Source organism: Myxocyprinus asiaticus, chromosome 22 (assembly GCF_019703515.2).
Source record: "Myxocyprinus asiaticus isolate MX2 ecotype Aquarium Trade chromosome 22, UBuf_Myxa_2, whole genome shotgun sequence".
Lineage (NCBI taxonomy): Eukaryota > Metazoa > Chordata > Actinopteri > Cypriniformes > Catostomidae > Myxocyprinus > Myxocyprinus asiaticus.
The window spans coordinates 4,754,986-4,872,500 of record NC_059365.1 but is presented as its reverse complement, the minus strand read 5'-3'; the positions used below and the strand labels follow the sequence as shown (position 1 = coordinate 4,872,500).

The following is a 117,515-nucleotide window of genomic DNA, read 5'->3' as shown; positions in this document are numbered from 1 at the left end:
TGTGTTTAGAACAGACTGAAATGAAGTCTCTGCTCACTAAAAATCTTCCCCTGCGCTATAACTGTCAAATCATTCGCACTTCCGCTTATTCAAACTTGTCGCATTGTTATCGTTCACATGACATGTAAGAACCAATGACACAACCTGTCTTTACGTGGCATATTTGTAAATATGTGAGCATGAATGAGATTTGAGAGTTACAACAGAGGAGAACTCAAATAATATTTGGTACAAAATAATAAATATGAGCTTCCCATCTGCCTTTATACTCTTCGGACACTCGCCCTATAGACTTCCATTGTAAGTGCATTACTGTAAACACAATTTTTGTTTGTAGCCCATCTTTTCTTTTCTCTCTAACAACTCTCCCTTTATCATCTTGTCTCTCATGGCGTAGGGGAAGGTGGCAGAACGCGGTGATCATCACACACTACTGAACACACCAGGCAGCCTGTACGCTGATCTGTGGAACACACAAAACAGCAAAATACTGAATAACGGCAATAAGCCTGAGCCCACAGCCGAGCGGCGCTCACAGAAAGAGGAGGAACGCAAGAAACTGCAGGAGGAGATCATGAACAGTGTGAAGGGCTGCGGGAACTGCTCCTGTTGAGACTGATGGAAGCTTCCACACGCACACAGCACCATCATGCCCAGACCTGCCTCACTTGCCATCCACCAGCCCTTGACATGACCGGCTAGAGGTGTCCATGACTGATGACCACTGCTGAGCTTCAGGAAATTGTCCTGTGTCCAACAGTTATGACAGCTGGGGTCAAGAGTATAATTTAGTCTTGTTTATTAATCTGAGAGGGTTGTTATCCCACTGCATGAAACATGTCAAGAACATGCCCATGCAGGTCACAATGTTCATAAAGAAAATGAAGGCATTTTTTCATGGAGTTTGGCATTCTGACTATATTTTTGGTAAGCACATTTCCCCACCAAATTCTCACTACTGTAATGCATCCATACGTTGTACTTTTGTTTTTGTTTTTTGGTCATTCTCAATGATTCTCATTGATTGTCACAATCAAAAATACTCATTTTTAAAAATGTCTATTAAAATCTGCATAAATTAAAGGGAGCACCACAAGTATTATAAATGCTTTATAAGTACAATTAAGATGTAATTTTAATTTGCATTGCAGTAATGAACATTTTGGGGAAAATATGTTTGTGTCATTAAAATGTCACAATGCAAAAACATCCAAAAATAGGCTTCATTTTCTTTGGGCAAAATATAATTTCTAATTTTCATTTGATTTTGGGGTGAAATATCACTAAGACATGTTCTTAACCTTGAAATTCACCTGCGAATGGGATTTCTGCAATTTTTCCATAACCACAAGGGCCCATGCCATGAAATGCCTTTTTCACGTGTTATCAGGGTGATTCAAACCTTGTTTTAAATTATTTGTCTGTGTAATTGGGAACTCTTGTTAGCTGTTTTTATTATGGATATGTACATATTACTGTTACAATATATTGGTCTATAAAATTGCAGAGGATCACAATGTATAGGAGCATACTTTTCATCAGATAGATCATTTGTCTGTTAGAATATGTTAGTTGTGTCTTGACCATTTTGAAAAGTTGTGTTAATATCGGCACCTTTGGTGCATCATTAGATTTGGAGATTTGAGTTTGATGAAGACTTTAACACAAACATTCAATTATACCAAATGCTCAATCTGAATGAGACATTATTACAAGTACATTTGACAATTTTTTATTAAATAAACTTGCTTCATTAAGTGATTTTGACCATGAGTGAATCGACCTTATTTGGATTGTCCAGAACTTTACATGATTCAGGCCACAGTATGTACATGGACATCATTCAAGATACGATATTCCAAGCTGCAAGTCATTATTTGATGAGATGTTTTGGACACTGAATGTAAAGATGAATAAGTTGAAAGGATTTCTGCAGTTTTTTTTTAATTCATTTGTACGTTTATGATGAACGAGGTGAATTTGGTAAATAAATACATAAAAACAAAATGCATTAATAATGCCATTGATACATTTAATACGCCCTATTTTATGACATATTTTTACATTCTGAATTTTAATTAATTTAGACATGTGTGGCTTAAAGGGGTCATGACATGCCTTTTTTGTACCTTGAGGTTCACTTAAGTTTTTTTTGCACAAAAATAATTCATATATTTCTAAAACATGATAATTTTCCATTCTTATTCTGACCCTCTCCCAGAAGCACTCCGGTTTGGTGCTGGTTCTCCTTTAAGACTTGACAGTAAACACCCTCTGTTATTATTGGCTGGCTGCTCTCTGTCCTTGCCATCTCACTACTCACAGAGTAAACTCCTGTAGAACCTCATGACTGCATGTCAAGGTTTTAAACATATAATTTAATTTTACTTTTTTATGATATTGCAATACAAGTTCAGATTGTCAAATGGTATGACTCTAATAAAACTTAATATAAAAAAATCCATGATATTTGCCAAATATAATTGGTACAAAGTGAGGTAAAACACAGTGTGTGTAATCTATATTTATCTAATAAAAGTTAATAATTTTTACTTGATAATTTCACCACTTTATTTTAATGAGAACTGGGTATTAAAATGTGTGTAACTGGCATGAAAATAATGCCATCATGTAAAAATTATTTTTTTCTATTTGCAAATCATAATTTCTCTTGATTTTCAAGTGAAATAGGACTAGGACATTTTCTAGACAGGTTTCGTGAGAATCCCATGACAAATGAGTTTCCTTTTCATCATCTTGGGCATCCTTGTTTGTCATTTACCCAAATACAACAAAAACAAAATTCCAAACCAATAAATGTATTTTTAACCCTTTAAATGTCATTGTGTGTGTTTATTACACTTGATGAATTGTTTCTCTTACTTAACCCTTTAAGTTCTGAATGTGTTTTTAAAGATTTCCTGTTTCAGTGGCATGCCCAAAATTAAAGGCTTATAACTCAAATAAAAAGTCAATTGTTTGGTATCACTTTAAAGAAAACGTTTCAATTTTTTTAATGATATAGATTATGATAAATCATGAGACTCTGTCTAAGAAGCCGTTGAAAAATCACAAAAACTTTGGCCAAAAATGTACTGTTTTTCTGATTTGATATTATATATCTCTGGGTGTAAATAAGGTAGCTCTGGAAAACTTTTTTAGCTTTTATTTTGTTCCCATTCATGTCATCTGTAACTGAGTAAAAATTTGTGTTGAAATGACAAAGCATTCAAAGTTATAGCATTACAAATATAATTTATGCTAGTGTCCAAAAACATCTCCATGTGTCCAAAAGCCTCTCTAAACAAATAAAGCATAATAATTGTACAAAAGAACTAATTACACATGCATATTCAACAATGACTAAAGGTATGTTCTCTCTGCAAAGCATGCAGGCATGAGTAACGAGAATTCATTCAGTTCCATTCTGTGCCATTTGAGCTATCATTGAGTCTTTCATGTAATTGCCGGCATCTCCTGGTGGCCTTTTGTAATTACAGTGAACGATTCCATCTGCCCATATTTGGATGACTTTTACCTCTGGTTATAGCGATCTTAATCCTAATACAATTGGTTTAGCTTTCCATGATGCTGGACAACGTACTACATAATTTCCGATGAAGCCATTTGATCCAGGAAAGCTAACATTTTTTTAGCCAGATTATGTGCTGTGTGCACATTGTGCTTTGTATGGATTTTCTAATGATCTATGCATCTGATTACATTGTGTGTGGGCTCGTTTTAATGGGAATCACCTCCTCAAAGTAATGGTTTGTGACATTTTATGTTCTGTTCATTATTCATGAAATTATAATCGAAAACATGGCTTATAAGGAACACCTGTTTACATGTAACATGTCAAAGACATATACTTGGCTATTACTCGCTATATTTTTGTCTGTGAGTAAAAGAAACATGCTGGATTGTGACGAGGAGGAGGGCGTGGCCGGGCCGTGATGATGCACGGCCGGCACCAAATCAGCAGATCAGAGGGAGAGTGAGATAAAGGGGAGCCGGAGGTGCCAGTTCAAGGGAGAGAGAGATGCACATGACCGCATTGCATGTGTGTGTGTTTGTTTATTGTTTTATATTGAGTTTCTTATTAAACTATGTTTACTCTTCAGCCGGTTCCCGTCTCCCCCTTGCGCGTCCTTTATCTGTTACAGTGGTGTCGAAACCCGGGAGGGAAGAGGGATGTGCTGTCGCGGAGTCCTCACTGCTGCCATCCGCCAGGGGAGCAGCCGCAGTCGTCTGCCTGGGGATGGAGGGGTCGCTGCCGGCCGCTGAGAGCCGGAGGAACCACTGCCATCAACCGAAGAAGGGGAGGAGCGGTTCCATCCACCAGGGGCAGGAGGACTCACAGCCATCTGCCAGGGGAGGAGTGAGCTGGCGTCCGCCAGAGGGCGGAGGAGCATTTGAGGACCGGGCAACAGCGCCTCCAGGGGCCGGCGAGAAAGTTCTTCTCTCTCTCTCCTCTCTCTCTCTCTCTATGCCTCCACCTGCCCTTTCCCTCTCCCCACGCCTCCCCTCGTCTCTACCCCAGGTTCACTGGAGGTGGGGTGGACCAGCATCTGACAGAACGGCCAGAAGGGCAGCGTAACCCCTCCAGAGATGAAGTGGGGGCGGGGAGTTAGTCAGACCGGTGGCACCCCAGCCTGAATCGGGTAGGGGAGGAATGTGACAAGGAGGAGGGTGTGGCCGGGCCATGAGGCTGCATGGCCGGCGCTGAATCAGCTGATCAGTGGTAGAGCGAGATAAAGGGGAACCGGAGACGTCAGTTTGAGGGAGAGAGAGAAATGCACGCGGCCGCACTGCATGTGTGTTTGTCTTATGTTTTGTTTTAAGTTAATTTATACCATTAAACTTTACGTTGACTGTTCAGCCGGTTCCCGCCTCCTCCTTGCCCGTCCTTTTCCTGTTACAGTGGAGATAAAGAGGAGCTGGAGGCGCCAGTTCGAGAGAGAGAGAGAGACGCACGCGGCTGCGCTGCATGTGTGTCTGTGTTCATTTATGTTGTTTTAAGTTCATTTATATCATTAAACCTTTATGTTGACTGTTCAGCCGGTTCCCACCACCTCCTTACCCATCCTAATACTGTTACATGGATATATTTTACTCTTTGAGAGCTTTCCATGACATATGGCTATTTGATCAGTTTGATGTTTTTACAGATTACAATAATATGTGCAGTGCAAAATTATTAATAAATTATTAAAGCTGAACACTTCTGATTTCTCTGCAAATTTCAAAGCACTTGTTCAGTTTTGGTCATAATGCCTACATGCATTGTAAATTACAGCTTCTAAGCTTTAAAACAATACCTATTTTTTTGTTGGTCAAGACTGTAGTTATTAAAATTTCTCGGAGTTTCAAGTTTAGGGTTAATGATTGATTGTGCTAAAATGATATGTTTGCATGAGATTTGATTGGGAGGTTTGTGCTGTATGCTGCAAAGGTGAGATGCTGCATAATATTATATCAGATGTTCTGTGTTTAATTAGAGTGGCATGCTAGAATCCATACGTTTATAGTGAAGAAGGATTAACTAATGAAGAAAAAACTGCAATCACTATAGTGGATGCATAATAAAGGCTGACAATGCATAATTAAAAAGGTACTGTGTCTTTAGCTATAAATAGACAAGTAAAGTTTGTAGGCAAACTTTGAGGTTGGCTTGAAAGAGCCTGTTCTGAAAGTTTAAAAAATTTTAAAAGCTTAATTAGTTTGTTAATTAGTTAGTTACAGATAGACAGACAGAAAGATAGATAGATAAGAAAGACTGATAGAATGACTGCTTGCATGTTTTAGCACTTAGATACTTGGTTGCTAGGGTGAGCTCATTTTGTTGCTAGGCAGTTACCATACTCAAAAGGCTCCTTGCTAGCTTGAGTCAAATGAGCCAACCTGGATGTCTCTACGATGTTCTGGTGCAGAGAAATGTGTTTTGAAACTTGGTTGCTAGGGTGAGCTCATTTGGTTGCTAGGCAGTTACCAGGGTGATACTCAAAAAGCTCCTTGCTAGCCTGAATCAAATGAGCAGACCCGGAAGTCTCTATGATGTTCTGGTGCAGAAATATGTGTTTTGCTACTCGGTTGCTAGGGTGACCCCATCTGGTTGCTAGGCAGTTACCAGGATGATACTCAAAAGGCTCCTTGCTAGCTTGAGTCAAATAAGCCAATCCGGAGTCTCTACGATGTTCTGGTGCAGAGATATGTGTTTTGCTACTCGGTTGCTAGGGTGACCCCATTTGGTTGCTAGGCAGTTACCAGGTGATAATCAAAAGGCTCTGTGCTAGCCAGAGTCAAATGAGCCAAACTGGATATCTCTACGATGTTCTGGTGCAGAGATATGTGTTTTGCTACTCGGTTGCTAGGGTGACCCCATTTGGTTGCTAGGCAGTTACCAGGTGATAATCAAAAGCTCTGTGCTAGCCAGAGTCAAATGAGCCAAACTGGATATCTCTACGATGTTCTGGTGCAGAGATATGTGTTTTGCTACTCGGTTGCTAGGCAGTTACCAGGTGATAATCAAAAGACTCTGTGCTAGCCAGAGTCAAATGAGCCAAACTGGATATCTCTACGATGTTCTGGTGCAGAGATATGTGTTTTGCTAATTGGTTGATAGGGTAACCCCATCTGGTTGCTAGGCAGTTACCAGGGTGATACTCAAAAGGTTCCTTGTTAACCTGAGTCAAATGAGCCAACCCGAAAATCTTAGAAATGTTAGAAATTTTGTCTCAGAATAATAATAATTTTAAGTTTAAATAGTAGATCAGTAAGATGGCTCTTTCAAGCCAACCTAAATAGCTTAGGTGCATGACAATAAAGTCATATGTTTCAACAACTGACAAGGATTCTCAGAATTTACAATCTAATCTAATATAGCGTAACTGCATGAAACATTTTCTAGTCTATATCATTAGTATTTATTCTGATGCAAGTTAAAAATGTCAGTTATATAAACCTTTTTTATCTAGCTACTTTCTTAAATGCACATGGCATTAAATGAAAAACTTTCCTTATGGTAGAACCATTTGGTCTGAGCATTCTCACTCATACATTCACTTGTTTTCCACAAATCTGCAGGTTTTTCATTGTGGCTTCTGCGGGCACATAATAGCCTGATGAGACCCCCCGCCCCCCCGCTTTTGTGCTAGCTGCACAAATAACACGTCCTGCTTTACGTCTGTGCAAGCTGTTCCCATTAATGCCCCCTCCCCAGCATGCATTCTGTCTGACAAATCTGGTGACAAACTGAAATATATAGTACAAGATAAATTATGTGCACATTATAACAATTTTGTTCATATATCCTGGGTAAATTTTAGCATTAATAGCTGAGATTTTCTGACATCCTGGGACAGGCTGAGTGCATTCTGTAGGTTCCACTTCGACGTCTTGGCCTCTACGAGCTTTTATGCTGTTTGAAAGGAAATAAGAGGCTCTCAGCATCTACAAGTGCCTTAACTAGAACGGCCTCCCTCAAATCCTGCTTGCACTCAGCTGGAGGCATTTTGCAAACACGACCAAGGCTAAACCAAATGTGCTTCAGCATCATAGAAATTTTCAGCTCGTCTAGAAGAAATAAGACAAATGCCCTGGCTTTACTTCTCCCTGACTCAGAGCAATGTAAAAGGCAGGTTTATGGGTTATTCTCGCATATAAAATCAGGTGCTATTCATATTTTCCACTAGATATTATGACCAACCTGAAATTCACATAGTGTCGGTATTATTGAAATTGATGTTATTTTCATGAAAACAGGAACTATAAAAAAAAAATCAGAATTGACCTTGTTAACTTTAATAAACATTCCCAGTCAGTTGATTTCTCTGAAAACAAGACTTAAGGGGATAGTTCACCTAAAAATTATAGTTCACCCTCATGCCATCCCAGATGTGTATGACCTTTTTTCTTCTGCTGAACTCAAACTAAAATCTAAAGACTGTAGGTCCATAATACAAGTGAATAGTGGCCAGAACTTTGAATCTCCAAAAAGTACATAAAGGCAGCATAAAAGTAATCTATAAGATGCCAGTGGTTTAATTGATGTATTCTGAAGCAATCCCATTGGATTTGGGTGAGAACAAACCAAACTGTAACTCATTTTCACTGTATATCTTGCATTTGCAGTCTCTAGGCATGATCATAATTTCAAGATTAATTACACTTCCTGGTGCATGACTCATACGCAGTGCTAGATGGCGCTATAGTAAGTGTAATCGAGCTTGAAATCATGATCGCCAAGGAGACTGCTGATGTCTATATCTATAGAGAAAAAAATTAGTTGCATTTTGGTCTGTTCTCACCCAAAACCGATTAGATCGCTTCAGTAGACATGGATTAAACCACTGGAAATGTATGGATTACTTTTATGCTGCCTTTATGTGCTCTTTGGAGCTTCAAAGTTTTGGTCACTATTCACTTGCCTTGTAAGGACCAAAAGAGCTGAGATATTCTAAAAATCTTCATTTGTGTTCAACAGAAGAAAGAAAGTCATACACATCTGGAATGGCATGAGGGTGAGTAAATGATGAGAGAATTTTCATGTTATGTCATGCAAAATAATTGTGCATGCTCAAAGTCTAGAGATATTAGACATAACGATTGCTTGTCATATCAGATAGAATTAAACGGTGGAAACTATTATAACTTAGCTAGCAGGCAAATAGTAGCTGGTTTAGAGACCAATATTTACCAGCATAAAAGTACATTTTTTTCCTTTGTCCTTACTTCCTCGAAAATTGTTTTGAAAGCACTGCAGTACCACAATCCATAATAAAATTCTCCAATAGAGTTGCTAATGCTATCTAACGAACTACCGCGCTAAGAGAGCTACCTGGATCACCACCGGTCCAATAAAATATCTTACATGCTGTCCAGCAAGAAAAACTCCATCTCTGGGTCAGTTTTAAATCCTTTAAGATCCTTTAAGTTGTTGCCACCTCTGAAAAGCCAATCCGATGTTGTTTTGTGTTTTATTACGGGCTGTCGCTTTCCATTTTTGCTTACAGAGTCTTCTCGGTTCGAGGTTTCTTTATTATTTCTCATTTGTTGCAGCTACATGCTTTCAGCTTCTAACTACTACCACACCTATCACCGCACATATACACGCGCTGTAGTAGCTGGACCTTACTTTCTTTATTTACAGACATGACGTAAACATGCACGGAATAATGACGGAAGTATGCAATTTCCCACCAAATCCATCCTGACAGCTCTAAAATATAAATCATTATTAAAGACTTACCATAGTGAATCGGGGTAAGGCAAAAACATGGTTTGGAAGATGGATTGTTGGTGTACTTGCTCACTAATTACATTTTGTTCATTTCTAACAACAAAATCGTACACAGTGTCACTTTAAAATGTAATAACTTACTCCGTCTCTGATCATGTTAATTTTAAAGTATTAGTTCACCCAAAAATGTTAATTCCGACATAGTTTACTCACCCTCATGTCGTTCCTCAGCCAGTTTTCAGTGCATAACGACATAGATTTCTCACCCAAAGCTTTTGTATGGCTTCAAAAGACTTGAAATATAGCAGACACTCCAATCGAGGACTAATTTTATAATACTTTCATGGTGCTTTTGTGTTGTATTTTGAGTTTGAAAGCTTCAGTCCCCATTCACTGTAATTGCATGGAGCAAAAGCATCCACAAAATGTTCCATTGAGGGGGAAAAAAAGTCAAAGGGCCTCGGAATGTCATAAGGGTGAGTAAATGATGACAGAATTATCATTTTGGGGTAAACTATCCATTTAACTATAACAAAATAACTTTTAGGCATTGTTTAAGCAAACTTGCATTCAGGTTAGGCTTAATTCCATTACGGAACGCCCACTTTTCACAATCCATTCAATTCCAGATGGATTTATGTCCTGCCAAACATTTTTTTTTCTTATTTAATATCCTGTATTACTAGTAAATATACCACATTATGCAACTAATATGAGTAGCGAATGCTGTTTCATGTTGACATTTTACAGGAGTTCCTGTCTGATTGTCTAGTTTACTCATGGCTAATTATATGGTAAATGAAAGTACAATAAACATTGGCATTCCTAAATTGGTTGGACTGTGTCCTATCCATCTTTTGAGCATATTTGGCAGTGCGTCACATGAAAAGCTGTAGTTGTTAAACTGTAGAAGCATTTGTCAGTGACGCTGGTATGTGATGGAAGGCCAAATGAACCTTACCATCCACAGATGTCTGTGTCTACAGTGATATGTGTTTGCTGCTCCCAGAGATCAGAGCTTAATGAGGACTATATTTCACTGTTTACCGGGATAATGCCTCCACGTAGGCTGGGAATCGCACAATGGAAAAGGAGACAGCAGGAGGGCAACACTTACACAAACCACAGCTTTGAGCAGTCGCCTCAAATACACAACCCACAGATTGCATTTCAAGCTTAAATCTTTTTTCCCCTTTTATGTAAATGTATTATTTTTATTCTTAAAGGGATAGTTAAGACAAAAATGAAAATTCTGTCATCATTTACTCACCCATCCAAATGCAGCTAACGTTAAGATATTTTTTAATGATTATGGACATAGACACCATCAACAGAGGTGAACCTAGGAATTAGGGAGCAGCTTGACACCATTGTTAATGCAAAAATATGCCCTGCACCACATGTGTGGGAGTACAAACTGCAAATTTGTTTGTCTAATCCATACACACAACATCGCACATCTGGTCAAAATGGACTGAATGTTCACTCGTGCATATTGCTGCCATGACATCAGTTTTACTATGCTTTTGTAATATTTGACAATGTGAAACCTGATTTACTCCATTGGCTGGCCATTACACAATTTTCAACAACAGTACTTAAATTAATGGCTTTTAATTATATCAAACCAATTTAGTTTAAACAGTCTATATTGAATCCGAATCTACTGAAGTGTGAGTGAACACTGTTTGTGCACTGAAAGAAATGATGTGTTGGATTTACTTAAAATACATATATAGCATTTTTGCGTCATACTTTTTTTAAAGTAAATTCAACATGATTTTAAGTCAACGTAACTAGAAAACCTTTGTTAGATTTACACAAATGTATCAGTTCAATCAGCTTTATTTACTTTAAAATATATATGTCACACGGATAGGATGTAACATCTTATACTGTAACAAATTGCTTCAAATATTAATTTATTTAATTGTTTCTGCTTAAACGTTTTATTAAATATACTATTTACAAAACATCATCTAAAATACTAAAAAGAGCAAAAACCTCTATGACTTCTTGGTAACATCTAATTTAATGCCCACATAAGTTCATTTTGCAATCACATGATTTTAGTCCCAATAAGCAAAAACTTAAAAATACCCAAAATGTATCTTGTCAGCTCTACTGAGAGTACCAGATGGTATTACTATGACAGTCTGATTTATACAGTAGTACCATATTCAAATATCATGTTTTTTTTGTTTTTTTTGGGGTACCTTATACAATGAAATAAACATGTACATGTCAAAAAGCCATGGTAATGCCATGGTACTTATCAGAATCTATTACATAGAAAGTAATAGCCAACAAAATGTATAATCACATTTTTTTATATTATATTAAAAGGAGTATTTTGTGCTCAAAAAGTTAGCTCAATCGAAAAATTTTGATTACCACTAAAATGTATCTATATACAGTATATAAATATGACAATGGTGTCATATACTAACACACACACACACACACACACACACACATATATATACACACTGGCAACCAAAAGTTAGGAATAATGTACAGATTTTGCTCTTATGGAAAGAAATTGGTACTTTTATTCACCAAAGTGGCATTCAGCTGATCACAATGTATAGTCAGGACATTAATAACGTGAAAAATTACTATTACAATTTGAAAAAAAAAGTTAAACTACTTCAAAGAGTTCTCATCAAAAAATCCTCCATGTGCAGCAAAGACAGCTTTGCAGATCTTTGTTATTCTAGCTGTCAGTTTGTTCAGATACTCAGGTGACATTTCACCCCACACTTCCTGTAGCACTTGCCATAGATGTGACTGTCTTGTCGGGCACTTCTCATGCACCTTACAGTCTAGCTGATCCCACAAAAGCTCAATGGGGTTAAAATCTATAACACTTTTCCAATGATCTGTTGTCCAATGTCTGTGTTTCTTTGCCCACTCTAACCTTTTCTTTTTGTTTTTCTGTTTCAAAAGTGGCTTTTTCTTTGCAATTCTTCCCATAAGGCCTGCACCCCTGAGTCTTCTCTTTACTGTTGTACATGAAACTGGTGTTGAGCGGGTAGAATTCAATGAAGCTGTCAGCTGAGGACATGTGAGGCGTCTATTTCTCAAACTAGAGACTCTGATGTACTTATCCTCTTGTTTAGTTGTACATCTGGTCTTCCACATCTCTTTCTGTCCTTGTTAGAGCCAGTTGTCCTTTGTCTTTGAAGACTGTAGTGTACACCTTTGTATGAAATCTTCATTTTTTTTGGCAATTTCAAGCATTGTATAGCCTTCATTCCTCAAAACAAAGATTGACTGATGAGTTTCTAGAGAAAGCTGTTTCTTTTTTGCCATTTTTGACATAATATTGACCTTAAGACATGCCAGTCTATCGCATACTGTGGCAACTCAAAAACAAACACAAAGACAATGTTAAGCTTCATTTAACGAACCAAATAGCTTTCAACTGTGTTTGATATAATGGCAAGTGATTTTCTAGAACCAAATTTAGCAATTTAGCACCATTACTCAAGGATAAGGTGTTGGAGGGGGTCTGGGTAGCTCAGCGAGTATTGACGCTGACTACCACCCCTGGAGTCACGAGTTCGACTCCAGCCAGGTCTCCTAAGCAACCAAATTGGCCCGGTTGCTAGGGAGGGTAGAGTCACATGGGGTAACCTCCTCATGGTCGCTATAATGTGGTTCTCGCTCTCGGTGGGGTGCGTGGTGTGTTGTGCGTGGATGCTGTGGAGAATAGCGTGAAGCCTCCACATGTGTTATGTCTCCGTGGTAATGCGCTCAACAAGGTAGGTGATATGATGTGCGGATTGACGGTCTCAGATGTGGAGGCAACTGAGATTCGTCCTCCGCCACCACGAGGACTCAGAGCGCATTGGGAATTGGGAGAAAAAAGGGGAGCAAAAAAAAAAAAAAAAAAAAGTATAAGGTGTGATGGCTGCTGGAAATGGGGCCTGTCTAAATTTGATCAAAAATGACTTTTTTCAAAAAGTTATGGTGCCGTTTTTTTTTTTTTTTTTAACATCAGTAATGTCCTGACTATACTTTGTGATCAGTTGAATGCCACTTTGGTGAATTAAAGTACCAATTTCCTTTCGAAACAGCAAAATCTGTACATTATATATATATATATATACATATATATATATATATACAGTCTACAAAAACCCTTTTTAAGTATTGATTTTCGTATGGCAATGTTTACATTTTGATAAAGAAAAAAAAAAAACTTTTTAGCCTCTTCACCTGTAGCACCTCCCCTTCACGAAGACGTCACGAGCCTCAGAGCGCTCTGAGGGCGCGCGCACTCTCACGAGCCGGAGAAGACAGGCGCGAGGGGAGCAGCAAGTCAAAGAACGAGCGCGCAGTCAAGACTGCGCCCATCAGAGAGAGACCAGCAGGCTCTACAATGGCATCATTCACCACCTGATACACTGATAGAGACATGCTGGAGCTGGTGAGCGCTCTTCAGGGGAGATTTTAAGACGCAGTCTCGCTGTCTGCTGTCATTTGAAATGGAGTAACAGAGGAGGAGAGAATCAACGGGCTGTTCTCCATCACTGACGGGAGGCGCTCTCCACCTGCTCTCTGACTGGAGGCCCGGGATGCGCGCAAACATGCACAAGTGCCTCTGTTAAAAGAGATTATACACATATAGCAGCTGTTAAGGAGTGGGAAACACTCGAAATTAAGAAGTGAACACTATCTGAGTGCTTAGAGAAAGGGTAAGTGACATGACATGTTGCTCTGCATGAAATATGGCTTAAAAAAATTATCATGAATGTATGCATTTCATTAATTTTCATGTCAGTATTGCACCTGATATTGGAAGATATGATGAGGATGAGGGAATGTTCATGGTGTGTACTAATGCTACTTTTGGCTTCATGAAACGCTGCTCACTGCTGACACTTTGGATGTGTTTCAAAACCAGCTGAGCTGCCTTCCTAGACAGCATTTTTAGGCATCATAATCTCAAAACATGGAATGCTGCCTACCTAGACAGTATTTTTGGCATCTTAGTATTAAATTTTGGGCATAATGGTCTCAAATCTAGTGAGCTGCCTACCTAGGCAGCATGCTTGGCATCATAGTCTCAAAAGTATAGAACGCTGCCTACCTAGACTGTACTTTTGGCATCTTAGTTTTATATTTTTGGACATAATGGTCTCAAAAATAGTGAGCTGCCTACCTAGACAACATTTTTTTGGGGCATCATATCCTCAAAATGTAGTGAGCAGCCTACCTAGGCAGCATGCTTGGCATCATAGTCTCAAAAGTATAGAATGCTGCCTACCTAGACAGTATTTTTGTCATCTTAGTCATATATTTTTGGTATAATGGTCTCAAGTCTAGTGAGCTTTCTACCTAGACAGCATGTCTGGGCATCATAGTGTGCTGCCTACCTAGAGAGTATTTTCTGCATTTTAGGCTTACATTTTGGGCATAATGGTCTCAAATCTAGTGAGCTGCCTACCAAGACAGCATGTCTGGGAGTCATATTCTCAAAACACGGAATGCTACCTAACTAGACAGTATTTTCAGAATTGTAGGCTTATCTTTTGTGCATAATGGTCTCAAATCTAGTGAGCTGCCTACCAAGACAGCATGTCTGGGCATCATATTCTCAAAACATAGTGTGTTGCCTACCTAGACAGTATTTAATGCATTTTAGGCTTATATTTTTGGCGTAATGGTCTCAAATCTAGTGAGCTGCCTACCTAGACAGCATGTTTAGGCATCATATTCTCAAAACATGGAATGCTGCTTACCTAGACAGTATTTTTGGCATCTTAGTCTTATATTTTGGGTTTAATGGTCTCAAATCTAGTGAGATTCCTACCTAGACAGCATGTTTGGGCATCGTATTCTCAAAACATGTAATGCTGCCTAACTAGATATTATTTTTTGCATTTTATTTTTATATTTTCAGCATAATGGTTTCAAATGTAGTGAGCTGCATACTTAGACAGCATTTTTTGGGCATCATATTCTCAAAAGATGGAATGCTGCCTACCTAGACAGCATGTTTGGGCATCATAATCTCAAAACATGGTGTTCTGCCTAATTAGACAGTATTTTTTGACATCATAGTCACTTGCAGCTTGTTTGGACATCATAGGCAGTTAACTCTGAATGATGATGCCCAAAAGATGCAGTCTGTGTACTGTGTTGTGAATGTAATGTTGCTACCTACCTTCATAGTCTACTAAGCTACATATGGATGGTTCTGGGTGGACCTATAGCATTTTTGGGCATCATAGTCCAAAGTTTTGCAAGATGCCAAGATAGATAGATCCAAAGTAGAATTTTAGCACAATGTCAGAGCTGCCCTTTCCCATTAAACGGAAGTTGATGGGGACCAGGGGCTGTCGAGCTCCAAAAAGGATATAAATGAACCAGAAAACATAAATGCAGTTTCTATATCTTGTGTACTCTTTTCCAAGTCTTTTGAAGCTATTATGCACTGAAAATCTTGCCTTTCAGCCATGGTCACCATTCACTTTAATTGTATGGACAAGAGCAGCTTTGGCATTCTGCTGTAAATAACTTCCTGTGTGTTTCTCAGAAGAAATAAGGGTAAGTAAATGATGACAGAATTGTCATTTTTGGTTGAACTATACCTTTAAAACATTGTTAGATCTAGTGTTAATGCGATCTTGATCACTTATGATGACTTTTTGTTTTTAGTCTTCGATGAGAATTAAATCGCATTCTGATTGAATGCATTGACAGTTCTGTGCACTATATCAGTCCAATCTGTGCTGCTCACTCACTTAGTCACAAGTCTATCAATGGGCTTGTGTTTTTCGTTCGTTCTTGTTTTCTAGCATTTAGTCATACCGTCTGCTTGTTTTTTCTCTATGGTCGTCACAACAATGCCCACTAAGATGATGGCTATGAATGTATTTAGAGAGGACCAGATGGCATAATGAAGTATTTGAACAAGGGGCCAATCCGAGAGTCACGTTTTGCAAGAGAAAGAAATGCATTTCTTTGAATCGGCGGTTAAGTGAAATGATAGAGTGCCGTCAATGTGTTGAATAACCTCTCGGCTCTAATGCATTGTTTTCTTTTCTTTTCTTTTTTTGTCATGTTGTGTTTGTTCTCAATCATTTGTGATTCCACCATATTCCGGATCTGACTTCAGAGAATTTCGTTTTATCCTTCATGATGCAGCATTCCTTTCTATTTCTGCATCTCTTCATAAAATAGCTCACTTGCATTGATTTGCATTGTACTGCAAGCGTTGTCGGTTTAATGTTATTGTGCGTTTAATTGAAAGACCTTGGCCTAAGGGATTTCTGAAAGCTACTTTACTAAGCTACTGCGGCAAGAACAATCCTTTATTATCCAGGTTACAACAACTGTTTTGTTTAATCGTGTAGAGAAACCCCACATGATCAGTTGTAGGAATTCTGTTTTAACAGTATACTGCATCTGAGGCATGGTTAAATTTGCAATTGTGACATCATGTACCCTAGCCTAGAGAGCTGCCTACCTAGATAGCATTTTTGGACATCATAGTCACAACCTATCGAGCATCCTACCTAGACTGCATTTTTGGGCATCATGATCTCTAGACCTAGTCAGCTGCCTACCTAGATGGCATTTTTGCGAATTGTAGTCTCAAAACCTACCTAGATTACCTACCTAGACTGCATTTTTTGGCATCATGATCTCTAGAACTAGTCAGCTATCTACCTAGATGGCATTTTTGGGCACTTAGTCTATAAATGTCTAAGAAAGCTAGCTACATAGACAGCATTTTTGGGCTACATTATCATAAGACATGCAAGTTACCTACCTATATAGCATTTTTGTGAATAATAGTCTCAAAACCTACCTAGACTACCCACCTAGACTGCATTTTTGGGCATTTAGTCTATAAACTTCTAAGCAAGCTAGCTACATAGACAGAATTGTTGGGCATCATAGTCTAAAAGCCAAGCAAGCTACCTACCTAGATGGCATTTTTGGGAATAGTAGTCTCAGAACCTAGCAAGCTGCCTACTTAGAAGGCATTCTTGTGAATAGTTTCAAAAATCATACCTAGACTGCCTGCCTAGGCTGCATTTTTTGGCATCATGATCTCTAGACCTAGTCAGCTGCCTACCTAGATGGTATTTTTTGGGCATTTAGTCAATAAACTTCTAAGCAAGCTAGCTGCTTAGCATGTTTGGGCATAATAGAATAAAAGCCAAGTATCTTCCTAACCAGATGGCATTTTTGGGCAACAAAGTCTCAAAATTTAGTGATCTTCCTGTATAGACAGGATTTTTGGTATCGTAATCTCAAAACCTTGAGAGCTGCCTAACTAGATTAATTTTTTTGACAATTGTAGTCTCAAACCTTAGCGAGTTGCCTGCTTAGATGGCATTTTTGGGCATTTTAGTTTTAAACCTTAGCTAGCTGCTTACCTAGACTGCATTTTTGGGCATCGTAATCTCAAAACCTTGGGAGCTGCCAAACTAGATGGCATTTTTTGACAATTGTAGTCTAAAACCTTAGTGAGCTTCCTTCATAGATGGGATTTTTGGGTATCATAATCTCATAACCTAGTGAGCTGCCTACCTACGCAATGGCATTTTTGGGCAACATAATCTCAAAATTGATTGAACTTTCTGTATAGACAGTATTTTTAGGCATTCAAGTTTTAAAAACTAGTGAGCTGTCCACCTAAATGGCATTTTCAGGCATTGTAGTCTCAAACCATAGCGAGCTGCCTACCTTGACTGCATTTCTGGGCAATCTCATAACCAATTGAGCTGCCTACATAGATAGCAGTCTTAAAGAGCTACCTACCTAGCCTAGCCAGCTGCCTATCTAGACAGCATGTTTGAGCATTATTGAATCAAAACCTAGCAAGCTGCCTACCTAGATGGCATTTTAGGACATTGTAGTTTTAAACCTTAGCAAGCTGCCACCTAGACTGCATTTTTAGGCATCGCAATCTCAAAACCTTGTGAGCTACCTAACTAGATGGAATTTTTGGGCATTGTACTCTCAAACCCAGTTAGCTACTTACTAGCTGCCTACCTAGATACAGGTATTTCGACATTATAGTCTCACCTTCAGTCTCAGAACCTAGAGAACCTATGCTTGGTTTGGTTTAATACTGTATATGCAAGTCATATTGCAGCATGTCTTTTGTACTGCGGGTAAGCTTACTAAGGCAGACTGCGGGGCTCTGTAATTAAACAGTTAGGTGAGGTCCATGGGAGATTGTTCAGCTTCTTGATTTCTTTTCATGGCCGGAGGGAGAGAGAGCTCAGGCTACTCCTCAGGGACAGACCCAGCATACAGGCCTCAACGTCTCGGTTTGATACACTTCCTGAGCTTCACATACTAATAGCTTGACCCACTCGCCTTTCAAATCATCTGAAACCATAGTTCACGGGCCGTCTGGCGTTTGAGCTCTCCTGTGAATGAATGCACAGAGGCACAGAGCTATTAATATTAATTAATGTGTTGAATATTACAAATTTATAAAAAGCTCCCTTGTGATTAGACCGTTTCCTGCCATTGACAAATCTGAGTGTTTTAGCAACATTCTACTATACTCTTATATGGTTGCAGTGTAGTCTTAAAATCTGGTGAACTGCCTACCTAGAAAGCATTTTTGGGCATCATGGTGTTAAAACATAGCGAGCTGCCTACTTAGATGTTTTTTTTGTTTTTTTTTGGACATTACAGTCACAAAATCTTGTGAGGTTCCTACTTAGACAGCGTTTTGGGCAGTATAGTCACAAAACCTATAATCTGCCTACCTAGACAGCATTTTGGGGCATTATGTTCTCAAAACCTTGTGAGCTGCCTATAGGGATGGGAATCGTTAGGAATATAAGGATTCTGGTTCCGATTCCTCTTAACGATTCCAGTAGTTCTTTAAGTACTTTTGAGGAAGAATTATTTGAAAATGAGAAATGCAATTCTTATTGGATTTACTGTCCTCTGCAGTCTTTTGCCAAATGATGAGATCCTTTAGGATTTCTACAGAGCAGATATAAAATCAGAAATAAATTTAATACAATTCTTGAAAAAGGTGTGTTTGCTGACTTTTTAGAGACATACAGTATCCAATCCGATTATGAAATTTGGCTTACAATTAATTGTCCAACAAATAGTTGCTATTATGACGATTAACAGTCTCTTTTAGGGCTTTCACGATTAATTGTCATATAAATTGTCATATTTCTTGAGGTGCATGTGTGCTTCATACACCTTAAGAAGTAATTTTTACATACAGTATTTGACTGCAAAAATATACATCAAATAATAAAAAAAGAAATATGATTTCCTTTTAAGGCTTTAAAACTTATGACATAAAAAATAATGTTTAATATAAAAATATTTCCAAATACTTGAAAGATGTCTGTCTTTTTGGTCAACTTTAGTTTTGTTCAATTTTACATTTGGCCTGTTGTTTTTGGATCTCATATATTTTATATTATATCTTTTTAATACAAATTAAAATCTATATTTTTTATGTATTTATATTATATTATATAATACTATTGTAACAAGTTCTTAGTTCTGGGTAATGGAGGAATCAGGAGACAACAAAGCAGGTTCAAGGTCAGTCCTTTTATTTGGAACCACACAATCGACGTTAACCGTCGATAACAGAGAAAACGTAAATAAATGAAAACACTAAACATAAACACAATCACTCTCTCTCTGGGTACGGGCTGTCGTGCTTGACGAACACCCTCTCTGATGCTTCGGCGTCCTTTTAAGCCTTCCTCTGCTATCACTATAATGAGAGACAGGTGTTAGAAATAATTATGAGCCAGGTGATGAGCCTTACCACTCACCCTCTCCCGCAGACCGACACATGACCACGCCCCCCATGCCACATGTCCCCACCGCTGACTCAGGCCGGGGCAACATCCGGCCTGCCTACTCCACGCAACCCCCACCTCCCCCCCCCACCCCCCCCACCCCATCCTTGGAGAGAAAGTCAGCCACAACCATCTGCGCCCCCGGTCTGTGGGTCAACTTGAACTTAAAGGGCTGGAGAGCCAGATACCAATGGGTGATCCGTGCATTAGAATCCTTCATGTGGTGGAGCCACTAAAGAGGAGCGTGATCAGAACAGAGGGCAAAGGCCCGCCCCACCAGGTAGTAGCGGAGGGTCAGAACAGCCCACTTAATCGCAAGACACTCCTCGATGGTACTATATTTTGTCTCCCTGAAGGAGAGCTTGCGACTAATAAACAGCACTGGCCGTTCCACCCCCACACCTCCTGCAAGAGCACCGCACCCAGCCCCCTGTCAGATGCATCATTCTGCAAAATAAAGGGGAGAGAGAAGTCAGGTGCATGTAAAAGCGGCCCCCCACACAGTGCAGATTTTACCATAAGGAAGGCCTGTTGGCACGACTCTGTCCACTAGACCGGATCGGGAGCCCCCTTTTTAGTAAGGTCAGTCAGCGGGCTGGTGACATCAGAATAACTAGGCACAAACCTTCGGTAGTAGCCAGCCAGCCCCAAAAACTGCCTTACCCCCTTTTTGGTCGTGGGCGCCGGACAGGCTGCTATCGCTGTAGTTTTATCAACCTGTGGACGCACCTGCCCGTGACCCAAGTGGAACCCCAGATACCTAACTTCCACCCGCCCAATTGCACACTTCTTCGGGTTGGCCATGAGTCCCGCCTGTCTCAGCATTCTCAGGACAGCCCTCAGATGTTGCATATGCCGCTGCCAATCATTACTGTAAATGATGATATCGTCCAGATATGCGGTGGCATATGCCATGTGCGGTCTGTGGATCTTGTCCATAAGGCACTGAAATGTGGCCGGGGCTCCGAACAAACCGAACGGAAGAGTCACAAATTGGTGTAATCTGAACGGTGTGGAAAAAGCCGTCTTTTCTAGGGACATTGGAGTTAAAGGGATCTGCCAATAACCCTTTGTTAAGTCCAGCATTGAGTAAAATTGAACTGCGCCCAACCAATCGAGTAACTCGTCAATTCGTGGCATTGGATAAGCATCAAATTTGGACACCGCGTTCACTTTCCGGTAGTCGATACAGAAGCGGACCGAGCCGTCGCTCTTCGTTACCAGAACTACCGGGCTGGCCCAATCACTGTGCGACTATTATGCCCATTTCGAGCATTGCCTCTAATTCTTCCTGAACAATCTTTTTCTTGTGTTCAGGAAGACAATAGGGGCGGCTACAAATCAACACCCCCGGGTGGTCTCAGTTTGATGCTCTATGAGGTTTGTGCGACCGGGTAGGAGTGAAAACACATCCGCAAATTCTGCTTGCAACCTGGCAATCTCTGTAAGCTGCGACAGTGAGAGGTGGTCTCCGCAAGGGACCGGGGTGAATGAACTTGATTTGGGAAATACCTCCGGCCCGAGCTCCACCCTCTCTGGAACTACCAAAGCCAAGGCTACAGGTACCGCCTCACTCCATGGTTTGAGGAGGTTGAGGTGGTAGATTTTACGTGCCCCTCCCCTATCCGTTCGCCTAACCTCATCGAGATCTCCGACTTGTCGTGTGACCTCAGGGTCCTTGCCACTTGGCGAGTAATTTGGAGCTCGAGGTGGGCAGCAATACAAGCACCTTATCTCCCTGTGCGAATTCCCTTAGTCGAGTGCCCCTGTCGTACAGTTGCCATTGCCGTTCTAACAACTTAATACGTAATAATTCATACAGTTCGCGAAGTGTACGTGACATGAATGTTGTGCCTTGGTCAGTGAGGATTTCCTTTGGAATCCCCACTCGAGAGATCATTTTGAAGAGTGTCTCCACAACACTACGTGCTGAGATGATGCTTAGAGGCACTGCTTCCAGATATTGCGTTGCATAGTCCACCAGAACTAATACACAGCGATGGCCGTGTGAACTCCGTTCTAATGGACCGATGAGATCCATGCCAGTTCTCTCGAAATGGATCTCGATCAGTGGCAGCGGGCGCTTTTGGGGTGGCCGGTGGATTTACCAACTGACATTCACGGCACGCCGCACACCACTTGCGAACGTCCCTGTGAATGCCCGGCCAAAAGAAATGGGCCATTATACGGTTCAATGTATTTTCGTGACCTAAGTGGCCAGCCATTGGATTATAGTGAGCCACCTGGAAAAGTGTTTCCTGACGGCTTTTTGGTACCAACAGCTGAGTTGTATACTCTTTGGTTTGAGTGTCCTGCATCACTTGATACAACCGCTCTTTGATAATAGAAAAGTACGGGTATGTGAGCGCAACACCAGGCTGGAGCTCTTGACCATCAATTATTTTCACTTGGTCAAAGGCGTGCTTAAGGGACTCATCACGCGACTGCTCCAGAGGGAAATCCCCCTCAGGGAAGCCCCTGAGAACGGGAATTCCCCTGTCTGCGTCATCCCGATGCGGAGCTGACGTTGACGGCCCAGGCACCGCCTCACCAGCCATTGTATCGCACGTCACACCCCGCCCCACTATTTTGCATGACCCATCCACACACATTACCCTCAATAGATTTTTAAAGCTGGGCCAATTGGTTCCCAGAATTAGTGGATGGGTGAGGTGGGGATTAACCGCAGCCTCAACTCTATGCCTTTTTCCCCTGAATTGTATCTCAATGGTAACCACCGGATACTTGTGAATGTCACCATGCACACACCTCACCCTCACCAGTTTATTTATCCAATGCCCCGCCTTGCACCTAGCGTTGTTGGATCGAGGTTTGAGAACGAAACGTATCCACCAAAGCTTGATGTGTATCCCCTTTTACTCTTACTCTTACCGGTATCCTATATACCCCTGCTCGATCGGGGGCAGCCTGTGGAGCTTCGGGGATCCAGACCAGTGTCTCCTGGCTGTGTCCAGTTTCCCCGCAGCTCCAGCAGACCGGCCCAGGTCTTCCTTCCGCACTCGTGGGGGACGGTATCGCCAACCTGGAGGGGATAGCGGAGGGAGATGGGGGGAAGGAGAGACAGACAAGGGGAAGGGACCGAGGGCGGGGTCTGGGCAGGCCTCCCCACCTCCGCGGAGCCGGAACTGGGTGCGAGTGAGGGGAACGGGGGGGACATGAGGCACAGGGAGTGGAGAGAGAGAAGAGCCTGTTTTGCCGCCTCCATGGAACGCCGCCATGTAGTCATCTGCCAACTGGACGGCTCCCTCCAACGACGCCGGGTGGTGGCACTGGACCCACTCGGACATGCCTCGGGGAAGTTGGGAGATGAACTGCTCCAGTACCACCAGATCGGACCACTTCTCCGATGCCACGGGTTCCCCCCACCAGCAGCCATTTCTGGCAGGCGTCACGGAGCTGCTGCACAAAAGTGAACAGGCGGCCGTCCTTCCCGAAGCTCAATGAGCAGAAGAGCTGCCAACTCTGCTCTGGGGTCTGAGCGACCTGTTGCTGGATGGCCTTTTTCAGGTAACTGTAGTCCAGGAGGCTGGTAGCGGGGAGTTGTTGTGCCACCAGCTGCGCCTCCCCGGAGAGCAGGGGTAACAGGCGGGCCGCCCACTGATCGGGAGGCCACCTCCAAACCTCCGCGGTTTTTTCAAAGAGGTTGAGGAAGGCCTCCGGATCGTCGTTTGGCCCCATTTTCATGAGGGCCACCGGTGGGACGGGCTCCGAGGAGGTCGCAGCACCAGCCCCCTCCCTGGCGATCAAGCTCCGGAGCACCTGCCGGTCCTCCGCTTGTGCCTGGAGCAGGACTTGAAAACGTTGTTCCTGCTCCCGGCATACCTCCATGAGGGCATGGTGTTGTGACTGCTGGATGCTGGTGAGGGTCTTGAAGACTTGAGGACTGCATAACAGCACTCTCCTTCAAAGCCGGGTTCTCGGCACCACTGTAACAAGTTCTTTGTTCGGGGCTTTGGAGGAGTCAGGAGACAACAAAGCAGGTTCAAGGTCAGTCCTTTTATTTGGAACCACACACGGTAACCGTCGATAATAGAGAAAATGTAAATAAATATAAACACTAAACATAAACACAATCTCTCTCTCTCTCTGGGTACGGGCTGTTGTGCTTAATGAACACCCTCTCTGATGCTTCGCCGTCCTTTAAAGCCTTCCACCGTTATCACTATAATGAGAGACAGGTGTTAGAAATAATTATGAGCCAGGTGACGAGCCTTACCACTCTCCCTCTCCCGCAGACCGACTCATGACCACACCCCCCCATGCCACAACTATATTATGCAACAGTAACATATTTCTATCCTAATTTCTTCCCTTTCACACATTTTTTTATGCTTTTTAATTAAACCCTTTTTGGACATAGTAGTTTTAAAATCTATATAGAGCTGCCTACTTAGATGGAATATTTGGGAAAAAAGTCTCAAAACTTAGTAAGCTGCCTACCTGGGATGGCATTTTTGGGAAAAGAAGTCTCAAAACCTAGTGAGCTGCCTACCTAGATGGCATTTTTGGGTAGCTTAGGCTTAACTCCTCTTAAACTCTTACATAGACAGCATTTTTGGGCTTCATGGTCTTGAAATCTAACAAGCTTCCTACGTAGATGGCATTTTTAGGCATCATGATCCAAAGCCCAGTGAGCTGCCCACCTCGACAGCATTTTTGGGCACCATAGGCACGTTTTGAGTCAGCTGTTCTTCTCTGATGCTCAAAAATGCTACCCCCTCTTATGGTGTGCTAAAGCGAGGGTTTTAGCAATGTTCTACAAGTAGTTTTTGATGTCAGCCAAGCTGACTGTGGGGTTGGTCATGCTGTTACAGTAAAAGCAAATGCTACTGTAGAGCTATACTCTTCCTCTTTCTGGCACACAACGTGTTTCTCTACTCATTTTTGGCACATGCTGAAGAGCACGTCTTTGTTTGCCTCACATTTAAAACCCTTTTAAAATGCACATGGGATACAGTGTATCCGGTTAAGCTATACTGCACCAGAAGCATTATAAGGGGATAAGATGACCCACTCATATAAATATAAATGGGAGAAATAGTAGATATGTTACATATGCCGGCTGTGGGCCCACCTTGAAAGAGCCAATCACCTGTTTGTTTACCCAAGAAAGCACATATGCTTTAGATGGACCAGCCTGAAATACAGTGCTTTTTGCGTGATTTGAGCTAAAGAACCACAATTGTTGTCTGATTTTACTGCTAATTTGAAAATTTTTATTTGAATGCAGTCTTGACCAGCCGTTTTAAAGATTTTGATCTTTCCCCATTCAAGTAGATAGGAGCTGGACTTGCATGACTAGAAAATAAGCATTGCTGTTGGGCTAAAGTAGCTCTTGATAGTACTGTTTTTTTTATCCATAGTGAATGGTGTGGTGGTTTTACACTACATGTAAATTGCAGGACTGTAGTGGCTGTGGTCAAGAGCTCTTTGATGAAATCATATTCTAGTCATATGAGACTTGGAGAGTTGTCAACAGAGCGCTGATTCACATAGAGATGACTACAGGTGCAACACGGCAGTTGATTTCATGGAAACAGGAGGCAAATCACGACAGGCTGAATGTGAAGGGGCGTATTCACATTTAACAGTATTAAACTATTAAACAGTATTAAAGTATTTAATTTAAGTGTGTAACTCAGAATTATAATTAGTTATGAATAGCTTTAATCTGCATTAGATGTATACAGGCTTCATAGAAAGAATTCACGCTTTATTTAATGGCGTTTTAATTGTGTGCTCGGTGGCGTTCTCATTACCCAGCCCCCCATCATCAGTGACAGGGAGATTCTTTGTGTGTGTCGGCCTCTTATTCTAGTGGATCTGGTTTCAGTATCTGCACCAGGGGCGTTTCTAGGGTCAGTGGATATTCGGAACTCAGCCCAGACCACTGTGGATGTATAAGGTACCTTTGATGAAATATAAAACATTTTAGAATAAAAGTTTAAAATGTTACATCTGTAAGGTGTTATTAATGTAATTAATATTTATATATTACTGAAACTAAAGATAAAATGTTCCACTCACTTTTGTCTCAGATATGCTGCTCAAAGATCAGAAATTGCATGCTTTTAATACTATGTATTTTAAAACGTGGTTTAAAAAACACTATTTTGTCCCTTTTGCCTTTCTGTAGTTCACCACACATTTTGTACAATTGACAGTTTAATAGCTTATTATTCGTTCGTCTGGTGTTTTTCACTTAGTTTAGAACAGTTCCTAAACTGGTGGGTCGCAGGTCTATTCGGAATGGGTCGTGGACAGCAGGGAAAGAACAGTGCTATGGTTCTCCCGTTGAAGATTTTTTGGCGGATGCCCAAGTGTTAGCCTATTTAGGACTACCGAGGAAAATTTAATGATACTCTCTCATTCAGCTAAAGGCTTCTCATCGCAGTGCGATTAAAGCTTTCGCTTGAGTGTAACGGAACCAGCTCGCACTAATGATCTGCTCTGATATCTGGCGCGCACGCGCAACAACCGGGCTTCCCTCGATATTGTGGCGTGCAGACCTCAAAATTGATGTGACCCATTTCAGTTCTAGCGAGACTTTTCTAGTTTAAAGTGTTACGGAGGAGGTCAAATCAAACCTCTCAAACAGTAGACAGCCCTGACATGCCAAAGAGCACTGAGGAGGAAAAAAGTAACACAGTGCTATGCGCGAATTTTTTGTTCATTACACATCATCACCTTTACAAAATTATTTCATGATTTTACATGAGTAAAAGTAACTGTTATATTTTGACAACATGTTATAGTTTCATATGAATTAATCTATCGGTAGAATCTATTAGAACTCATTTTATATCAACAGTGGCAGATGTAGTTAAAGTTTCAAGAGTTTCAGCTAGTACTTATTTTTTCATAAATACTATAATTTATTATAATTATTACTAGTATTTAAGACTAGCTACACTGACCCAATCATGGTAATGAGGAGCCTTTCCTCCTGTGTAATATCTAAGTTCTATTTGAATTATGTTTGAAATTAGGAGACAAACAGGATAATAATGGGCTCATGTAAGTAAATATGCTCTTCAATTTTTAAAAGGCGGGGGGAGAAAACTTCCTATTGCTTTTGTTGTTGACGTCAACAACAAAAATAATGTCACTTGATGCATGGCCTTATACTTGAAAACCAAGAACAAAACTATGCAAGATAAAAGGAAATGCGACCCAGGATACATTAAATACAGGTTACGTTTTTACAGTGGTGGGTCGCTACTTGATTTCCAATGTAAATCTGGGTCCTGAAGCAAAACCAGTTGAGAACGACTGGTTTAGAAGATAACAGGCTGTAAATATGCTCAAATATGTGTTTGTAAGAAAAATTGTGTCTTGTCTCAAAAGAGTTTTGCAAAAAACACAAATGTCCTGGCTTGTGACTTAAAGTTAGCAAATTCCTCAAGCATGTTCCTCCGGGCTTCTTAGGTTGCCTATTAAAGCCTCTAGACTGATTTTCATGTGAAGATAGCGGGTCGCTTTTGCCAGGAAAATCCAAAGGATGTGACATTTATGCGTGCTCCCGAGAGCCGTGCCTCTGTGCTTCTCTTCCACTATTCGACAGCAACAGCAAACTGCAACACAAGATAATGTTATCTTAGAGACAGAATCCAGCAAATGTCCGGCTCCCAGCACAACACCGACTCCTACACAATTCTGAGTAAGTCAAAACAACAACAACAACAAAAAAAACATTTATCTACTGAATCCCGTCTGGCTAAGCGGGAACGTTATTGTGGTCGAGCGAAAACTAGAGTGAACATCGGCAGGGCATTTGATTCCTTGAGGGACCTTCGTTTTGTTTTGGGGATCAAAACCGACCCTTAATTGGCATTCGTCTTACTGGACAGGTAAGCTTACATAACTGCAAAGCATGTGAAATATAGTGCCATAAGGATTGATCTATGTAATTTTAGCTAATTTGATCTTGCCTGCACAATAACTGTCATAAACAATGTTAATCTGTAATTATTCAGCAAGGTAAACTACAATAACACATGAAATGAATGCTAGACAATGTTCAAGATAATGCAAAAATACCCATTCATTAGTGTAACGTAACTATGTAATACAGAAAATATAAACATTCTATTATTATAAAACAATAGCACATCGATATATCAAAATGACAGTTGTTATGGAATCACATCAATACTGAATTGTGTCAACATATTTATAATGTACAGTGTATTTTATAAACAGCAACTGTCATCATCCACCAAATTTAGCTAAGAGCTTTTGATAAAGCTGGCTAACTAGCTAACGCCGACATAGGCTATTGTATAAATGCAGTCAATGTATCATGCAAAGAAAAGTGATTACTTCAAATTACAGTCTCACATAGTCAGACCTGTGTCCACACTTTGTTTTAGCCCTGTTCCAGCACTGGAGAGTCAAATATAATATACAGTCTCAAAGTTTGTAGTAAAACAATCATAACTGTGTAATTTTAATTATGCTACCTCATCTGTCAGCATGATGCCGGTGAATCATGTTGTCTCTTTGTACGTTACGTCATTGTTTTGGCTGATGCTCGAGTCCCTATGGAGTGTGTGTACGAGCGCAACAGGTAGCTGCTGCAGTTCACTTAATGGCCACAGGTGTCATTAATAACAAGGCTTTCTGAATCTTACATACTGCACCTTTTAAGGGTTATATATCTAAATATTTGAAACTGGCCAGAGTAGTTTTGATCATAACAGCTTATATTGTGTGTTAAAACAGCTGCTTTAACATAAGACATATAAAACTAAATAAATACAGCTTCATTCATTCACAAGCTTCAAGGAAGTTTAGCACAGTCTACCTGTGTTAGATGAATCTTCTGGCTGGGACTGCACCTGCCCAAACCCTGAGGAGGTTTTTACTGCTTCTTCATTCTTTTTCTCATCTGATGAGTTTTGTGGTGTGTGTATTTTAACAAAAAACTGTTGGATACCCATTTCTGATCACCTTTTTCACCAATACACTCCCGCTTTCCGTCTCTCATTCAAGTACGCGAGAGCGATGGATGCGGTGCAGTGTCTCTTTCGCTGTTTGGAATAGCATACTAGCATACTACTCTTATTTGTTCGGCCGTGTCTGTATATTGCAGAAACAGTAAGAGTTGTATAGTTTAATGCTATTGTGAACGAGTCTGTGTGCTGGCAACTTTCTGCTTGTGGTATAGCGGTGGAGGGGCGATGCCACAGCTACTTGCAACCATAGGGAAAATATAGATGCACGGTACGGGAATGGGGGAGAAAGAGTTTGGGGATAAAGAAAAATGATTCAGGGCTATAGCCCCAGAAGCCCAGGGCTGTCTATGCACCTGATCTTCCCTGGAGCAGAGGAGCTCCTCAGAAACGCTGTCTTTAAACAGCAGGAAATGAAGAGCATGACATTAACACTGTAACTGTTTCAAGCTTGAGTCCTTTCTTCAGGTCTGTTAGGGTGGAGATCTGGGCTGGCAACTCAAAGGTTGCAGGTTTAAGTTTATGAAGATGGTAAGTTTATGGGCCTATGAAATCTGTTTTATTTTTTCCCAAATTCTGAGTTTTCCATTTAATTCTTTTTTAATTCCATGTTTTAAAGTTTAATTCAATTGTATCATCAAAACACTGTCAAATCAAATAAATTCATAGAATTGTAATCAGATGAAATCAGAACAATTACCACTGCATTATTTTTATCAAATGAAGTGCATCTCTACAGATCCTTACAGCACAATTTAAGACACAATATTGGTGTTATTTTTTTGTCAAATACATTGCTGCACAGCAAAGCATCACAATTTTAATGAATGCACTGATGAAAACCTTTATTCGGTACAATAGCATAGATATATTGCTTAACTATAATGTCATTATTATTTATATATTATTATAATTATGATTTATTATTACTATATTGAATATTACATTTTACTTTAAATATGTTAAATACTGTATGTATTTCTGTGCCTTTTTTATTTTTATTTAATGCATCTAGTTAAATTGAGCTTTTATTTTGGTGGAAAACCGTATGAACCTTTTTTTTTTAAACTTTCTTTTTATGTTTGGAGACATCTCACCTCTGGATAAGCAGTTCGGTATATGGTCTAATGTACTTATTAAACTGGAAAAGGCTGCAATTTAACTACATTTATGGTCTGCATGTTCTGCACACTTCAAGGTTAACACATGCTTTGCTGTCTGTCATCTATTACAAACACAGTGTGCATGTGATGCTTATGATGAGGTGTAATCAGTGTTCACACATACCGGCTTCACACATACCCGCATCATGGAAATCATAGGGACCTACTTTTATAAAACACAAAAGGTGAAATTTTAAATGAATTTACTGGCCACTCTTTTCCATATAATAAAAGTAAATGAGGACTTGGGCAGTGGAGCTTTCCAAGCCTTCTAAAGTGATGCTTTTAGACCAAAATGTAACCGAACAACATCAGGTTCATCAGGGTGAGTAAATAATGACAGAAGTTTCATTTTTAAGCAAACTATTCCTTAAATAATCCATGTCAACTGTTCCAACACCTTTAGCACCACCAGGTAATTTTCTATTAAGCAAATTAAATTGTGTCATTTGTAGAGCATGCTTTGTCTTTAATGAATCAGTGGGAAGTCAAACACAAAGACATGGTGCATTGAGGCTATTCATAGTTCTATTAATAACACCAATCCTTTATTCTATTGGTTAATGTGCGACTCAGACTAACTTCAATTCATTGCATATTATGATCACAGACTGATTCATTTGTACTAAGGCTAATACATTTTCATTTGAAAACTCAGCTTTCAGTTTCCTAACATCATCTTTATCCAAACTATGCAGCAATAGAGTGTGTTTTCGAAAGTCTTCGTTTTCAGAGGAGGAAATTCCCGTGTGGATGATAGGTGTAAACAGACCAAAATCAATCTGCCTTCAGGTAGCAGCTCACATTCTTCACATCTTTTCCAACGCATCCGTGGGCTCGCGGCAGACAAACGCTAATATTCATCACATAATTGCACATTCAATGCATCCGCGGGAGACAAACACATGTGTCGTTCTTTGCATGGCAAGTTTTCGTGGTAAATCCAAAGAGACAAACTTTAATACTGCTCTAAAGCTGCCGCTTTTACGCATGTTGATGACTTAATCGGACCGCGATTCGGACCCAAATAATATGATGTGAATGGAGACCATCGGGGGCAGCAGGAGGGGGAGGAAACAAACTCGGGTTCGGTCCAAGCAGTCGAACCAAGTGTGAAAGCATCCTGTTCCGGTTGCTGCCGGCATGCTGTACGAGTGTTTGGAGCTTGCTAGCCTGCTTAGCGTTGCTTATTCTTATTCTTATACGTTCATCGTTTTATCCTTTGCCATTTTACCGCATGCTTCAGGTTTTTCTACTATTTCAACTGCGTGTATTTTACTGTGTGCACCCGTTTTCTCTTTTTTTTATTTTCCCGCTTGTCTACATCTCATGTTTCGACTGTGAGGATTTTCTCCACTGAGTTTTACATGGATTATTGCATCAATCTCAAACATCTACTGATCAGGAACCACATCGATCCCAAACCCTCACCGCTCAAGAACAACCATAACGACAACAACAAACAATTGCGGTAAGTTATGGTATCCGCTCATGTTATTTCTTCCTGAATTGCATGCCACATGTTTAGTGTAGCTTCTTCCATCAGCAGTGAGGGATTCACATGTGATAAATATAAGGAATTAGTCAGGCTGATGGAGAAGGTTATTGAGTTAGAGAAACGCATCCGAACGCTAGTGGTGGTCAGTGAGAAAGAGAAGCCAGTAGATACTGTTTCGGATGCAGTTAGTACAGCGAACAACACACACACTTTGGTTCCGGCTCTACAGCCCCCGCAGCAGGGTGTTTGGGTGACGTCTCGGTGGCATACTCGCTCAGCAAAGCGACACCACTCTACCGTTCCTATTAGGGTGTCCAGTCGATTCTCCCCACTCAGTGATGCACCCACTAAGAACCATGTTGAAAGAACGTTAATAATTAGTGATTCTATTGTAAGGAATGTGGAAATAGAGACTCCAACCACCATTGTTTAATGCATTTTCGGGGCTCAAGCGTCTGACATCCGATCAAATTTACAAGTGCTGGCTGATGCTAAACGTAGATATTCTAAAATTGTTATGCATGTCGGCACTAACGATATCCGGCTTCGCCAGTCAGAGATCACTAAAGATGATGTTAAAGAGGTGTGTGAACTGGCAAAAATGATGTCAGAGGTTTATAGTAGTTTAGTGTCACTGAACGGCTGGATGTCTGAGTGGTGTCTGGAGAATAGCATAGGATTTATAGACAATTGGAAGAGTTTTCCAAAGAAGCAGCCATGGCAGTCTGCCGGGGGACGTAGGAATCGCTGCCAGCCGCCTGGACATGGAGGAACAGTCGCCATCCGCGAGGGGGGGAGGGGCTCGCTGCCGGCTGCCTGGAACGGTGGAGCCGCTGCCAGGGGCGGAGGGGCTCGCTACTGGCCTCCAGAACGCAGAGAGGCATTCCATCCACCAGGGGTCGGAGGACTCGCTCCGGTTCGCCCGGGGAGGAGCAGCTGTTGTCCGCCAGAGGGTGGAGGTGTGGTCGAGGACCAGGCGACGGCATGTCTGGTTAATCAGAACGTCTGCTAGCTGCCTTGTGACGTCACACAGGTCACATAAACTACAACACATAGAGACGGTGCATGGATGAAAAGTGTCTGTAGCTACAGACAGTCACTAAAAGCTGCCAGGTCAGCATATTTTAGCAAACTCATAGAAAATAACCACAACAATCCTAGGTGTTTATTCAGTACTGTGGCTAAAATGGTTAGGAATAAAGCATCGACTGAACCAGATATTCCGTCACAGCACAATAGTAATGACCATGAATTTCTTTACTGATAAAATTGAAATAATCAGAAATAAAATTGGACCTATGCAATCAACTGTCACAGCACCTCAGAAAACAGAGTCTCGTAATTTTCCTCACGAGCAACTTCAATCTTTCGTTGTCATAGGTCATGAAGAGCTATCAGAACTCATCAAAAATTCAAAAGCCACAACATGTATGTTAGATCCAAAACCAACTAAGCTCTTAAAAGAAATATTCCTCCACAGATTTATTATTAGCAATCTATAGTTTTGGCAAGTTGTTTAGGACATCATCTTTGTGCATGACACAAGTAATTTTTCCAACAATTGTTTACAGACATATTGTTTCACTTTTAATTGACTATATCACAATTCCAGTGGGTCAGAAGAGTACATACACTAAGTTAACTGTGCCTTTAAGCAGTTTGGAAAATTCCAGAAAATGATGTCAAGCCTTTAGACAATTATCCAATTAGCTTCTGATAGGAGGTGTACTGAACTGGAGGTGTACCTGTGGATGTATTTTAAGGCCTACCTTCAAACTCAGTGCCTCTTTGCTTGACATCATGGGAAAATCAAAATAAATCAGCCAAGACCTCAGAAAAAACAATTTTGGACCCCCACACGTCTGGTTCATCCTTGGGAGCAATTTCCAAATGCCTGAAGGTACCAAGTTCATCTGTACAAACAATAGTACTCAAGTATAAACACCATGGGACCATGCAGCCATCATACTGCTCAGGAAGGAGACACATTCTGTCTCCTCGAGATGAATGTAATTTGGTGCAAAAAGTGCAAATCAATCCCAGAACAACAGCAAAGGACCTTGTGAAGATGCTGGAGGAAACAGGTAGTCAAGTATCTATATCCACAGTAAAACGAGTCCTATATCGACATAACCTGAAAGGCTACTGAGCAAGGAAGAAGCCACTGCTCCAAAACCGCCAAAAAAGATCTTACTTTTTGGAGAAATGTCCTCTGGTCTGATGAAACAAAAATTTAACTGTTTGGCCATAATGACCATTGTTATGTTTGGAAGAAAAATGGTAAGGCTTGCAAGCCAAAGAACACCATCCCAACCGTGAAGCACGGGGGTGGCAGCATCATGTTGTGAGGGTGCAGTGCTGCAGGAGGGACTGGTGCACTTCACAAAATAGATGGCATCATGAGGAAGGAAAATGATGTGGATATATTGAAGCAACATCTCAAGACATCAGCCAGGAAGTTAAAGCTCGGTCGCAAATGGGTCTTCTAAATGGACAATGACCCCAAGCATACCTCCAAAGTTGTGGCAAAATGGCTTAAGGACAACAAAGTCAAGGTATTGGAGTGGCCATCACAAAGCCCTGAGCTCAGTCCGATAGAAAATTTGTGGTCAAAACTGAAAAAGCATGTGTGAGCAAGGAGGCCTACAAACCTTATTCAGTTACACCAGTTCTGTCTGGAGGAATGGGCCAAAATTCCAGCAACTTATTGTGAGAAGCTTGTGGAAGGCTACCCAAATCTTTGACCTAAGTTAAACAATTTAAAGGGGATGCTACCAAATACTAACAAAGTGTATGTAAACTTCTGACCCACTGGGAATGTGATGATAGAAATAAAAGCTGAAATAAATCATTCTCTCTACCATTATTCTGACATTTCACATTCTTAAAATAAAGTAGGGATCCTAACTGACCTAAGACAGGGAATGTTTTCTATGATTATATGTCAGGAATTGTGAAAATCTGAGTTTAAGTTAAAGGTGTATGTAAACTTCTGACTTCAACTGTATGCATTGTGTATTTAAGCATGACCCTACTAAAACTAGTTTTTATTTTTTCCCAAATATTTATTTTTTCCTTTTTTAAATAAATTTTCTAGAACTAGAAAGTTCTAGAAAGTTCAATCATCCAAATGGTGTCTAATCAAATTCTTCTTGTATTTATTTTTTTTTAATCCCCTTTTCTTCCAATTTGGAATGCCGAATTCCCACTACTTAGTAGGTCCTCGTGGTGGCGCGGTTACTCACCTCAATCCGGGTGGCAGAGGATAAGACTCAGTTGCCTCCGCTTCTAAGACCGTCAGTCCGCGCATCTTATCACGTGGCTCATTGTGCATGACACCGCAGAGACTCACAGCATGTGGAGGCTCATGCTACTCTCTGCGATCCATGCACAACTTACCACATGCCCCAGTGAGAGCGAGAACCACTAATCGCGACCACGAGGAGGTTACCCCATGTGACTCTACCCTCCCTAGCAACCGGGCCAATTTGGTTGCTTAGGAGGCCCGGCCGGAGTCACTCAGCACACCCTGGATTCGAACTCGTGACTCCAGGAGTGGTATCTAATCAAATTCTTAAAACTTTTAAAAAGTAAAACCTACTTCTCAACACACTAATGCATTTTAACAAAATTTTATTCAGAACAATAGTACTCTTATTTGTGATATAATAATTAATTATTATTATGAATATTATCATTGTTACTTATTATTATTATTATTATTATTATTATTAATATTACTACAATGAATATTACATTTTACTATACATATTTTGGCGTCAATTTCTTCAATTTCAGGCGTCTAGCTTTTATTTTTAATCGTGCTTTTGTTTTGACGTGTGGTTTGCCGGAAGCTTTACTTTCTTCTTCTGATGGATAAACAGTTCACTACATGGCTCAGTGTGATTGTTAAAGCACAAATGCTGTGATTTAATTATATAAATATGTAGTCTACATGTGCTTCACATTGGATTAGTGCTCTGTTTTTTTTTTTTTTTTATCTCATACAACGTGAATGATTCTCAATGTCAGTGGAGTTTCCAGTGTATGAGCGGTTTGCTTCACACATTCCTTTAAAGCTCATGCAGCTCACATGCAGACTAAGATTGCAGCATTTTGCGGTTTAATAAACACACTTGGACATATCACGATTTTAATTTGATTAATTGTGCATTTCAGTGTAAAAGGAGTAACGGTTGTTTGAAACAAATAAGCGTGTGCAGGGACCGAATTAAGTCGCGGCTCGGTACTGCCGGTACTGCACAAACACTAATATCGTGACATCTTTTTTATTTTAGTACCGACTTGGTACCGAAGTACCGGTACTTTTGACGACACTACTGCAGAAGTTATGTAAAGTTCTTCTGATGCAAGTGCTTAGCCAATGCACGGCCTGGTAGAACATAACTTGCGTTCTTGTGTTACTATGCACAACAAACCTCTGTACTTAATGGTTCAGTACTAAACTTCAAAAGTCTGTGCCATTAAACTGGATGTATTAGTTGCTATAAATTTATAAGTTGGTAGAAATATATTAACTTTAACTTCTCTGCAATATTCTCTTAAATCTGTTGTACTGCCATGACCATTATTGACTTCATATCAGCATAGAAATGGACAGTTCACTTGCATTATGTTATGAATTGACACATTTATAATGCACGAAATCAAGCTTGCGTTGCTAGAAACGTTTATGTACTTGCATAGAGTAGTTCCGGCCTTAGTGAGTGGCAACAGAGTTGTTGCCTATGAAAGCATTTAAAATCACACATTTATGAGATTACATGACCAATGATGCTGCCTTAGAAAGTAGAAAGTAGTAGAAAGAAGCTACCTATGTAGACAGTAAACGGTGAGTTAGCTCACTTCCTTTTCGAACTGAGCTAATGAATCTGCAACAACAGTCAAATTTTAGTAGTTACACTGGTGATGAGCAGACTGTTCACTTGTAGGCTACCTCTCATGTTTTGATATTCTCTTCTTCAAAACAAGTAGGCATGTGAAATCAGCCTCCTCTGGGGCTTTGACTGGAGAAAGAGGCTTGTGGGAAAAGCCTAGACTGAAAAACAGTCAGCCTGCCCAGTGCACTCTCATTCCTTCTATTATTTGTCAGTTCAGTACTTAAATGAAGATGCACAGAGCTGCCACATTGCTTTTTAAAAATTAAATGTGTTATTGGTTTCTTGAAAACAAAGACAGATAAAGGCACTGCGGCCAGTGTGAATGTGTTATGCGGGAACAGACTTGTGATATTTTTGTGAAAGCGGTTTAGACTCGGGACCCTTGGAGAACAAATTTACCCCCTGGAGAACCCTTTTAAGTCAACATCAAATCAGAGTTGACCCTATTTACTTAAAGGAGTATTCTGGGTTCAGTGCAAGTTAAACTCAATCCACAGCATTTGTGGCATGTTGTTGATTATCACAAAATTATTTGGACTCGTTTCTGAAGTATAGCCACAAGACGTAAACAGTATTTGTGTTAACTAGGGCTGTGCTGATACAATCATATATCGATATATTGCGATTACTTTTCTTTACGATCTTGTATCGCTACTTAATATCCCTGTATGGATATTTTTATTTCTCTATTTGTGTATTCATAGTATGTCCAACATTTCAGTAATGAAGAAGCAGGTCGTCTAAACAAGCACCAACTCTGAGACCAGAACTGCTTTTATGAAGCACAAGAGAGATTGAAACTGAACCTGCAGATTCACAATTTTCTAATGGACATGCTGGGTCTCTAACACTCGCTCGGCGCAGTTTCAGTAGCAATCCAGTTATGATATCGTGATGTATCGCAATATATTGAATCTTGACATATGTTTCGCAATACGTATCGTATCATGAGGTGGTTGCTGATACCCAGCTCTGTTGTTAACAGATTTAAGTGTGATAAAATCACTTACCAACCTTTTCTGTGTAAAGTTGTATCCAGTTTTACTACTTCATTGCTATGGCCATGTAAAACTGTAAACCCTAAAATGACTGTAAAAATGCTGATTTAAACAGCTTTACAGCTCAAATAATACATGAATTTCAACAGAAGAATTAATGTAAGTGCTTTAATAAAATTATAAGCTTCACATTTCTGCTTTTAAACCCTCCAAAAATTGGCCCCATTCACTTTCATTGTAAGTGCCTCACTGTAACCTAGATATTTGCCTTTTTTTTTATTTTTTTATTTTTTTTTGGGGGGGTGGGTGGATTTTTCCCCTTTTTCTCCCAATTTGGAATGCCCAATTCCCAATGCGCTCTAAGTCCTTGTGGTCACGTAGAGATTCGCATCAGTCCGGGTGGCGGAGGACGAATCCCAGTTGCCTCCGCGTCTGAGACAGTCAACCCGCGCATTTTATCACGTGGCTTGTTGAGCGCGTTGCCACGGAGCGCGTGTGGAGGCTTCACGCCATCCACCGCGGCAACCACGCTCAATTCACCATGCGCCCCACCGAGAACAAACCACATTATAGCGACCACGAGGAGGTTACCCCATGTGACTCTACCCTCCCTAGCAACCGGGCCAATTTGGTTGCTTACGAGACCTGGCTGGAGTCACTCAACACGCCCTGGGATTCGAACTAGCGAACTAGCGAACTCCAGGGGTGGTAGCCAGCGTATTTTACCACTGAGCTACCCAGGCCCCGATATTTGCTTTTTTTAAAGAAAAGGACGGACGAGTCAAAATTGATTTTTGTGGTAAGTACAGTATCAACATTACGCCTCAGTTAAGCTTAACTTGCATTGAACCCGGAATATTTCTTTTCCTGGTCTTATTCTGCACGTTATTCTAAAAAATAGTCTTCATGATCTGTCATCAAAATGTAATTATTGCTGCACCTCTGAAACAACTTTGCTTTTCCACTGATGTCACCAAGCCCTCTTGTTTTAAAATGCCTCCCCTCCAACAACTTTTCCATGATCCAATCAATATCCTTTTTCACCTCGAAATACATTGCATTAAGGAAGCAAAATGGGTTGAGAATGCCATTTAAGGCCATGATAAACTTCTGGAGAAGTTCTTCTTCGTTCATCGTTCAGGGGTAAAAAGAAGGTCTAAACAGCCGAGCAACACTATTCTGTTTGCGAACATTCAGACATCTGCCACACCACTGTGGGAGGTGTTTAGAAGTACATTTAATATGAGGATGCTACATGTAAAACCTAAACTAATGTGACATTAAAATGTGTTATCAATGACATTATGCCTCATTCTATGAGTAGAATTCACACTAGATCGGTAAAAGATGCTTTTTTTGTTTTTAACCATTCAGGGATCATTTAAAGTATTATACTGTATATGCAGTAGAAAATGTTTAATTTGTCTTGGTTACATTCTGAATTCATGACGCTAATGTGCTAACATGCTATACACAGCCATAATATGCACCGATTGTAATTTATGGTGACACTAATACTACTTAAAAGATGAGTGTATAAAAGTGCTAATGTGCAGAATAAAAGACAAAAGAATGATGATAGTGGCATATCTTACTTTGGGCAGATGTGTGAATGGTTTTCACTGCAGATGGCACATGAGTGAATGGGCACTTGAGAGAATTTAAGTAGATTTGATTCCTTTTGTAGACTAATTAAGCAAATAAATAAAAAAATCGTATGACATGGTCTTGGAAAATTTCTCTTAAACCTCATTAGCGAACAATCATACAGATGTAGGTACATTTCCACCAGCTCACTAATAACTCTGCACACTGGTGTGTTCATGTTGACTGATTCTGAATGACTGAACAGGGTAAACAAATTATCTGTCGGCATCAAGGTAGGTGGAGCTCTTGGTCACACTTACTGATGACGTGGACCAATGGCAGTAAGGTGTTTAGTATGAATTTTCCCTAAAAGTTAGACCATGCGAGCTGTTACTAACCACCGAAATGAACAGAAAAATACCGTCTTTTTGGCCAGATTTTATTCTAAATGACATCACATCCGTTCATTCTCCGATTTTGTATGAAGCGTGTCGCAGCCTTTAATGTTGACTTAAATGTGTTGGTGTGGATTGAGGGTACAACATTATATTGAACTTGCTTTCACTAGATTGAAGGACTTACTGTAAATGTGTCATTGATCTCCATTTATTGTGTTTAATAATCAGTTTAAAAATTAGTATGCAGTTTGGAGCCATGACCTAGTGGTGAGTTGGGTTCGAGTCTTCTCTGAATCCCCTCCACTTCCCGAATAATTTCTTGTTTCTCACTTCTCCTGGATTGTGAATTTCATGAGAAAGCATGAATCTGTGAATATACTTGATCAAGGTTTATAATGTTTCTCCACATTTCCTGAACTTCTGCTGTAATTATGTTTGAAAAACTTTAAGGGAAATTATATGCATTGCCAAATTTGAAGCCCCCAAACAACCAAAAATTGCTGATTCATTTTCTGTGTTCTCCACCGGAAGGCTTCACATCAGTAAATTTGTTCTGTTAATGTCTGTTTTAGGAAAGTATTTAATACTGCCTGAGTCTTTAATTGTAATTCCCATAGCGCTGTGTTCCTCTGCCATTTCTGCTGCGAGGAGCACTACGTCTCTAGAGACATTGGCTTCCCCCCCGTCACATTTTTAAATCAATTACATCTCATTCTCTCCGGCCTATCTCACTTTCCCTGGCCTATCTTCATTTCAAGTTCTTATTTCTATGGCACATTTTTTTTAAAGCTCTTCTAGGGGCAGTTTGCGATAAATAATTAACTTTCCAGAGACTCAAATATCCATATGTGTTTTCTGTGTGCTATTGACTCTGGTTTAATGCTTCTGTAAAAACTCATATTTGTGCACTTTCGGATGCAGCAGACACACATATGCCCATAAGTCTTGTTCTAGAACTCCCTACTTCATGCAAAATTTATAGATCAACCTCCACGATGCTGCAGAAACACCATTAGGCGTTTGAAGAGCATGTTAGTCCCGCATGGTGCCTCGACACCATGTAACGATTGTGCACACGCCTTTGTGCGGCTGCTGCGACGCTCGCTTGCTGAGCAGAATTTACATATATGTTCTTGAAGTCTCCAGCCTATTTTAGAACATGCCAGGTAGGCGGATAACATGAACTGCGGAGGATCTCTGTGAAGCGATGACTGCGTCTAATTAGTTTGTCTAATTATGTCTTTGTGCTGAATTTCTCAAATTAGTGGTGTCGTGCAGTATGTGAGGATGCTCATTAAGGTTGTCATGAGAAATGTGAGGAAGATGGACGCCCGCTGTGGTCACCTCGCAGCACGACATGCAGTCAGGCAATGGCTCTTTATTAACCCATTGAAATTTCCCATTACCTGTGCTAAATGGGCTATTTACATGCTACATGTAATGACCATGTGGCATACCTACAGCAGCCAAAATGGATGGCACACCATGGAGATGTCCTTTTAGATATGTTACTGGTGGTTTTTCATGTTTCTGATGTTTCATCTGGGCCATTATTTGTGTCCGTCTGCATCAGTGAAATAATGGGGATGCTCAAGAACTATTAACAAAATCAAATGTCATGAAAATTATTTGGTTGCCATATTTTTTTTTTATTGGGAATCATAAGGAATTGTATGATTCTGGTTCAGTTCTGATTCCTCTTTCTTCCGGTTCCGGTTTCTTATGGTTCCGTTAACGATTCTATTAGTGCTTTGTTGCAGGTGTTTTCAAACTGGGGTCTGGGGGGGGGCCGCAGGGGGGTTACAGGGGGTCATCAGAAAATCGGAGAGAAAATTAAAAGATTTTACAAAATGTAAAACGACAAAAAACAAATCTGCAAAAAACTTTTTTTTTTAAGTGTTAATTCCTCCTTCCTTGCAATGTTTATACAGTATGTTCAAAAATAGGAGTGAACATATACATAAGTATTGTACATATTGAATATATTATCTTTCTAGGTATTTTTCGCCACTGCTTACTCACTGTTTGAATAACACTATTTCCTGTAAAGATGCTTTGGAACAATAATTACTGCAAAAAACGCTATACAAATATTAATAAATAAATAAAATATAAATATTTAAAAAACATAAAAATGTCTCTAATATTGAGTTGAAAACAAACTAATATTTGGAAAAAAAAAAAACAACAACTATATTTTCCACAGGACCTTTTAATAATCTGTTTTGGCTTCAGTACAATAAAAATAAAGGCTAATTATTTAGATCTTTGTTTGAACGATCTCTATACCAATTCTTAAATCCCAAGACCGATCTTTCACTCTATGTGGCAACCCTCTATAATGCAAGTAAATCACATGCATGTGCGACTAAAAATGTCTGTAATTAGCCACTGGCTAGTAAATGTTTAGATTTCACTCACCAGTGATTGAGTAGTATAGTGGATAAGTTATTAGCACAGAGGTCCTTTCACTGCGATTTGAGAGTAAAAGTTTGGTTTAACTTGTTCTGTGTCCAAAGACGAGATCCACAGACCCATATGTCTTTGAATAATGTCTCTTTGAATACCCTTTCTGTTTTTACAGTCAGTTGTTTGTTAAAAACAACAAAAAAAGAAGCTTTTTATTCTAATCACACAGGGATGCGCTAAAGAAATTACGTATGCACGTCTTCTCTCGTTATATGCGCTTACTGGCTGATGCTGCTAGTCTTAAAGAGACAGTAACCGATTAAGCACGTGTTCTACATATCAGTGTAAATACTTGTAAATAGTACAAATTATGCAATGAAACTATAAAAATGTAACACAAATACAGTATACAGTATATGCAACATAATATATGCAATTTCAAGACATTCATTGATGGAATAGACTCAATTTGACAATTTTTCAGTAGCTAAAATGTGACCATTTTGATGAAAAACTAATGATAAAATATAATTTGTAAAATTTACATTTTCAAATTGTACTTGGAAGGGTTGCATAGAAAGGTGCTTTATAGGTTGTTTAGCACTATATATTCAGTAGAAGGGAAGCGCTGCTGGTAAATTGGAAACACTGTCAGAGTATTTTGGTAGTACAGTAACATGGAACTGAATCTCAGTTACCAACCCTACTAATCATATCCCAGTAAAGATTACATGGAGATTGGAGAATCTACCCTCAAGAAGACTCTCTACCCACATTTCAGACTCTTTCAGATCCGATCTGGTCTTTGTATCTGTGTGCTCAAATGTAAAATAGTCCTCAAAACATCTCCATCTTTGAGTTGCTTGGAATGCCAACGTCTTTTCAAACTAGCTTCTTCCCAGAAGCTGCAGGACCTTCTTGTTGTTGAATGTTTCTTAGTGTTCTTTCTCACTGAATCGGTCCCAGCAGTCTTCTCTCTCTCTCTCTCTCTTGCTGTAAAGGCAGCACTCATCTAGCTGTGTTTGGATGCCCGTCCACCCCCACCCCTCCGTAAGCACACAGTAATTGGTATTCAGAATGGCAGCTGGGAGCCACATAGACATTTCAGAGCGAGTGCAAATTCAGTGAGTCAATACACTGGTTCATTAGAGCACCGAGTCACGGCAAGCTACCTCATTTGTTTGTGTTTGTCCAATACTTGCTCTTAAGAAGCAGCTACTGCCCATTCACATAACAGACCTGACAAAAGCATAGCGCTGTGTCTTAGTCATGTCGTTCTTTCGGTCAGCTGAATAATACCAAACTGACACTCCACTTAGATCGCAACGACAACCATATTTAGTCATTTTTGTCACATTTATTGCATTACTGAAGCTCCCGTAACCTGATATTACACTGTGAGTTTGATATTAAAGGGAAAGTTTACCCAAAAATTACAATTCTGTCATCATTTATGACAAAAATGATTTCTCAGTATTGGGTTCAAAGCAAACGCCAGGTGTGAAAATGTTTTTTTAATTTATTTTTTATTCCATTTTTATTAATGCATATTGTTCATCATAAAGCATAGTTTGTTGAAGTTATCTTATTTTGAAACCATTCTTGGTAACATTTGTGAATAAAACAAAATATAAATTTCACATACACATCATTCTTGTTATTTTTAACTTACAAACAACTCATTAACCTTATCCACTTAATGGGATGCCCGCACCCCCACCCTCCGCTCCAGACTCTTTTAATTGGCCATTGCCAGGCCTAAAAAGGCACGTCCCTTTACGAGCTGGCAAAGTCACGGGGCGCTGTTGGACTGGGATGTAGAGCTTAGACCAGTATGTGTATTTTATAAAAAGCCAACTTTCACCACTTGTTTTTCTGAATAATAATAAGAACAATTATAACGATGTGAAAGCAAATCTGTCATTGCTGTCAGTATTGGTTTCTATGCAAATTCTGGGTGAGTGAAAATGTTTTTTTTTACTGTTTTTTATTTTATTTTATTTTTTTATTCCATTTTTATTAATGCATATTGTTAATCAAAAAGCATAGTTTGTTGAAGTTATCTTATTTGGAAACCATTCTTGTTAACGTTTGTGAATAAACAAAATATACATTTCTCATACACGTCATTCTTGTTATTTTTAAATAAAAGTTTAATTTGAGTAATCGATTACTTTTTTTTGTGTGTGGGTTAGAGTACTCTACTAAAAAATTACTTTAAAATGCCTGTCCCTAATATAAAGTCAGAATGACCTTTTTTATTATTTTATTACATGGCGAGATCAAGGCACCATACAAAACTGTTAAATGAAAAATACATTTAGATGAAAAAACAATTGAGTAGGCTAAATAGATAAATTATTATTTTTATATATATATATATATATATATATATATATATATATATATATATATATTTTCCCCCTTTTTCACCCAATTTGGAATGCCAGTTCCCAGTGTGCTTTTAAGTCCTTGTGGTTGTGTAGTGATTCGCCTCAATCCAGGTGGCGGAGGACGAATCCCAACTGCCTCCGCGTCTGAGAACGCCAACCCGCGCATCTTATCATGTGGCTTGTTGAGTGTGTTGCCACGGAGACATAGCACGTGTGGAGGCTTCACGCCATCCACTGCGGCATCCACGCTCAACTCACCACGCGCCCCACCAAGAATGAACCACATTATAGCGACCACGAGGAGGTTACCCCATGTGACTCTACCCTCCCAGGCAACCGGCCAATTTGGTTGCTTAGGAGACCTGGCTGAAGTCACTCAGCACGCCCTGGGATTCGAACTAGCGAACTAGCGAACTCCAGGGGTGGTAGCCAGCGTCTTTTACCACTGAGCTACCCAGGCCCCTGATAAAGTATTATTTTTTATAATTCATTATTTATTGATAAAGATTCATTGCAATGGACAGGACACAACATTTTGCAGTGACACATTTATGTTTACGTATTTATGACTCATTAAATCGGCTCGTTTAAAAAACACATTACTAATTGAAAATAGGTCCTAAAATGGGTTGTGAGCACTGTTTCAGGTTGACTTTAAATGACACACACTGGAAATTTATGAAAATGCTTTCTTCGAAATGGCCTAAAATTGACAAGAAGCTGCGTCAGTTATTGACATTGCTCTAAATATGTCCTATATACAGTGGTTTTGTTAGATTGACTTGTGGTTTAGAGTAAGTAGGACTTTATGTTTAGCGCTCACCAGCTTGTTTGTTCTGTGAGACTTCAATCGTACACATGGACCAGCGTGACCCTCATTGTGGTTGCTTGGGAGAGTGTTTAAATGGGTAGTTTTCACCACAACTCCAAATGGGTAGCTGAGTAGAGGCGCCTAACCTTTCCAACTCAGATGTCAACCATACAAATAACTCATTAACCTTATACACTTAATGGGATGCCCACACCCCCACCCTCCGCTCCAGACTCTTTTAATTGGCCATCGCCAGGCCTAAAAAGGCACGTCCCTTTACGAGCTGGCAAAGTCACTGCCGCTGTTGGAGTGGGAATTGGATTCTGTTGTGTCCTGCTCTTAGTCGGGCTTGAAGGGTGTTGTTTTGGGGGTAATCCGCTATCACAGAGAGCTTTGATGGGTGATGGGTGAGCTCAGTAGGAATGTGTTTTTTCATCACATCACTCAGAAGTGAGATTGTCTTTTAGGCTGTGGGAGTAAACTGCTCTAATACCCCAAAGGATATGCATGCCCCCTTCTCCTACACAGTGATACCGAGCGATCAGTAATCTTGATTACTAAAGGACAAATGTCCAAAGCCTGCCATTTCTACTCCTAAAGATCTGCCCAGAATCCTCTTTGCCTTAAGCACTTTTGTAATTTCCTGGACAGATAATGTGATTTGAAATCTTAAAATAATCATCTCCATTGTGTTTAAACATTGATTTACATTGACTAGTTAAGCTTGCTAACTAACCAGACTTTGACTCTAGTGCTGTGCTTATGCAAAATACACTGATCAGCCACAACATTAAAACCACTGACAGGTGAAGTGAGTAACATTTATTATCTCGTTACAATGGTACCTGTCAAGGGGTGGGATATATTAGGCAGCAAGTGAACAGTCATGTGCTGGAAGCAGGAAAAATGGGAAAGCATAAGGATCTGAGCGATTTTGACAAAGGCCAAATTGTTATGGCTAGACGACTGGGTCAGAGCATCTCCAAAACGGCAGGTCTTATGGGGTGTTCCCTATATGCAGTGATTAATACCTACCAAAAGTGGTCCAAGGAAGGACAAATGGTGAACCGGTGACAGGGTCATGGGCGCCCAAGGCTCATTGATGTGCATGGGGAGCGAAGGCCTGCCGGTCTGGTCCGATCCCACAGAAGAGCTACTGTAGTACAAATTGCTAAAAAAATATATGCTATGATAGAAAGGTGCCAGAACACACAATGCAACGCAGCTTGCTGCTTATGGGGCTGCGTAGCTGCAGACCGGTCAGAGTGCCCATGCTGACCCTGTCCACCACCGAAAGCGCCTACAATGGGCACGTGAGCATGAGAAGTGGACCATGGAGCAATGGAAGAAGGTGGCCTGGTCTGATGAATCACGTTTTCTTTTAGATCATGTGGATGGCCGGGTGCGTGTTCATCGTTTAGCTGGGGAAGAGATGGCAGCAGGATGCACCATGGGAAGAAGGCAGGCCGGTGGAGGCAGTGTGATGCTCTGGGCACTAATCTGCTGGGAAACCTTGGGTCCTGGCATTCATGTGGATGTTACTTTGACACGTACCACCTACCTAAAAATTGTTGCAGACCACATACACCCCTTCATGGCAACGGTATTCCCTGATTGCAGTGGCTTCTTTCAGCAGGATAATGCGCCCTACCACACTGCAAAAATAGTTCAGGAATGGTTTGAGGAACACGACAATAGGGCTGAAATGATTAGTCGACGTTACAGACAAAATCGACAATAAAAAATCGTCAACAAATATTGTCGAATAGTCGTTTGATCTCATTTAACGTAACACGAGATCACATTAAATTCTAATGATGATGCATGACAGCAGCACTGCAGCTCGCTCCTGACTGAGGAGAGGAAGAATTACACAGCTCACAGTCCAGATGCACTCTAAACTTAACAGCTTCAGGTGATGTAGATCGCAAAGTATGAGGGAATTATAATGAAAAATACAAAATAAGTAAATACAGAAGCACTCTCATTGTGGAGCTGGAGCTCCGCTGAAGGAAAACTTATGTGTCGGCGTCTTTAAAGAAAACACCCCAGTGTTACATCTTAAACGCAGTTATATTTAATGTGTTATAGCTTTATTAAAGTTCAAATAATACAGAAGCAGATCATGTAAATAACTATATACAACGAAACTGACATTTCTCTGTGTGGTCAGTGTGTTGCGTAAAGCGTCACAATCTAAGGGGGAGAGATTGAAACTGCACCCGGCTGATGAACACTCTGTCACGGAGACACTCATCCCTCGAGCACGTGCGTTTGCTGCAGCTAGACTATAACATGATGACTCGCAATTTATTGAATCACAATATATGTGTCACTGTGCATTTCTGATCGTGAAGAAAATTGAAGTGAACAGAAAGGTGAGAGAGGGTAGTCTTCGCCCCATTATACACTGCAACAAAATACGTTTTTGATTTGTTTTTGTTTTGGCTTGTTTTCCAATATAAATATCTAAAACTCCTTTAAAACTATGTACATTTTCTTTAGCAGCTATACTGCAGAATTATTTTTTTTTATTTTTTTATCTGAGAATATTGAATATAATATTAAAAATACAAATATTTTAAAATATAAAAAAATCCTTTAAAAAAAGATGCATTCATCAGAGAAGCAGCATATAAGATATTTAGACTTGCTTTTAGAAATTACATCTTGAATATAAGTATATTTTGTCTTACTGCACTCGCAGAAGTACAGTTGTGCTCAAAAGTTTGCATACCCTGGCAGAAATTGTGAAATTTTGGCATTGATTTTGAAAATATGACTGATCATGCAAAAATGTTTTATTTAAGGATAGTGATCATATGAAGCCATTTATTATCACATAGTTGTTTGGCTCCTTTTTTAAATCATAATGATAACAGAAATCACACAAATGGCCCCAAATTGGTCAGGTAGACCAAGAAAGGTTTCAGCCACAACTGCCAGAAGAATTGTTCGGGATACAAAGAAAAACCCACAGGTAACCTCAAGAGAAATACAGGCTGCTCTGGAAAAAGACTGTGTGGTTGTTACAAGGAGCACAATACGACGATACTTAAACAAAAATTAGCTGCATGGTCGAGTTGCCAGAAAGAAGCCTTTACTGCGCCAATGCCACAAAAAAGCACGGTTATAATATGCCCGACAACACCTCGACACACCTCACAGCTTCTGGCACACTATAATTTGGAGTGACGAGACCAAAATAGAGCTTTATAGTCACAACTATAAGCGCTATGTTTGGAGAGGGGTCAACAAGGCCTATAGTGAAAAGAACACCATCCCCACTGTGAAGTATGGCGGTGGCTCACTGATGTTTTGGGGTGTGTGAGCTCTAAAGGCACGGGGAATCTTGTGAAAATTGATGGCAAGATGAATGCAGCATGTTATCAGAAAATACTGGCAGACAATTTGCATTCTTCTGCACGAAAGCTGCACATGGGACGCTCTTGGACTTTCCAGTACGACATTGACCCTAAGCACAAGGCCAAGTTGACCCTCCAGTGGTTACAGCAGAAAAAGTTGAAGGTTCTGGAGTGGCCGTCACAGTCTCCTGACCTTAATATCATCGAGCCACTCTGGGGAGATCTCAAACATGTGGTTCATGCAAGACCTGGAGGCATTTTGCCAAGACGAATGGGCAGCTATACCACCTGCAAGAATTTGGGGCCTCATAGACAACTATTACAAAAGACTGCATGCTGTCATTGATGCTAAAGGGGGCAATACACAGTATTAAGAACTAAGGGTATGCAGACTTTTGAACAGGGGTCATTTCATTTTTTTCTTTGTTGCCATGTTTTGTTTTATGATTGTGTCATTCTGTTATAACCTACAGTTGAATATGAATCCCATAAGAAACAAAAGAAATGTGTTTTGCCTGCTCACTCATGTTTTCTTTAAAAATGGTACATATATTACCAATTCTCCAAGGGTATGCAAACTTTTGAGCACAACTGTATAACCAAGTGGGAAAAAAAACACTTATATACAAAATGCACTTATATTTAAGATACATTCTCTGAAAGCAAGTCTAAATATCTTATATGTTGCTTCTCAAGTAAATGTATCTTGTTTTAAGGACTTTTAGACTATTTTAAATGGAAAACAAGACAAAAACACTTAATAACAATATAATTTTTCGCAGTGAATTTCTTGAATTAAACATAATAAAAAGTATTTTTTTCCCTTTATTTCAGTGACTGTCATTTAGAGGTATTTTTAAAAGATGATTTTGTCCTCTTGTTAGTAAGCACATTTAATACTACCTTTTAAGTCGGGCACAAGCTGAATAATCGGTTAAGAGCTAATGATTAATCGTTGCAATAATAGTCGAATAATCATTCTAATAATCGTTAGATTAATCGATTATCAAAATAATAGTTAGTTGCAGCCCTACATGACAAAGAGTTCAAGGAGTTGACTTGACCTCCAAATTCCCCAGATCTCAATCCGATAGAGCATCTATGGGATGTGCTTGACCAACAAGTCCGATCCATGGAGGCCCCCACCTCACAACTTACAGGACTTAAAGGATCTGCTGCTAATGTCTTGGTGCCAGATACCAAATGACACCTTCATATTGTGGCTATTATTATTTCTGAATTGTGCATTTAAATTAAGAGTTTACTAAATTTATTGCTAATTAATTATAAATAAATAAATAATTTTTTTAGTAGTTTCCATGCTTATTACCGATATGCCGATGGTTTTAATTTGGTCAGTAATTGGCTGATAAATATCGGCAGCAAATACATCGGTGCATCTTTAATTATGTTTGTATTGGCATTGCATCAGCCATTGGCCACCCTGCTTTTTAGACATTGACTTATGAATTGTGCATTTAAAAAAATAAAAAAAATAAAAACACGGGGGGCCTGGGTAGCCCAGTGGTAAAGACGCTGGCTACCACCCCTGGAGTTCGCTAGTTCAAATCCCAGGGCATGCTGAGTGACTCCAGCCAAGTCTCCTAAGCAACTAAATTGGCCCGGTTGCTAGGGAGGGTAGAGTCACATGAGGTAACCTCCTCGTGATCGCTATAATGTGGTTCGTTCTCGGTGGGGCGCGTGGTGAGTTGTGCGTGGTTGACCCGGTGGATGGCGTGAAGCCTCCACACACGCTGTGTCTCCGTGGCAACACGCTCAACAAGCCACGTGATAAGATGCACTGGTTGACGATCTCAGACGCGGAGGCAACTGGGATTCGTCCTCTGCCACCCGGACTGAGGCGAATCACTACGTGCCCACAATGACTTAAAAGCACATTGGGAATTGGGCATTCCAAATTGAAAAAAACAAAAACATATCGGCCACTAGTCAGTGTTGTTACCACTAGTATGTAAGAGCTACAACAGTTCCTGCCCACTGTTTCAGCTGTCTTGGTTCAGGAAGTATTTTAACCATACATGTTTTCCATTGGGATATCTTAAAATCCTTCATAAAACGGTTCTAAGCCATGAACCAAACCAACCAGCTCCGAGGTGAATCACAACATTACAAACTGAGATTAGAAGCAAAAAAGTGCTTCTGAAAATCAAATATAAAGACAAAGGCACAATACTGTGAACAACAGAGCACTAGCAACCTTGTATCCTTATATAATCTTTCTCGCAACATAAAAAGACCAGTCAGCAGGGTAAAGTATGCTAGTACGATTTAGGTGCAAACCAAGCTTTCCAAAAAGGACAGAGCCAGACATTGAACATACACTTTATTGTGCATACATCAAACCATTTTTTCTTTTCTTTCTTTTGAGTCAAGTTGCAAAAAATAGTCACAGTAGGCACGTAAAGGCATGTCACTGTGGTGGTGACTTGTGAGCTGCTGGTGTTTGAATAGATTTCTTAAAAACATTGTCACACCAGATACACACCATATACACTGCAAGCGAGTGGCACAACAAGACTACAACACTGTTGTTATAATCAACAAAGCTGTCAATATTCTGTGCTTGAAGAGTTGAGACATGCACTGAAAAGAATTATTAGTAAGAATTTTGTTTTGCACAGTTTTTCTAAGTATATTTTAATGGTATAAAATTAAGTAAAATCTACATAACTTCATGATATAATATAGATCAAAGTGAGTGAGTAATTTTAAGATAAAAATCAACATCACCTTGCATTACTGACAATAGGAAAAAGATACAGACCTCAACACTTGGTGCACGAAACACAATGATGGTAACAATCGACAGATCATTTTTTGATCATGAACGGTTAATTTTGAGTAGAAAATAAACTTCCGACTTCACAAAGCAAGAAGTTACCAAACATAACAAAATCAACAATAAAAACGGTGTAAATAAACGTGCAAACAGTGAAACCTGGCAAGCTCATTAATTATTCAAAGCATGCTGGGAACACCAGCTTTGAAAAGTTAAGTAAATTTGACTTATTTACCAGTGAAATTTACTCCAATTAGGGAACGAAAATGACAAGGTTTTGTACTTTAGGACTTACACATGATGATGCAATGTAAAGATAACAAACAATAATAAATAATATTTACTTATTAACTAGACCATTCATTTTTACATGCTTGAATGGAGTACACATGTAGAATTTACTTAATATTTTCAAGACTAATTTTTGATTAAGATTTCACACCTAATTTTACTTATTCAATGTAGAAAGTACTTAATCTTTTCCGCTATATTTACCGCACCACAAAATTAATTTTTTCAGTGTGGTGCAGTGTCCTTTGTCTGTTAAAAACCAAATTGTCTCTGTTAGCTACGACAGAGCCTCTGCGGGACCTAGTACAAAAGCAGAAGTGTCTTGTGAGTTTAATTGAATGGTTTTAATTCTGTGACTTAGCAGACCATGCCAAAGAATAGAAGTCTTTCTTAATGGAGAGACGAACGTACTTCTACAGACAGTACTGCCCAAGACTCAAATTAAAGCACAGGTTCAACAGGATAGATTGTGTTAGTTATACAATTATGTATACTGAATTTTAAATTCAGCTGTTGTTTGTGTTATAATGAAAGTTGCGTGGACAGTAATGTATACTCCTGATCCAGTGTATGTACTGTATACATTTGTAAACATTTTGACACTTAGTAAACACAATTAAAAGATTGGTCCCAAGTACTCATATGTCAAAAATAAATAAATAATAATAATAATAATAATTTGCATATATAAAATGAAGCCTGTATTATAGGATTTTTTAAATTTATTTTGCAATTATTTTCAGGACACTTTAGCACATTTTTCCCCCATTTCTCATTACCATAACACATATGGACATTTTACTTGGACTATTCCCATTGTTTTGTATGAAGATTCTCATTATTGTAACATAGTCATTTTTGTACTGTTTAACTGCAAAACGATGCTGTTGTACAATGATTTTACAATGGTAAAATGTGCATAACTTTCTTGAAAATGCTGTCACCAATGTAAAATAATCTTAATGGCCCTAAAATACTGTTGGCTTCATTGTCTACATGCATCCACCATTTCTTTTGGAGTGAAATAGGACCAAGACACTTTCTTGACAGGTTTCGTGAGAATCACCCATCTATATCTATAAAGATAATTGTTTAATAAAAATGAAAACCTTTCCAAAAGTCAACAGTGTCTTTGTAGAGATCTTTGTAGTTCATGAAAGTGTGAACGTTTACATTTTACATTTATATACACTTATAGAAAAAATATAATTAATATAAAACATTATGATTATATTATTACTAAGTATTACAATTATTATTATTATTATTATTATTAATAAAAACAACAATAGTTTTCTCTGCAAATAATATGAAGGCACACCCAGTAATTAACATTTATTATTTTATATTTTGTGATGCATGTTGGTGATTTTATGTATTTATTTATTTAGTGTGTGTGTGTGTGTGTGTGTGTGTGTGTTAAGTGTGATCACTGTAAATCTCACAAAACTGCAGTCTTGTTTTGTACAAGTGAAATGTGCAAATTACTTAAATTCTCAATAATATATAATATATAGACTGTACATCTTTAATAACATGCAAAGTCAAATGTCACCATCTCTGTTAACTTGCTTTACTGAAGTAGGTTTATTCAGAGAGTGACAATAACACTATACCTCTAGTATATGTATACAGTATGGTGCTTGTTATATGGATTTATTGCATGCATTATACTGGATTTCTTATAATTACATTTAACTGGTTATCTTATTAATAGAAACAGACTGGAGTGTGTGTGACTGTGATGGGTGAGAATGTGAGGTGTGTGTAACAGAGGAGCACATTGATCCCTCTCAGTGGAGAACACAGCAAGAGCTCTGACATGAGTGTTACTCACACACACACACACACACACACACACACACACACAGCTTGTCGCTGTCTCATGAATGAACGTGGGCAGAATATCTGCGTACCTGAATCTTCATTTAGATCTGATCTCTGCCTGCTTTTAAATAAAAATTTAAAAAAGTTTACTCACTGCATGTCGTATGACTTTCTTTCTTCCATGAAACAGAAAATGATGTTTTGAAGAATCTTAACTTGCTCTTTTCAATACAATGCCAATTCATAGCTCCAAAAATCAACATAAAATATAGCAAATGAGTCGTGTGGACTACTTTAATGGTGCTTTTAAGTCTTCTGAAGACATAGAATAGATTTGAGTAAGGAACACAATGAAATTAAGTCATTATTCACCGCAAATCTTCCCCTCCATTGTAGCCCTAAAATCTTATTTGTACTTCATATACGTGTTCAGTTAAGACGCATACGATGTTTGGCATCACTGATGTTAAACCTGCAAGTTTGAATCATGAACATCCATCAAACAAATCTCCTTTCGAGTTCCACAGTAGAAAGGGCGTTATATTGTTTGGAACAACATGAGGGTGAGTATGAAATGACAAAATGTAAATGTTTGAGTGAGTTATCCCTTTAAGAGCAGGTAAAAAGTGAAAATGTATGTAGAAGAGGATAGTGGTATATTATTGTCTTGTGCAGTTGAGGGTTAAACGTGTGTGCACATATATTTGTAAATGTAAGATCATGCAAGATGGGCTAATTTAGCAGAACGCAGAATCTCCACCCATGTCAGAGTGCTTTGGGCTTGGCACAGGTAGCAAATCCTTTAGTATTGTGCAACCTTTTGTTTCTCGTCTTCCCTCCCGTTTTGCTCTCACACACACTGCACTCCCACAACTCCCTCCTGTCATCTCAAATGCGCCCTGCATAAATGCAGCCAGCTGCTTCACTATCACCAGAGAGAGAATCACAATTAGTAATGCTTCCCTCTCTCAATGCTGCATCTCTCCACCTACCACAGCAATGAGTTTTACAAATGCATCCGGCAAAACTAATCACAACTTATCAGCACCTGGGATCACATTTACAGACCCAAAAACCATTCTTATCAATTGAAGATGTTTGAAGCCGGTGTGAGACGGCATTGCATCCTGTTTTACTTCCATAATTTGATGTATTTCCAATAAAACAGGTTATTTAGAGAAAAAATTCAGGACGAGTTGAGATTTTATCCAAAGGGAATTGATTTGATTGTGACAAGGATGCGTTACACACAAGAACTGAGCAGGCAGAGCAAGTTATTACATTTTAATGAAGGTTTACGAAGGCATTTTTTATTTTAGGTAGAATAACATGCTTTGAGTAGGGCTGGTTAAAAATATAGATTTTCTGATTAATCGTGATCTTAATTTGAACTATCCTGATGTCGATTATTTTTACTCTATGCGCAACACTCTACAATGCAAGTAAATCACTTGCATATGTGACCAAATTTCACGCTAGCTGACAAAAAATGTCTGATTAGCCACTTGCTGGTAAATTTTCAGATTTCAATCACCAGTGATTGAGTAGTATAATGGCAAAGAAGTGCAGCACTGAGATCCTTTCCCTAGAGGTCTGCATGGGCCTTGAAATGAAACCTGACCCGTACGCAAGACCGTGTGGCCAAGCCAGAACGATACCGTCAGATTTTAAACCCAAAACCTCCCGAACCCGAAATCACTCACTATCTTTATAATTTCTTCTCCTAGCAAGCACTGTTGCAATAGGTTGTGTTTTATTTAAGTATATATAGTAGGCAACATTCGTAACAGAATTGAAACCGTAAACATATACAGTTTTAACAAGGCACGGCAACACCTCAGTACACTAGAGCAGAAGGGAAAAAAACATTGCCTTACCGTATATGTGCTGGAACTTTGCTTAGAGCAGAACAATCTGGAATAATATGAAAAAATGCAACAGCCCCTCTATGCAGCCTGAACTTGCTTAGAACGTTGGATCTTTGTGACACCTGCACTAAAAACAATCTAGACGCAGCGCAAAGAATGAAAGAGAGCGCGTGTCTCGACATGCATTTTTGAAAATTTGAAGTTCTTTTTAACTTTACACGGTATTTAAAATGTGCCGGTCCTGTGCGAGACACTGAAGAAACAGCAAGACGTGGTGCAACAGTCAAAGACATTCATCCAGCATGTGTTTACATAGGGAAAACAATGGGAAAACAGAACAGATGTGCGCAAAAACCCGTTCGGTGTGAACGGCCTCTAACACGTCTGTTCGCGTGTGTCTGTGAGTCTGTGCATGTGCGCGAAACAAGTTTGGTAGGCCTGTTTATTATTTCATTAGTTACGAACCCGACCCGACCCGAACCCAGCCCGAAACTCATCGGGTTCCGTCGGCCCCGGGTCAGGTTTCAGACCTCTACCTTTCACTGCTTGTTGAGAGTAAAAGGGCAAAAGTTTGGTTTAACTATTTCCATTCATTTTGTATTTATTTGTTTATTTGACAGGGACAATACAGCAGCAGATGCGCTATACTTAGGCTTCTAGCTAATTACTAATTTGCAGCACATCGCTTGCTAGCCCCAGTCAGCCACCCGCTTTCTACGCTGTGTGCAGTAGTGTCTTTTTGAACAAATCTTTTAAGTGAAGGAGTCGTTCTCATACATCTCCATACACTAACTCATATTTCTTGTTTACTCACATCTCTCCAGGTTACCGCGGGCCCTTAAAAGGTCTTAAAAAATCGTACATTTCATTCCTTTGAACCTGCAGATACCCCGTCTCTCCCTTTTGAAGCCAGTGAGCTCTAGTTTGAAGCATGAGACTGCTTTAGTAACTTTATAGCGCGAGCCAATCGCATTAGAGGGCGGGCATATAATTTTTTTTTACCCACTGAACGAATACGCCCCCTCACTGAACGAGCGAGGATCATGATCTGTTGACCGACTGAAGGAGAAGAGTATCTTCGGTATAGCTAAAGTTGAGAAAGTGGCTGAGTGGTGTACTTTGTTTGGTTTTCTCCAAATATAGCACTTGGAGTTCAGTCCAAAAAGTACATTTTTATGTCTCATTCAACCATAAAACCATTTGCTACATGGCATCAGAATTCTCCATGGTCAGATGAGACAAAAACTTTGGACTGAACTCCAACCGTTATGTTTGATGAAAAACCAAACACAGCACACCAGCCAGAACATACCATATCTACTGTGAAGTATGGTGGTGGCAACATTATGTTGTGGGGGTGTTTCTCTTCAGTGGGGACTGGGCAATTGGTCAGGATTGAAGGAAAAATGGATGCTGTCATGTACACCCAAATTCTTGAGGAAAATCTGTGGCCCTCTGCTCGACAACTGAATATGGGCAGGTGGTTCACCTTTCAGCAGGAAAATGACCCTACACACACCGCCAAAAAACATAAAATAAAAAAAATCAGTGGCTTAAGGATAGGAAGGTCAAAGATCTTGAGTGGTCAAGTCAGAACCCTGACCTAAATCCAATAGAAAACCCATGGATGAACTTGAAGAGAGTAGTCCATTGCCGCTCACCCCACAATTTGACTGATCTCGAACAATTCTGCAAGGAAGAACGGGCAAATATTCCTCAATCTAGGTGCGATAATCTAGTAGAGAAATATCTAAACAGACTGATGGCTGTCATTAAAGCAAAAGGTAGCTCTCTGAAGCATTAAATACTGGGGTATGATCTCTTTTCAAACCCTGTTATTCTAGTTTTTCATCTTTTATAAATTTTTGGAACTGTTGCCATTTTTTATTTTTTATTTTTTTACTTAAATGTTGTAATAAAATGTTGTAATGTTAATAAAGCTGGAAAAAAATATTTTTTATATTTTTAAATAGTGACTATTCCAATGATGATTTTCTATAAGCACTGTACATATCAGTGTAATTACTTGTAAATAGTACAATTTAACAATAAAAATGTAACAAAACATGTACGTGTAATGAAATGTATGTAATTTCAAGATCATATTTATTGAAGGAATACATGGATTTGTACATTTTTAAAAGCTAAAATGTGACCAAACAATTAATGATACAACAAAATTTGTCAAGTTATTGTTGTCATAATATACCAAGTAAGAGGATCCTGTTTATAATTGACATTATTAGCAGAGAGAGAATTTATTTATTTCGTATGTAAGCAAAATGGATATTATAACTGAAATATACCCATATGAATCGCAATTTAATTGAATAGAATTGGCAAATCTGTATCAATACCCAGCTCTATTGATGAATCATTTATAATAAGACCAGAAACATGTTTTAAGAAAGTGAACTCAAAATGGGAGCTCTCTGCATTAGATTTTTTTAACGTAGCCTCTTATAAATTTTGTCCGTATTTTATACATATAGTACGCTCCGTTCCAAAACCTAGTTAGCTGCCTTGCTGTCCTCTGCATACATAAGGAGCTGCCTTCTTAGGCAGCATCCTAACCAGAATACAATACTTCTTATATGCAGCAACTTTAAATAGCATTCATGTAAAGTTTCCATCCACTTTTTGCGCTGTTTTGTTATCGACAAAGGGAAAATGTTAAAAAAAAATTTGCGAAAATTGCTGCCTCCGTCTCGTTTCCATTCAAATGGCATTTTACCGAAAAAATGGTGTGTCATGATGTGATTCTTAAAAAATTAACTCTTGCAAAAGTTTTGGTTTAGCGTAAAAAGTGTGTTTCTTTAGCTGTTTCCATACAGAATTTGGAGTATATCGCAAAGTGTGTGCCTTTTGCATCCCAGATATCCCAACTTTTGTGTAAAATGGAGAGATTGAGACAATTTATTTAAATTTACTCTTTAATTTCACATAATTGCAATAGTAGGAAATATCAGAAGGCGACGTCTAAGTGGAGCTCGTCTGTATCTGGGATTATTAGTAGAAATAGTTTGGAATATCTGGAAAAATACAACAGAACTGGTGGCATGATTGAGCTTGTAATCATATATTACACACCTGAAATAAAAATATGGACAGTCCATTCACATTATGTAATTTTATATGTCCATGCAGAAAATATGTTGTGAAACGAAACTTTATCACTCCTCTTCACTCTGCTCAAATCACACAATTATTTGCTTGTGTTCTTTTCTAAGTTTTTCTAACCAACAGAAATGCGCACATTTCTTTTTCTTTTGCATGTGTAAATAACCACTCGATAGCATGAAATGCTTTAGACAAACATGCATTAGTCCGTATGCAACAGCCAGCATTATCTGCAGTCGTTTTTTCAAAGAGATATTGGAATTTACACTAAAACTCAATTCAGTAAAAAAAAAAATTCTGGTGTGTTGTTGACCAACATCCACTTCAGACATTTGGAAAACTTAAACAACTGTAAATTCCGGGCTTACAGACTGGACAGTGCAGATTCACAGTTAAAAAAAAAAATTTTTTTTTTTTTTTTTTATTACCAGCATGTCATTTGCACAGTATTAAATAAAATGGGTTATTTTTGACCAGGCATTTTGGTAAAAGACACCGTAATTTTTACCGGCTCGGGAACACGCAGTCCTTAAAAGGTCTGGAAAAACTTCCATGAAGAATAAAGTTAATGTTGTTGTCTTTAATGAAATTGAGAAAAACTTGAGTCTCATCATCAGTCCGAGTGTTCTTCTCCCTTATACTGTTTGTTGTGATGTAATTCTGTCATGTGACACTACATTTTTCTCTACAAAAACGTTTCACAACGTCTCAATTTGACATGTCAACATGGGATTTATGCGCTAAAGTTAAACGGAAAAATATTATGTTGACACTTGAAATTGTATCGATAATTTGCGTTTCCATCAGCTTTATTTTGATGCGTTAAACCTTCTTTCGCAAAAAAAAACCTTGGATGGAAACGTAGTTATTGTTGTATAGACTTTGAACTTAGCAGCATATTGCTAAGCTAACAACGTGATACTGTAATAAGCATAATACTTAACACGCAAAAATATTTGGCAAAATATGTGTAAAATGTGTGCATTCTGAAATTATCTTATCTGCGATGGATGCGTGCAATGCTGCCTTGGAAGGTATTTTTGCTTTCATATCAGTAACACAACTATGATGCCTTAAAAAGCTGTCTAGGTAGGCAGCTCACTAGATTATGAACAGAGCGATATAGGCTGTATTCTATTCAATATACCAATGACTGCACACATACAGAATTCATGTCCGATGATGTTCCAGCTGACTGCATATGTAACAGCTCTACCGTCTGTTTGTTCTCACTCTACTTTCTTTAAAAGCATTCTCAAAATGGTGAATCAGATCGTTGGCATGACAAACAGGGTGTTTTTATGTGCTGTCTGTCACAATCAGAGCCTCTAGATGAAAGTGGTGAGAGTGTGATAGCACAGGAGAGAAGAGATAAGCATTCTGTTATAAAGAAGGTCAACGGCTTTGTTCAGATAGGCAGAAAATTCGATGATTTGGTTTATTTGACTCTGATCTGTTTCGTTTTTTTGTAGAATGAACAGCAAAAAGACAATTACATTTTCAATTCAAATTATTTGCATCTTGCGTTTTTATTAAACACACTGGCTTCGTTCACCACAGGAATGTCCACAGAGTGTATTTTTATTTGTAAATGATGTAATGCAGTCAACAGGAATGCATATTTTATTAACTCTAGTCTCCAACCCAAACCTCAACCCTAAACCTAACCGTCAGTGGCGTAAAAATGTAATGTTAGAGCAAAAATGCAACCTCCGAATCACGCTTGCCATTATTCATGTGAACGCAATTACTTCCTGGTTTCCACGGGACTAGAACCTGTGTCAAACTGCTCGTTTAAAAAAAACGCTTAAAGAAACCTCGTCGAATTTAACTATTTAAATCCTGGTTCAATTCTGACCCTGGCAGTAATCGAAAATGTACAGCGATAATCCAGATATTGTTGTAATGTTCATTCTATTTTGGCAGAAACTCTGGCTTGTGTAGACTGTAGACGGCACACAGACTGTGCAGCTAATGATGGAGTTGTGCGGCATGTGTGTGTGGCAGTAATGTGGAGTACAGAAGGAGAGGAGAATGCATTTCAAACCCCTCCTCCATTCACGCATCTCTCGCTTTCACACTCGCACATTTACTCGCTCGCTTTAGCCCTCTTTTTCTCTCTCACACAAACATACTGTGAATATACTGCAATTTAATCCAGTCTGCTTTTCAGTTGAAATCCAGATAGGAGAAACACAATTTTATGGCTGGATATTTAACAGTGCAACATTTTAAACTATTAAATAAATAAAAAAAATCAGCACTTTGAAAATTGAATCAGCCATTGGTATTATAAGAAATCTTTCGCTTGATTCATCTTAATTCAAGGTCTTGCAATTTTGTGCATTCACAATTCCAATAAAGCTGTTTTTTGACTCAAGAGTTTGACTCTATGCTCATATTTGTCAGTCAGTAAATCTTGGGATTTAAGAATTGGTATCCTAATCGTTCAAATGAAGGTTCGCGATGCATCAAAATATAGATTTTACCCAGCCCGTTTAAGTTTTCAGTGAAAAATTCAGTGAAAAGATGAGACCGAAGTTTAATCTTTTAGTAAATTCACTCAGAAAAAGGATTTTTGCTGCTTGTTCGATTTACTTAATTAAAATGAACTAAAGCAACACAATTGTAGAACATTTTGCCACAACTTGATTTCATTGCGTTCTATCCATTTAAATTTGTAAAATGGAAGTTTACTTAATCCATTTGAGTTGGGACTACACTACTTTTTGTGCTGTTAATGTAGCATTGATAAAACTGGGCAGGGAGTTTTCATTTCCCATCATGCTTTGCATGGGACTCGATAGGGTGAGTATATGTTGAAATGAAGTGTTATTTTATGTGCTTTTGTGATGAATGTAAAGGGGGATACATGTTAGTGTTTAAAGTTTTATTATGTTGAGGTTTATGTAGGAGTTAGGGATGCACGATATATCGTCCACCGTTATATTATTGGCTGATAACCGGGAAAATCTAAATATTATCGCGCCAATAATGGAATTACCGCCAATATTTTCACCGATAATTTGATAAGGTTTATTTGCTTGTGGCTGAGAATCTCTGACTGCCTGCAGCTTCTTTCCTTTAGGCAGAGACTCGGGCAGCCTCAAGCGACAGTGTGTGTGCGCACTTAACGTGTCTGTGTGAGTGAGAGCCAAGCTCATGTCGCTCCTTGAGGAATATTTCAACATCTCTGCACCTTGTTGCGTTGTTTTGGGGCTGGTTTTAGTCATCTGCTGTAAGTAACGACATGCCATTTTCCATATTCTGTTTGTTTCATGAGGCAATGAAGGAAAACTTGGCAAAAACATGCATGTACAGTATGTTACTTGGGGGAAATCATTTTCGCTTATAACTTTATGAAACATAAACAGAATGTGGGAAATAGCACATTGTTACTTACAGCACAGCATTGTGATTAAAACAAGTCCAAACACAACCTAACACGGTACATTTATATTGAAATAATTCTCACAGGGTGACTCGAGATGGCTAAAAACACTAGTTTATCAGTGAAACGAATGTGCTTGTTGTAATTTACGAGCTGAGACTTTTGTAACGTTATGACTCATGACTATTCGATGCTCCGGTTTCCCCCACAAGTCCAAAAACATGCAGGTTAAGTGAATTGGAGACTCTAAATTGCCCCGTAGGTGTGAGTGAGAGTCCCCCAGCCATAGGGGGTTGCGTCAGGAAGGGCATCCGGCGTAAAACCTGTGCCAAGTCAAATATGCGGATCACGGATGGTCTGCTGTGGCGACCTAAGATGACTCATGACTGTTCGATCTGTATGATGTTACCTATTCACATTATGATTGTTGTGTTCACATTTCATAAGTTAAACAGTGGAACTGTCACAGATGACAAGCATCTGTGAATGAGACGCATATAAGCACACATACATAACACACACAAACCACCGCTGCATTGGCAGTTTGGCTGCTAGCATAAATATTACACTATTGCTGTGTCTCATTTCGAACGCTGCATGCTAGCTAGGATGCTTCCTTTGAAGGCAGCGGTATACCGAGCATCCTCCTTTAAACAAGCCTCATTTAAACGAGACGGCCTTTGTAGGACAAACAGAAACAGAACTTATCATGGTTGCTATGACAGCACGCCACTCTTTAACAAGTGCGAGCACTTTGAGTGAGAAGGGAACAAAGTCCTTTTGAAAGGGAATGTATGAGGTACATTTTAGGAGAGTTATAATGATTTAGAGAGAAAATAAAATTGATTTTACAGGTGTACTTTTACTTTATTTTAATTATATATTACTATAATTATACATATTATATACTCTGCACCTGTCTACTGAGGTACTTCAACTTGAGAATGAACATTACTTAACGTTTGAGCATCATATTTTCGGGCAAATTGGCGTCATTTTTTTTAGACAAATGATGTTAATTTTCGTTGAAGCAAAGAATTGTGGGTTTAGAGTTCCGACGAAGGATACACCTCATGCATCCTCCGAATTCGAGTGAAAGAAGGTCGCAATCGAAGGCTGCTTTCGGAGTGTCCTACTCGCATTTCTGAAACGAGACAGCCTCAATGACGTGTGCGGCTGACAAATGTGACCTCCGTATATAATCGCCGCTTTCGTTTACAGAGATTAGGGTTTGTATTGTGTGTTTTGTTGTTTAATGTACGTTACATGCAGTTTATAGCCTCATTTTGGTTTAATGCATTAAACCATCTCTCTGTTAGTGAGTCATCAGGATTACCATAAACACTCATATAATGGGCACCAAACAATTTAAGCAAATTGTTATTTATTTGTCATTCAAATCTGCATACATCTGTAATATATGCACATTTTACAAATGAATATATTTTAATGAATTAGCTGCAGTTCCAGGTTGAATGATTAAAAATGAAAACTTTAAAAACAAATACCGGGTATCAGAATTGCATGTTTAGACGGATATTTGCGTGACGGTAAATGAAAGGTGGTTATATATATATATATAAAGTAAAGAAAAAAAAATATATATATATATATATATATATATATATATATATATTTTTTTTTTTTTTTTCTTTACTTTTTTTTAATTGCTTTTCCATTTAGTTTGGAGTGCAATTTGAATTCAGATATGTATTTGATTTTTAAATATGTATTTGAAGTTTTTCGTTTTTTAAATACATTTTCAATGCAAAATCACTAAAGCATGAATATTCACCGATGTAATTGGATATTGCGAGATATATATATATATGTGTGTGGGTCCTAATGCACCAGTATAGTGATGGGGTCACTATACTGTAAAAAGGCACTGTCCTTCGGATGAGACATTAAACTGAGGTCCTGACTCTCTGTGGTCATTAAAAATCCCAGGGCACTTCTTGTAAAGAGTAGGGGTGTAACCCTGGTGTCCTAGCCAAATTCCCCCCATTGGCCCTTCTCAATCATGGCCTCCTAATAATCCCCATCCATTAATATGTATAACTCTACTCTCTCCTCTCCACCAATAGCTGGTGTGTGGTGAGCGTACTGGTGCACTATGGCTGCCGTTGCATCATCCAGGTGGATGCTGCACACTGGTGGTGGTTGAGGAGAGTCCCCTGTTCACTGTGTAAACTATTTAAGTGTAGTGTCAGAAAAGCACTATATAAATGTAACATTCACCCATTCATAGTAATTTTAAGTTAAGAAAACTCATTTCAAACATGTGGAACCACTGTCCACAATTGAATCAAGTTCAGCCAAAGAGCAAATGTTTTGAGTGTGTGTGCAGTATTATGTTTTGAGAAATAAACCACATTCTCGTGAATAATACTGGAGGGAATATAATGGTGTGGGCCCTTGAGATTTTACAATATTTGAGGAACCAACAGAATCATTTAAACCGGCCAAGTTCATTTCACAGTCTCATTGAAATGCTCTAGCATGACTTAAAACAGGCTATTCAAGTAAGACAGCTCTACAGTAGATTATACATAAAATGAGAGCAAGACGGCTTTGCAAATGTAATCAGCAGGTTCAGAAGGCATGTGGTTGGGTTTTTGTTTGTACTGGTGATTTCATTAGTTTCTAAACATAATGGTTTGCATACTTTTTCCGTCAATGGTCTTGATTGCTTAAAGAGATAATAAAGATGGCTTGTTTGTCTTTATTATTATGAATCACATAATAATTACATCACATTGTTGGAGCTTATGCACTCATGAGCTCTGCAGTTAATGCAGAAATACAGATAATTACAAAGTATTCACACTTTATATAAATATAGGAGCTGACTTGAGTTTGATCATGTAGTATAATTGATAGTTTCATTAAGTGAAAGGTATGAACACTATAGAAAATCAGTCCAGGGCTATTTCATTTTTGAATTATTAATTTACAGAGAGAATTGAGATTAAAGCATGATTTATTAAATACATTTTTTGGGTCTAGACTGCAATTGGAAGCTCCAATGGCAATTATTATTTCGCTAATAACAATGAATTAATCAAAAAATTCAATTTGCAATATACGATCGTATTTGTTAACTTTAGTAAATGCATTAAGTATCATGAGCTAAGTGACATTTGTTTTTACAGCATTTATTAATCTTGGTTATGAAAATACAATTTGTAAATTTTTGGTACATATTGCATTGACACTGCTTAGTATATGTTAACATTAACATTAACCAAGATTAATAAGTGCTGTGAAACTATTGTTCATTGTTAATACATGTTAAATAATGTAGTTACCTACAGTAATAGTTAATAATACCTAACAGTAAACAAATTTAACCTTATTGAAAAGTGTTACCAATAACATTTTTACTGGAATATAATGAATTAATTATAATTTATATAGTTGTATGCTAACGAACATAGAAAGTATCAAAGATTTCTGCAGAGTTGGACTGCCCATCATTTTGTCCTTTTATTAACCCTTATATTGTGTTCCGGTCAAAACTGACCGACCCACTTTTTTTCTTTTTTTTTTCTGAAAACTGTAGTTTATTTGACCGGCCATTGGAAAATGAATGGATTACACTACAAAATGCATAAATATGAAGTGTTCAGGAGCATCCCAATCCTTTAGATGAGCACATATGTAGATGTGTGTTTGCACACACAAAGTCCTTGGACATGTGCACACACATACACACAATGTGTGTTGAGCGCCGTTTTGTGCATTGTCTTTCCATGTACACTCTTGTAGAAATATTTCTAGATCTACTTATCATATTATGTTGTGTTTGGGCTCTAGTGAATCAGGATTGTCTGCTGTAAGTTACTTATGTCATTTTCTATGTTATATGTATGTTTCAGGAAGTAATAAGGAAAAATGTGACAAACAATCTCCTGTTTATTATATTTATGTGTTTCAGTGGGAATTTCATATACTAAAACTCACTGCAGTTTGGCCTCTGAGTGAAGCGAATGTACTTATTGCATTTGACTAATTAAGACCTTTTCAAAGATATACAAAGCATGGCGTTATATAATGTTTTTACCAACTGGATATAATTGTTGTGATAACAAATTTGTAAATTATAAGAACAAAACAGTTCTAATTTGTCAGCTAATTAAAAAGCATTATTTGAGAATTGGCAGGATCAGTTATATGCACTGTAAAGTACAGATTCAGAGCTCTAAAATGGCACCTATTTTGTTGAGATCATGCAAGTGGTTATTCATTTATTAAATAATTATTTAAATTATTTTCTGCAGGGAGTGCCCCTTACTAGCCCGGTATAAGCTCAGTTCAATGAATCCTTCTATCAATTATTATTATTATTATTATTATTATTATTATTTTTATGTACAAAAAAAGAAGTACAGTACCTGTCATAATTACTAAAAATTAAGTTGACAAAAAGATATAATGCAATATCTTGATAATATATACAATATGAGAGATTTATTAACATCTCATTTGTGACCAGGAACACAAAAGGTGTCAGCACAAACAAACACAACACAAGGGTTAAATATTTTGGCTTATTTGGTTAGGGTTTCAGCTATCAATAAGTTTTTATTTGTATTTATTTTTTTTATATAATTTCACCATGCTTTAATGTACAGATTTATTTCCTTAGATTTCCCCAGCAAAATCAGTGCAGAAAATGTGAAAAAATTGTTGATTCTGAGCCTAGTAATGGGTTTTAAATAAAGGACATGGCTTAATCTCAAGCACAATGCTGGAAGCGGCACATTTGCAAAATGTCCCACAGCAGATTTTGCATGTGTGGCACAGTAAAGTCGGTTTTTGACTTGGGGCTGCTCTCTGATGCGGTCCAAGTATCTGCCCAGACCGAAGGCAAGGCCTATATTATCACTCTCCATCAGCAGTATTTCCCAGGCCTGCCAGCTTCTTTGTGGCAAATCCCACTCCAAGTAGGCGATTGGCATGAAACCAGAGGCTAGTGACAGTGGGCTGTAGTGGAGATGCATTTGGAGTTGCCAAATCTATTCTTCTGTATCAAGAACTGGTGCCAAGTAGAGCTCACCTACCTAAGTATAACCCAAGTATACTCGCAATACGTGATACATTTAAAAAAAAATATATATATTTTTTTATTATTGTTAATTGTCATTAATGATTTCTTGTGAAGGATTGTGTGTGCCAGCTTGGGTTGCTCTCTGGGAATTGAAAGATGTTGCAACAATTGCAGCATAACTAGCACCTCTTTCAAGTTTGGTAGATGTGTTGAGAGTAACTGACTAAAAGTAGCATAACAGTTGCTTAGCTGTTTTCAAAACAGACTACCTTTTCTAGTAACAAGCTACTTTCTAATGAGTAGTAGTGTGACGCAACAAAATGCGCAACTTTAGAGCCGAGTGAACTGACGTAATCAAACATGTTCTCCTAAACTGTCTCTCACTTGCATGCGTAACATTTGCAAGATTCTGATTCATTTTAGCGAATTGGTTAGTTTGGATGGCTCAAAAAATTATTCAATAATCGCACAATTTAATACTTTAACTATTAAATGCTGATTTTGATTTTACTTTGATAAATCATTCAGCCCTACACAACGTAATAGAAACGCATGTTATTTGGACGTTTTTTTGCAGTACACACTGATTTTATTGCATCACATTCACATCACATTTGTTTCGAAAAACTGAAAACTACATTTGAGTTCTGCGCATATGCTTGCACTGCATTTGACATCTTTTCGTTGTGATTTACAAAATAACATTATAATATTTTTTACAATAATTGGTTATACTTTATAATAAGGTTGTATTCGTTATCATTAATCACTTAATTAAGCACTTATTAACTTTAGTTAATGTTAATTTAATGCATGTTCCTAGTCTTATTGTGCTCGATTCATATATACGCGTCATTGTTGGCGAGTAGTTAACTAAAAGTATGTAAATGAACTAGTTCACATAATTGATTCACTTGACCCCCACGCAGCCCTAAAGAGACTTTTTTTATAAAGTGAAATATGTAGTTAATTCCTGCTGTTATCTCTATATTTTGATAAAATAAAAAAAGAGTGTTTTCTAGCTTTGTTAGTGTATATTAAAAGAGAGTTCCCACAAAAATGAAAATTCTGAAATTATTTACTCACCCTTGTTCTAAACCCATATGAATCATGTAACAGTAACGGATTGAATCACGTTACAGTAACTCACTTACAATGGAAGTCTATGGTAGGGCTGTCATGATTATGAAATTTGGCTAACGGTTCATTGTCAAACAAATTATTGCGATTATGACGATTAATTGTCTGTTTGAGGGCTATGACGATTAATAGTCTCTTTTAGGTCTTTCACGATTAAATGTCATAATTGTCATATTTCTTAAGGTGTATGTGTGCTTCATACACCTTAAGAAGTTATATGTACATATTTAACTTCAAATATATAAATCAAATAATAAAATAGGGATATATGATTTCCTTTTAAGGCTTTAAAACTAAATGACAAATATATTTTTAAATATCAAAATATTTCTTAAAAATTATTTTAAATTCTTAAAATATGTCTGTCTTTATGGTCAACTTCAGTTTTGGTCAATTTTACATTTACACTGTTGTTTTTGGAACTCATTTAAAATATATATATATATATAATATATATATATATATATATATATATATATATATATATATATATATATATATATAAAATCTCAAAACAATTCATTATCATGCATTCATCATCAAAGTTTATATTTGTTCATTTATATTTTCGTAGGAGTTTGGTGCGAGCCTCTGGTAACGCTCGCGCATCAGAGCGCTTCATGTGCTCTTCCAGACAGGAGCTGCTCTGGGGTGTGTTTCCCATACAACGACCCAACTCACTGCATAACCACCATAGTACGATGCATCGTTGTAGAAATTAACTAGCTAGTCACGACTGTTTTTGAAACCGTAGTAACTATGTTGCACATCCATCGTTCGAACCATGTCGGTTGAGTTGTCGTCATTGACGTTACTCAGGGGGTGGAGTAATAACTTGCAAATATTACATTATAATAACTCATTTACATGTACACCTGAAAGCCATTTAATGCGAGAAAGCTGCTGAAGACACGAAAGCGGCATGCATTTTTCAAACCGACATATACATACGCTGCAATAGTGGGGTTTACCTCTATATTACTCACTTGAGCACATGCGCACTCTTCAAAAACATATTAACGGCACTTATGCGTTAACATAAACATATAAAAGCTGTGTGTAATTAAGCGTTTTCTCTTAATAGCCTATAATCCCTTAATCTGCTGCACTCGCATTTACGTGATGTTTCAGAACGCCACTTTCTGCAAACTCCCAGAATAAATCGGTTTCTTAAATGCATGGAAACGTGGTCAATGTCTTGACAGAATGAAAGATACAGTATATATGGATTAAAAGATAGAAATCTTAGCGACATGAAATGATGTCCGCACTGCAAACTAACAAGGAACTATGCTTCTAACCACAGGTAAAGAGCTGTATTTCCAACCACAAAACTTTGTGATTCTATTTGTGAATGTGCGTTGGAACTATGGTTTCGGGAAACACCAAATTGTTGATTTATGTTGGTAACGATGGAACTTGCGACCATATTCTGCTAACGAAGCTTTTGGGAAATGCACCCCCTGATTAACATAAATAACTGTGGTTAGATCAAATAAGACTATGGGGCAAGGCATTGCACTGGGATAAACGTTTAAGAACACCCTGTTTTGAAAATTCAAACATTATACGTTTAACGTGCAACTAGTAGGATCGAAACTTTTCAAATCCCATCATGACCTCTATTGCTCTGGACTTGTATGGTACTGTTTGTGTGGTCTGTTGTTATGGTGTTATGTGTTTAGTGTCACCTGTGCAAATGTAATTTCCTACGGGATAAATAAACTGAAACTGAATTGAACTGAACATGTGAAGCTGGTAAATTTGTCATTTTCACACGATGCGCTCCTGGACACCACGTAACTCATAAACGTCATAAATGTAAGCGCAGCGTAGTTCTAATGGGAAGACTAGCAGCTGTACATCATCGCACCATTAGCTAGGTAACTCCTAGCCAATCACATGTAAGCCAATGCTTTATAAGTCTGCTCACATTGCTGTTTCAGTGTGTTAACACGGCAACCTCCACCACCCCACTACCACCAGTTGAGTCCCGTCCTGCACGGGGGTAGGCTCCTCGCCCTGCCTCCTATCTCCGGCAGGATATGACGGTTCCGAGTACAACTTCTTCAGACCGCCAGACGGGGCTTACGCCAAAGAGAGACATTACACTTCTGTTTTATATTCATCAAATAAATGTCATTTTAAATCTCACTCAAGTCTGCGAGTCTTCCTGATAGAACTATAACTATTTAGAAAAGTACTGTATACATGAACCAAACTCCACCCACTGAAATTACATCACAAACATTATCAGTAGTTTATTCACCTAGAAAATTAGTTGCACCGCTAAAAGGACAATTTAAACAAATTTAGACAAAATATCACATTTTGTACAAAATAATTATTTTAAACGCTCTAACAAAAATACAAACTTCACATTTCGGCTCTTAAACCCTTCAGTACTCTTTCCAATATAGTTTCAGTGTAAATGCATTCCTTTTAACACCATTTCTGTTTGTTTTTACAAACTAAAGGAACAAAACCATCATTTGTGCTAAAAAACAGCATGCCACAGATGCTGTCGACAGAGCTTAACCTGTTTTTAACCTTGAACATTCCTTTAAGAAACTTGTTTTTAACATGTCAGTCTGACATATTATACATTGCGGCGCATATTGCATTGACGTTAATTAACTGCACTTAGCAGTGAGGGAAATCAGGCATTTCCATGTTATGTTGTGTGAAACAACAAACTGACAGCAAAGCCTTTAGAGTCGTGTCCAAGGGCGGTAATTTTTTTCATCCAACTCTAGTTGAAACCATCTATGAAAAAAAGCTTTAGGTGCACAAAATGTACCGCTAAGCTGTCCCTGCACAGTGTGATATTATATTAGCATTATAAAGGTCTTCCCACCATCTGAGACACAGCCGATGGGCAGAAATTTCTGCCTTTTCGTAGGCAGAAAATTCTTGTTTCCTCAAGAATGCGACACAGGATTGATACAACTGGAAAAGCTGTATTTCTGACAGTCTGTATTTAGATAATACAGTGATTTCATTTTTTTGCAATTAAAGCAGTATTTATTGGCTACAAAAACAATTTGGAGGGAAAATTATGGGTGACATCATTAATCACCACACTTAATTTACACTTAATACCATCAATACACAATATTTGCACCAAATACCAACAAAATAAGCCCACCAGTAGAACATTGGTTTTACTTTGTTGTTTTTATTACACCAATAAAACAACAAAGCATAATTATTTGTACAACTGAGCAAAAATAACAGCATTTATATTGTTTTATTAAATTATTGAGTAACACTTTACAATAAGGTTCAATGTTTTAACATTACTAAATGCATTAGGTATCATGAACTAACAATGAAATTTACACTCAAATTTAAAAGCTCACCATTTACACATACTGTGGACTAACTGCCAAAAATTGGTCTAATTTTTTATTTTTATTTTTTTCAGAAAGACTCCAATTATTCATAAATAATATTGTATATGTTTACAATCTTATGATGAATAGACCAAAAAAAAATATATATTTATTATTATATTTTTTTTTATTTGGTGTCTGAAATTTGTAAGCATGTAATTCTGGTTCTGTTCACCCCATCTCCCTCCAAATAGCCTTATTTTATTCCAGTAGATGGCAGCAAGTACTAGACATTTTTTCCTCTTATCACCTTCCATCACAAAATGCCGATCTGAAATGTAGTTGCCGCTATAATGCATTTTAGCCCTCGCAGATGTGCTTGTTCATAGACATTCAGTCTAATTTTCAGTTCATGCACCACCCCCATTTTTGCATCGAATATCTCGGCCTCTGAGTGGACTAGCTCTGTCTATGTGTCATTAGAAATCTGAGATCCTCCAATTTACAATGATCAGAATCACAATCAGAATGAGCTTTATTGCCAAGTATGCTTACACATACAAGGAATTTGTCTTGGTGACAGAAACTTCCAGTGCACAAAAAAATACAACAACAAGACAGAGATAAAAAAATAAAAATAAAAAAAAATATAAAATATATATATAAAAATAAAAAGCGAATAGAAAATATAAGTATATATAGAAATACACAATAAGACAAAAATGTGTGTGTGTATATATATACAGTATGTGTGTGTGTGTGTATATATATATATATATATATATATATATATATATATATATATGTGTGTATATACGTGTGTGTGTGTGTGTGTGTGTGTATATATAATGTACAAATACAAATCTGTTATATACAGATGTGCAAGGGAATGTAATGGCAGAAGAGGTATGGTATGTTGGATAATATAAATAGACTAAGCTGTGTATTGCACATAATTATTGCTCAAAGGGGCAGTTTTAACTGTTCATGAGATGGATAGCCTGAGGGAAAAAACTGTTCCTGTGCCTGACGGTTCTGGTGCTCAGAGCTCTGAAGCGTCGGCCAGAAGGCAACAGTTCAAAAAGGTAATGGGCTGGGTGAGTGGAGTCCAGAGTGATTTTTCCAGCACTTTTCCTCACTCTGGAAGTGTACAGTTGTTGAAGGGAGGGCAGGGGGCAACCAAAAATCCTCTCAGCAGTCCGACCTGTCCTTTTATAGTCTTCTGATGTCTGATTTCGTAGCTGACCATACCGACCAGAAAGCTGGTGATCAACTGACAGATAGACATGGGAACAGAGAGTTGGTGTAATTTAGTCCGGAGAATAGCTGGGATGATGGTGTTGAAAGCCGAACTGAAGTCCACAAAAAGGATCCTTGCATATGTCCCTGGTTTGCCCAGGTGTTGCAGGACTTGAGCATTTTAAGCGTAAACATTTTTCTGCAATTTAGTGCCCCCTTTTGGACACGCCGGCAGTTCCACAGAGTTGAAGAGGTAAATCCTTGTCAAAGTTTATTTATAAAGTTAATAATTTATTTGTTGTTAGTTCATTTTAGTTCATCATGCATTAACTAATGTTAATATATACAACTTTAAATGAAAAAAAAATGATTAGTGTATGTTTAAGAAACTAAATAGGGACAATTTAGATTTCATGTTGACTTCAGCTTTGGTTAGAGATTTGTTCCAGTACTCAAGATTTCAAAATGCGACCGTCAAAGCTTTGCATTTCCTAGTAGTTTTATATTAAACAGATTTTGAATGAGTAGATGTTACTGTGGCCTATCAACAGAAAGAGCCGCCCACGTACCAGCGATACCTTTTTTGTTTTCTCCTTGTCGCTTACAAAAGGTTCAAAAGATGATGAGGAAAGCCAGGAACAGCATGTTAGAAGTGCGTCACGGAGATACAAAAGGTTGCGCGGGCTGTGTTAGCAGCAGCAGGTAAACACAGGTGACAGACGTCCTCCAAGCTCCTTGAGCACATGTGCCACATCAACATCGCTTTAAAATCATCTAGCCAGTGACTGTCAGCTGCGCCAAGTGTGTGAGTGCTGATTTTCACAGTCTGAGATTAGTGCGTAACTCTGGTTTTGTTACTTCTCCTAATATTGGAATTATAAGGGGGGCTTTCATATCCTCCGTGGATGAAGCCCATTGCCTGTAAATATAATAATGCATGCAGGATTATGGGGTTATTTCCCTGGAGTGCAGATATGAGAGAGCATGTCACTCATCCGTGCTTGCTCTTTCTGGATGTTGTGTTGCCAGGGAGCCTCCTTGCACCAAAACTTCTGCGGCTGCATTCCGTACCATGTGCCACGCCATGGAGAGTAGGATGAAATATGCCATTTGGAGAATTGTTGTTATTCCAATCACACTTCAGATGCAGCGGCTCCAATAAAATTCCCACTAATTGGCAGGCTGCAGACAGACCTGCTCCAGCACATGTGGGGGCTATTTCTTTAATTATCTAATATGTGTGTTAGTCAGTACAGAGCTCTGATTGAAAGAGCCACAGAGTGCGAATGTCCGGATTAAACGCTAATTAGTGCTTTTTATATATAAAAGATAACACATTTTATTTACCTTTCTTGACAATCAATGGTTTCTTCATGCTTTTATCTTGAGTCCTGCTGTTATTATAAATATAAAGACATAGTGAATAGTTAAGCCATGTATTTGAACATATGAACATTTCTGCATTGCATTTATGTACATAAGAGCGTTTGTGGAATAAAGATTTGACATATAGTACAAATGAATTAAGGCTTGGTAAAAAAAAAAAAATTTCCCGGTTAATCGCGATCTTCATTTGAACGTATCCGATATCAATTTTAAAATCCCAGGATTGATCTTTAAGTTGTACTTTAAAGTTTACTTTCATTTAGGTTGTGCTGATTAATTATATCTGTATTATATCTATGTAAATAGCAGGGGTGTAAATCAGACGTTTCATCGCGTTATGATCTTATATCGATTCTCTTGGCCTGCGATCTTATATTTGCCGATACTTCAAAGTCTGCCTCGATACGATTTGATTTGATTCAGGGCCCTGCGATCGATATTCCGATATTATGTGCCTATTTCACTCAATCAGTTAAAAAATGTTTTCCCTAAAAATGCAACAAAAATATATTTTGAATATTTTATTGAGCTCTCTGAAAAGTGCACATTTAGTATCCACATTGGGACATCCACAACAAAATAAGGTAATTCATATGTTGAAAACAATTATGCAGATAATAATATAAAAAATAACATCACACACAAGTGATCAATCGTTTGATTACAGCTTATTTTTCAGTTTAATCCAATTCAAAATACTTACATACCCATGACTTGCTTACAACTATCTGTGCCATCTGCGGTTTTCTTGGCTACAACTTCCACAGCTGTAATGAAAAATTCTGTTACAGTTAACTGGGATAAATGTTAGTAAGGGTGTTGATGTGTAAAGTCTTATAACTGATGCTGGAGCTGAGCAGGTGATTTATCTTTCCCTCGTTAGTGCTGTTCAGAATGTCGCCATTGTTTCACGTGATGGTTGAACTGCTCCATGGTACTTTTAAATAGCAAATTCTCATGTAAATTTCAAATGGGTCGCATGCGCAACGATATAGATGGAAGCCCGAATTAATCGTGCATGTGAGCCGCTCTGCATTTGTCACGAGAGCTCGGATTAAGGAGTGCCAGGTTGACGCTTGCGCACTGATCCCCTCTCTGGAGCTCGCATTTCGGGGGAAGCCCGGTTGACGCGTGCGCACGGATAGCAGAGCACAATTTGGCTTCACAGACCTTACGCACATCCTTGTACCACATGAAAAGCGTATTTAACGCTCATAAAGTGAAATTAATGTAATAAGGTTGCTTCATCGCCTGACGGGGACATGGATGACATAAGAGTATTAAAATAAAGGTGCATATAAAAAAAAAGTCTATATCAATATTTAAGCGTTGTAGCGATAACCTTGGATCGTTGATTATTGAATCGATGCATCGATCCAGATTGATGGATCGTTACACCCCTAATAAATAGCAAATACATGTACATGACACAGACTCAATGATGACTCAAATGGCACAGAATAAAACTCATTCTGTGAAATCTCATTACTAAAATCATGTCTGCATGCTGTGCATACCTTTTAGTCATTGTTGTGTTTGCATGTGTAATTAGTTGTTATGTACAATTATTGTGTTTTATTTGTTTGGAGAGGCTTTTGGGCACTTGGAAACGTTTTTGGACACTTGGATAAATTATTTTTGTAATTTTATAACTTCTGATTGCTTTGTCGTATCAACACAATTTTACTCAGCTACAGGTGACATGATTTGGAACAAAACAAAAGCTGATTTTCAGAGCCACCTTATTTACACACTGAGATATACAATGTCAAATAAGAAAAAAAAAAAAACAATTGGCTCAAGTTTTTTTGTGATTTTTCAGAGTCTCAGAATTTATCATAATCTATATCATTAAAAAAAATGTAACGGTTTTCTTTAAAATGATACCAAACACTTGACTACCCTTGTTCTGTTTTAATAAGCCTTTAATTTTGGGTATGCAGCTGAAACAGGAAATCTTTAAAAACACCCTCAGAACTTATAGGGTTTACATAGTAGCTCTAGATAGGTAGCTACCTTCCAAGGCAGCATCCTAATTGAAATGGCACTATTTCCAGTGTTCTTTTGAAATTATACAGATTCATTGAGCAATAGAGCAACTAAAAAGATAAAAGGTCCAGATTTACAGTGCAGGATGTTCTTGTGGTAAGAATTGACCATAAAGCACCACTCAGGCAGATGCTTAACAAAAGACTTATTGGTCTAAGGATTCTACCAGGTCAGAAGTCACTGGAGAAAAGCTCCAGTTTAATGAAGAACCTTTGTTTCTGGAGACATGATGATAGATTTAAGTCTCAGGCACACACTTTCAGTCAACCTGACACATGGCAAAGGAAATACAAGCATGGTTGACCTAAACAATGGAGTGGTGGTGGCGTAGTGGGCTAAAGCACATAACTTGTAATCAGAAGGTTGCTGGTTCAATCCCCACAGCCACCATCATTGTGTCCTTGAGCAAGGCACTTAACTCCAGGTTGCTCCAGGGGGATTGTCCCTGTAATAAGTGCACTGTAAGTCGCTTTGGATAAAAGCATCTGCCAAATGCATAAATGTAAATGTAAAGAGTCCCTTGAGAACATCGGCTCTACATTAATATTAGTTGCACATTAAACTCTATTCGTTTTCCCTGTTGTCTTAGGTTAACAGAACCATTTTTATTGTTCTTAAAAGGGATATTTCACCCATAATTAAAATTCTGTCATCATTTACTCACCATCATGTCTTTCCAAACCAAATCATTCCAAATGATGAGAGAATTTTTCTTTTTGGGTGAACTATCCCTTTAGTGTTTTAACAGGGTTTGTTCAAATCACCAAGTAAAATTATTAGCAATAGTGATGCTTGCCTTACCAAATACCAATAAAAAGAAGCTTTTTTATAGTGTTAAAGGAAGAACAAAGAAACAGCAATAAAAAAATATTGATCACATTGAGAAATAATGCGTCAAAGCGATGTTGTGTGACACATTGTTGACATTGATTGAACACCTGAGCCTGTTTAATAAATCTCCGGGACGTAACACGTTCGTGTAGGATCACTGATCGCTGTGTTTTAATTGCTCCTGCACTTGATTTACATGCTGTTAAGCCTGTATGATCACTGAACTCCAGATTTTAAAGTATTTATTGCACAGCAGGGCTCAGGACCAGTGTTAGAGCATTTTTGGCCAGTGCTTGCTTTCTTATATTCCAGTGATTATTTATTTGTTGGTTATTTATGTTTTTTAGGGCCCTATTAAATCTGTTAAACTATTTACTGTGGAATTTATTTATTTAACTTTTTAATCTTGTTTATTTGGTGCTACTAGGTACAAATCAAAAAGAGAAATTTCACACAGCAGTCAAGCTTGGGTCTCAGGAGAGTATATATTATTCAGTTAATAAACTTAATATTCTTATCTTCTTGCTTAAAGTTCACTTCTGACTTAAAGTTCATCAAGAGTGGCCCTTCCAGGAGAAATAACAATACACATGTAGAGACAATACAATCAGGGTAACACATGTGACACTAAAACAATGCAATATAAACATTAACTAAACTACATAAAATATCACACAGAACTCCCCAATGTATATAACTGATTTTAAAAATAACAAGAAATATATAAAATCACATTAAAATGAAATGTAATGAGTCATGCAGGAACTTCTGGGAACTCCTGATTATTGTTTTTCACCATAATTTTAACAAAAGTTTACCGTAAAAGGTACATGTATCCTCTTGTTAAGCATAATATACATTTTTGCCGTTAAGTAAATGGTAAAATCATACTTTTTACATATAAAACAATTAGCTGCACAACAGAGCTTTGATTTTCACGCACAACAGTCTCTAGATTTTACTTCGAATGGTGCAAAAAACATCCAGTGAGCGGCAGTTTCACCTTGTTGATGAGAGAGGTCAACGGAGAATGGCCAGACTGGTTCAAGCTAACAGAAAGGCTACGGTAACTCAAATAACCACTCTGTACAATTGTAGTGAGCAGAATAGCATCTCAGAAGGCACAGCATGTTGAACCTTGAGGCAGATGGGCTACAACAGCAGAAGACCACGTTGGGCTCCACTTCTGTCAGCCAAGAACAGAAAACTGAGGCTGCAGTGGGCCTACCATTTGTATCCCTCAGCAGAAATCCAGATTTGTCAGACCAGGCGATGTTTTCCAATCATCTACTGTCCAGTTCTGGTGAGCCTGTGCCCACTGCAGCCTCAGTTTCCTGTTCTAAGCTGACAGTAGTGGTACCCAGAGGGGTCTTCTGCTGCTGTAGCCCATCAGCCTCAATGTTCGACAATGTGTTGTGTGTTCAGAAATGCTTTTCTGCATAGCAGTGTTGTAACGCATATTTATTTGGGTTACCGTCACCTTCCTGTCAGCTTGGACCAGTCTGGCCATTCTCCTCTGACCTCTGTCATTAACAAGCCGTTTTTGTCCACAGAACTGCCGCTCACTGGATGTTTTTTGTTTTTTGCATAATTCTCTATACACTCTAGAGACTGTTGTGTGTGAAAATCCCAGGAGTTCAGCAGTTACAGAAATACTCAAACCAGCCCATCTGGCACCAACAATCACGCCACGGTCCAAATCACTGAGATCACATTTTGTTCCCCATTCTGATGGTTGATGTGAACATTAACTGAAGCTCCTGACCCATATCTGCATGATTTTATACATTACACTGCTGCTACCTCATTGGCTGATTAGATAATCACATGAATAAGTAGATGTACAGGTGTACCTAAAAATGACCTGTGAGAGTATATTTAAACAAACTTAAACTTGTATTCAGTACAACAGCACTCTTGCTTGTGATATTAAATATATAATCGCTTATAGTATTATATAATTATTATACATTATTTACAATAAATATATGACATTTTACTAGTAATAATTTCTTCAGTTTCACGCATCCATTTAGGTGGAGCTTTTATTTCAAAATCAAATTAAAATCAAATCCTTTCTTTGTCACTCAACCATATACACAAGTGCAACAGTGGGTGAAAGTCTTGGGTGCAGTTCCAAGCAACATAGCAGCATGACAATTACAATAAACATCTGATTTACACAACACAATTTACATATCTTGTTACACAACACAGTATACACCTAATAATATACAATATACAGTATACACAAAATAAGAAGACTGTATACAATACAAATACGCTGTACCCCCCCTGAAAACTGAGTGAAGATCTTTAAGGCTCTGTGTGTATTTGATGGTAGTTCCTCATATAAATATACACATGTCTGCATGTGCTGTGCACTTAAAAATGAATAAGTGCTCTGCTCGCTGTCATCTACTACACACACACACACACTGAGCATGCATGATGCTCATGATGTGATGTTTTAAGCTATGAACGGTTTACGTGTTCACTTTGAAATGTACAGCACATGCAGACTATATTTAATTACATATAAAGCAGCCTTTTGCGTTTTAATGAATGCAGTTTTTTTCTTTGATTAACTATGCATTTGAATATTCTTTTTTATCCCTAATTGCTCGAATTCCATGACATTCCATGTTTTTTTAATTAATTAAGTTTTTATGACTGGATTCAGCGATTACATCTGCGTTTCCCGCTTCACAGAGATCATAGGGCCCTAGTGTTTTAACTTAAACATTAACAGTAGTTTTGTGTGATCTATTGAACAGTGTTGTTGTGAATCATGCTTATTTAAAGTACGCCAGGGAAACTTTATGTTGCTGGCAAATATAAAAATGTGATAGACTTGGGTGATTTAATTAATCGCTGACATGGAGTTCCAGTATAGTATATATATATATATTTTTTCACACATCTAAAATAATGTCTTGCTAAAAATGGCTATTTATTTATATTGTGGTGCCAGTGTATAAAATAAAATAAAATAAAATAAAATAAAATAAAAGTCTAAATTACTGGATTACAGTTCAAATCCCTATTGTTGAGCCCTGCATAAATACCTGTGTAACCACATATTTGATTACATGAAGTTCGTATTAGGATGCAGTAGCTGTCTTGTACTAGCTGCACTAGCTATTTTCTGTCAATAATCTTTTTCGCTACAGAGTTTTTGTCAATTAGTGCATTTGTTGCTACAGTGGTTTGTCTCCAGGCCTTTATGAGCAATGTGCCGGGGCTCCATTAAATAAATACAGCAGGATTTGGCTCATTAAGTCTGTGACTGCAGTCCTCTGGGATAGTGACAGCTTTAGCTGTATGACCTTTAGACACCTAATCAACTTTTAACATCTCACTGAATCTCCACAGCAGAGAGACCGCAAGAGGAAGATGACCAATCGCCTGAAATCACCCAATCTGCTCGATACAAGCGCGTCGGCCCCTGAGGTGTCACTTCAGTGAGAGAAATCTGTTGAGCAGCAATATCTGTGAACCAAAAGGCTTTTAATAGGAGATGAGAAGAACATGAATATGATCTGCAAAACAACTAAGTAAACAAATAAAGATCTGGACAGTCAGAGGTTTGTGTGCCATTCAGAATTTAATTCAGAATGCCTTTTAAAATTCCAGTTGAGTTTCCAAATTGGAATTATAGTACCAAACAGAAATTAGAATTTAAGGAATTGTATTTAAAAAGTGTCATTTTTGATCAGCCATTTCATTAAGTATGGGTTACCCGCTTGTCACAAGAATGTTTGATCAACATTGTCATATATAAACGTTGAATAGCATGGTTTGAATGGTTTTCGCAGATGTCAAAAAGACACTGCAGTCTGAGAAAGTGGTTATAATAAGTGCTGTTTTTTCCAGATATGCATAGACATGATATGTCAAGCAGTGATAACAGTGTCCTGCAGTGTGACATGCTGTACTCCAGTGTTCCCAGCACTGATATTCATCATTTGCGCTACACTTCTATTGAATCTACAGAATCAATATATTTTACCCACGTTTTGAGCTTGCAATCTGAATTGAATGTAAAAAGAGAAAAAGTCTGGGTACCACCAAATAATGCAAAGACAATACATAATAGGGCTGTCAATTGGGCAGAGAAACTAAATTCCAATTTTTACCTTAAAAATGGTCTAAATTCGAATTAAATTCAGATTTTAAAGATTTTTTAAATTGACGTTATTTCCGTAGTCCACAAGAGGGCGCACTGAATACATATAACCATACAGCACCGTGTTATATTATTGCAAAGAACATTCCAGGGTGTTAAAAAAACATTCCAGTTTAAACTAAAGTGTATAAAATAAAAAAGTTTTAGTCAGTTTATATTCTCAAATTTTAAGTCAAAAGTAAAACGAGGGGGGAAACGCTTCAATAGGCAGTTCTGTGTTAACATAGTGTTACTCTTGCACTGGTGCCACAGTATATACTACCACAGACTCAAACTTCATAACAGCGATATACCACAGTGTTTTTCATTCATTACAGCTGTATGTAGGGTAGAATTATTCCCAGATAGCAGTGGTATTCGGCTGAACTCAGTGGTAAAGCGGCACATGATCCCTGGTCAGGGGCTGTTCAGACAGACGGAACACGACAGAAAGGAACAGAACACGAGGATCTCGAGACACACATTTCCAACTTGAACTCCTTTACAGACAAACCCATTGCTTGATCTGAGAAATGCTGATAAGAGAGCAAGATGCAACGGCCAAAGACCTCCACCTACTGTAAGGGGCTGTTCACACGAATGCTTTTGCAACCATCCAGTTTAGTATATGTGTATCTATGTAAACGCATTAGACGAACGTCTTTGTTTCGCTTGGTTTTTGTTTATTCAGTGTCTCGTGCAGGAGCACTGTTTTTTAGATGCTGTGTCAAGTTAAAAAGAACTTTAAAACACATCTCGAGACACCTGGTTTCTGTTAAACTGTATTTTGTTGCGCTTCATCTAGCCTTTTTTAGCGCAAGATGCGATCAGTCTGAAGTCATCGGCAGAGCTTGGCACACATCCAAAATTCAAATGCACAGTTTTAGCATTCAAATGTGCATATTTGTCTTTAATTCGACGAATATTCGAATTTCGAATTTTAATTTGACAGCCCTAATACATAAACAACACTTTGTATTGCACTGTCTTTGTTGGTGGAACGCAAAAACAAACATACAGCGCAACCATAGTAGTCTGATTCATTACTGAATAACGCTTATGTGCCGTTTTTTAAATGAATTGTCCAAAAAGACTCAATATTACGATTTATCAGTTTGAAAAACTCGCTGAATCAGTCAGAACGATTACAGAACCCTGAATTATTTATTTATTCTTGGTGTTTAACCATACATAAATTATTAAGACTGGGGATTGATACACATTTCCTGATTAAATTATGATTCACAAGCTTTCGATTCGATATCGATTCATATGGGTATATTTCAGTTATAATGTCCATTTTGCTTACATATGATAGAAATGTTCTCCCAACTAATGCTGTAAATTATACAGGAGGCCTTCTAACAAAGTGCATTTACGAAAATAATAAAAATATTTACAAATTGTGGTCATATTTTTGCTTTTTTTATTTCAAATCCACTTATTGCATCAATAAATATATTGTTTTGAATATTATATATTTTGTTACAAGTTTATTGTTTAAAGCATAATTATTATTATTTACAAGTTATTTACATTGATTTGTAGAACACATGCTGTCTCTTTAAGAAAACCGGCAGTTCTGTAAATGAGCGCATATTAATGAGAGACGAGTAGAATGGCTTCTTTACCTCATCCGTGCTATTCATGATTAAAATTAAATGTTTATTTTTTGTTGTTTTTGATCAACAATCGACTGTAAAGTACAGAACGGATATTAAAAGAGACATTATTCAATGACAATTGGATTGCGTGGATCTCATCTTTGGACACACATTACACGGAATAAGTTAAACCAAAACTTGTACTGTCAACACGCAGTGAAAGGATGCTGAACTTTTTTGCCAATATACTGCTCAATCATTGGTGAGTGAAATCTGAACATTTACCAGCCAGTGGTTAGTTGATAGTTGCGCATATAAGTAAAAGATCAATCTTGGGTTTTAGGAATCTATATCGAGATCGTTCAGATGAAGATCGTAGATCTTTCTAAACTATTCAAGGCTTAAGACAGAAAGAGACACTTTTAAGAAAAATAGTAAATATGAACTCTAAATACTGTACATGTATATGCAGATTATAACTGTTATGTATAGCCGTGTTTTTTGCTTTGAGCCTTTGTTTTGTAACATTCAATATAATGTTATATAATAGAAAAGCAAATTCATTGCAAGTATATTGTCAATATTCTATAGATTTATACATTCTCTGTATATACCACCTCCTTTCACTGCACACACTGCTATAAAAATCTGCAGCCTGTTGTGGTTAATATCCAATTAGAAGTACCTCCACTGACTTTAGAAGTCGGCTGAATAATTATGAATCTTTGTAAGACACGTTTATGCACTTAGTGTTTTTAATTTGCCTGCAGTGAATAGGTGTAATTGAATTTCGGTGCTTCTCTGTTCAAAGACCTTTTTTGAATTTCAATGTCACCATGAAACACTTGGTACATTGCCCTGTAGCAGGCATAATATATTAAATGTTGCATGCAGTAAAAGACATTTGGAAAAGCAGATATACTGTATATACAGTGACCCCAAAAAGTATTTGTACACAAACAAACGTCTTTTACACAATTACAAGCCAGTGGCATCTTCAAAGAAATGATTCTAAGAGCTTTCCTTAGAACTAAGTAGAATTTTCTGTGCCTTTTATTTATTTATTTGCAATGATTTTTAAGGTTACAATGTGACTTTTAGTGGATGTATGAAGTCAGTTCCCCTCAAGTTCACACAGGTTTCCAAGCTTTCCCTTTCAGATGCTTTCAGTTGTTGCTGGTGCCAACAAACTACAGCCTAAACCTTCATGAAGGATCATTTCTGTAAAGCACACAGTATTCTACTATACATTACATTTAATCTCAATTTCTGTTTAAACATAGGTATTTGTATATAAAGTGTACGCACCTGCAATTGTTCGATAGATTTAATGGCATTAAACATGTTTAATTAATCCTGTTAATACAATAAAATACATTAATTCAATATTCTATGAACCTATTTGTAAAGGTTAGTAAATATCTAAAGTTGGGCTGTCAATTTAAAGTGTTAATTCAGTGCGTTTAATTATATAAAAAATAACACGCTAAAAAAAACTAACGCAAATAATGTGTATTATGGACCATAATAAGGAATATTCCATCCATATGAGCAATTCAAGCTTGGAGTACCACCTGTTTTCTCCAGGGGGCAGTAAGACAGATAACAAACCACACTTACCGACAGCAGACAACAAAAGATAACACCTTGCGTACAAATACAGCTTGATCGAGTGCAAATCCGAAGAGTTTCAAACTTCGTGTTTATGACGCAACGCAACCGAGATTCTCCGTCTTATATTAAATCTCGAACTGATTGAATAATTAATTTGCAAAATGGATTGCTGTGAACTGTAGGCCAATGATGTTCAATAATATGGAAATAAACAATATATTGCATTCTAAAGTCACTTTTTGTATTTTCTTTTTTAGTGTTTAATTTGCGTGCTAAAATAATGTTATGCATTTTAATTATCTGTATTAGTATTATTTTACAATGTATATATTTTATTTATAATTATTTAAATATAACTATTTATAATTATTTAATCATTATATATTGAATTATTGTTATTTGAGGGGCATTCTCAGCAAATATTTATGTATTCAATTAATTGCAATTAATTCAGTTAATTAATCGACATACCATGTAATTAATTATATTAATCGATTGACACCCCTAATCTAAAGTTGTACATACGTAGAAGGGTTTTCATTTTAGAAGCTGTACATTCATTGATATTGTATGTATTATTGTCTCCCCAAATTAATGAAATGTAAAAAGGCTAGAACTATACTTGAAGCACGAATACCTACAGCACAATTGAAAAGATGTAAACCATAGCGGGGTAAATTTCTATAGCAGAAAGAAAAAATCCACCATTATCTTTCCATGGCTTTCCAAAAGATGAAAAAATAGTGAGAGCAGGAATATGACAGTCATAAGAGAGAAAGATGACAAATTTACTGTCACTCACCTGACAGCAGCTGTATTAGAAACTCCATCACAGCAGTGTTGACTAGGATTTTTTTTATTATTATTATCTTAAATATATCTTATATTATGTCATACATTTTTCAAAATCACACAGGGGTAATCACTAGTACGCAAGTAACAGCGAGAGAGGAGCACCTGCATTCCAATCTACATCTTGATGTAATCCTTCCTCATGATCATGCAGCATGTTTTCATCAGCTGAATGGGAGACTAAGACTGCGAGAATGCGAGACTAAGACTGCGCGTGCAAGCCATTCACGCATCACAAGCCGATCAACTATTTAGCCCTTTTCGGTGAATTGCACCTGCAAAACTTTATTTCCAGGTTTAATGTATATTTTGAGTAGACTTGAAAATATTTTTGAACCCCACGATGTGGGTTTATGTTTTCTCCTTTAATCGTTTAATGTAATTTTGAGTGTGACTATGGTTTAAGGAGGGTGTACCTGTATGCTGCGTTGGAAATCTGAAGGATTAACATCACATGTTTTTCTGAAAGCAAAAGAAACAAATGAAACATGGAATGTACGCTGTCATCCGTGCAGCCTGACCAAAGCAAAGCGGGCATGTTTACCCACGCGATTAACCGAAAGTGAAGCGCTGCCGGCTCATGATGCGCGAATGGCTTGCACGCGCTGCACGAGTCTGTTGGGTATACTGCAGTCTCATCACATTTTAACTTTTTGTTTAGCCTCCCATTCAGCTCACGAAAACATGCTGCATGATCATGAGGAAGGATTACATCAAGATGTAGATTTTAATGCAGGTGCAGCATTTCATATAAATAAAATAGTCTGTTCCTCTCTCGCTGTTGCTGGCGTGCTAGTGATTACCCCGCCGCGTGCCAGAGGTTGCCGACTCCTGCTTTAGCTCATTAATTCTTTGTCAGAAAACATAATTTGTTCATGTAATTTCAACATAATGAAATAAAGTTATTTTTAAATGACCCAGTTAAGTAGCCTCAGAGACCCCGTTTCCACCTGGTATTAAGATGCGCCTCTCCGATCACATGTGGTCAGGTGAGACACATGGCTATTTACACCTGGTCGTTTAAATGCGTCTTCTGTGACCACTTGTGTTCGGATTTGGAGGGGAGGGTCTCTGTTTCATGACGACATACATCAATCACTATGTCATTGTGTTATAGGGGTGTAACGGTTTTACAGTTACCATAGTTTAACTATGGTATTTGTAGTAAAAACATAGTAACCAAAATAACAAATAACAAATAAAATAAGGTTACTGTCATGTTTACAATATATAGTATAATCAAGTATTATTTTTGTAAAACATTGTTAATTGTTTCATATCCATGATTTCTGCAAAGAAAACCATGGTGACAGCCATGGTTACTACAATATTACTATAGTAAAACCATGGTTAATTTTCATTAGGGTCTTTACTGAAAAAAAATCAACATTTTAACTTAATACCTGCACTATTACGCTACATAAAATGCATTTCAAACTCTACTGCACATATATTTAATATTTGGAAGCTTTACATCACTTATAGAAGGAACTTTACTATTAAAATGGATACGAGGGATGTTGTGATGCAGCTCGAGTGTTTTAATCATACGTGGAAATCACACATCTTCGTCAGCGGAGTAGGGAAACATATCGTTGGCAATGAACACCCCAATCTCTTTCGTTATTGTTTTATGCCTGTCCGAATTAGTGTGTCCGAGTGCCTGCTTAAAAACAGAAGGGAGTGTGTGCAGCTTCGGCTCCTCTGCGTAGTGCGCTATCTTTCCACTGTGATTTCGGCGTAATTACCAGTATACAGCACTCGTGTCGAGCGATGTCTGCAAACAGTGCCTGTTTTGTAAACATTTTTTGACCTCACTCTTGAAATTGACTGCAAAAAGAAAATGTTCCCAGACAGGAGACCTGAATAACGCAGTGGGCTTCTCTATCAGCGGCTCGTTTTCTCCACTTGCCATTTTCAAATACACACAACGCATGCAGAACAGTGATGTCATCAAGTTGACCCACATGAAACACAGGCAGAGCGTATCCATCTACAGATCCATTCAGGTGCATTAGCAGAGGTTGAAACTGCGTGTCTATTTGACGCTTTATTTTCTTTGCAAAACCTTATGCTCCAGATGCATCAATAAAGGTGAACTGCGGTGCCAGTGCTTACCGAACCGTGGGTGGCAAACCGTACGGTTCGTTTTTTTTTACAGAGAACCGTTACACCCTGTAACAGATAAAGGATGGGCAAGGAGGAGGCAGGAACCGGACGAACCATCAAAGTAATATTTAATGAAAACTTAAACAAAAAGACACAAACACACACACAGCAGCTGCATGTGGCTCTCTGTCTCCCCCAAACTGCCGCATCCGGCTCGTCTTTATCCCTCTCCTCGGCTGATTAACCCGATTGGCATGGTGTACATCCCCCCCCCCCCCCCATCCTTTCTTGGGGGGGGGGGGGACATTGCTCTTCTGGCTGCGCCTACCGGCAGGCTTTTCCCGCCTTCTTCAAGACCTGGGAGGGAGAAAAGGGGAGAGGGAAAGAATGAGGCGGAGCGACACAGAGAGAGAGAGGAGAGAAAGAAAAAAAATTGCTCGCCGGTACCCAGACACGCCGTCGCCTACCCCTCACCCACTCCTCCGCCTTCTGGCGGATGACAGCTGCTCCTCCCTGGGTGGAGAGCAGCGAGCCTTCTGACCCCTGGCAGATGGAACGCCCCTCCATGTTTTGGCGGCCGGCAGCGAGCCTCCTTCCCTCGCGGATGGCGGCCGTTCCTCCGCATCCAGGCAGCCGACAGCGACGACTACATCCCCCGGCGGACGGCCGTGGCTGCTCCTTTGGTCGGACGGCAGTGGCGAGGACTCCACGACAGCGCATCCCTCCTCCTTCCCGGGTTTCAGAACCAATGTAACAGATAAAGGACAGGCAAGGAGGAGGCGGGAACCGGACGAACCATCAAAGTAATATTTAATGAAAACTTAAACAAAAAGACACAAACATAAACACACACACACGGCAGCTACGTGTGGCTCTCTCTCTGCTGAACTGCTGCATCTGGCTCATCTTTATCCCTCTCCTTGGCTGATTAGCCCGACTGGGGGCTGGGCCATGAGTGCGTATGCCCACCCTCCTCCTTGCCACACACCCCTAGTGTGTTACTGCATGATATTAAAGCGCAACAAAATCAGAAAAGACAAAGAAGGCACAAGAAATAATGGCGCACTGTTTCTCTCAGATGCGGTTGTAATTTAATCTAAGCACAAAATGTCAAGCAGAATTATTGGTTATTTTAGTGGATTACCTGTATTTAAGGAGCTTCAGGTGTTCGTGCTTGTCATCTGTGTTGATATCAGACAAGTTCGTGATTGTGTTTGTATCTGCTTTTTAAAATTTTCCTGTCGGACGGCTATTTCCTTTTAAAGCTGCTTGTAAGCGGCAAACTTTAAACTCTTGTTTTATCGCAGCGGTTGATTGACAGGTGAGAGAGGTGGTGCTTCACTACTGCCAGGACGCATACATGACGGATTAGCGTTTATACCTCAAATGCAATGTGGTCACATGTGTTTTTGACCACATTCGTATGTGGTTTTTGTGATCAGATCACAAAACGTTTTAGACCCTGTTTAGACCTGTATTTAGCGCTGACCACATGTGATTGGATCACTCTGGTATTTTAATACCAGGTTGAAACTGGGTCTATGAAAACTGAAACTATACCTAATTTTTATTTGTTAGATTTACGCTGCTAAATAAGGTGGAAATGCATCATCACAGTCTGTCAAAAGTTTGTTAGTGGTGTAAGAACAGGAAGTAAGGAATTACATCTTCATTCTGCATTATCAATGTACAAATCTGATATTGTTACTCCTCCCCACTTCTATAGTGCGTCTTGTAAATAGATCAGTTCATGTTCACCCAGTTCCTTTTGCATGCAAAGAAAAAATCGTGACGGAGGGAGTGCTTGAAGTAATTACCATAAACAAATATGCGCTATATATACATACAAAGTTTGCAGGGGATAACAACTGTAATATGGGTGTTAAATTAAGCCTAAAATAATAGATTGTTGCATCCAGTTGCCATGGTGTTTTCAAGTTCAAACTGTAAATGTCTTGGTTTTATGGTTTAATTAGTTTAAAAGAGAGAAATTGTTACCTCTTGATCTGTTTTTGCTATTTGGGTACAACAGAAAATTTGCAGTGAATCCATGTAAACATACAATTTAAAGCAGTTCACGCAAAAATGACAATTCTGTCATTATTTACTCACCCTCATGTCAATTCAAACCTATAAGACTTTCTGCCTACTGAGGAACACAAAAGGAGTTTTGAAGAATATTCATGCTGCTCTTTTCCAAGCATTACATTTGTCATCAGAATATTTTTCATGTTTTACATAGAGTGATAGATTTTGTCTCTGTGTTTATCTATGTAGGTAAAACGAATATAATGACGTACTTCACAAGCAAATCATTCTCCCATTGATGGACAGGAAACAGACCCGTGTCATCCTGCAGAATTTGGGCTCAACACAAGAAATACTGGTAAGAAAACCAACCTTAGTATTTTACTGCAACCTCAGTAATGTAGCTTCTTTTCTTCTTTATTATTCCATTATGTCACTGATATTTGATTACAGGAATGTTCTGTGTGCAGAATAAATACGTTTTGTCCCTTAGTTCGTAAAAACAAACAAAATCATGGTTACACTAATGAACTTACAATGGAAGTCTATGGGACAAGCCACTGCACCAGGATAAACGTTAAATTACACACATTTTTATAAGTATAACCACAAGATATAAACATTTTTTAGTTTTGTTTTTTTTAGTTTCTTAATACATGAACAAGAACTACAATATTCATACCAAGGTTTATAGTGACATGTGACACTTTTATCCCACTTTTGACCCTATCCCACCCCAACACTTCTACCAGGACAGGAAAAAAAAAAGAATAAATAATAATTTTATATATATATATACTGTGTGTGTGTATATATATATATATATGATGTATATATATATATATATATGATTATGAAATTTGTCTGACGATTAATTGTCTAACAAATATTTGCAATTAGTGTTTTTTTTGGGCTATGACTATTCATTTCTCTTTTATGGCTTTCACAATTAATTGTCATATAAATTGTCATATTTCTTAAGGTGTATTAGTGTTTTATACACTTTTGTCTTTTTTACATATTTAACTTAAAATATATAAATCAAATAATGAAATAGGGAAATATGATTTCCTTTTAAGGCTTTAAAACTATATGAATGACATGAAAAATAATATTTGAATTTCAAAATATATTGAAATACTTAAAATATGCCTCTCTTAGGGGGCCTGGGTAGTTCAGCGAGTATTGACGCTGATTACCACCCCTGGAGTCGCGAGTTCGGATCCAGGGCATGCTGAGTGACTCCAGCCAGGTCTCCTAAGCAACCAAATAGGCCCGGTTGCTAGGGAGGGTAGAGTCACTTGTGTAGAGTCACATGGGGTAACCTTCTCGTGGTCGCGATTAGTGGTTCTCGCTCTCAATGGGGCGTGTGGTAAGTTGTGTGTGGATCACTGAGAGTAGCATGAGTCTCCACTTGCTGTGAGTCTCTGTGGTGTCATGCACAGCGAGCCACGTGATAAGTGCGGATTGACTGTCTCAGAAACAGAGGCTACAGAGACTTTTCCTCCGCCACCCAGATTAAGGTGAGTAACTGCGCCACCACGAGGACCTACTAAGTAGTGGGAATTGGGCATTCCAAATTGGGAGAAAAGGGGATAAAAAAAAAAAAAAATGTATGTCTCTCTTTTTGGTCAACTTTAGTTTTGGTCAATTTTACATTTCCGCCGTTGTTTTTGGAACTCATTAAAAAATATTTATTTCAATAAAAAATAAAAAAATAATATAAAATATATATTTATTGTATTATATTTATATTATATAATAATATTTTATATTATATTATGCAATAGTTAAATATTTCAGTTATAATTTCTTCACTTTCACACATTATTTTAATGGTATTTATATATTCACTTACTATAAAATTCCCTTATTTGGGCATTCAAATGTGATTGGATTTTGAAGTGCACAATGATCACAGTTATCTCAAATCTGTTTATACTGTATATATACTTGGGCTGTGAATCGGTTTAACTCAATGCAAATTTTCTGTGATTAATCACAATTAATCATTGTACATGATACATTAAAACAAACATTTAAAAAAATATAATCAAAAATATATTTACTTTGTCTCAAAGAACTTGCAAAAAATTGGTTAGTCATCATTTTATTTAAATTATTTAAATATGCACGTTAAAATATTATTATTATTTTTTTTTTTTGCAAATAGAGTTAATTAGACACATTTTTACAGGTATAAATCTATGATATAAGAATATGTTTACATGCCATAAAATCAGTGGACATGATGTAATTAAAAGTTGGGCAAAAGCCATTTTAAAGTGGACTTTTTTATATTTTTTATAATAAGATCAAGTGGACAGATTCAATTTATATCAAGCTTTATTGGCCAGATAAACTTAAAAGTACAGTGCCAGTGCATTATTAGACACTATCCAAACAGATATAAATCAAATTGAATCCTGAAGTTTAATTTGATGAAGTTTAAAATTTAAAAACTATTATTTTATCTGGCTGCCGTTCAGCCTCTACAAGTATGCGTGGCTACAGCTTGCTGAATGTCCAGGTCCTTCTCTGTCTCTATCACGCACATGCTGAGTCTCTCTGGCGTTTTTTTTTTTTTTTTTTGACATGGGTTCAGAAGACAGTTAGTGAGCATTTTTCGATGCGAAGAGATATGGAAGCTTGCCCCTTTCTCTCCCACACCTGTCTCACCACTTGCAAGTGAAGTCTCCATTCTCCGTACAGTAAATCCGCTCCCGTGTTTATTATGCCCGGGACATGCGTCACACATAGTAAAACCAAAGCAGGTGGCATGTTGATTTTAGCTAACTGTGTGAAAGAGAAAGACCAATGGTACCAGTCAATTTTGGGTAGGGAGAGTCCATTTGAACCTTTACCCGAATATAGCTTTACCCGATTAAAAATGCATCTCTTTCCCTGACAGATGAAGTATTCCACACATTTATTATATTCTTTCAGAAGTAATGGTGGAAGGGTAAGAAGTAGCATGTATGCTAAATAATTAATCTTAGGCGCTATAATCATTTAAAACTAAATTTATTCTACCCAGGATAGACATTTTCAGTTTGCTCCAGTTCTGTAACAGGTTTTGGATGGTATGAATAATTGGTTGGAAGTTGATCTGCATTATTATGTTTAAACCCCTAAGTAGACAATGCCTGATGAGACCCACCTAAATGGCCAGTCAGTTTCCATTACCTTTAGAGAATTTATCCCCGAGCGTGTCTGCTGTGTGCTTTTTCCATTTCCCTTTTTGATTTGTAACTAGTAGCACCTAATAAACATGCAAAAATTAAAAAAATAAATTCTAGAGCAAATAGTTTTCCTAAAAATGTATGTCTACATATGTGGACAGCAGGACAAATAAAAAACTATACAAATAAAAATGAATTTAATTGATTTTACTTTTATGTTACAATGTTTTTTTCTACTTTGGCAAAAAAATCTCAATGTTCTCTCTTTGCACTGTCAAACAAACAAGTGCTAGCCAGTGCTGAAGCATTTTACCAATCAGAGATTAGCATAATTCTGTAAGTAATGTCCAGCATTGTCCAACCATGTTAAAATAAAATGATACATTATAAATTCTGAATCTATGTACTGATTATCATTGTCCCATGTCTACCAAACATGTTGAGTGGTCCAATCATCTGCAGCCTGAAACGGAACTTTTGATAGGAAGTTTTGAATGCACTTGGCTATATAGGAGGGCTATAGGATGCTCCCTTGCTTCCTATTTAGTGAATGACTTCTCCAGTGTGCTGTCTGTCTGCACTAGTCTCAGACGATTCGCAATGCAACATATTTTCATCCTAACTCCATATAAAGCCTCTAAAAAAAAAACAACAACAAAAAAATTCTCAATGTGAAAATGCACAGTAAACATCGAATCTTGTGAAAATCTTGTGCTCTTGTACACATAAGTGTACATTAGAGGAAGACCTATATATCGGATTTACCGATTAATCGGGGCCGATATTTGCATTTTGGAACTATCGGTTATTGGCAAAAATCTATGCCAACAGTTTTTCATTTGTTTATTCCTCATATATAAACCTCATCTGTTGAAATTATAGGCTATAAAAAGTATTTAATTTGTAAGTAAAATATTTGTTGCTGGTGTATTTCAGGTTTGTTTATAGTTAAAAGCCTCACGTTATGCACCAAATCTTACTTTTCTGGTTATAATTGGAATTTTGGTTGCACAATAAACTGCTTTTGGGATTTTATTCATTTTGGACTATTGTAGCTTCAATGTATGTGCCCTTCATAGTAAGGAAAGACTAAGAACTATTTGATCATTCTATAAATCAATTTTAAAATCGGCTGATTAATCGGTTATCAGCTTTCTCATCACCTTAGTTATCGGTATCGGCAAAATCTACTATCGGTCGACCACTAGTGTACATTGTGATTTGCAGCATGGTGTTTTGCAATAAATCACTCAAACAAAAAAAAAAAGGCCATATCGGATGAAACTAGAGACTTTTTCGACTCAAACAGGTTTTAAGGTAAAAACTTAATTAGGGTTCTTACCAGATGTATTTTTGTTGATGTTTCTCCCAAACACAAGCTCAGCTGTGGTTGGCGCCATGTTGTTCTGTCACATGACTCTGTATGTCGAAAGTTTAACCCTTTACTGACAGCCCATAGTCTCCTGAACTGATATCAGTCGGTTTAAATAAAATTGAAGTATGTGTTGCATATAGCGAAGCCAAAATACAACATTTATGCTTGTGTACCTGGGGGCACACAAGGTTAAAGGTATGGGTATAACTTCAGATTTGGTCCATTTAATTTTATAGACTGAAATCTGAGAAAGAGCTATTAATTAGGGAACACATGTTAAGAACTGTTGTTTGTTCATTGCTTGAAATAACTAATACATTGTCAGCATATGACAGTAATTTATGCTCTTGTTGGCCTGCTTTGATACCTTTAATGTTTTAATTACTACACATTGCTATAGCTAATGGTTTTAAAACAATAGCAAAGATAAGGGGTGAGAGGCGGCATCCCTGTTTTGTACCTCTATGGAGTCCAAATTTTGATGAAATTACACAGTTACATATGACCACTGGTTTAGTATATTAATTTTACTCATTTAATGAAAGATGGGCTGAAGCCAAATCTATCCAGTATGCGATAAGAAGCCTCATTCGACCATGCAAAGGCCTTCTCAGTGTCTAGGGAAAAGGCCATGACAGGGTTGTCTCTATTCCTAGCTATCCACATTTGGAGTCTTGTCAGATATCTGATGAAGACCTTCCCCTAACAAAAACCAATGGTTCTGGATGTGAAGTGTGTAATTTCCGCAACACTAGTGTCAATTGCATAAATAATGATTGTTTTCTTCTGACAGGTTTTCCTAAACACTCCCCTCTCTTTAACATAAAAAATTTGTTTTTACAAACTGAGTTACAAGTCAAAGTTTCCTGTGGTAATCAACAGCATATCTCGGATGCTGTCGATAGAGCTATTGAACCCAGAACATTCCCTTCAATTTTCAAGAATAGAGGAAAATACTGCACCTGTTATTCTGCTGGGGTTTAACATTTTAGAATTAATCTGCAGCCTTGGATCAGGGATTTGCTCATTCACTGGCTTCTCAGAGAAGGTCTCTCGTCTGTGCTATTCCGGTCAGCTGCATTGCAAGCTTTACTTTATCATAACCAGACTACTCTACGTTCCAGCTCAGAGATTTGGAACAGCCACACTGTCACAATCTCATAGATACTGTATGTACCTCAGGGAGCCCTACTCTCAGGGACTGAAAAACAGCTTCATTGAGCTCTGGATCACAGGCCAGTTAATCATCCCACAGTTCCTCTGCTCTCCTTACCAACATCCGGTGCAGATAAATTGATCTTTTGCCTCCATTCACAAATGCCAGAGACCTTTAGGGACTGGACTTATGTCTCTAAGCTGATGGATCTCCTATGATGCTGCAGTATTTTCCACACCTCAAGTATTTAAGTGCTTTTGTGGAATAACTTGTGATGAGTGGGCGGAGGGGACACCTGTAAGGTGTCGAAAAATGCTTTTAGTCAGCCATATGATGTGGTCTTGCTTTTGACTAAATGGCAAGCGGTCTGATCCATCTTGCAGCTTAAGGTCGGCTTATACTTTGGTTTTTTTGGGTTCTGGAGCAGTTCGCGCCCGGTCGACCACGTTGCCTTTTAAATACTTTATACTCTTCTGACTGCGAGCGAATACGAACGTGTTGGACACATATGCACTATGACTGCTTTGTGATGCTCTTTTAGTAGTCAACTGCTGGCACATGTGGCGATGATGTGCACAGACGAGGACTGTGCGTGTTTCAAGAATATCTGGGCCGCTGATCACGAAATTTGCATCATGCATACTGTGTGTGGAGCAATCAGCAACGCGGACAACCGAAGTATACTTTGGGCTTTATTCTGTCCAAAAACAACCTACTTAGGGGCTGTTTAGACAGAGCATGTTTTTGAATTGAAAAAAGGTAGACGGAGAGCAATGGATGGAATGGATGTGTTCCGTGTTCAATAGAAGGTAAACTCAACTGACAGTATTTCTGGAATAATGTTGATTACTACAGAAAATAACTCTGACTCGTCCCTTGTTTTTCTTGAGGGACGAGTCCTCGTTTTTAGACACACTATGTCAAAAGTATAGCCACAAGATGTAAACATTATACGTTAACATGATTTTAATGTAATAATATTATACATTTATTTGCACTGTGGCGTAAACCAGATGTTTACTGGCGCTACGTGATGTGTTATTAGGGATGGACATTTTCGAGTAATTTCAATACAAGTTGCGGAACGTTTTTACTCGTACCATGCACTACACTGACGACTTTCACTGTTGCGCACCATCTCTGTGTTTTATATCACCGTCTCCCGCTGAGCATGTTTACATGCGTGCCGACGGCCCCGTTCAGTTCCACTCAGTTGTCTTACTGTAACCACGATTTTTGCTTTTCTTGAAATAAACGAAAGATAAGTCCAAATATATTTGAGGGGAATAAACGATTGAGCTCAACTTGTATTGAACCCAAAATATTCCTTTAAAAATACGGCACTCCTGTGCGACACTGAAAAAAACATGCAAGATGGGGTGCAACCATCAAAGACATCCATCTAACATATATTTACATGGAAAAACAATTAAGCAGCACAGATGGATGCTAAATATGTACAGTCTGAACGGCCCCTTAGACAGGAAGAGACTGTCTTTTTAGGTTTATCTGAAATAAATGATCCCACAATAATAGACTGCCATGAAAAAATGGTCAAGTAAGTAGCTGAGAGAAACATTAAGATTTACATTTAGTTTATTTATTTTAGCCAGCTAATAATATTCCTGTAAAGGTGAAATTTGAAGTTGTTTAAGGTTTATCTGCATTTTTTTATAGGTTCCAAATATTTAAAATTAAATGAAATTAATAAAACAAATCTAAACATGATTAGGTTACGTTAAAACCAAGAACAATTCAAATCAGAGGGGGACATGTTAAAGGGATAGTTCACCAAAAAATAAAATTCTGTCATTTTGGAGCTTGACAGTCGGAGGCAACAGTCTCTTAAGATGTACAGAAAAGAGAAGCTTGGAGATTCTGTTCAATTTCTCATGTTGTGTTTCATGAAAGAAAAGGAAATCTTACAAGTTTGGTGCAACCAATGATTTTTGGGTGATCTATCCTTATGAATGGAATATGAAGGTAGAATTTTCTAATAAAAGTCCATCCATTTATTGTTGCTTTGCACCTGCTTGGAAAACAGTGTACGAACATTGCTTGCTGTTAGAGAAATTAGATAGAAGTTCAAAAAGTCTAAGAAGAAATGGCTTATCTTGAGCCATCAGCTCAAGTCAAAAGTCAAATTAAGATTCAAGACATATCTAGTATTCCAGTACTCTCAATTTAAGTTTCCAGTGACAATTACGTTTTTTGTAGCCTAAAAAGATGAGATCCGTGGCATTCATATTTGAAATGCAGTATTCGCTTATAATCATATTCTTGATCCAATTTCACCATCTGTGTTCCTCGTACAGTAATGTAGTAATTGAGGGTTGTGTGTGGCATGTACGGATAATATGCACCCTAGAGCTAAATCTTTGGAAAACAAGAATCCCATTTGGGCATATTTTTCCTTCTTTGCTGGTGCGAGTTAACCCCAGTCCTAATGCTCGAACAAGGCAGAGGATGTTCACCAGTTTTGCATGAAGCCTGGCAGAGGTTAGGTGCAGGAGAGCACTGCCACCTGCCAAAAGCCAGGGCATCCCCATATGCTCTCCTGTGCTTGCCCATGGATTTATGTGATACAGTCAGTTGTAACTTGATAGAACGCATTATCCTAGCACAACATATTCACAATGATTCAATATTTGGGGTTTGTTTTTCATATGTGGTGGCAGAATGGTAAAGTCTCTGATATTTGATAGCAAAGAGAAAATAACATAATTTCTCTAACCATCCAATATCAGAACCAATTAGTTCACTTATATCAACGCCACATGATGCTTTAGTCCACCGGCATGATAGCTTGTTGGGAAGAGCAGTACTTGCCGGTTTAACAGCTGAGGATTGCCAGCATGCAAGTCTATACCAAGACATAATCACTAAACCATTTTTTTTAATTCACACCTCAGTTACCATTCACTTTCATTGCATCTGTTTTTCATACAATAAACGTGAATCTTGACTAAGGCTAACCTTCATCTTTTTTTGCATTCCATGGATGAAAGTAAATTTTGGCTGAACTGTTTCTTTAATTAGTAACTCAAGTGGGCTCAAAATCCTCTTTTTCGTTATGGCCACTTCTTTCCTTTGACATAATGAGACAGGCAGGTGGATATGGTGTTGGTTATATTGTTCCCGACACGCTGGCCTGACTCTTCCCTTGAGTATGTACTCTGTCTGCCTCAGCTGCTGTAGACTAATTATTTAAAGCAAACAAAATCTCTCTGCTCAAACAAGCCTCCTGCCTCTAATACTCTGCTAATGTTTCTCAACTGCTAATTTGTCTAAACTTTTTGTAATTATGTACTGTTGATTTAGAAAACGAAAAATAAATAAATAACATGAACATGAACATGAAAACCAGTTTGATTATTTACTTTTAAATAAATGTTCTTGGTCTTATTGTGCATAATTTATCAGTACATGTTATTCTAACAAACAAGTTTGTATTATATTTCATCAAAGTGTAATAACTTTCTTTGTCTCTGAAATGACTTCTGCTGACGTAAGGGCTGAAACGATTAGTCGATGTTATCAACAGTGTCAATAATAAAAAAAAATATATATATATATATATATATATTTATTTTTTTTCACCCAATTTGGAATTCCCAATTCCCAGTGCGCTTTTAAGTCCTCATGGTCGTGTAGTGATTTGCCTCAATCCGGGTGGCAGAGGACGAATCCCAACTGCCTCCGCGTCTGAGACCGCCAACCCATGCATCTTATCACGTGGCTTGTTGAGCGCGTTGCCACGGAGACATAGCGTGTGTGGAGGCTTCACGCCATCCACCGCGGCATCCACGCTCAACTCACCACGTGCTACACCGAGAACGAACCACATTATAGCGACCACAAGGAGGTTACCCCATGTGACTCTACCCTCCCTAGCAACCGGGCCAATTTGGTTGCTTAGGAGGCCTGGCTGGAGTCACTCAGCACGCCCTGGTATTCCAACTAGTGAACTAGCGAACTCCAGGGGTGGAAGCCAGCATCTTTTACCACTGAGCTACCCAGGCCCCCAACAATAAAACATTTTTGACAGAAATTGACATTGTCGAATAGTCGTTTGATCTCATTAATTGTTACATGAGATCACATTAAACTCTAATGATGACGCGCGAGAGCAGCATTGCAGTTCGCGCCTGAAAGAGGAGAGGAAGAATTACACAGCTCACAGTCCAGACGCACTCTTAACTTTCCAAACAGCTTCAGGTGATGTAGATCGCAAAGTAAGAGGGAATTATAATGTAAAAATACAAAATAAGTAAATACAGAAGCACTCTCGATGTGGAATAAGTAGAGCTGGAGCTGCCGCTCCACTGAAGCAAAACTTGCATCTTTAATGGAAACACCCCAGCGTTACATCTTTAATGCAGTTATATTTAATGTGTTATAGCTTTATTAAAGTTCAAATAATACGGAATCAAGTCATGTAAATAACTACAACTCCGAAACTGGCATTTCTCTGTGCGGTCAGCGCCTCTTCTGAGTTGCACGAATATCCCGATCTAAGGGGGAGAGATTGAAACTGCACCCGGCTGATGAACACTGTCGTGGGGATGCTCATTCCTCGAGCGTGCACTTGATGCAGCTAGATTATAACGTGATGGCTCGCGACTTATTGAATCATAATATATGTGTCACTGTGCATTTCTTATCGTGAAGAAAATTGGCAATACGCAGCTTAATTAATAAGAGAGAGTTTGTTTTTTTGTGAGTTAAAGATGGATTGAAGTGAACAGAAAGGTGAGAGAGGGCAGTCTTCACCCCATTATACACTGCAACAAAATACGTTTTTGATTTGTTTTTGTTTTGGCTTGTTTTCCAATATAAATATCTAAAACTCCTTTAAAACTATGTAAATTTTCTTTTGCAGCTATACTGCAGAAGACTTTTTATTTATTTTTTATCTGAGAATATTGAATATAATATTAAAAATACAAATATTTTAAAATACACTATATTGCCAAAAGTATTCGCTCATCTGCCTTTAGACGCATTTGAACTTAAGTGACATCCCATTCTTAATCCATAGGGTTTAATATGACATCGGCCCACCCTTTGCAGCTATAACAGCTTCAACTCTTCTGGGAAGGCTTTCCACAAGGTTTAGGAGTGTGTTTATGGGAATTTTTTGACCATTCTTCCAGAAGCGCATTTGTGAGGTCAGACACTGATATTGGACGAGAAGGCCTGGCTCGCAGTCTTCACTCTAATTCATCCCAAAGGTGCTCTATCGGGTTGAGGTAAGGACTCTGTGCAGGCCAGTCAAGTTCTTCCACACCAAACTCACTCATCCATGTCTTTATGGACCTTGCTTTGTGCACTGGTGCGCAGTCATGTTGGAACAGGAAGGGGCCATCCCCAAACTGTTCCCACAAAGTTGGGAGCATGGAATTGTCCAAAATCTCTTGGTATGCTGAAGCATTCAGAGTTCCTTTCACTGGAACTAAGGGGCCAAGCCCAGCTCCTGAAAAACAACCCCACACCATAATCCCCCCTCCACCAAACTTCACAGTTGGCACAATGCAGTCAGACAAGTACCGTTCTCCTGGCAACTGCCAAACCCAGACTCGTCCATCAGACTGCCAGATGGAGAAGCGTGATTCGTCACTCCAGAGAACGCGTCTCCACTGCTCTAGAGTCTAGTGGCGGCGTGCTTTACACCACTGCATCCGATGCTTTGCATTGCACTTGGTGATGTATGGCTTGGATGCAGCTGCTCGGCCATGGAAACCCATTCCATGAAGCTCTCTACACACTGATCTTGAGCTAATCTGAAGGCCACATGAACTTTGGAGGTCTGTAGCGATTGACTCTGCAGAAAGTTGGCGACCTCTGCGCACTATGCGCCTCAGCATCCGCTGACCCCGCTCTGTCATTTTACATGGCCTACCACTCGTGGCTGAGTTGCTGTCATTCCCCATCGCTTCCACTTTGTTATAATACCACTGACAGTTGACTGTGGAATATTTAGTAGCGAGGAAATTTCACGACTGGACTTGTTGCACAGGTGGCATCCTATCACAGTACCACGCTGGAATTCACTGAGCTCCTGAGAGCGGACCATTCTTTCACAAATGTTTGTAGAAGCAGTCTGCATGCCTAGGTGCTTCATTTTATACACCTGTGGCCATGGAAGTGATTGGAACACCTGAATTCAATTATTTGGATGGGTGAGCGAATATTTTGGCAATATAGTGTATCTAAAAATCCTTTAAAAAAAAGATGCATTCACCACAGAAGCAGCAGATAAGATATTTAGACTTGCTTTTAGAGAACAGATCTTGAATATAAGTATATTTTGCAGAAGAATAACCAAGTGAAAAAATACACTTATATAAAAAATACACTTATATTTAAGATACATTCTCTAAAAGCAAGTCTAAATATCTTATATGTTGCTTCTCAAGTAAATGTATCTTGTTTTGAGGACTTTTAGACAATTTTAAATGGAAAACAAGACAAAAACACTTGATAACAACAGGATTTTTTGCAGTGAATTTCTTTACTGAATTAAACTTAATGAAAAGTATTTTTTCCCTTTAATTCAGTGAATGTCATTTAGAGGTATTTTTAAAAGATGATTTTGTCCTCTTTATTGTTAGTAAGCACGTTTAATACAACCTTTTAAGTCAGGGCACAAGCTGAATAATCAGTTAAGAGCTAATGATTAATCGTTGCAATAATCGCCGAATAGTCAAATAATCGTTCTAATAATCGTTAGATTTATATATTTATTTTTTTATCACCTTTTCTCCCCAATTTTGGAATGCCCAATTCCCACTACTTAGTAGGTCCTCATGGTGGCGCGGTTACTCACCTCAATCCGGGTCACGGAGGACAAGTTTCAGTTGCCTCCGCTTCTGAGACCGTCAATCCGCACATCTTATCACGTGACTTGTTGTGCATGACACCATGGAGACTCGCAGCATGTGGAGGTTCATGCTACTTTCCGGGATCCACGCACAACTTACCACGCGCTACATTGAGAGCGAGAACCACTTAATCGCGACCACGAGGAGGTTACCCCATGTGACTCTACCCTCCCTAGCAACCGGGCCAATTTGGTTGCTTAGGAGACCTGGCTGGAGTCACTCAGCACACCCTGGATTCGAACTTGCAACTCCAGGGGTGGTAGTCAGCGTCAGTACTTGCTGAGCTACCCAAGCCCCGATTAATAATCGTTAGTTGCAGCCCTAGCTGATGTAACCAAGGCCACGTGGAAGAGGAAAATAATATGGACCAATTATGTAATGGCCTACTTTTCATTATCCTATCAAATCCTGATGGATAAAATCAAGTGCCGCCTTACATTACTTTCCCAATTAATATTCTCTTTCAATTTGTAATATTGCAGAGCTAAAAGTAATTTCCGGGTTCAATACAAGTTTAGCTCAATAGACAGCATTTGTGGCATAATGTTGATTACCACAAAAAAAGTAATTTCATCCATAAACACTAAACGCTAATCAAAAAAGTTTAGCCACACAAACATGATTTTAGTGTTATAAAATTGCTTACTAACCTTATCTGTGTAAAGCTAAATCCAATACCGGGATTATAGGGTTTAGCAGTGTTATGTCGGCATGAAAAAAAGTTGTAATATTGAATATAACTTTACACAGATATGGTTAGTAAGTAGAGCTGTCAGAATAAACGCGTTAACGCAAGCAATTAATTTAAAACGTTTAACATGTTAATTTTTCTTAATTGCGATTAACGCATTTATCGTTAATACAGCATAAACACTGTTGTGAAGGGCGGAACCGTTGTAATGTGTCCATCCGGAGTCATTACACTGATGCACATGCCATAGCCCTTCTACCAAGCATACGTGGTGGTCCCATAGACATTCTATGGGCAGAACTCTTAACACACTAAAGCTTTCTCCAATGATAGAGCCGCGGAGGTTGTTATCTCATTAAATTAAAGAATCTCCGGCAGTGCTTCCCTGTCAGTGATAAAATGAAAGGAGCTCTTAGCACTATTTAATGTACAAAACAAGCCCAGATGTGACTTGTGACAGAAATCAAGTATTTTTCAGCCTATGTAAGGCGCATGGTGAGTTCAAAGCGGCGCTCAGCGCTGGTGTTGCCACCCTGACGCGAATCATGAGTGCATCTTCACAATTGCTGTAACAAAATGGATAGCCACAGTCTACTGGCAGATTAATATTGTGGAGGATGAGAATTTAAGAGATTTAATGCCCATTGCAATGAATATAAAACCTATGTGGGGACTAGTTCTTTCAATTAGTCAAACTCCCACTTAAACTTTGGGAAACGTTTGATGTGACTTGAATTGGTGATATTTTAGTGCATTTCTGTGTTTATATTGTGGAAGGCTTTGTTTTGAAAATGTTAATAAAGCATTATATTGCTACATATTGTTTTGCTTTCTTCCAAAGATGGAAATAAATAAATTTTGACAAAAAAAAAAAAAAAAAAAGTATAGTGTCAAATTTCAGCACTTTCAAAATCTGTGATTAATCGCGATTAACTACGAAAAAATATGCGATTAATCATGATTAAAAGTTTTAATCGTCTGACAGCACTATTAATAAGTAATTCTATCACACTAAAACCATGTTAACATGCCTAATGTTTACATCTTGTTGCTATACTTTTGAAATGGTGTGCATTTTAGCGTTTATGAACTGGCCACAATCACTTCCATTGTAAGTGCATTACTGTAACGAGGGAAGAGTCAAAATTATTTATTGTGGTTATTAACATTATGCCAAAAATGCTGTCCATTGAGCTTAACTTGTATTAAACCCTGAACATTCCTGCATCAACATTATGCCACAAATGCTGTCCATTGAGCTTAACTTGTATTAAACCCTGAACATTCCTTTAAATGCATTGCAAATGCCATTTATTGCTGTCTTTTAAAGTAGTTCTATTGTATATGTAATGTATTATTGTAGTATTAGTTATCATTTTCAACAGTATTAATCTGTGCTTGTCTCTCTTTTTCTAGGATCACACGATCTGAAGAATTATCCAAACTCGTATGGTGCCATAGATGCTGCCTTACACATGCCCTCCAAGGCTGCAAAGTGAGCGTACAGAGAGGCAATTCATACTGCCACAGCATTACATTGGCCTTAACGGACCAACACGTCCCACGGCCACTGTCAACACAGAACCTGGTGAGAGGACCGGACCACGTTACAGATGAGTTCTGAAGCCACACAATATCCCTCACACCCTGTATTGCCAAGGGTGTGAGCCACCTTAGGCCTTTCAGAGAAGTCCGCATCCAACCCTATTTAACTATGATAGAGCCTGCAAGTATTCCTGGGCTGACACAGGACTGTCTGATTCAGCAGAGCCGCACCTGTCCTGGCTGCTTCATTGAGACCAAGGATGGGTCAAATGTAGAACCCAGTATTAACCTTAAAATGGCTGACATGAACAGGGACTACAGCAGCTGCCCGATCTCTGAAATCAACATGCAGTGCATGAGCACAAGTGAGACAGGTTATGGAGACCAGCTCCTCTCTGATCAGCTTTTGAGCTTTCCTGTCCCCAAAAGCCAATTGGTGGAGAAGAAGGACACAGAGAAAGCAGACTTAGATGATCCAGCCTCCAAAAACCTGTATGAGGGCTTGCTATTAGACAAGTGCAATGGAGTGGACGGCTTGCTCAACAATCCGAATCAGGACTGGGGCTACTTTGAGTCCTTCATCAGTGAGAGTAAGATGGAATTGCTGGATCTCTGCTCTAAGAATGAGCTATCCGCAAACCTCTTCTCAGAGGATGACGTGGACAATTACATGTTTGATGATGATGACGATTCCACCCTGAGCAGCGACGTTTGCTCGCTTAAGATCCGCTACGAGTCCTTCCAGGACAATATGAGGGAAAAAACCAATGTCCTACAAGAGGAGACGCAGTTCAACTTTTTCCCAAGTGTCATGGTGAACTGCACAAAGAAAGAAAGTGGTGTGATAAAACAAGTTGGGGATGAGCTACCACCAAAACCAGAGGAGCTTGGTCAAAATGACAGCAAAGGTGATGGTAGTGACAGCTCCATAGAGCAGACACCTGATTACAACCGTAAAATTAACTACTTCATCGATTCAAGCAACTCGGCTGATGACTCTGGGGAGTATAGCGATGACAGCTCCTCCACCATTTCCTCATTTGACACCTTCCAAAACAACAGGCCTAAAAACATGTTCTCACAAAAGAACGCAAGCTGCTCCAACCATCTGAACTATGGATTGCGGGCCAAGAGAAAAGTTAGGTACAGTGATGACTACTTGTATTACGTTGACTCCATTGAGGGTGAAAAAAACATGGAGAAGCAAGAGAAGCCACCTACTGGTCCAAAGCAAGAAGTGGATGATGACTGGCGCCCTAAAAAGAGACGAAAATGCTCTCGCAAGGATCCACCTGTAATAATCAAATACATTATCATTAACAGGTTCAAAGGAGAGAAATGCATGGCCGTAAAGCTTGGCAAAATTGATTCAGCCAATGAGACTGTAATCTTAAATAAGGACACAATCAACAAATATGAAAAGCTTTCTCCTCTGAAAGATTTCTGGCAGGAGAAAGAGAGAGAAAAAGAGAAACAGCTTAAGCTGGCAGCAGGAGATAAACACAATTCCCACCATCGCACCTTTAGTTCCAGTCCCCCCAAACAGAAATACAAGCTAGCAAACAGGCTTAGGATTCAGAGAATTCAAACAGTGGAGCAATCACCCAACACGCAGGGCCTCTTTGCCTCTGATCTCAGGCAGGAGGTTGCTTCTACAGATAAGACTGCCTCCATAAGAAGGCCATTAACAATAGCCACCAGCTGTGCCGGCACATTAGACCCAAATGACATCATACGCACTGGTGCCCTGAAGAGCAGATCCCAAGAGAGGGAGGAAAGGAGAATAGGAAATAAAATATTCAGAATTAAGAAATTCAGAAGCGAAGCCAGACTTAGAAGCAAGAAAATGAGAGACCTTGCGGAGAATAGCGAGAGCATGACAGACCTGACAGAAGTTTGCACACTGCCGAAAAACACGGGCGCTGTAGGAGGTGCCGAAGACAAAAAAGTCAGCGCAGCTGCACACAGTCCCCATTTGTGTGAGAGTCAAACAGCTAATACCGCTGAAAAATTTGCTTTTGTGTCTACCACCTGCTCCCCCAACAAAGGGACATCATCTGAGAATGTGGCCACAAGTGTCCCCCTTATCCCTGGAGGCTACCTACAAACGTTATTAGATGCTTCGGATTCTTCTGGAGGTAGCACTGGAATCTTGTTTTTACCTCAACAGTTAGGGTTAGTAACCCATACTCAACTAGATGTTTCTTTGGAAAAGAGGCAATTTGCCTCAATTCAGCTAGCACAAAGCTGTGTACTTTCTCCACCATCAGAATCTGAGCTCCAACAGTCACCACAGAATTGTCCTAATCTTGCCCAGATGTGGCACCCCCAACTTGGTCCCCATCAGCATTTTGTCACTGCAGATATTGCAGAAACTGTGATTCAACCCAACAGCTTCACCGGCGAAATGGCCATGCCAATGTGCGAGGGTCTCACAGTGTCAAGCTACAACCAACTGAGTCTAGAGAGCAACAGAATGCTTTATGAAAAGAATTACTTACCCGAGCAGCCATTGCCTCCTGATGCTGAGTTTCATGCTTGTCAGGGGCAACCACAGTTTCAAAGAGCCACAGTGCACACCGACAATGGCAGGCTCATCAGTTTCGACTCAGTCGGCTCACTGTCAGCTACTTCTAGCAATTACAGTTCTCTGAGTCTTAAGACCAGTGAGAAAGATGGCGAGGAAGATGTGAACGAGAACTTTCTGGCCCACTGCAGTCCCAAACTGGTGATTCAGCAGAGTATCGATGCAATCACACCCCTGAGGGAGTCCACAGACTTGCTGGATATTTCCAACTTCACTCCAGATAAATTCAGACACACTTCATTGTCTGAGCTTTCTCCTCCAGAGACACCCAATTTATCCCCTCAGGTTATGTCCCGTGAGATGAAGATCGCTGTAAAGGACAATGACCTCCAGAAAGGGGCTAAAATGTCATGCACCAAAGATGTGAATTGGGGCTGCAACATGATAGAGCAGCACGATTTGGCTGGATATTCAGTGGATGGTCACGAGTACCAATTGCACGTTTTTAATGGTGAAGACAACTTAAGCCTAGACAAGAAAGAGGCAAATCAAGCTGACTTTGATGCAAAGGGGGCCAAGTCAAAGAAGAAAAATAGCAACAAACAGACTGCAGGGCAATATACAAAAAAAAGCAAAGCCCCAAGAGCTCCTAAAGCAGAGAAGGTCAAAGTTCCACGTCAGACTTCACGAACATCTAAAAAGTTGAAGGCCTTATTGGATGAGAAGGGTGGTAAAGGCCAGGCTGTGGGCGTAACTCAGCTGCTAAAAGACAGCGGCTCTGAAGAATGGACTGGAAGTCAAGTCCACGATGAGCAACGAGAGTTTGAAGAGCCATCCAACATCTTATCAAACATTGTTTCAGGGATGGCCGAGGTGCAGCGATTTATGATGGCCTCTATAGAGCCAGTTTGGGGTCCAGCTGCAAATATGTGCCTGCCCTCAGAGGCAAACAGCCTAAAGTTAAAAACTCTCAAAATCCTAGCAGGAACCTCATCCGACTCTAAAAAGAAAGGCACTGGGGTGTCTGGGGGAACAAAGGTCAGAAAAGGTGGGACAAAACGTGGCAAGAATCAGGCAAAGTTTAACACCTCCCTTCCCTTTTTTCCCCAGTTGGCTCTCGGCTGCAACATGTTTGACAAGCCTAACCTTGGCGTTCCTGGTATCAATGGGCCCGCACACAAAAAGATGTACCGCCACAAAACAAGTGCAAAATTCCCTCGGATTGACAATCTAAAGGGTACGCAAGATGAACGAGACCCAAATAAGGACATATCATTAATGGCTTCTTTTGAAAAACTGAGGTAATATTTTATATCTAGCTGCTGATGCACGTTCCTCACTATTCCCATTTCCTTCTCATTTCCTGACATACCTACACTGACTTGAGACCAGAGATGCATGGAATTATGTTATCCTTTAGTATCCCCACCTTCTTTTTGCCTCCGACGAAGATTTTGATATCTTGCATGAATAACTTATTGTACTTGCAAACTACCTATTGATTAATCGTGCAAGGCTTGATTGAGATTTTCAATGACCATGGCTGCATTTTTTCTTCTGGATTCTTGTTTTTGTTTTGTTTTTCTTCCTTGCAATTGTTGATTCATTTTTGTCTGAAGAATAGGAAAAACTTTAATAAGTGCAAATTCTCTTTTTGGACCCTTTTTTTTTTTTTTGTTATTTTCTCAAGTGAATTTTGCTACCCTTATGTAATTATATTTCTTCAAACATGTAGCTTATTAAAAAGTCTTTGTGTGAAGCAAGCTCCTCATTTGATTATGTATGCAGAAACAGATGCCCTTTCCTCTATTTTTACCCTTTTACTGCTTGTCTTTTTTTAAGTGGGAAATGCTCAGCCCCTTGTCTAGGATAATCAACATAATTGGTAATACCCTAAATATCAATAGCACACAATGAGACCATTTTGTATTGAAAACATATCAGATTAACATTGTTTCTTGTTTTTGGAATGTACTTATTTTCTCTCTATCTACTATGCTTTTTACAGGAGTTGTACTGGAAATTGTCTTTGAGGGTCATTTCTATGCCATGGAAATCCCAAAATGTCTTTTTTACTTTAAATTAAATAATAATAATAATGATATATATTATAGATTACAACAGTATATTATTAAAAATAGATTATTATTATTGTTGTTGTTATTATTATTATTATTATTATTATTCAGTGTCACTGTACAGAAATGCACTGTTTAAAGCAAAACATGGATCCTATCAGTGTGCCAAATGGGAACTCTCTGTGCACATTTATTATCTGTATAAATACTTGCTGTTTCATTTACTACCCTGATCAAGTCTTAACAAGCGCTGACATTTCTCTTTGGTTAGTATTTTGTTTTGTTTTGTTTTCTTTCGGGACCCTATCGTTTGAAGAGCACCTGCAGCTGATAGTGGTACAACCACTCAACCAAAACTACTAGACTCTGAACTTTCTTACTTGTGTCACCTTACTTGCCAAATTCAATGTACCTCAGCACCACTTCTGCTTAGAATGAAAGAGAGAAGCAGAGATGGACTCTTCTAAACATGGAAGAGAACATTGATAATGTTAATAGAACATCATGTACTTTTGTTTTGTGAATTTAAGTTGAAAGAGTACTTTTGATGGTAAAAAAAAAAAAACACATTTCCACATTTAAACAATTCTCAGTCATTTTACCATAAATGAAGGATTGTGGGATTCAAAAGTGTAAGTCCACTTTGAAAATCTGTGATTTAAAATCGGTTTTATATCTGTAAAAGAAAAGGTCATGTTTTAGGATTTCTAAAAAAATGAATGAGAAATATTTAAGTTTCTTTACATTAGTCAAATGTAAGCTAATTTGTGACATTGACCATGTTAAAGCGGAAGTGTGTAAATTTTCATTTTTAAAATATTTTTTCGCCTATCCCAGCTTAATATGCAGAGACAACTACAAGTAGGCCATTCGTAGGTTAAATTTCTTGAAAACTAAACACTGTGTCTTTGTGGCGCTATAAAAAGTGTTCTGTTTGTTTTGAGTGACTCTGAGTGGCCCAACACAACTTTGACTCATCAATGGCATGAGTTGGGGGCGGGAGGTCAGATTTTCAGATTTCCTCCATGGTTTTGGAACATTCTTAAATCATGCTTGGATAACATCGGTTATCATGGGTTTTGCTAAAAGGGGGAGATACATATAGACACCAAATATACTTTTGAACCGCACCGTAGCTCATAACATGTTTTAAGTAGAATCAACCTGTATGAGCTTAGGTGAACATGCTATGTTTTTTTGGGGCATATAATTAGAACATTACCCCAACAAGTTTAGGTTTTCACAAAATTTCACCTCACTTTATTGCTGTATAGAACATTTAAAACCAAATCAGTGCTTTAGAAAGCATTGAATGCTTTGGCATTTACCAGTTTCATAGATGGCACCTCTGATTTCAAATGAGTTGTTCCAAGAGAATATCTCAGGTAAAGTAATGCCTTACCTATAGCTTTCACCTTTCAACTCAGCCCCCGCTGCCGCCATGTTTAAGACCAGAATGATGCTGAAGTGGAACTGCACATGGGCTGTATGCCCGCCTTGTCTGCCTTGTCTCATTTCTGCCTGTTGTCAACTGAATGTACTTAACGTTTTTTACTATGTGCCACTGTTAAGCTGCCTCCTACTGGTGCTAAGAGGGTAATTTTATTCGCCCACAAATCATGAAACGAGGAATACTAGAAGTGAAAACCCTGTTCCCTCTCTTTATGAATGTACAATATATGGTTCTGTTTGATGTATTCACAACATTGTCATTAATTGGAATTGTTTTTGCCTTTTTGTTGGAGAACATACTGAGCTTTATAAATATTGTCTAGAGTTGATAACAGAGGGATTCTTAACTCTTGACATGACAAAAATATTGTATATTTTTCTCTGTGCCAATTTGTAAGATATTTTGTAAGTGTATATTTTTATTAGAAAGTGCTGTGAAGTATTAGTGTGCGTGTGTGTGTGAGAGAGAGAGAGAGAGAGAGAGAGAGAGTAACCTTTTTTGTGCCTCTGTAGGCAGTGAAAAGGATGTACAATTACAAGATTTTGGTTTTAAAAACCAAAATATTAAGGAACACAAAAAAGAAAACCAATCTACATTTTGTTGCAAGTTTTGTAAGAGGAAAATGATCTTGTTGTGAGAGTGTTTGTGTTATTGTGGAAAACACATAGTCAAAAAAAATAAATAAAAACGAACGAAAAAAACATTGTGAACTATTTGCTGTTTTATAGATTTTCTTGTAAATTATTCTTGTATAATTTTATGTTGTATTTGTTGCAAAGGTTTTAAATATTTGTGATCAAGCCTGTATGGTGAAATGTAATATTGGTAACTTGCTGAATTTTGTAATAATGTTTATGGAGTACCTATACAAATTAAAATGAGATTTTGAATGCTGCTTTTTGCAAGTTGTCAAATTTCTTCAATCACTGTTTAGACTGTTTATGCATAAAGAAAATATGGTAGGTTATGCTACTAAATGAGATCTGGACATTGTGTTTCTTTGACATTTTTAATAACAGTTCTTGTGTGTTCAGCAAACAGTTTAATTAAATGTATGTTTTCGCATTTCGACTTTATCTGTGATCTCGACTGTCATCATTAGCATGGCAATGTTAACAGTCGAGAGAATTAATGAGTTCCAACAACTGATGCAGATTTTTATTTTGGTTTTTAACAAACCACTGTATGATATATTCTTGATTACTTTGGCTTGTATTTTAGTAGCAGATAACAATTAGATTAGGTTAGACCAACGCAATCTTATTTCTTGTTTCATTAGCATATCCTTCAGAATTTTATTTTTCTTGATAGCCTTATTTATAAATCGTGAAAGGACAATTTAGGCTAATTTAGAGTATAGGTCTTCTGGGAATTCTATGCATACTGAAAATTCACTTTGTTTAAAAAAAAAAAAAAAGCACTGAAGTTCGTGTGTTTCTTTTAGAATATTAAGATGTTCTTAAACGTTTTACTTGATCATAATAAATCTAAACTTTTCATTTAAATTGCTCCCACGCAGTGACAAGTTTGAATCCTCCGAGTATAAATATATCAACTTGAAAACATTATTTTCTGTTTATTGCACTAAGAGAAAATAAGAAACCTGTCTATTTTGGATTTGACAGACACTGTGCTAGTGATGCATATAACCTCTGGCATGTTTTGGTTAAAAGAAATGCCAAGCATTGATCTCAGTTCTCTACATGAGAACGTGACAGTGTCACTATTTGCAGATCTCTGAATTAATCTAAGTGGGAGTTTGTCACTGACATTGCCAGGTGCTTCATTAATGTCTCGTAATAAAATAAGACTTTTAAGTACTTCTTAAATATTATTATTCATTACCTTATCAGTAAGTTCAGAAAAGAAAATCTTAAATATAACACTACAAATTGCATTTGTTCAGGATTAATATGCATGGTCATGATTTGTTATAACTCATATTCATGTTTCATATTCAGGTACTGCTTCTATATTCGTAAGAGTAAAACATTGTAAGCACGTTTAATAATGAACCATAATTTTATAACTTAAAGGTGCTGTAAACGATTATTTTTATGGAAAGATATGCAAAAAAATGTCCTACACCCTGAAAGATATTAAATAAATAGGCCTAAGTGTCGTGTGATATCTCACCGGTCTCTGTGACAGCTCTAGACTCTGTAAACAGCAAGGAAATATGTGTCCGCAGGCCGCAGTCTCTGATGTTTCTGCCTGTCAATCATTTTTCACTTTCTCATAGTATTGTAGTTACAGTGAATTATTGAGGCATAATGCCATTTTTATGCCATGTTGCTCATAACAGTTGTCAGTTGAGCGTGCTATTTTGCTGCTATTGTTTTTGACAACCGTTTTTGCTCGATGTCGGCTTCAAAAGCTAATTTGGTATCTTTTGAGTGCAGGGTTTTGGAAAGAGGGGTCGTGGCTAATCTAATGGTTCAGTTTGTGGAAATCTATAATGGCTAAAATCAATTACAGCACCTTTAAGCAACACAGTTTTAGAACATTTTGTCACAACTTGATTTCATTGCATTCTATCCATTTAAATTTGTAAAATGGAAGTTTACTTAATCCAGTTGAGTTGAGACTACATGAATAGCCTACTTTCTGTGGTCAGATGAGGGATATTCCTAATGGATGTCTCCGATATCCGACAATAAAGGTATTCCATTGACTAGCCCAGGTTATGGCAAAGCAGCAATACTCGGTGCACACTGGTGTCGTTATCCAGGAGAGGGGACTGTTCCTGTCCACCGAGCCTGCAGTATCTGGTGATTGCATTGTTTTATTTTTTGCTTTTTCCTTTTTCTCCCAATTTGGAATGCCCAATTCCCAATGTGCTTTTAAGTCCTTGTGGTCACGTAGTTATTCGCCTCAGTCCGGGTGGCGGAGGACGAATCCCAGTTGCCTCCGCGTCTGAGACCGTCAACCCGCGCATCTTATCACGTGGCTTGTTGAGCGCGTTGCCACGGAGACATAGCGTGTGTGGAGGCTTCACGCCATCCTCCGCGGCAACAATGGTCAACTCACCACGCGCCCCACCGTGAACGAACCACATTATAGCGACCACGAGGAGTTTACCCCATGTGACTCTACCCTCCCTAGCAACCGGGCCAATTTTATTGCTTAGGAGACCTGGCTGGAGTCACTCAGCATGCCCTGGGATTCGAACTAGCGAGCTAGCGAGATTCAGGGGTGGTATGGTGATTGCATTGTTGAGGTAAAGTGTCTGTTGTCAGCCAGAACCAAAACTATCCTGCAGGCAGCAGAGAGTAGGGCCTTTTTTTCTGGAGCTGTATGAAGTGGCTGGTTCCCTGACACTAAAACAAACTCATAACTACTGGCATCAGATCCAGGGCAACCTACACCTGACCAGAGCTATCAGTTGTCACCTACTTGTATGGACTCCTCTTGACCTTGTCATCCTGTCAGTGCTCAAAGACCCAACATGGGCTGTTAACATTAACTACATTTCCATCATAGTTTTTTTTTTTTTTTGCAACAAAAAGTGTAGCGCTTCAAAAAGTTTACCGATATAGCTTATGGAAATGGAAATTGTTGCTAAAATTTCAAAAAAAAATTCCGTTTAATTTTAGCGCATAAATTCAATATTTCAAATTTTGCGAAAAACTGGTTTGTAAACACTTTTTGTCAAGAGAAAAAAGGAATTAATGCAAAAATGTAGTGTTGCATGACAGAATTTACCCCAATCCTTACTCTGTGTTAATCAGGAAGACAAGGTATACATCCTTGAAAGCCAGTTTTCTTTATGTGACGCATTACTCACACTGTTATGGATTGGTCTTAATGGCATACCTGCACAGATCCGATGCTGCAAACACATCTGCGTCATGACACTTCCAGGAGTGCCAACACAAATGTCTCGTATCATGCACCAAGTGCAAGGAGAACAAATGAATGGCCTCTCTTTGCTATTAATTTAATCACGGTAGACATCCGTTTATTTATTCAAGTTGCTTTTCCACACCATTCAAAATAATAGTCGACAGTCATGAAATTAGCCCACAATACAAAAAACATATAATTTCTGTGCACAAAGATGTTTGAAATTAAAAATAAATACACAATACTAGAAGAAAAGCACCAGTGTGCTTTTTAGGAACACTAACATATAGCCCAATTATATGAATTGTTTAGCTTTTGAAAAGAAATGCCAGCAAAATACCATGAATTAAATAAATAAATTACCAAACGAATAAAGCATTAAATTAAAAAAATAAATTAGGCCTACCAAACTAAAAAATAATATTGTTAGGCCTATATAATTGCCTCTTTTTTCTTTACACAAACTTAAATTAGCCTTACCCTGTTCTGTAGAAGAAAAAAGTTGGGTGAATGACATTTTCAGAATGTTCTGCACTTTTTTCAAGACTATAAACTATCAGAACTATTTGTCCAATATCGAGTTCACTTTCAGAAAATGAGCTTTTGAACATTTTAAAACGTTTAAATATTTTAAATCTAACCCTCTTTACCTCGGATCGCATTTGCTGAGCTTCTTCAGAAAATATAAATTGCATTATGACACTAAAATTAATTTTAGATGACAATCAAGTTCAGTTGGTCGTTAAAAGTTGCTGGACAAATATGCAGGACATAATGCAGTTGTGATGGCAATGCTTTAGATTATATGATTGTTCAAAATAGCCTATTGAATATCAGGAATGTATCATATGAAACCCTGATATTACACTGCATCTGTTTTTCTTTAATAGCTGTGCACACAGTATATACACATCGATGGATGGTCCTTATACTAAGACCGAAAGTTTCCCCCACTACTTGGTGCAGGTTGCCAGCTTGAACAGGGCCATGACAGTTCGCTTTTCGGGTCGGAACCAGTGGCAACCTGCGATAGGAGCAACATCAGGACCAAAATTACAGTCCTATCAGAAGGGCAACTGCTCCCTTTTGATTGCAATTCCTCCTCTTCTTATTGCACTTATTTGTGAAATTAAAATGACAGTAAGCTGGCTAATTTCAATGAATTGTCTCAATACTCTACCCATTTTACCAAAACATTGGAGGAAAACAATTTGTGACATCTGGGAGGCGAATTAGCGATAAACACAGATTTCTGTATGGAAACGGCTTAAGGGCAGATTTATTTTGCGATAAACCAAAACTTTTTTAGGCATGACGTCATCACGCACACCATTTTTATCTATAAAATGTCATTTGAAATAAAACAGGCAGAAGGCGGCAAATTTCGCAAACCTTTTTTACGCATTTTTACTTTTTCGATAATAAAACAGCACGGAAAGTGGATAGAAACTAGGTGTAAGACACTCTGGAAACATTTTATGTAGATTGTTTCCTAGCAAACATTGTTTCACAGTTGTAAGTTAATATCTGCACTTGTAATTACCCTGCATTCATGATCTGTACTAATGCCCTTTGAATTAATAGTGACAATTATAATAAATTAAGTTATGGCACTTCACACAATAACATGTTTTATGAAGAAAAAAAGTTTCTGGAAATAAAAAAAGAGTAACACTTTTTGTTTTTTTTTACTTTTTAAATAGAGGTTTTCTGCAAAACAAACAGGCATAAATCAGTCAGAAGATGGGAAGATGCTCACAAGGGGGCAAAGCACATCTCTCTCTCCCTTAACATGCATGAATCAGTGTAATTCAACAATGTTCAACACACTGACAATCAGTTAATACGTTCAATTTAGTGGAGAATGGGTGTTTGTAAATTCGTAAGACACGCACATACTTTCAGTGTCTTGTTGATGTTTTTTCTGAACTCGTATGGGATGTGGTCCAAAATTCAAAACAGTTTCAACCTCTGAATGGAAACCTTCATGTGCAGTGGTGGATTTAGGCATGGCCGACATGGGCAGTTGCCCAGGGCGGCATCTTTTGGGGGGGAGGCATGAGGCACGAGGGAGCGGGAACCGCTACTGTTCACATGTATCATAGCACTGGAGATTAGTCTGTTATTGTTCACTTCCTCCTGAACTGTCCATTGACAAGGAAAGACGGGATGTTCAGCAAAACTCCCTCTGCAAAATGTCCCGAATTGTGAAGCCCTTGCCTGCCATAACCAATCTTTATTTTGCCAACGCGTTTCGGCATCTAGGCCTTCATCCATGATGTCAAAACACGTTGGCAAAATAAAGTTTTAATTATTCTCCACTCCTCAGTTGCTGCTGGATTTGCTTTTCAGTTATTCTTCTTTCTTTTTCCAAGCACCTTGTTGGTTTTGTGAAGTTGCACCAGAATAACTCTACAACATTTACTTGCCAAAATCATATCACCTGGTTGTAGATGTTGGAGAAGTCCACAGTCAGCTGTTATTGCCTTGTCTGAGGAACTCCCACCATACAGGACACTGGCGAAGAAAAATATTCCCCTTGTTCAATGCGAATTGCAATGGCCCAGCAGCTTTGCCATTGGGGAAATGCCAACTGCACACCCACGAGTTGCAGTTTGGGGTGAAGTTTTCACGCCTGTAAAAAATATATACTGTTTATATATATATACACTATATTGCCAAAAGTATTCGCTCATCTGCTTTTAGATGCATATGAATTTAAGTGACATCCATAGGGTTTAATATGATGTCGGCCCACCCTTTGCAGCTATAACAGCTTCAACTCTTCTGGGAAGGCTTTCCACAAGGTTTAGGAGTGTGTTTATGGGAATTTTTTACCATTCTTCCAGAAGCGCATTTGTGAGGTCAGACACTGATGTTGGACGAGAAGGCCTGGCTCGCAGTGTTCGCTCTAATTCATCCCAAAGGTGCTCTATCGGGTTGAGGTCAGGACTCTGTGCAGGCCAGTCAAGTTCTTCCACACCAAACTCACTCATCCATGTCTTTATGGACCTTGCTTTGTGCACTGGTGCGCAGTCATGTTGGAACAGGAAGGGGCCATCCCCAAACTGTTCCCACAAAGTTGGGAGCATGGAATTGTCCAAAATCTCTTGGTATGCTGAAGCATTCAGAGTTCCTTTCACTTGAACTAAGAGGCCAAGCCCAGCTCCTGAAAAACAACCCCACACCATAATCCCCCCTCCACCAAACTTCACAGTTGGCACAATGCAGTCAGACAAGTACCGTTCTCCTGGCAACCACCAAACCCAGACCCGTCCACCAGATTGCCAGATGGAGAAGCGTGATTCATCACTCCAGAGAACGCGTCTCCATTGCTCTAGAGTCCAGTGGCGGCGTGCTTTACACCACTGCATCCGACGTTTTGCATTGCACTTGGTGATATATGGCTTGAAAGCAGCTGCTCGGCCATGGAAACTCATTCCATGAAGCTCTCTACGCACTGTTCTTGAGCTAATCTGAAGGCCACATGAACTTTGGAGGTCTGTAGCGA

General features: G+C 38.5%; 2 protein-coding genes across 3 annotated transcripts in view; both read left to right on the top strand.

The window, feature by feature from the left end:
* Positions 1-2,838, top strand: part of LOC127412795 (iron-sulfur clusters transporter ABCB7, mitochondrial-like) — a 48,599-nt gene extending 45,761 nt beyond the window's left edge. For both annotated transcript variants that reach the window (XM_051649439.1, XM_051649440.1), the window contains exon 16: positions 398-2,838. In XM_051649439.1, the coding sequence (XP_051505399.1) occupies positions 398-613 (216 nt within the window). In that variant the 3' untranslated portion in view covers positions 614-2,838. The remainder of the gene's footprint in view (positions 1-397) is intronic.
* A 10,718-nt stretch (positions 2,839-13,556) lies between these two features.
* LOC127412788 (neurite extension and migration factor-like) lies at positions 13,557-111,052 on the top strand. Its single transcript, XM_051649427.1, has 3 exons — positions 13,557-13,944; positions 89,517-89,625; positions 103,972-111,052. The coding sequence occupies exon 3, from the start codon at positions 104,270-104,272 to the stop codon at positions 107,930-107,932; it is 3,663 nt and encodes a 1,220-aa protein (XP_051505387.1). The 5' UTR covers positions 13,557-13,944; positions 89,517-89,625; positions 103,972-104,269; the 3' UTR covers positions 107,933-111,052.
* The last annotated feature ends 6,463 nt before the right edge of the window (positions 111,053-117,515 follow it).

Excerpts from the sequence above, each read along its gene's own strand:
- LOC127412788 (XM_051649427.1), top strand. The coding sequence starts at position 104,270 with ATGATAGAGCCTGCAAGTATTCCTGGGCTGACACAGGACTGTCTGATT.